This window comes from Peromyscus leucopus, chromosome 1, assembly GCF_004664715.2.
Source record: "Peromyscus leucopus breed LL Stock chromosome 1, UCI_PerLeu_2.1, whole genome shotgun sequence".
NCBI lineage: Eukaryota > Metazoa > Chordata > Mammalia > Rodentia > Cricetidae > Peromyscus > Peromyscus leucopus.
Genome location: NC_051063.1, coordinates 64,315,089 through 64,424,303, shown reverse-complemented (window position 1 = coordinate 64,424,303; position 109,215 = coordinate 64,315,089). Strand labels below are relative to the sequence as shown.

The 109,215-nt window shown below is 47.9% G+C and overlaps 7 protein-coding genes across 12 annotated transcripts; 3 read left to right on the top strand and 4 right to left on the bottom strand.

Moving 5' to 3' along the window:
* Positions 1-13,912: 13,912 nt before the first annotated feature.
* Caly (calcyon neuron specific vesicular protein) lies at positions 13,913-28,305 on the bottom strand. Of its 3 annotated transcripts, XM_028869637.2 has the most exons (6): positions 28,100-28,305; positions 19,195-19,345; positions 17,735-17,845; positions 16,349-16,462; positions 14,346-14,730; positions 13,913-14,065 (listed from the first exon to the last, which is right to left on the bottom strand). In XM_028869637.2, exons 2-5 carry the CDS (start codon positions 19,318-19,320, stop codon positions 14,392-14,394), a joined length of 690 nt encoding a protein of 229 aa, XP_028725470.1. In that variant the 5' UTR covers positions 19,321-19,345; positions 28,100-28,305; the 3' UTR covers positions 13,913-14,065; positions 14,346-14,391. The 3 variants fall into 3 exon arrangements, with proteins under 3 accessions (XP_028725470.1, XP_028725454.1, XP_028725479.1); XM_028869621.2 differs by having other exon boundaries at positions 13,913-14,730; XM_028869646.2 differs by lacking the exon at positions 28,100-28,305 and adding an exon at positions 27,738-28,049 and having other exon boundaries at positions 13,913-14,730.
* Positions 28,306-42,927: 14,622 nt separating this feature from the next.
* Positions 42,928-47,270, top strand: Prap1 (proline rich acidic protein 1). The gene is made up of 5 exons (XM_037209432.1): positions 42,928-43,133; positions 45,023-45,089; positions 46,200-46,252; positions 46,743-46,849; positions 46,957-47,270. Exons 1-5 carry the CDS (start codon positions 42,937-42,939, stop codon positions 47,172-47,174), a joined length of 642 nt encoding a protein of 213 aa, XP_037065327.1. The 5' UTR covers positions 42,928-42,936; the 3' UTR covers positions 47,175-47,270.
* Positions 47,271-48,142: 872 nt separating this feature from the next.
* On the bottom strand, positions 48,143-53,133 carry Fuom (fucose mutarotase). Of its 3 annotated transcripts, none has more exons than XM_037209436.1 (6): positions 52,194-52,750; positions 51,553-51,621; positions 51,317-51,387; positions 51,073-51,171; positions 50,387-50,460; positions 48,143-48,493 (listed from the first exon to the last, which is right to left on the bottom strand). In XM_037209436.1, the coding sequence occupies exons 1-6, from the start codon at positions 52,276-52,278 to the stop codon at positions 48,472-48,474; spliced, it is 420 nt and encodes a 139-aa protein (XP_037065331.1). In that variant the 5' UTR covers positions 52,279-52,750; the 3' UTR covers positions 48,143-48,471. The 3 variants fall into 3 exon arrangements, with proteins under 3 accessions (XP_037065331.1, XP_028725498.1, XP_028725488.1); XM_028869665.2 differs by lacking the exon at positions 48,143-48,493 and adding an exon at positions 49,877-50,094 and having other exon boundaries at positions 52,194-53,133; XM_028869655.2 differs by lacking the exon at positions 48,143-48,493 and adding an exon at positions 49,877-50,197 and having other exon boundaries at positions 52,194-52,334.
* Positions 53,134-55,388: 2,255 nt separating this feature from the next.
* Echs1 (enoyl-CoA hydratase, short chain 1) lies at positions 55,389-65,365 on the bottom strand. Its single transcript, XM_028869691.2, has 8 exons — positions 65,238-65,365; positions 62,854-63,051; positions 62,312-62,439; positions 61,553-61,652; positions 60,559-60,663; positions 59,855-59,974; positions 57,310-57,377; positions 55,389-55,914 (listed from the first exon to the last, which is right to left on the bottom strand). Exons 1-8 carry the CDS (start codon positions 65,323-65,325, stop codon positions 55,849-55,851), a joined length of 873 nt encoding a protein of 290 aa, XP_028725524.1. The 5' UTR covers positions 65,326-65,365; the 3' UTR covers positions 55,389-55,848.
* A 7,157-nt stretch (positions 65,366-72,522) lies between these two features.
* Paox (polyamine oxidase) lies at positions 72,523-81,799 on the top strand. Of its 2 annotated transcripts, none has more exons than XM_028869671.2 (7): positions 72,523-72,977; positions 73,375-73,861; positions 74,552-74,751; positions 75,971-76,223; positions 78,406-78,518; positions 78,927-79,084; positions 80,264-81,799. In XM_028869671.2, exons 1-7 carry the CDS (start codon positions 72,773-72,775, stop codon positions 80,405-80,407), a joined length of 1,560 nt encoding a protein of 519 aa, XP_028725504.1. In that variant the 5' UTR covers positions 72,523-72,772; the 3' UTR covers positions 80,408-81,799. The 2 variants fall into 2 exon arrangements, with proteins under 2 accessions (XP_028725504.1, XP_028725510.1); XM_028869677.2 differs by having other exon boundaries at positions 72,540-72,929; positions 80,264-81,798.
* Positions 81,800-83,206: 1,407 nt separating this feature from the next.
* Positions 83,207-98,954, top strand: Mtg1 (mitochondrial ribosome associated GTPase 1). Its single transcript, XM_028869704.2, has 11 exons — positions 83,207-83,425; positions 83,984-84,048; positions 85,930-86,034; positions 89,466-89,546; positions 90,094-90,150; positions 90,410-90,500; positions 91,924-91,985; positions 92,405-92,501; positions 92,869-92,950; positions 98,046-98,158; positions 98,501-98,954. Exons 1-11 carry the CDS (start codon positions 83,317-83,319, stop codon positions 98,617-98,619), a joined length of 981 nt encoding a protein of 326 aa, XP_028725537.1. The 5' UTR covers positions 83,207-83,316; the 3' UTR covers positions 98,620-98,954.
* Positions 98,955-99,256: 302 nt separating this feature from the next.
* Positions 99,257-103,523, bottom strand: Sprn (shadow of prion protein). Its single transcript, XM_028869717.2, has 2 exons — positions 102,909-103,523; positions 99,257-101,989 (listed from the first exon to the last, which is right to left on the bottom strand). The coding sequence occupies exon 2, from the start codon at positions 101,972-101,974 to the stop codon at positions 101,531-101,533; it is 444 nt and encodes a 147-aa protein (XP_028725550.1). The 5' UTR covers positions 101,975-101,989; positions 102,909-103,523; the 3' UTR covers positions 99,257-101,530.
* Between the last annotated feature and the right edge of the window lie 5,692 nt (positions 103,524-109,215).

Below are 109,215 nucleotides of genomic sequence, written 5' to 3'. Positions count from 1 at the left end.
ACTAAGTTACTCGGTGGTGGTAATGGGGATGGACAGTGCTTGTCCCTCCCTCCTACAGGCAGCTCCACCAGCCAGTACGCCCTAAGATCCTGGCTCCACTTCCAGCCGCGCAGAGAGTCCCTGTGGCCACTGCACCCTGCCATCTCTTGGCATCTGCAACCGAGTTTTTGTCCCGAGGTGCTGACGGCCGCGCCCCCAGCGGCGGCCAGATGTTGTGAGCGTCCGGCCCCTTTAATCACTGCCCGGCGGCTGCAGGCTCATTGTTCCGGGTCCAGTAGGATTCTCCCAGGCGGCCCCGCCGCGCAGGGCAGTGTTCAAAGGGCCTGGATAAACAGGCGGTACACTGCACGGACAAAGCACGGCAGTCTCTGGCGGGGTGGGACCCGAGGAATCCGAGCCGCCGGCCGCCAGGCTCTTTGTGCGCCGCTTAATGAGCTGGAAAATACAATTGGCTTCCCCGGCTGTGAAAATCGTTTAAAGGACCGCGGCGTCACTTGGCTGCTGGGAGACCCCGGAATTGATCTCTTTTGTCCCCAGGGCCCCAGCATATCCTTGCAGGGATGGCGACCAGGCTTTGCCTCTAGCAGAAAGACCCCAAGCGGACTCTTAAGTGGGAGGGGACCCAGGATTCCAAGCTTAAAACTCAAATCAGACCGCAGCCCAGTTCTCCCGCCTGCCCCATTCGGTGCTGGCCTTAATTTAGCTCCTGGGTGTGGATATCCAGAGGTGGCGTCTGCTTGTTCAGCCCTGCCCAAAGGCCCCAGAAGACACTGGCCATCCTAACTCTACTTGGACAAAAACGACAAGCCCCCGACATCTCTCAGACCCGAAAACAGGTGGTTTTGCCTTGCTGCACGAGTTTCTGAACCACAGCCAGATTAGAGGATCCAGTAGGTTACCAGATTGCTGAGTTAGAAAGTAAAGTGTCCAACATTTTTGTGTCCATTTTTCTCATTTTTCAGACTGACTCACTGGGCTGTATATACTAATAAAGAGGTCATAGCAGTCAGCCCCAAGCCCCAAACAGTCATGGAGGAAGTGAACAGAGGGCAATCTGCTTCTTCCCCCTCTCACCTCCAGCCCCTGTCCATCAACCCCATTGCTGCCCAGGTCTGAAGATTGGTGACCTGTGCTCAGCAGCTCTTGGGAGCTTTGGTGGTGGTGGTGGGGAGCTACCAAAAGAGTGGGAGATCTTCGTGTAGAACAGGGTGTCTGGCTGTTCTCTCCTAGGACCTGGAGTTGAGAGCTAAAACATTAGAATTTCATTCCCGGAGTTTCCTAAAGCCCAGGGGGACTGGAATCAGTAAATGAAGGGGCCTGCAAACCCAGAGAAAGGCCTCAGGACTGAAATGCTGAGTGGTACTGGCCTCAGGAAAACTGGACTAAGGGTGGTGCATGTGCCAAGCCTCTCCTCTGGTCCCTGTTGGTGGATCCCTTGGGTCCCACACACTCCCTCAGGATCAGAGTACAGCCTCTTCAAGGGTATTTAAGGGTGGGAAGAAAAGGACATCAGCCAAGTACAGGGGCATTCCTCCTAGCTGGGTTCGCACACTGGCACACTGGTGCTTCAGACCCCTGGTTTAAATAAACAACAACCTTCACTCTGGGCATTTTCATTCCCTGCAGAGTGGACTGTTTCCTTCTCCATCCAGAGGAAAGAGCACTTTCTTCCCTAATCAGTAGCCTCAAGTGAATATTATATGCTAAGAAGTCAGGGCTGTATGGGAGCTCTGAACAGAGTGGGTTGTCCACCTAAGTTTAGGCCTTGGGCAAGATTGGCAGGAAAGAAGCCCTCTCCTTCAGGGGAGGTTGCAGGTTCAATCCAGCCCGTGTTTGTAACTAGAGCTGGAAGAAGTGTCTGTGTATGCTCCCACTGCCACCCTGGGCCTCTCTGTGTCCCAAGCCCTGCACTGGCTTGGTCACAAGGCAAACCCCAGGCCCAGCACCAGCTAGGTCCAGTCCAAATGTCAGTTGTATCAGGATTTAAGGAGTGGAGTGAGCATGATGGGTGTTACATAGTCTCACCCTGTGAAGGTACTGGGCTGTGGAATGGAGGGGAGCACATCTTGGTTTGTTTGGTTGCTGTTTGAGACAGTCTCATATAGCCTATGCTGGCCTTGACCTTGAGGCTATCCTCCTGCCTCAAACTAAGTGCTAGCTTTTCAGGTGTGCACTATCATGCTTAGCTGTGGAATGCACTTTACAAGTAGAAAGCATACAAAGAAGGCTGAATGTGATCCTTGCCAATGATCCCAGCACTCAGGAGGATTGCAAGTTGTAGGCTAACCTGAGACACAAAGCGAGACCCTATGTGGAAAGGGATAAAGAAAAAATACAATCAGTTGGGTCTGATGTGACCATTAAGGACCTGCCCACCTCTCCCTTCCTTGGACCTGGACAAGGAGTTAAGGTGTGCAGAAAAGCCAGGGCCACTGGGTTACAAACAGTCGCCTTAGCCTTCTTCCTACACTCCAGAACTCAGCAGTCTGGGTCAGCCAATGCAGAGAGGACTCAACCCACTGGGAACTTGTAATCCGGCTTAATCCTGTCAGCAGCCCAGCCTCATCCCTGCAGGCACTGGGAGGCCACACACAGTGGATTTAGCTGTTCAGAATCTGACTTTTGATCCCTGCAGACACTAGACCCCATGGGATCTGGGGCTCCAGCACACAGGTTTGATGCACAGTATGCCTGCTGACAGGCAAATGGCCAGCCTTGCCTACTTCACCTGGAGTAGGATTGAATGCAAAAGGCAGCACTAGCTTGGCCGAGGCTGAGCCCAAATCACAAGGCAGAGCCTCTCTAGTTATCTTTAGTTGAGCAGTCAGCATCAACAGGATGATCAAATTGAACACAAGTCTTGTATTGAAAACAAGGACATCACTAGGCATAGTGACATACTTTTAATCCTAGCATTTGGGAGGCAGAGGCAGGCAGATCTTCGAATTCCAAGATGGTCTGGTCTACAGGGTGAGTTCTAAGACAGCCAGGGCTACACAGAGAAACACTGTCTTGAAAAACCAAACCAGACCAAACAAACAAGAAAGAAAGAAAGAAAGAAAGAAAGAAAGAAAGAAAGAAAGAAAGAAAGAAAGAAAAAGAAAGCAAGGATATGATGGTCTCTAGGGCCTGAACTTCTAGGAATGGTCAAGTTGGAATTATTCAGATAAGAGCTGAATGAAAGGCAGGTACCTTGCCTGTACCACGCTGGCCAGCCCATGAAGCCAGACCAAAGAGAAAGGTGATTGTGTGGCCAAGTGAGGCTCATCTGCTCTCTACAGAGGCCTCGGGGCAAGTTCCTTGACTTCAAGGACAGCAGAAAGTGAGGAAGAAACAGCAGAGTGGGAGACCTCCCTTAAAAACTGTTTGGCAAAGATAGCAAATAAAACCCGGCAAGAGGTGTGATGTGGTCAAGGATTACCTGAAGAGGAGAGATTCCTGCAGGCTTACATGCTACGATGCCTAGGGATAGATGAGGCCAGTGAGTGGGAGCAATGGACAAGAATGGAAGCAGGAGCCTTTCCTGGGTGGAAACAAAGTTTTGCTTTGTCCTGAAGGAGACAGTAGTGGCATGAAACTTTGGATGGCCATGGCAGATACCTATTGGAGTTGGGCTATAGCAGCTATATGGCCCCCGGAACGGCCCAAAAGACTAACCCAAATCTTGACAGCCGAAAACATTGGTCCTTCAGATCTTGCCAGCTTGGAGGATCCGACCCAGGGCTGCTGGGCAAGATGGATCTGGCTCAGGTTCTTCCTGGCTTTCCTACCAGGGTGTGGAGGCCCAGGGTGAAGGGAAGGGAGTGCCTAGGATACAGGATGCCTGCAGTAGAGCCCCGCGGGCTCGCAATTGCCAGGCTCTCGCGCCGGGGCTTTTGTCATGCACATGAGGGCGCAGCGGCTGAGAAAGGGTCCCCTTCACTGCTGAGACACACCAAGGGCACTTTTCTTCCCTAGTCTGAGGCTTGGCACATGCCTGCTGCTTCCAAGTGGCCTCTCATTCAAAGGGCCCGGCCCCCATTCTTTGTCCCCCTAGGTGCCCGGCCCGCGGCCCCTGGCAGCTGCTGCGCGTTCAGAGGCTCTATAGAGCCGGCTCTGCAGGTGAGCTGCCGGTCAAAGGAGCTTTCAGGCGTCACCAGGGAGCGGACTTCGAGCGTGTCGCCACTCGCAGCGCGGGCACAATGGCAGCTCCACTCAATGGCCACCGCCCCGCCCCTCACGCGCGTGCTGAAGGGCCGAGCCACAGATCGGGAGGAACGCGCCAGCGGGACGGGTCTCCAGCCTCTCCTACTTATTCCCTCCACCCCCTTCTCCCTCCCCCCTGCCCCCTTACCCCTTCATTTCCCTTGATGGCCTCCCATTCATCCTTCCTCCTCCGCCTCTTCTCTTTTCTCCCTCCCTCCTCTACCCCCTAATTGCCCCTTGGAGGCGGCACCCTCTGCGCCCCGCCCCGCCCCGCCCCGCCCTGCTTAGGGAGGCAGTTGTTTCACCTGCTTTTTGCCCAATCCTTTCGACTTGGTTGAGTTCAGCTCAGTTAGTAGCTATGCTGGATGAGACAGACGGCTGGAGGTGGGGGGCTCAAAGTTAGGGAAAGACCCCCTGCACAATCTCCTCTAGCCCAGGAGTGACCCCAGAATATGCTGACCTCGTCTTTTGACGGTCTTTAGAATGTAAAGTTTGTTGGACTAATGAGAAGATCAAGACAATTGGGAGCTGTGCTGGGAACCTTAGGGGTGGGAGCCCAGAGGTCCTGTCCTAAGAGTGGAGGTGGTGGCTCAGGAAGGAGCCCTTGGGGTCAGGGCCTCTTCCCCAGCTGATCCTCTTTTATCATCTGCTCCACTGGAGTGCCTCTCAAGGGGGCAGAAATGAATGTATGTACCCTACATGCCAGGAAGTCCCTGGAACAGAGTGTGGAACAGAGGGTGGCAGGTAGACAGGGTGCGGCAAAAGTTTATCAAAGTTGCTGTGGACAGTGCAGGCTCCGTGCGTGTTAGCCTGGGATCCCTGCTCCCTGGCCCGACTTCTCGGAAAAAGATGGGCAGAGATTGCCAGAAAGGTACAACACTAATCACTACTAGTGTTCAGATGCCAATGTACCTGGGGCTGGGCAGGAACTAGGCAGGCATGGGATGTCTGTCCTGTGTATATGACTCACCAAGGACGGAGCCTCCTTAGGAAGGTGCATTGCGGTTTGCAGAACTCTTGAGACCTGCCACCGCCATACAGTTTGCAAGCAATATAAGTCTCTGTGTTTACTTGGTTGGGTCTGAGCGGCTGTGGGACTGGCGGTAGACAGAGATTTGTCCTGACTGTGGGCAAGGCAGGAAAATTCAAGCTACACCCACTGTGCCTGTTCTAGCTTCATCTCGCAAGGTTGGCATTAACCTGCCACCTTGAGCCCTGCCCTTGCTCCTCCTCACCTGGGCAGCCAGCTTAGGTAGGCATCCTGGGGCTCCTGGCCCTAGTAATAGGTGATTAAGTACTTTTTCAGCCCTAGGCTGATCTCCACCCACAGTGCTCAGGCTGTCCGAACAGGGCTTCTTGAGCTAGTATAGAGAGAGCCCTGCTAGTCCAAGAGCCGTGGGGAAGCCGATGACCAGTGTCTTCATGAGCTACTTCAGAAAAGAAAAGCTTAGAAAGTACAACCTCAGGCCGGGCGGTGGTGGCACACGCCTTTAATCCCAGCACTCGGGAGGCAGAGCCAGGTGGATCTCTGTGAGTTCGAGGCCTCAAGTGAGTTCCAGGAAAGGCGCAAAGCTATGCAGAGAAACCCTGTCTTGAAAAACCAAAAAAAAAAAAAAAACCAAAAAAAAAAAAAATTCTTAAAAAAAAAAGAAAGAAAGTACAACCTCTGTATGCCCCAATTTTTTTTTAACAGAAGGCTCCCAAAGATGCCTTATGGCAGTGGAGTAGGCCCTGCTCACCTAGAAAGCCACAGGGCCAGCTGCAGGGTATCAGAGGAAGATACAAGCACGGTAAGTTAAGGTCTTTGGTCTGGGAGGCAGGACAGGGAAGCCAGGGTCTATGGGGCATGCTTCCTCAGGTTGGTACCAAGCTGGAAATGGGGATAGAAATTAGGGAAGCTGGCAGTTTTGAGTGAAGTCCTACTTGCCCCTGGGAGGGTTGCTGTGCCCAGGGTTCTCTTCATCTAGGAACTCATAACCACGGGTGCTTCTTTGAGAAGGCTTTCTCTCAGGAAACAAGAAACAGACTGAAGGCCGTTCCCACAGACACACGGGCAGACAGGTTAACTCTGCCCATGTTAATGAGGGCATGGAAAGTCTTGTTCATGAGTTACAGCAGTGTGGACCCCAAGTGGACCTGTCAGTTCACCAGAGCTGGGTGCTGACCAAGGGGACTGAGATTGGCTTTGTGAGTGGGACTTTCTCCTTCAGTAGTGTCCTGACATCCTAATCTCAGCAGCTCCTCAGAGTCTGACAGGACAGGAAGTCACCACTCTCTTGTCCAGTTAATGCCCGGAAAGTCCCCTGCACATTAGCACCTGAGGGTGGCCCACCTTGCTTTCTGGCAAGATAGTACATGTCTTCAGCAGCCCAAATACACCTGTGCCTCTGATCTTTGTTGACAGGGACATCTGGCCCTGTGGAGGGTGGCATATATAGCACCCTGGATATCTAGGCTTCTGGGAAGATATGTTAGTACCCCAGTGTTCAGAAGTACCATATACTCTGAGTGAGTCCCTGCCTCCAATCTTGGGCATTTGCTTATTGTTTCTCTTCACTGTGCCTTTCCTTAGTTGGGGAGCTTTGGCGACACCCAGCTTGGCAGATCTCTGCAGTTGCTGCCAATATGTTTCTCTGCCCCTTGCAATGGTCTTGAGAAGTGACGCCCCCCCCCCCTGCCATGCTGGCTCTGAAGGTTTCCTAGGAAGAAAATGCAGAAGCTGGTCCTCTAAATCCGTGTTCCTGTCACGAGATGACTCCTGGACTCTGCCATAGGCTCTCTAGCCTTGTGCATTTTGAGAGTCTACACATTGAGAGAGTCTGCATAGAGCTGGCCACAGCCACCCATTCTTTGAAGAAATGAGGGGGTTTGGAGGAAGCCTGAGTTTGTTCTCAGCTGAGTACTCCCACTGGGTCAGGCAGGTTAGACTTCCTCACACAGAAGCAAACCTGTGTTCTTTCCAACATCATCATTCACTGCTCATGATCCCTCCTCATTTCTCAGCTCTCATAATCCTGCAATTGAGACCTCTGTTGAATAGCATCGTCACCTCCTGGAGCCTGGCTGCAGTGCCACCTCCTGGAGATGGATAGAATTGCACTTCCTCAGTGGGCTGCATCTGCCAGTGCTGTCTGTGGGATGTGCCTGAACACTCCTGTTTTGTTTTGCCTCTCTCTCTCTCTCTCTCTCTCTCTCTCTCTCTCTCTCTCTCTCTCTCTCTCTCTCTCTCTCTCTCTCTCTCTGTGTGTGTGTGTGTGTGTGTGTGTGTGTGTGTGTGTGTGTGTGTATGTCTGTGTGTCTGTGTCTGTGTGTGTGTGATTTGTGTGTGTGCTTATAATTGAACCTGGAGCCTCATATAAAAGAGTACTCTACCACTAAGCTACACCCCCAGCTTGAATTATGTCTTTTGAGGGTGCAGACAGCATAGTATCCATCTGTCCCAGCTAAACTTAATTTGCTGGTCTCTGCAGGGGAGGTGTGGGACAAGATGAAGAAGGATGAGGGTTGAGTACTCCTCCAGATCCTGCTGGCGTCATTAGAGATGCACTTGACTCCGCTCCCTAACACCTACCAAGTCAGGATTTTTTGTTAACTTATTTATTTTGTGTGTATGGATGTTTCGTCTGCATCTATGATTGATACCCACAAAGGCCAGATGAGGGCATGAGATCCTCTGGGACTGGAGGCACAGATGGTTGTGAACTGCCATTTGGGTGCTGGGAATTGAACTCTGATCCTCTGGAAGAGCAGCAGCCAGAGCTCTTAACCACTGGACTATCTCTTCAACACCTTCAGAGAAGGGACTTTGATGTCAGTGGTAACTTGGAGGCCTCTTCTCTGGGTAAGCATTTTACATATCTTCAAGAACAGTTAGCCAGACTGTGGTGGCACACGCCTTTAATCTCAGCACTTGGGAGGTAGAGGCAGGCAGATCTCTGTGAGTTCGAGGCCAGCCTGGTTGACAAAGTGAGTTCCAGGAAAGGCACAAAGCTACACAGAGAAACCCTGTCTCGAAAAACAAAAAAATAAAACAAAAATCAAAAACAAACAAATAAACAACAACAACAAAAAGAACAGTTGAAGGGTGATTTCCAAAGAGAAGCAAAGGCTGTTGCTTTGGTGGCACTGGGCATGGAACCCAGAGCCTGGTGCATTCTAGGCAAGCCCTCTACCACTGGGCTGGACCCTAGCCCAAAAGATCAGCCAAATTTGAAGTACAACACTGGACTGATATTCTCGGCACACATCAGGCTGCAGTGAAACGTTGTGATCCTGCTGGGAGCTGGTAAAGAGACTCAATGTCATCAGCATGCTGGGGCTAAGACTTACACAGTGAGGTTCTCCATTAAGAGGACAGCATCAGACAAGGGTGTGAGGAGCAGAAGGAGAGGGGAGACTTTGTGTTAGGCAACAGCTGTGGCCTGGCATGTTCTTGTGAGTAAGCAGAGCTACTGTAACTTAAGGACTGAGGCTGACTGGGATCAGCATGGCCAGGAGCTGATGATGGACGTGGATGCCCCCATAGGCCAAGTTGAGCTTTTCCAGGGACTCTAGTCTCTGGACTCTGAGATGTCCAAAGCAAGTCCTCCATCCAAATACCCAGGTAGAGGAACCTCCAAGAAGGTATGAGGTGTCTTCCAACCTCACAGACTCCATTGGGCTCTACTTGGTCCTCAGGCCTGCCTCCCCAGCAGCCAGAGCTTGTGGAAAGGACCTCAGATACCAACACATACTTGAGTGTTGAGTGTTGGCCCCTCCACAGAGCTGGCCTTCCATCTACACCAGGGCCAGACCCAGGGACCGCAGAACAGGTACCCAGGACACCGAGGGGTAGATCTCACACTGTGTGGGCCACAGTTCCACTCCAGAGAACAGGTAGGCCAGAGTACAGGAGTTCCGTGGCCTTCTGGAAACTCTGATTCCGAGGCTCAGCACCAGGGGGTGCGGGGCCTGAAGGAAAAGGTTTGGCTGCCTCTGTGCTGCATACACAAGCACAGGCATCCTCTCACATATGTACACACCTAGGGAGGTGCATACCTGCATGCACATACATCATCTATGTACACATACACAAGCATGCCCACACATGCCTCTGCAACTCCTCTGGGTAGTCAGGGGCTACAATGACATTCCTGTCCCTGCAGCCAAAGGCTCGTAGCCAGGAGACAGGGCAGATAGACAAAAAGGACACAACAAAAGTCTGTCACTTCAAAGGGCCAAGATTTTTAGAGTCATGGAATAACACACTTGTATACACAATCAAGGAGAATCATGTAAAATGAGCCATTTTACGCTGCCATTGATCTTTCACATGGGCTGTGAGAAGCTCCAGGAGGCACTGCCTCTTTCTGTTGGTGACAAGGACAGCAATGTGCCCTGTCTCCGTAGCCTGGAGCCCTGCCTGGCTCTTCCTCTACTCCAAATATCACCTTCTCCCAGGGCTGTGGTCTGCAGGTCTCCATCTCCAGGACCTTGGATTCAGGGATCCACTGTACAGCCCTGAGCTACCCCCATGTGATTCTGGGTGCACCATACCTGGAGAGTGTGGGAAGGATGGCGAGGAAGGGATATGGGTTTCTCAGACCCACCCCTCCCCTAGGAGCCTCATCACACCAAGTCTCTGTAAAGTATCTCTTGCTGCTGGGCCTGTGGACTCTGGAGTGCTGGGACAGACGAACTTGCCAGGCTGCTAGCCACCAGGTTCTCCTGTGTGGTCAAGGCCGGCTAACCAGTCATGGTATACCACTCCACTGTTGTAAGGTGAGTGCCAAGGCTTCCACAGTGACTCCCCCACTTGTCCAGTGGGTTTTTCATGAGACAAAGAGGAAGGTACTCTAGGCTGAGGTTACTGTATCGTGACGACATTCTCACTATTAGACTACAGGCCTGATTCTGGTAGAGTGATTTGAACCCAATATACAGGATCCTGATTGGATGTCCCAGCACTCTTCAGCCATAGGACCTCCAAGTTCTGTCTATCTGGCTGGGACTTGCTCAGTCTCTGTGATTAACTGAGTCTTACCATGGATGGGAAGGACAGGCCAGGGCCTTCCTAGACACTCTTCCCTGAGGCCAGCGGGGCACCATCCTAAACTTGTCCAGGCAATGGTTCTAAGTTGCAGTCTACTGGTGGGGCCCTTCACTGGTCAGAAAGACCTTTGGAACTCTGTAAGGAACACTCTACAGCCTTAGAAGGGTTGCAGACTGTTCCATCCTCTACTCCATCAGGTGACAGGGGCTGCAAAGTATGTACCCTTGGTGGCAGAGCCCAAGTGACATCAAGGGCTCAACAGAACTGTTCTGTGGCAAATGACTCACTACTCACAAGAAGGTCCCAGGACTGGTGCCTGCTGCCACAGCTACCAGCTTACAAAGAAATGGGTTCTCTAGGTCAGGCCCTGAGGGACTAATACGGCTCCTCTATATAGCACAGCTGGCCAAGTCTTCCCTGTCTATCTCATCCCTAACTGATGCCAAGTAGTGAGATGCACATTGCTGACTTAGGAGATCCTCCTGGGTCTAGCCTTATGGTTCTGTGGCATGTTTTGAGTAAAGCCCAGACTATGGCGTCAGATCAGCTCTCACCATTCAGGAAGCCCCTTCTATATCCCCAGGACAGCTGCCACTTTCTGCTCCTCTCCAAAGGTTCCTTATCTCACAGGTGAACATGGACTCATGGAGACCGGAGGAGAGAGGGGCAGGGCATTGGATCACCGAATTCCTGGGAGAAAAGTATGTCCCAGCTTTAGCTTTAAAAAAAAAAAGTACTTGTTTATGTGTATAGATGTTCTGCCTATATGTAGGTCTCTGCATGATGTATGTGCCTGGTGCCTGTGGAGGCCAGAAGAAGGCATCAGATCCCTTGGGACTGGAGTTACAGATGGTTGTGAGACATGTGTGGGTGCTAGGAATTGAACCTGGATCCTATAGAAGAACAGCCAATGCTCTTAACTGTTAAGCCATCTTTCCAGCCCACGGCTTTAGCTTTTGATGTCTCCATGAAGCCAAGCACCATGAGATCATAGGAGTAGTTACAGGGTGGGGGCTATTCTAGGATCACAAGTGTTGGGAGCTCAAAGGTCCTTATGCACACAAATCACCAGGGAAACCAGGAATGTTAAGTATGCAGGATTGTCTTTTCAATGGAAAATATGTAAAACCTCTTCTTTCATCCAGAAAGCTTGGAACTGGAAGTGGTTAATAGCCTGATGATCTTCAATATCGTTGGGCTAGGCCATATCAATCTTCTACAACCAGGACCAGAGGTGGCTAGTAATCTAAATGACCATTATATTACCTGTACAGCCATAGGTTCCCCAAGCTCCCACAACCAGGACCTGAGATACCTAATAGTCTAAATGAGCTTTACATTATCTGTATAGCCAGAGGCTCTCCCAAGCTCCCACAATCAGGACCAGAGGTGGCTAATAGCCTAAATGTCCTCTTTGCTACCTGTATGACTGAAACCAGGACAGATCCTTCCTTAGGTCCTTAAGCTAGCACAGGTAGCCTGTCTCTAGAACCCATCTTCTTGGAAGAAATGACATGTACCCTGAGTTGAGTTTTGATGTAATTATGCTTCCTTGTACACTAGGGATTGTATTGTATTCCCCAAAAGTATGCTGTGTTTAAATTTGTCGGCAATAAACTGCCTGGCATCAGACTCCCTGAGGTTTGATCCAGGTTGATGAAGTCAATTTCAACCAAGTTTTCATTCTCACCTCTTTGAGGATCCCTGCTGGCCTTGACACCTGTAGGGACCCCCCTCACACAAGGGATCCCATCCAAGTGCCACAGGCAGTTGAAAGTCCACAGTGTAGTTGCTAAAATCAATGAGGCCTTGTGTTGTGACCTAGGAGGGTCACCCCTGGGTCACATTCCCCCTAAAACATCCCATCTGGAGGAAGCTGCCATGCTTCCACTATAATATGGCGCCCAAAGTGTGAGACTACGCGGTTTACAGGTGCTACAGCTGTGTGAAACTCTGAGTTGTGTGTGGCTAGAGGCAAGTGTGGGGTCCCGAGCCTGACTCTCATGAAGGGGTGGCCAGCTCCAGGGGCTTCTTGCAGGCTGATGTTCCACCTGCCCTGGCCATTTTGTTTACCTAGGTAGGGTCTGTGCCCAGGCTGAGCATGAGGGCCTGAACTGTTTGCTGGGAGAAGCATGAGAAGCTTTTAAATGAACATAGCTTCTTAACTTGCTTTGACCAAAATAACTTTAAATTTTGTCTCATAAGCTTTTCCTTTAAATTCTTTGTTCTGGAATTAAGGATAATAGGAACTGTTTTTTCCTCGATGGTGAAGAGAGTTACAAATATGGGAAAGGAGTCTGGAATAACTGAGAGGTTCTGCATTGAATTGGAGGTGTCACTATGAATCCATGAAGATCTGGGGGGAAGCTTTTTTTGTGTGTGCATGTGTTTGTGTGTATAGCCCAGAGGTAGAAGTTGAGTATCTTTCTACATACATACATGCATACATATAATTAATTTTCAAGATAAGCACTCACTGAACAGGGAGCTCATCAATTTGGCTAGACTGGCTAGCCAGCAAGCTCCAGGGATCCTCTTGTCTCTGTCTCAAACACTGCTGAGCCCATTTTTTTTTTTTTTCAGGATTAGGGATCAAAGTTAGGATCTCATGTTTGTGTGACAGTCATTTTAATGAACTGAGCTGTTTGCCCAGGCCCCATGGAGATTTTTACGTGTGCGTGTGCAAGGAGACACAGGGTGTGTGTTTCTCCACTGAGCCCCTGGAAGCAACAGACCCAGTGCCAAGATCTGCCACCATCCAGATCTTTGAGAACCCCCAATGTCGCGGATGTAGCTCCAGCTCTTATCTAAGTCTTTGGGTTCCACTCTGGAGTAGAGGGTCTCCTCCATAATCTCTGGCCCTCATGTGGGGTCATACCACTCCAGGCTAATAACCCTTTATGCTTCATGCAGATAGCACTGGACCTTCTGCTAAGAGAGCTTCTCTGGCCCCTGAGCAACCCAAGCTCTGTTGCGACCCTCATCTCCCCAGTGACACCCTCTCCCCCGCCCCCCGTTTGAGCTCACCCCTCATTGGGTGAGGTGTCAAAGACCAAGACAGAAGTGATTAGAAAATATGTGCCAGAGCAAGTGACAGAGTCAGAGTCATGCAGAATCAAGGGCTAGTTGTGGGAGGGAGAGAAAGGGACAAGGGACCCAGGACAGCTCCCCTGGGACCTTGAGACAATCCACCACCTCCTGTCTAGCTCCTAAATGGAAATGACAATGCTAGGGGAGGGATCGGGGAGCCCTCCAACTCCCAGGAGGCCAATCGCACAGTCCCCGCGAGGTCTCACCCCCAGCTCAGGTCAGTATTCATTCCCTTCTTAAGGCATTCCTGCTGTGGGAGACTTATCTAGGGGAAGAACTCATTGTGAGTGGGTCTAAAACCCAGGAGACCCTCCCAGAGGAGGACAATCCTGTTTCATGGAGAGGATCCAGAACCAGACCCAGCACCAGGTAGATGATAATAGGTAGGTGCAGCAGAAGGTAGGTAGATCTTCGGGCAGTCAGGGGCCACCCTAATTCCCCTGAGTGGCTTATTCTGTTGTGACCAGTGCCCTTAGGCCAGGTTGGAGTTGGGGAAGGGCAAGGCCTAGTCTTCTTCCTCAGAAGCAGGCACCCTCAGGTGTCCTCCTAGGTTTGAGGACTCATGAAAATGCTCACACAAGCTGCAACCAAAAGAGAAACCAAGACTCAGGTGGATGTGAATCTTTACTTACAGAAAAGCAACAGAGCCAGAGGCCCACCAGGGACAGGGGCTTCAGCGGGGTGCTGTGGGGCAGGAGGACAATCACTGGGGGGAGAAGCATCAGGAGGTGCACAGGTCAAATAGCTTTGTGGGGGACGCTGTGAAGACAGAAGGGTCAGAGTGAAAGGGACAGAGGACTGGTGTGCTGGACAGCAAAGCAAGCCCTGTGCACAGACCTGGAGGTAGCCTCGAGAGAGGATGCACATCTGGGTAGGTGTCTGGGCCTGGTAGGAAGTGAGGGATAGAGGGAAATGGGGGGGGGGAGGCGGAGAAGGGCAGGGAAGGGCGGGAGAGATGGGTAGGGTAGGGCAGGGTAGGACAGAGCAAGCCTGTGACCCTGCGAGCTAGCCAGCCCCTGTTTAGAAGGGACACACTTACCCCAGTCACCGGCGGAGGGGGAGGGGACAGGGGAACGGGACGACGGTCACTGAGGGGCCTGGGACGGCATGCCCTCTGTCTTGGGTGGGTCTCCTTCCTCTCTCATGGCCGAAGGCTTCCCTGATGGGTCTATGCCGGATGGCTCTGTGCCCGCTGCCGCTGCTGCTGCTGCAGTGGACACAACCACGGCCGCAGGGGTGGGGCCCTTATGCTCTTCCTTGGAGGCCCGGTAGCTGTTCCCCCAGATGGCGGGCATCTCGGTGACATGCTTGCGGTTCACAGGGTAGGCCCCGAGGGCTGCCAGGATGTTGCGGTGGCGATCTTGGTTATCGGTGTCCATCTCCGTGTAGTACATCTCCAGGGTCAGCGGGGTGCAGATCTTGTGCTGTAGCGGAGGCATGTTTCGGACCGGCAGGGGGATGGGGAATCATAGTGAAAGAAGAGGAGGAGGAAGGGTCCTAATTAAAAACCCACAAAGGCGGCTTTGGCTTCGGGTCAGAGGGTCAGAGGGTCAGAGCCTGAGGCTCCTTGGACAAGGGGGTGGTGTGGTGTGGGGCCTCCACTGGCCAGGAGTCTTTTAGAACTATGCTGTGTGGGAAAGGTGGATAGCAGACTGGTGTGGGGAACCATGCTTGTAATCCCGGCACTGGGAAGGTTGAGGCAGGAGGATTGATGTGAGCTGGAGGCTGGTATGGGCTACATAGTGAATTCCAGAACAGCCAAAGCTAAAAATGTCTCCCCTCCCCGAACAAAACAAAACAAAACAAAAAAACCAACCAAACAACAACAACAACAACAAAAACGGCAGTGGGACTTCAGTGCCTCTGTGAACTCCATCCCAGAGACCAGAGGATAAAGGGGGAAAAAAGAGGAGACATTATTTCTAAAATATGAAGCACTTTAAAAAAATATTGGAATTTATAACTGTCATTTAATAGAGTTGAGATTTTTAAAGTAGAAGGAAATATTTACTAAGTATGCAGAAAGCACTGACGTCCATAATACGTTTAAAAGTCTCTCACATGGGCCAGTGGTGGTAATACATGCTTTAATCCCTCGGGAGGCAAAGACACTATCTCTGTGAGTTCCAGGCCAGCCAGGGCTTCACAGTAAGACTCTATTTCAGGACAATAGTCAAGGAAACAAACCTCTTAAAGTCTAAGGAAAAAACAACAGGGCTCGGTAAAGAAACCTTCTAAAGCCGGTGGTGGCGCACACCTTTAATCCCAGGACTCGGGAGGCAGAGGCAGGTGGATCTCTGTGAGTTCAAGGCCAGCCTGGTCTATAAAGTGATGTTCCAGGAAAGGCGCAAAACTACACAGAGAAACCCTGTCTCAAAAAAAAAAAAAAAAAAAAAAGAAAGAAAGAAAGAGAGAAAGAAAAGAAAAGAAAGGAAGGAAGGAAGAAGAGAAACCCGCTAAGTGCAGGTAGGCCTCCTGCAGTTCTGCCGGCACCTCCTACTTCACTTTAGATGGAAACAAAAATAACAAACAAATAAACAAAAACCCCTCCTCTCTGTTTTCAAATTTTATTTTGTGTGTCTGTCACTGTGCTTGAGTTGGCTGGAGGAGGTCTCCTTGAGACAGGGTCTCTCACAGAACCCGGAGCAAGTCTTAACAACTATCTTGCTCTGTCACCTCACAGTGCTGGGGTTACAGGCAGTCTCATCTGGCCTTTTACTTGGGTTCTGGGGATTTGAATCCAGGTCCTCATGCTTCTACAGCCTGTGCTTTTCCCTAGGAGCCATTTCTGTGGCCCTAAAGCCACCTTTTTCTAGGAAATATTCAAAAGATGGGATCTTGGTATGTTCTGGGAAGTAAGGGGGTCAATCACACAGGGACAGTCTTGTCATGTAGAAGGAAACCCAGGGGTGTGAGATGGGAAGCATCCTCCCTTGATGCTGCCACAGAAAGCCCTCCACATTTTGGCATTGACTAGAGACCATAGGAGGACCATGGTGGTCTCTACTGTCCCTGCCCTGGTCTTTGGTCCCTGAGGCTTACCCGAAGCAGGAAGCCATCTGGGCAGGAGAACTGGTCATACCAAATGGCCTTGTACATGATCAGCACACAGCCCATGAGTGCCATGGCAAAGGCAATCATCCTTGCAGTGGGTACCTGGCAGAGAGAAAGAAGCGGAATTTAGTGCAGGTGAGCTACAGCGGGGCCAGCCTCCCTGAGGGAATGGCCCCTAAGAACTGAGGCTGGGCACAATGCCACTGCCCCTACATCTTGTCTCGTTCCTTGAGGTCAGCTCCAGGACCCAAGGTCCAGGAACTATTCTTTGTAGGCCCAGCTTTGCTGGGATTATGGAAACATCCATGATCAGTTAAGTTGCACGCAGCCAATTGACCCAGAAGGTGCTATTAGGAACTGGTTTGCACTGCCCATGTGGCCTGCAGAAGTTGGTTGTTGTGTGATATTTTGTTTGTGTTCTGACAAATAAAGCTTGCCTGGAGATCAGAGGGCGGAGCTAGACACTAGTTAACCATAGAGGCCCAGCAGTGGTGGCACACACCTTGAATCCCAGCACTTGGAAGGAGGAAGCAGGAAGATCAGGAGTTTAAGGCCACCCTGGGCTATACAAGACTGATCCAGTCTAAAAGAGAAACAGAGCCCAGAGGTGGTGGCACACACCTTTAATCCCAGCACTAGGGAGTGGAGAAAGCAATATAAGGTGGGTGGAGACAGGATCTCGAATTCAAAGAGGTAAGAAGTTTCTAGTGGCTGCTGCTCATTTCTCTGATCTTTCAGCTTTCATCCTCGATATCTGACTCTGGGTTTTTAATTATGAAGACTAATTAGGATCACACTTCAGTTAGTGGTCATCACGGCAGGAGTATTGGGAGAGAAAGCATTGTGTGTGTGTGTGTGTGTGTGTGTGTGTGTGTAACATCTAGTGAGGCAGGTGCATTAGTACCACCCTGGGTGAATCCAAAGAGCGGCACCTTTAATGGTCACTTCCATTGAAGAAACTACGGGAAAGGGCAGGTGTTGCTTCTGAAAATGGAAAAGCATTAGAAATAGTCGGCTAAAAGTGATTATTAAAACCATTACTGTTGTGGTTAAAAGAAGACAAAGAAGAGACATTTGCTAGATAAAAGGTAAAGCTCATATCAGTTTCACAGAAAGCCTGCAAGGAGGTTGGGATGGATTGGGAAACAGGTACTTCCCATGGGAAGTGTCTTCCAGGAGCTCAGGCTGCTCAGAATAAGGCTGGGAGGATTGACAGCTAGGTGCCAGCCATCACTAGAGGTGACATCTGGGTAGGATTGATCCCACTTGTCCTTAGAAGATCCAAGTGGGACCCAACCAGGCAAGCAAGACCTGAATTGCTCATCTAGCCTCTCCCCTGCTCTAACTTCCCACAGTGAGGGGTAATATACTTACTCTGCGTCCTTCCTCTGTTTGACAGGCCAGCCTTTGACCCTCCAAATCTGCAAACTTCTTTGGCTGGTCTGAGGAGGTAAGCTGATAGTCTGTCTGTGTTTTGATGACCACCTAAAGGAAGAGAGGGTGTGGCATTGCTGGACAGCTGGCAGGGACCCAGGAAAGCCCTGAACTGAGGGATTGGGGAGCTGGGGTGGTGATGCCGACCATCTGTCTCTACTGTTTGGTGGCCAACAGAGCTGTAATATCTCAAAACTGAAGCCAAAGGAAGGTGGACATGGAGAGTCTGATGGGGACCACAGCTGTTCAAGGTCTCGCCAGGCCATGAATGGAGTTCCTCACTCTACGGGTGCCTTCCATTTAGGGTGCTGGCTCTCCTACATGAACTTCCCTCTCTGCAGCTCCACAGTCTGGCTCCTCTCTTTCAGGAGGTCTGATCTGACTTCTCTGACAGCTTCCAGAGTCTTGTGCCTCCAGCTACATGGGGCTCAGGCATGGGCAGTTCTAAGCTGTCTGTATTCTTGAGGGCAAAGGATAGATCTGCCCTCAGCATTCATTGTTACAGTAAATGCAACTGAAGCCCACCCAGATCATTGGAGAGCTACCCTGGGCTCCTGAAGGGTCAGGCTAGGCCAGCCTGTGCTATTTTTTCTTCTCACTGACTTCTGCTGAAGGTCACCTATCCCTGCTCAGTCACCTGCCTAAGAAGCCCTATTTTGTGCCCTAACCTAGAGCCCTGCCCAGAAAAGAAAGAAAGGTGTCCTAGTTTGGGTTACTATTGCTGTGATGAAACACCATGACCAAAAACAAGAAGGGGAAGAAAGAGTTTATGTGGCTTATACTTCCACATCATTGTCTATCATTGAAGGAAGTCAGGACAGGAACTCAAACGGCTGGAATCCGGAGGCAGGAGCTGATACAGAAGCCATGGAGGAGAACTGCTTCCTGGCTTGTTCCCCATGGCTTGCTCCTCATACTTTCTTACAGGACCCAGGACTGCCAGCCCAGGGATGGTACCACCCACAATGAGCTTAGCCTGCCCTATCAGTCATTAAGAAAATGCTCTGTAAGCTTGCCTACCATCGGATCTTATGAAGCCATTTTCTCAGTGGAGGTTTTCTCTTCTCAGATGACTATAACTGGTATCAAGTTGACATCAAACTAGCCCACACGAGTGGTAACTGCAACTTGCTGGTCCCTGTTAGATTACATCACAGTCTGAGTGCTTAAATTCTGAGGAATCCAGTGGTTAGTTTACCCTGTTTCAGATGAGGTAGGAGCTCTGGATATGAGAGAGCTAACCACGAGGTCACACTTGTCAGTGGTTAGTTTGGATTTTTGTTCAGCTTGGCCTATCCTCAGGGCACTTTGGAGGAGGCAACATCTACATAAAGCTTACCCACACATCTTTGTCCCTAGGCAAGCTGAGAAAGCCTCCCACACTGTCTCAGCGTACTCACCTGGTCAGAGAATGATGGCTGGAGCTGGCTGACATCCAGGGGACTGATAAGAGGGACACTGTCCATGGCAGACCCTCCTGTCTCCTTGCCTGAATTCCCAGAGAAGCTGAAGCCCAGCTTCACCATGGTGGATGGTGGTCCTTGTCCCAGCCTAGAAACAGAGTTAGACTCTTACAAGTCATCCTATGGACAGCCACATAGCTAGATCTGGAGTAAGGACCCAGAATGGTCCCAACACTCTGCATACAAAATCCAGGGATTTGCTGCAGGGGGACCAACTCAAGGGTTCACATCCCTTCCTGACCTCCCAGCAGTGCAGAATGGTGCCTCTGGCCAGAGAATATCTCAAAATAGAACTGAGGCATCGTCCTCCAGCCAGCCTACTCTGGTGTGTGCTTTAAGGACACATATTCCACTGGGAGGAAAAGATTCAGGGAGCAGTTGGGAGAGCTGGACTGCCAGACTAAGCAGGAGGCCCAGATTAATGTGAATTTGTTAACTGTTGATATTTTAAAACAGAACAAAACACAACAAAGAACATCTATCCCATGCAATATGGGATATGTCCATATTAATTCCCATTGTTTATCTATGTGAAATTCAAAGGAAGGTATCAAAAGTATTCAGTCTGGTGGTGCAGGAAGACCAGGCCTTTGGAGAGCTGAGCTTGCATCCTGCCAGTCAGGTAGTGATTGCAGTCTGGAGGAGGGTGCAGGTCCCACTGACTCCGGGTAAGTACAGAATGAACTTGTTCAAGGCTGGAGAGATGGCTCAGCAGTTAAGAGTGCTTGCTGCTCTTGCAGAGGACCTAGGCTGGGTTTCCAGCATCCATACAAAATGCCTTCACGGCTGAGGGTGGTGGCGCACGCCTTTAATCCCAGCACTCGGGGGCAGAGCCAGGCAGATCTCTGTGAGTTCGAGGTCAGCCTGGTCTACAGAGCGAGATCCAGGACAGGCACCAAAACTACACAGAGAAACCCTGTCTTGAAAAACAAAACAAAATAAAACAAAAATGCCTTCACAACTTCCTGTAACTCTGGTTCCAGGGGATCTGCTGCTCTCTTCTGGCCTCCACATGTTTCTGAATGCATGTGGTATACATACACACAGACATATAAATGTAAACATAATAAATAAATTTTTTTTGTTTTGTTTTGGTTTGGTTTTTTTTCAAGACAGGGTTTCCCTGTGTAGTTTTAGTGCCTGTCCTAGATCTCGCTCTGTAGACCAGGCTGGTCTCGAACTCACAGAGATCCACCTGGCTCTGCCTCCTGAGTGCTGGGATTACCACTGCCCGGCAAATAAATATTTTTAAAAAGGGAGTGTACACTCTGATCTTGTGACTGCTCTCTGTGGGGAAAGGATCTCTAAGCTGACAGATGGAAAAGGAAACATACCATTATTAAAACCCTCTCGGAACTGTGTGTAGCGGTGCTTGCTTTTATTCCTGGCTCTTGGGAGGCAGAGGAAGGTAGATCTCTGAGTTCAAAGCCAGCCTGCTCTATATAGCAAGTTCCAGGCCACCTAGTGATGCACAGTGAGATCCTGTCTCAAAAAATAAAATAAGATACTACAAAACAAAACAACTTCCCATCTCACGTAGAACTCCAATCTTAGACAAAGTCATGCCAAGGTAACCATTTTTAAAAGGAAATGCTGCTAATGTGTTACAAAATTTCCAGAGAAAGAACAAAGGAGCCCTCATCAGCTCCTGAGGTCACCCCTCTTGCCCCTTCACAGCTTTCAAGCACATTGGGAGGAAGGAACTCACAGGTCAGCCCCACCCACAAACGGCAGAGACTTTAAGTTAAACCTAAGCAAGCTGAGTTCAGCAAAATATAAAAAGATCAAAAAACGTTGTGTGTAAGAACCAGGGAGGCTATATAGCAGGGGGGACCCTAGGATGACTGTGGCTTATAATAAGTTTTGGTTTTACTCAATCACTCATTTCACAATGAAACATTTCACAATTAGGATAAGAATTTATAATGTATCAAGCTGATAATAGAAAAATAAATTAAAAAAGTGAAAAACAAAACAAAAAGTTGTGTGTATTCTGGTGTGAAATTTTGAAGGCAATTCCACGGGGCTGGGGGATGGCTCAGTTGGTAAAGTACTCGCTATGCAAGCTCAAGGACCTGGTTCAGCTCCCCAGCACCACAGAGAAGCTGGGCCGGTGGCTAGCATCTGTAACCACAGGGCTGGGAGGAAATGGGCAGAGACATGTGGATTTGGTGGCTCAACAGCCAGCTTGCCAGCAGAGCTGAAACGGAGAGCTTGACGTTCAGTGAGAGACTCTGTCTCAAAAAATAAGGTGGAGAGTCATAGAGGAAAACACCCAAAGTGACCTACGTACACACAGGTGAGTGTCCTTGAATGCATAGGCACACATCACACACACACACACACACACACACACACACACACACACACACACACACTGGAACTGGAGAGATGGTTCAGTAGTAAAGAGCACTTGTTGCTCTTGCACACGACCTAGGTTCAGTTCCCAGCACCAACATGGTGGCTCAAAATGGTTTATAAAACCAGTTCTGGAGATCTGACACCCTCTTCTGACCTCTACAGGCACCAGACACAGAAGTGGTGCACATACATACATGTAGGCAAAACGTTTACTCTGACAAACAAAATAAAATAAATCTAAATTAAACAAAATAAGAAGGGATTGGAGAAATGGCTTAGCAGTTGAAAGCACTGGCTGTTTTTACAGAGGCCCTGGGTTCAGTTCCCAGCACCCACATCGTGACTCACAACCGTCCATAATTCCAGTCTGAGAGGATCTGATGCCCTCTTCTGACCTCCACAAGCATGAGACACACACATGGTACTCAGATATACATTCATGTAAAATACCTATATAAATAAAAGAAAAGATTTTAAAAATAAGAAAAGCTAGCTGGTTGTGGTGGCATATGCCTTTAATTCTAGCACCTAGGAGGCAGAGTTCCAGGACAGCCAGGTCTACAAAGAGAAATCATATTTCAAAAAACAAAACAAAAACCCAAACCCAACCCAACCAACCAAACAAACAAACAGAAAACAACAAAGCCCCCAAAAACCAACCCCCCCAAACCCCAAATAAATAAGTAAATATAAAAAATAAAGTCAGACAGTGGTGGTGCATGCCTTTAATTCCAGCATTTGGGAGGCAGAGGCTGGAAGATCTCTGTGAATTTGAGGCCAGTCTGGTCTACAGAGTGAGTTCCAGGACAGTCAAGGCTACACAAAGAAACCCTGTCTTGATATTCCCCAATCCTCCCCTCCCCTAGGAAAAAAAAAAAGAAAGAAAAAAAGAAGAAGAAAAGCTATCTCTACATTAACAGCCTAAAGGAGATAATCATCTGGGTGGTTTTATCGGGAGTCAAAAAAGATATTTGGTAAAACTTGAAGTTCATTCACAAATTAAAAAATTTGTTTTGCACACTGAGGGCAGAGGGAGAAGAAATGTTCTTAAACCCCATGAAGGTTACACACACACACACACACACACACACACACACACACACACACACACCAGATTAATGAACATAAGTTTTATTTTTTTTTTTAATTTTGTCTTTTGAAAACAGAGTCTCATATAGTCCAGGCTGACTCTGAATTTCTGATCCTCCTTCCTCAGATTCCGGAGTCCTGGATTACAGGTGTGCATCATCACATATGGCTTGAATTTGGGCCTTCTGTTTTGGAGACCATGGAGATGTAGATGACCTTGGCTGTTGTGGTGATTTGCATAAGAATGGCCTGCACAGACTCAGATTGGTTAATTCTTAGTCACTAGGGAGTGTCACTATTTAAAAGGATTAAAAGGATTAGGAGCTGTGGCCTTGTTGGAGAAAGTAGTGAGTTTTGAGGTTTCAAAAGCCCAAGCCAGACCCTCTCTCTCTCTCTCTGCCTGTGAATCAGGATGTAGCTCTCAGCTACTTCTCCAATACCATGCCTGCCATTCCTGCTGCCATGCTCCTCTTCGTGATGATAATAGACTAAACCTCCAAAACTGTAAGCAAGCCTTCAATTGAATGCTTTTTTTTTCATAAGAGTTGCCTTGGTCATGGTGTCTCTTCACAGCAATAGAACAGTGACTAAGACAGCTGATGAAGTCCCAGAAACTGTGGTCCTGCGTGCTCAGCCAGCACAGTTTCACCAGGCAAAGGAACCAGGCCAGAGGTTCAGAGAGTAGTGCAGATTATTCATGGATGAAATAGCTTCTGTGTTTAAATGCAAAGACAAATCCTCCACATATAAAGTACACAAAATGAAAGAGTCCAGGGTCAGTGAGATGGCTGAGTGGGTAAGAGCACTTGCTGCCAAGTCTGAAAACCTGAGTTCAATCCCCAGGACTCACCTGGTAGAAGGAGAAAACTGCCTCATGCAGTTGTGCTCTGACTTCCACATGCGTGCCATGACATAAGGGTGCTCACTCACACACAATAAATAAATGCAATAAAAAATTTGAAGGGCTCAGTGGTTAAGAGTACTGGCTATTCTTCCAGAGGACCTCTGTTCAGTTCCTAGCACCCACAAAGCAGCTCACAGCTATCTGTAACTCCAGTTCTAAGGTATCCAATGGCCTCTTCTGAACTCCAAGGGTACCAGAAATACATGTGGTGCACACACAAACATATATGTAAAACATTCATACACACAAAAAATTTAAAATGACAAAGTCCAGTTATATCTTAGAAAGCAGATATATTTCTATGTCAGTGGCAAAAATATTTTTGAGAAAAAGGTGTGTTAAAATTTTTTATTATTTTTAATTATATGTGTCTATGTGCAATTTTATTTTATTATGTTTTACCTGAGTGTGTGTCTGTGTCCACTTGCAGAGGTCAGAAGAAGGCAACACATTCCCCTGGAACTAAAGTTTGTGTGTATCTGTTCATGCAGTTGTCCTCAGAAGCTAAAGGTATCAGATCCTCTGGAACTGAAGTTACAGGAAGCTGGGAGTTGCCTGGTGTGGGTGCTTGGAATGCAACTTAGGTCCTCTCTGCTCTCAACCACTGAACCATCTCACCAGATGCAGTTTGTTTGTTTTTTTTTTAAATGAAGTTGGGTCTCACTATATAGTCCTCTATAGTTCAAGGCTGGCCTTGAACTCAAGAGTGTCTTGCCTCAACCTCCCCGTGGTAAGCCAGCTAAGATTCTATTTAAATACTTTCAAAGCCCAGGACAGAGATTATGGGCAAGTGCTCCACAGGGAAAGCCATGAAATATTGACTGGAGGGAGGGCCAAGGAACATTGGAATCCTCCATCAGATAGGGAAGGCTCTCTAGGGCAGATTTTTGGAGGTCTTTATGCTTCAACATCTCTGACTGTATTTGTAGAATCAACAACTCCCAATCAAAATTCCAACCAATTTGTTTACGAATTGCTAATAATAAAGCCGATTGGCCAAGAGCAGGGCAGAAAGAGATTGGGCAAGGCAGCCTGACACAGGGAGAATGCTGGGAGAGAAAGGCTGAGTCAGGGCAGTCGAGAGAGATGCAAGCCAGCGCCCAGAAAGCAAGATATGCTAGAGGACAGGTAAAACCACAAGCCACGTGGCAATACATAGATTAATAGAAATGGGTTAATTTAAATGTAAGAGTTAGCTAGTAACAAGCCTGATCTATCAGCTGAGCATTTATAATTCATATTCAGTCTTTGTGTTGGTTATTTGGGATAGGGCATTCAGGACAGGAAATTCCAATTACAATGAACTTGAAACATGAAAAATTTTATATACAAGGTAGAAAGACAGGAACACACAGATGTGTTGACAAAAGAAATGTATCTGCTGGGTACCTGCCTTGAACACAGCAGTGTAAGCAAGTGCTGCTGATGCCTTGTGGAAACACATTTGACACATTCTACACATTCCGACCTCAGTTAATAGCAGAGAGGCTGCTTGTGTCTTAAAGTCCACTTGGAGTAAAGCAGATCTCATCACTACATACATATTTAAACACACATAATGAGCACACATGTGTGTACATACAATGCACACATGAACACAAGAATTTGTTCTGGGTGCGCGAATATGGAAAACTGAGACAACAAAGCACTTCCGAGACAATGCAGGACAATGTTTCCAATCTCAGGAAGAGAGCGATTTCACCAGCGACATTCAGATTTCACCAGATTTCCTTTCATAGGTGGAAATCTCAATAAAATTACCTTCCATGTTGAAATTAAAAACCCCTGCCTATCAAGACAAGACCTTCAAAGAGGTGAAACAAAAACCTTTACAATGCACAAGTGACAACAGGATGTTGTGGGTTAACAGATGTCCCCACAAAGAGGACACCAAGTTTTAACTCTTAGTATCTGTGAAAGAGACTTTATTTGAAACAGTCCTTACAGTTGTAATGGAGTTAAGATGAAGTCCTATTGGAACATGTAGGGGCGGATTATTCCACTGTGGGCATCCTTACAAGAGGATTTGGACCTAAAGGGAATGCCTTCTGCAGATGGAGGCAGGCTGCAGTGACGCAGCTGCTATCCAAAGACTGCTCAGGACAGCAGAGACTGGAAGGAGCAAAGGAAGACCCTCTGGAAGCTTCAGCAGAAGCACGGCTCTGCTGAAATCTGCTTTTGGATTTCTTGCCTCCGCTGAAATCTGCTTTTGGATTTCTTGCCTCCAGGATGGTAAAAGTTGTGGTTATTTTGGACAGCCACCCTCGGAAGGCCAGCTTCCCTCCAGACCTGCAGATACCCACTGCTTCTCCCTCTCTACTGGTGGGGCCGCACAGATGTGAGAGCCCCGAGGAACACAGAGGAGCTGGTGTTTCAAAGCTGTTCAGTGTTAGGGACAACTGGGTGCAGAACTTCCCAGGGCAAGAAAGTAGAGAAGGAAGGCTGGTTAGGGGATGAGGGAGGTATGGCTACGAGGAGGAGGGGGAAAAACAGCATCTACACTCTCTCCCCCATCTCAGGCGGGCCCTCGAAGACACTGGTCCCTTTGATGTGTGTTATACCTGTGACCTTCCGCCTGGCCCAGCCTTTACGGAGATCAGGCAGTTGTCAACAAGAACCTCTTTAAGAGGTGGATCCGGTCCTAAGGAGGAAGCTGGCTCTATCTACGTTGACCCTGGGTACGTAGGAAATCGGATGGCTTGGGGGCAACCCGATGAGCATTGTGATAGAGATGGACCGGAAATTATTATAAAAGAATATAAACGGCTGGCCAGGTGATACGCGGAGGCAAAAGAGCCAGGAAAATGGAAACCGACAGAAGATGGCGTCCTCCCCACGCATCCCAGTCTCTACTACCATCAGCAAGAGACCCCTCCCTCCCTTCCTTCGAAATCCGCCTTTGGTTGCCACGGTGACGCAGCCGAGGGCTATTTTACGTCACCGCGGGTTCCCATGGCAACGGAGGCAAGTCCCCCTCCCCAGCACCATGTCAAATTTCTAGTCCTCCATAGCTAGGCAGAACAACGCAAACCAAGGGCTCTGTGTGGAAAACTCCCCTCCTCTCAGCACACCAAAAGGGTTCATTCTGGATCTTGGGGGACCCCGCTGGGAGATGGCAGGGGTCATAAAGCTTTAGAATTAGGAAGGCGTCCCAACACCACCCACGGGTCCTTCCTCCATCCTACTCTGTCATTTTGTCTCCTAAGGATTTGCTGCTCATTCGCAGTGCTCTCCGGGGGGCGGGGCGGGGCATCTCTGGTCATGATCTAGGGGTTGCGCACAGACAGGATGTTGACGGACAAACGATGGGGGATGCGAACTCTTATTTGAAAGCCCATAAAAGCTGGGCTAGAGGTCACAGACTCGCTTTCACACGCACTCTTTCATGCTGCGTCACACACAAGTGCATGTTGGTGCGGACTCCTGCCCTCGTCCTGCTCCCCAACCAAGCCCACACCACAGCCCTGCTGCAGGGCCCACCCTGGTCTGCTTGCATCCCAGCCCTGTAGGTCCTAGTGGTTTGCTTCTGGTTTTAAGGGCTGTTGTTCTGCGGGGGCCCAAGCAAAGGGGGACAGAGAGGAGGTACACGGTTACTCGCAGTTCCCCACACTCACCAGCCACCTGTGGCCCAGCATCGGAGCCAGCAGAGCCGCGGCAGGTGGTTTGAGACAAGTGGCTGCCCTACCTCCCACCCTCCTCGAACCTTCACGCAGCGACCCCCATCATGCCCTCCCATGCGCAGACAGGAGACAGACTCAATGCTCTCTGGTCAACACCCCTTCTGCTGACCTCTTTCTCCCCATCTGGCTGTTTCCCCTTTTCTTCACCCCACCCCCACAGCAGACAGAACCGAACAGGAGCTGAGATTCGTGCCCCTGGGCCACCTTGGGGATGTACAGCTCCCACTGGCTCTCCCGGACCTGCAGAGGTGGAGCCAGCCCACAGGGAGGGGGCTGCAGTCACCATGGACTGGGTGGGCTGAGGTCCAGCTGTCCCACTGCCTCTGCTACCCTACTATGCCCAGGATGGGGAATTCCAGCCTCCTATGAGATTTGTGCAGTCTGAGCAGCCATAATTCTTTATAATGTCCAGGCTGCCATTGACCTGTAGGGGTTTCTCGACATACCTCGAGGTCTAGGGACCACTCCACCTCAAGTCAGCAGAGCTTCCCCCAGCTGTCCCGAGAGGTCTAATGATCATCCTCCACCCAAGCCAGCAGGGCCAGCCCGATTTCTAGTGGAGACCACGGGGAGGAGATGGCTGTGCTCCATCGCTGGCAGCCATCAGGTTAGCCAAATTACTCCCACATAGACTCTCAACCCCTACACCCATATCCTTGCACATACATCCCACACACGCACACTCGCACACTCTTGCACCCGCTCCCCCATCTTCGCACCTCTCACATCCCTGCACCCTTGCACACCCACGCACACATTCTGGCCCCCTCGTCCCCATTCCAAAAGGAGAAACGTGGAAATGGCTCACAGGCAGCTCACAGGCAGTTGCTGCAGGACGCAGTCGCGGGAGGACGGGGATGCAGTGTGGATGCGGAGGATGCAGTTCCAGACGCTTCGCCACCAGGCGGGGCGGGCAAGGGGCTGGAGCCTGAGAACGAGGCTGTGGTTGCCATGGAGATGCAGGCTGGAGGAGGGACCACTGTGGCTCAGGTGGCCTCACACCCCCCTCCCACAGCAGGCCTCTGCACCGTCTCTAATCACAATCACACAGCTGACACACACACTTCACACACCTCTGACACGCATCTCACATATCTGATACACACTTCACCCCTCCCCATCTCACATACCGCTAAGACACACCTCACACACACTTTGCACCCCTGACACACAGCATGCGGAGTCACACACCGCACCAGCTCTCACACTTCATCACTTTGCTGCAGAGTGCAGACACCAAACCAGAGGAGCCCTGGCTGCTCCTCCAGCTGGGATTCCTGGGTTTAAGAAGGATCCAGAACCTTCCCCTGACCATCTCACAGTAGAACCTGGGGTCAGGACAGCTGAGGTTGGCCTCTTGCCCAGAGGGTACTCCTCTAGGTGTCAGTGTCTGAACTCCTGGGCTGGAAGCTTTCCTAGGACTGGCCTTGTCTATTTTGGTCACTGTTGTCTGTGTAATGCCAGTGTGCAGAAGGCACTGGACAGATGTTTGGTTGAGTGTATGCCATGTGTCACACAGGACATCTCTGGTGGACATGCTTCTCCATGAATGGTGGTGAACAGTGACCGCACTCTGTATCCAGAGCTCAGTCTTGCTGTTGACTGGAATCTTCATGCAGTCATGCATCATGATTTGTTCATGGACAGATGTCTGTTGTTCTCCTTTGTGTCTGTTGCTTGAAATGTAACAACATCCCTGACCAAGTCTTTGTTAGTTATTGCTCTTGGGTAGATGTTGGGAACTGTTGTGAGCTGCCAGTGTGGGTGCTGGGAACTGAACTCTGGCTCTCTCCGAGAGTGTCAAGTGCCATCTCTCCAGGCCCAGCACTATTTTACACTCTTGTCAGCTGTGTAGAGGAGCCCTATTTATCCATCGACACCATTTATTATTGTCTTATAATAGACATTGACACCAGCCTGCCAGCTGGCCAGAACAAACCTCCGCAGATGGTTAGTCTTATTATTCTGGAGGCCAAAGCTCTGAGATCAAGGTGCTGGTGCGGATCCTGCTGACACCCTGTTCCTTGACTTGTGTAGACAGTGTCTGTCATTGTCCCAATTTCTTCTAAGTAGGACACCTACCATACTGGATTAGGGCCTACCCCAATTACCCCATTTTAAATTAACTACTACCCACTTCCTCCTTCTCCTCCTCTTCTTCATTTTCTGTTCTCTTCCCCTTCTCCTCATCCTTCTTCTTGAGACAGCATCTCATGTAGCCTTGCTGGCCTTGACTTCTCTGTGTATCCTAGAATAATGATGAATTCCTGGTCTTCTTGACTCCACTTCTTGAGTGCTGGGATTACAGCTATGCACCATCATACCCATTTATGTGGTCCTCAAGATTGGGACTCAGGTCTCTGTGCATGTTTGGCAAGCATTCTACCAACTGAGCTACATCCTTGCACTAGTCAGCGTTCTCTAAAGGAACAGAGCTGATAGAAGGAATATATACGTATATATGAGATTTATTAGATTGGCTGGGAGTATGTGATCCTGGTAGTCCAACAATGGTTGTCTCACATCGGAGACTGAGAATCCAGTGATTTTTCAACCCATGAGGCTGGATGTCTTAGCAGTCCCAAGTTGGTTCTGGAATCCTGGAGGACTCCTGAAGAGCTGTTGATATTCAGTCTGTATTGGAATCCAGAAGTTGCTTCTGATGCCAAAGCAACAGGATAGATGAACTTGCCAGTGAGTTAGGGCAAACAAGAAAAAAAGGTGAAGTTTCTTTCTTCCATGTCCTTTTATTTGGACTGCTACCAAGATTTAGGGCTTTTCTCCTTGTACTCAGCCGCTTGGGTTTTAATTGATCCCAGATGCGGTCAAATTGATGACCAAGATTATTCATCAAAATCCTCATCTCTTCTGCTGGCTAAATTTATATCAACTTGACACAAACTATAGTCATCTGAGAGGAGGAAAACTTAAGAAAATGCTTCCACAAGATCGGGCTGTGGCCAGCCTGTAGAGCATTTTCTTAATTAGTGATTGATGGGGGAGGGCCCAGCTCATTGTGGGTGGGGTCACCCTTGAGCTGGTGGTCCTGGGTTCTATAAGAAAATGGACTGATAATGCCATGTGGAGCAAGCCAGTAAGCAGCACCCCTCCATGGCCTCTGCCTCAGCTCTGGTCTTCAGGTTCCTGCCCTGTTTGAGTTTCTGTCCAGGCTTCCTTCAATGATGAAGTACAATGTGGAAGCATAAGCCCATTAAACCCTTTCCTCTCCATCTTGTTTTTTGGTCATGGTGTTTCATCACAGCGGAAGAAACCCTAACTTAAAATAGCCCTTAACAGCCTTTTTAAAAAGATCCTGTCTACAAATACAGTCACATTCTAAATGTTTAGAACTTCATTGTAGGACTTTAGGGGAGACACAATCCAGGCAGGGACAATATCCCCCAGGCATGCGTGGTGCACTTTGCTGTTTCCATCCATATAACTCTAACCACCGAAGCTCAGCACCTTCTCATGGGGCCGTTAGTCATCTGCATGTCTTGTTTAGTGAGAGATCAACTGAGATGTTCTAAATATTTTTCAGTGGGGCTGTTTGTCTTCTTGTTATTGAGTTTTTAAAAGGTATTTTATTTTTTTTTTTTGAAATAAAACAGTTTTATTGGCCATTGTCAGGCTATGCAAAAATCTAGAAATAATAAATTTTGTACAAAAATCCTCCAAATAAATAGTAAGCAGGAATGTAACAGCAATATGTAAATTTGTTGCTTTTTCCACGATATGAGGTTAGTAACATTTCTAAGGGCCTATCTGGTGTGAGGGTAGGTTTGGCTCACTGGCAAAAATTTTCTGAACCTTCAGCATGCCTGGGAGCTCTATAGACTCTGGCCAAATCCTTTGAGATTGCCAAGGAAGGTGTCCTTATGGCACTTGGCTGTGCTGAGCCCCATCCACTCAGCTGTGAAAGCATTGTCCAGGTCCTAGTCCGAAAGGAAGTCTGTTAAGTGATCATAGGAGGTCCAGTCCAGAGGATCCCTGTTGAGTGGGTAGCTTATTATCCTTCCACTCAGAGTCACCAGTGGCCTAAAAACCAACTTCTCTCATAGAGAGAAAATATCACAGTTTTTGTCCAACCTTGTCTTCTCAAAAAAAAAAAAAAAAAAAAAAAGAGTTAAACAGAGAGAGGCCATACTTCGCTTCTTCTTCCCTCTTCTGACCTGACACAAAAACCTTCCAGTTTAAAACTTGTAGGCTTTTCCCCCCTTCAGCAGGCCCTGCCAAAGGTCTGGTTCAACAAGTTCAAGGCCCCAGGACATGTTTACATAACAGTTACAGACTGATCAACCACCCTATCTTTCTTCAAACTTAGGGGAGGAAGACTCTCCAGAGACTTTAAAAATCCCAGCTCTAGAGAAGAGACTGCATTTTTGGCTTCCCAAGTCCCGCCTCTGCTTTGCTAAGGGTCTTATTTTCTGTGTGTTTGCTGTATATGTGTGTGTCTCCTCACACCCAATAACCATCTTTCTACAGCTGATGATTCTGTCTGCTGCCGCCGTGATGTTTGAGTTTCTCAGCTGCTACCTGCTACCTACTGTGCTCAAGATTTTTTCTTGCCTCTCATTTCTTTTTGGGGGGTGGGAAGTTCACAACAGGGTTTTTCTTTGTGTAGCCCTGGCTGTCTTGGACCTCACTCTGTAGACCAGGCTGGCCTCCAACTCACATAGATCCCCCTGCTTCTGTCTCCCGAGTGCTGAAATTAAAGGCGTGCACCACCACACCCAGCTGCCTTTCAATTCTTTAGCTGGCAGAGAAGACCCCTAGACCTCTCAACAGTGACAGTTCAGTACAAAGGTCTTCCTGCTCATTCTTTCCTGCTACAGCCATGAAATGAGGAGTCGGCCTTTGACCAGACTCGTGTGCTTCAACCTCTGTCCTGGTCATCGGATGTTGATGGAATATTAATGTTGTTAGTTATTAATTATTAGAAGTAGCTATTAATGTTGAAAGCAAAGGTGACTCTCTCCCCAAGCAACCGCACTAATTTGTTTTCTGTCTTGTTCATTTCCAGCTCTCTGCTTCTGGCATCTTGGCAGGGAACTCAAGCTTCTGGATTTTCTTTTCTTCATTTCAGGAGTCAGGAGTTTATCAAAAGCCTTGTCTCTCTCTTCCATTTTTGGATAGATATGCTTTGCTTGCACGACAATTTTCACCCCTCCCAAAGTTACGTTATTAAGAGATTAAGGATAAAGATACCTTGAGGTATAATCTTATCTATGTAGACCAGGCTAGCCTTGAACTTGTTATTCTCTTGGCCTCACCTCCTGAGTGTTGAGATTACCAGTATTCTCCACAATGCCCAGTTCTTTCCTTTCTTTTTCTATCTATCTATCTATCTATCTATCTATCTATCTATCTATCTATCTATCTTTATGTAGCTGGAATTTTCTTTGGACTGCCAACCAGCACCCAGATAAAGACATGGAGACGTATTACTAATTTTGAATGCCTGGCCTTAGCCTAGGCTTGTCTCAGTGGTTCTTTTAACTTAATTTAGCTTGCTTTTATTCATCTATATTTTGCCTCAGAGCATTTTTCTTATTATTCCTAGCCACTTCTGGAGTCACATGACTGAATGTGATGTCACCAGTCAGGCAAAATGCTTAGTTACTCCAGGGCCTTATGTTTTCCATAATCCATGTGCAGTGTGGTCATGTAATCTGCACACAGAGTGATCACATAATCTATGTGCATGTGTGGTTTAGCTATGTAAGCCCATATATACATGTGCCAGGTGACCTATAAAAGCCGGCTCTACCCGCTCCCTGCTCTCTCTCCTTGCTAGAAGTAGTGTACCCACCTGCGCCTTTCTTTTCTGTAGGCCTATCCACCTCCATCTTTCCCTTTCTTAATAAAAACTCTTATAGTGGGTTCTGTTATACCTTGTGTTTTCTCATGCCTGGTAAATAATGTTACCAAATAAATAACAATTTTACTTTCCTTTCAGTCTGTATGTCCCACTTTCCTGCTTCCTTCATGTCTGTCTGTCTGGCCCCTGGCATCTCCTTTTCTCTCTTCTTTTTCAAGCCCAAATTCCTCCTCCTACTTACTTTCCCTGCTTGGAAGTTCTACCTATACCTCCTCTCTCACTATTGGTCATTCAGGTTTTTATTAGGCCAATCAGGTGCCTTAGACAGGCAAGGCAAAAACAGCAACACACCAGGCGGTGGTGGCACACGCCTTTAATCCCAGTACTCAGGAGGCAGAGCCAGGTGGATCTCTGTGAGACTGAGGCCAGCCTGGTCTACAAAGCGAGTTCCAGGAAAGGCACAAAAGTTACACAGAGAAACCCTGTCTCGAAAAAAAAAACAAAAAAACAAAACAAAAACAAACAACAACAACAACAAAAACCAGGAACACATCTTTACATAATTAAACAAGTATTCCGAAACATATTTATTTATTTATTTATTTATTTATTTATTTATTTATTTATTTATTTATTTATTTATTTCTATGTAGCTCCAGCTGTCCTGGAACTTGCTATGTGGTGTTAATCCCATCGATCAAGAATAAGACCACTGCCACAGTTAGAGCCAAATTTGAAACAAGTTTTAATTTAATTAATTACTAGCCAGGTGAATGGGCTCTGGCCAGTCCATACTCAGGTTTCTGGGAAAGGGCTCCAAATCAAGTTTTGCAGCAGCTTAAGTATTTCCCATCAGGTCCAATCAAGGGCAAGCATACTTCCTGATGTACCTCAAGCCTACATCCAATCAGGGTTAAGAGTACATCCTGACCTATTTCCTGCTTGTGAACCTTCCACCCACATGTTATCAAGCACATCCAATGCAGATGGGTCAAACAAACTTGTTTAGGGAAGTGAAAACACGTGACTTGTTATCTCCCATAAACAACAGCTTCCAGCTCTTCAGGAACTATCTGTCCTTGGGCAAGGGGCTTGCAGATCAGCAGCATTTTTGTTTCACGGATCTCTAAGGTATAGCAATTAAAACTTAAAAATATAACTTTGGCTCCTACAGTAGACCAGGCTGACTTCAAACTCAGATCCACCTGCCTCTTCCTCCCCAGTGCTGGGATTAAAGGCAAGTACCACTACGCCTGACCACTTATTTTAAAATAACTGGTTGAAAGAGGTGAAAATGTAGCTCAGTGGTAGAAAGCTTCCCTAGAAAGTCTCTAATACTATAATAAACAGCTAGTTGATGAAGACTGTATACATTCAAGAAACAAGCACTACATTTCATATATGCATGCATTGTGTAATGATCTCCATAGTCCTACAAACTAATGCATACATCACTACTCACACTGTTCATTGACTTCCCCCATCATAAATTGTTCGTCTTTCCACTTGCAGTTAGTGCCCTGTGACAACATCTTCCTACTCCATAGCCCTGGCAAGCACCCTTCACCTTTCTTCCTGATTTCAACATTCTCCATTCCAGATTAAATTGGGTTTATCTGGTATGTGTCTTCCTGAGTCTGTGTTATTTGATTTGGCCTAATGTTCTTTCATCGCTGAAGCTCCTGCACATACAGAGTGGAGGGAAAGCAGTGTTCTCGTCCTGCTCACAGTCTAAGGATCTGTCGGTCTTTCACCACTAAATTTGATGCTTTCAGCACATGAATGTACACACCTGTAATCCCAGTGCTCAGGAGGTTAATCAAGGAAGATCATGAGTTTAAGAACAGTCTGGGTTACATAGCAAGACACACTGTTCTAATTAAAAAAAAAAAAGCAAGCACAAATAGTAAGAAAGATGCTTGCTGTATGTTTCTTGGGGGAAAGTTTTTTTTTTTTATTTCATTAGGTTTAGAAAGCTCTCTTCTTAGTCTCCTCACTTTCGTGCTAAGAATTAAAAATATAGCCTAGCCCTAGTTAAATGTCTTTTCTTTAAAAAAATTTACTTTTAAATTTATGCATGTATATATATGTGTGTGCACATATGCATTTACCTGTGTAGGGAGCCATGGAGGCCAAAAGTGTATTAGATCCCCTAAAGATGGAGTTACCAGAAGTTACAGGTGAGTGTTACCTGCCCAGGGTGGATGCCCAGAGCTGAATTGTGGTCCTCTGCAAGAGCTGTACACCCTCTTAACTGCCGAGTCACATAGCCACCCTGTAGGCAGAAGTTTCTGTCCTGTCAGCAACTCCCAAATACCCGGTGGCCACTTCCTGAATAATTGACTCAGAGGCTTAATATTAAGTATAAATGCTTGTCCGGTTGCTCAGGCTCATTACTAACTAGCTCTTACACTTAAATTAATCCATTATTCTTATCTATGTTTATCCACGTGGTTTGGTACTTTTTCTCAGTATAACATTCTCATCTTGCTTCCTATGCATGTGGCTGGTGACTCATGACTCTGCCCTTCCTCTTAGTTTGGTTGCCCTGCCTCTACTTCCTGCCTGGCTACTGGTCAATTAGCAACCACTTTGTCAAACCGATTAGAGTGACAAATCTTTACAGTGTACAAGAGGATTATTCCACAGCGCCACCCCACCCCCATTTCAAGCATAAGTGGATACTGGATTTTGTCAAATGCTTTTTTCCCCCATTAAAATAAGCACATGCTCTTTATTCTTCATCTATAGTGTAGAACATTAATTTTAATTTTTAAATACTAGACCAACTTTCCATTCTTGGGATCAATTTATGTGTACTTTACTTGCTAATATTTTACTTGCAGAAGATTATTGGTCTGTAGTTTTCATTTTCATAAACTCTTTGACTTCAGTGTCGAAGTGTTCTCATTACTTTTCTAATGCTATGACAAAACACCATGACCAAAGCAACTTATAGAAGGAGATGTCTAATTTGGAGCTTATGGTTTTAGAGAGTCAGAGTCAGTGACCATCATGGTGGGACGCATGAGAGCAGGCAGAGTACTGGAGCAGTTGCTGAGAGCTTATATCTTGATCCATGAACAAGCATCACACACACACACACACACACACAGACACACACACACACAGGGGGGGGGGAGGTTAAGTGTTCTGTGTTGTATGGGTCGGTCGAAGAAAGAGGTCACTCCAAGATGAATTCTTCAGGCAGCAGGGAGGGAGAGCCTCTGATGGACTGAACCTCAAGCAGCCATTCAAAGGCATATTTATGGATTGTCACACAAAGTTGCTTTTTGGGTAAACAAGTTCTTCATACAAAAGCCCCTGATCTGATCTATCCAGTTTTTTCTGAAGGAAAACATCACATCCCTGACACTCCAGTCCTTCCTGCATACCATTTGCAGTACCCAATAATCCAAGAGCTTCAGGTGTGCCAGAAGTGCCTTATGGCCATTGCCATGCAAAGACTGTAAAGCTCGCTCAGAAAAATAATTCTGTTGCAAAGACTGTAAAGCTCGCTCAGAAAAATAATTCTGTAAATCATGGAAAACAATCACTGTTTTGTTATTGTTGTTGTTGTTGTTTTTTCAAGACAAGGTTTCTCTGTGTAGTTTGGTACCTGTCCTGGATCTCGATCTGTAGACCAGCCTGGCCTCTAACTCACAGAGATCCACCTGCCTCTGCCTCCACCTTAAATTAGGGTGTGTGCCACCACCGCATGGCTAACCATCACTGTTTTACACAATGATTTCTTCAAAGTACTTTTAGAAAACAACTACTCATTCCAATGTTTACCCTAGATACATGACTCTGCTAGACTTCTACAACATTTCCCCCTTTGGTTTAAGCCATATTAATTACATTGAAGATTACACCACCACACAGTGAAGACAGCCTTTTCTCTTTTGTGGTCTCATGGTCTTACATAAATAAGCCAGAGAACATTTTAAAGCCAGTAAAGTTATCACAGCAAAAACAACTAAAACAATCGCTAGGATAAGAAATCTATTTAAATGATTTATAGGATTAAATGAAGCTATGGTATCTGTAAGGCTTTCCATAACATTTATCCCAGATACATCAGGCAACTTATTTGAAAAAGTTCCCTTAATTCCTTGTTGTAAATCATAAATCATTTGAGAAGAATTAGGGTGACTCAACAAATACATTTTAATATTTTCCCAATTGTATTTGCTCTCATTAAACTTTAAAGGCGTAATATAATAAGATATAATATTCCAATCACATTTTAGTTTAATTTGTTCTTTCAAAGTCACTAACTGATCCCCCAAAAGTAACACAGCTTGTTTCAAGTCTATCTATTTTATTCTGTTGAGCCCAAAGTTCTGCAGAATGCTGATGCCAGTCTCTAACAAAATCAGCAGTTTGAATTTCCTTATGAAGGGCCAATCCAGCTGTTGCAGCAGTAGCAGTCAATGCAATAATTCCCATAACTACAGCAATAACCAGTCCAGTCATCCAATGTGTCCTTCCTAATATTCTTTCAGAAAGTTTCTGGATTAGAATCAGCACAGGTGAATATTGCCATGGCCTCAACAGCTTCACTGGCATCCAGATTGCTGGCCTTGGCTCTAAGAATATATAAACTTTCAGAAGTGACATCTAATAACAGACTAGCATTAATACATGTATGAGGAGTACAGCACTCACAAGTGATACTATAGTTATTAGGGTGCCATTGTAGGCCCTTTCAATAATATATAAGGTAATGGCACACATGCTACAAAGGTGGGACTTTGATTTAATCTAAAGGACAAAGTGTAATTAGCATCATTAACCTTTAACTTCCCTTTCTATGCATTAAGTGAGCATAAGGCAGTTGCTAATTTCCAATTAGTCTGAACTGAATTGCCAAATTGCAACATAGGACCTGACATTTCAACTCTATGCAGTTGGATAGGTTCATCAACAGTAGAGCTAATTTTTTCTAGTTCCATTCAAACTATACCATTACCATTTCAATTTTGAGTGAGAACGTTTTTCTCCAGGGAAGCCATAAGAACTTCGACCAATGACTTCCCCTTAGGAGATATTAACAAGCTCCTGAGGGTTCTCACTTTTAATTGTTGCTAATGTATCTAGTCAGATTCCTTGTTGATAACCCACATCTTCCAAAACATCAGATTTATGGAACTAGTAGCATTAATCTACAGTCCTCTAAAACCAAATGCATGAAGCATATAAAATTTATTATGAGAATCCTTGGTAGTATAAACTATAAATAACCAAATTTGAAAAGTTATATTTAGACAGTGAGTTCCATTACCAATACAAATAGGAATTCCTTGCACTTCCACAGCATAATTTATAATTTCCTTACCCTCTTCTTCAGGCTTAGCAGGTCCTCTGTGGTCATGAAGACCAGGTAGTTGCCAGTGGTCATGTCAAAAGAGCAGCAGGTGGCAATTGAAGTTTGAGATGTCAGCCCACCAGGAGGAAAATCCTTGATGGATGAATCTTAGATAGGCAAGGCCCCGAGACCACAGACTCTAGACTGTCTTTTGCTTTTGCTGTGTCTTTACATGTTTGCTGCTTCCATCTTTCTCTGGTATCTGGCATGTTGTGAATGGGTGTGGGGAGTTCCCTCTGCCTATAATGTAGTGTGTTTATCTCATGGAAACATCCCATTCTACTGGGCATGTTTACCTGTGGATTATTATGAAGATGATTTCTTCTTAAGCTGTACTGTCTAATCGATAAAAATAATGTTAGTTTAAATAGAGTTTTGATCATTAAAAATATAAACAAGGAAGTGTCACACAGCTCGAACACATGAGTTTCTATTGAGGAGCTGTATAGACTGTGGCTTAGGTTAATGATTAAGAAAAATGATTGATTCCCAGTAGCCCAGGTAGTTTAAATTCTTTTAATCTTAAAGTTGGGAGATGTGTTCACTGGTTTCATAGTGCATCATAACTGAAACAAATCTTTGAAAGTAACTTAAAGTAAGACTAAGATGTTTCTGTCAAATAGCTTTGAGGTGAAAAACCCAAGAAGACGATCTAAAGTTTTAGAAAGGCACATAGTTGAGTGAAGAACTCTTTAAGATCAGGGAACAAGAACAAAGCAGCCCAATTATCATTAACAGACGTGCCTTTCTTGCTAAGATTGGTTGATGACCAAAGGTGATGATTAATTCCTTGTATTCATTTCTGCCCTCAGTCCCCTGATATAAAAATCTATTGATGAATGGGTGTGCACCCTAAAGATTTAAAGTAGAGCTGACTGATTGTTTTTCTTGTATAAAAGTTTAGGTTTGTGATTCCTTTAAAATTCCTTGTAAGATTACCTTTCAAGATAAGTAGTAAAGTGATTTGGTCCTTTCTTTTTAACTGCAAAATGTAGCCTGCCAGTAAAAAAATACCTTGCTTGCTCACACTCTGTTAATCTATAACAAGTTGCTTGGGTATGAATGTATGTGGGTTCTTGGGATAATTTGTTTTTCACCTATAATACATAAAATGTTTAATCATATTAAGGGATATGGAAAACATGCTGTTTTTTACTTGTGTTCATTGTAATCATTCACTTGAAAAATAGACTGTAACCACATTGTAATTTTTATATTTCCTGAAAGATTTTGCTGGGGTATATAAGCTGGAAGGGAAAGAATAAAGATAGAATTAGAAGGACTTAGAAGGAAAACATCAAGAATAAGAAATAAAAGCTGACCAGCCTTTAATCCCAGCACTCAGGAGGCAGATGCAGGCGGATCTCTGTGAGTTCGAGGCCAGCCTGGTCTGCAGAGTGAGTTCCAGGACAGCCAGGACTGTTTTACGGAGAAACCCTGTCTCAAAAAACAAAACAAAACAAAAATGACAAACAAGGAAGAATAAAGATAAAGTTAGAAGGAAAACATCAAGAATGAGAAAATTAGGGGGAGAACATCAAGAGAGTTAGAAGGAATACAGCAAGAGAGACAGAGGGACATTTCTGGATAGAGATAAGAGAAAGGAGAATACAGAATAAAGGAAACCATCAAGAGAGCATGTGTGTCTTTCCCCTAACCTCCTCAGATAAAAAAGTCACAGTAGGCCAACTATGGATTTCCCTTCAAGTCCTGCACTGCTAGAGGCTGACCCCAGGCAACAAAAGGTAGCTGAGAGGATTCATTGACCACAACAGGAATATCTCTATCTCCCCAACTTACCCCTTGTTAATTGGTGGATTATGAATGTAAGCCCAGTAAGTATGATTCGTCCCTGTTACCTGTACAGCTACCACAGACAACAGAGCAAGGCACAAAGTTGTAGCACTCAAAGGTTTCCTAGCCAGCTAAACTATTGCTTCTCCTTGTTCAGTCAATTTCTTAAGCTGTCCCAGGTAGGAGGACCAGATGTCTGCCTTAAGGGCTTCCTGTATCTCTTTCTTCCACAACTTTTTGTCTCTACAGAAACATAAGCATAACCTCAGCTCCATCATAACACCTTCCCTGGTTTCCATTCTGATGTGAAAACATCCATGTAGTACACAGGCTGACTCAGTCCAGCAGATTTTTATGATTCAATGCCTTTCAGCAGCTGTTGTCTCTGCTTCATTAGTATTTAAAAAATTTAAAGTTAGTAAAGCATTATGTAATCCATAATTACATAATGGGAACCTGGGAACCCTCGCATCCCCCTTCTGCTTACAAAGCATCTCTTTTAAAGTGTGAGTGATTAGCTACTTTAACAATTGTTTGTCCTGTAGGATTATACGCTATTCCTGTAATGTGTTTTATGTTACAACGTGTAAAAAATTGTTTTTTACTGGATGATAAGCAGGAGCATTATAAGTTTTAATTTTTATCAGTGTGTCCATTATAGTCATTGTCTTTAATAGATGTGTAATTATACAATCAGCCTTTTCAGAACCTAAGGCAGATGTCCATTGAAATCCAGAGTGTGTATCAATAGTATGATGAATATATTTTAATTAAAAAAATTTGTTAAGTGAAATACATCCATTTGTCAAACTTTATTTTTTTAGTGTCCTTAGGATTACTTCCTACAGGTAAAGGAATTTGATTATGTAAAGAACAAGTAGGACAGTTTTTTTTATATTTTTTTTAGTTTATCATCAGGTTATGAAATAATTTTCAAGCCTTTACTATTAACATGATGTTTTAATGAAATTTTGAAGCCTTTAATACATTTTTATTAATAGTTGATCAACCTTTTTATTTCCTTTTGTTAATACAGTATGAGATGAATGAGTAATATAAATTGGGTAATGTCTTTCTGAGATTGCCTGTTGCAGTTGTATAAATAATAAAGTTAATTCCGAATTATCAGGAATAAGTTCATCCATTTCTATATGTAACACAACTCCTTCTGCATGTTGAAAATCAGTAATTATATTAAGATATTCATTTGGGTGCCAAATATTGGGCGTTCTGTGTTGTGTGTGTGTTGGCAGAAGGAGATCACTCCCAGATGGATTCTTTAGGCCTGTGTGGCAGCAGGGAGGAACAGCCTCAAACAGTGACGCAAAGGCATATTTATGGATTGTCACACAAAGTTGCTTTTTGGGTAAACAAGTTTTTCATACCAAAGTTCCTGATCTAATCTATCCGTTCAAGTTCTTCATGCCAAAGTCCCTGATCTGATCTTTCCATTTTTCTGAAGGAAAACATCACATCCCTGACACTCCAGTCCTTCCTGCGTACCATTTGCAGTACCCAATAATCCAAGAGCTTCAGGTGTGCCAGAAGTGCCTTATGGCCATTGTCACGCAAAGCTCGTTCAGAAAAAATAATTCTATAAACCATGGGAAACAATCACTGTTTTCCACAATGATTTCTTGAAGGTCAAAATACTTCTAGAAACAAGTATTCATTCTAATGTTTACCCTAGATACAGTGACTTCGTTAGATTCCTACAACAGAGAGAAAGAGTCGGGGGGGGGGGAGGAAAAGGAGAAGGAGAGAGAGACAACTGGGAATGGCATGGGCATTATAAACCTCAAAGCCCACCCTCAGTGACACAGCTCCCCCAACAAGGCCACACCTCTTAATCCTTCTGAAACAGTTCCACCAACTGGGGCCAAGGTATTAAAATATACAAGCCAATGCAGGGGGCATTCTCACTGAAATCACCACACAAGGTAACGTTGGAGTCACAGAGGGAGCGTTGGACTAGGGTGGAATGGCATGTGCCTTCTTCTAGTACTGCTGTCTGTCCCCATCACTCTGAGGAAGATTGTTATAAACGTATCTCTGGTACTGTGAATTCAAGTGGTTTCTCAATATTGTCTCTTTGAATTTCAATAGTCTGGGGCATACCCAGGCCAGATGGCTTCCTTATTTTTGGGTCTCCCTGAAGCTAGATTTGCAGTGACTGCCTATCACCACCAGGGGACACCAGTTCCCTGAGTCTTTCTGAAGGTGATGTGCCCACTTATCCATGGTTTGGTGGGAGCGTCCCAAGGGGCAGCTCTTTCTTGGAGTGACAACTGCTTTATCCTGAAGTCCCGAAAGAAAGGGGTGGGGCCAAGAAGCCTTGCAGAGCCTGGCGTTTTTATGATCTTGACTCTATCCTGTAGAATCCCCACCCTGAGCCAGCCCTGGGGACACCCAGCTACAGTGGTATTGTGGCTGTCAGTCTGAAGCTTAACCCCATAGGGGGCTGAGGGGTAACATTTGCAGGCACAGAGCCAAGTGTCTACCTATGCAGAAGACTTCAGCTACGGTGGCCAGAGGGAACAGGAGCCAGTGGTGCTGTGGTGGGAGATCTGGTGCTAAAGTGGGCAGGTCATGGTAGAACTGACAGGTAAGAGCTCAAAAGTCTCCCGGTGGCTCAGTCTGTGCTCACTGCTCAAGTTATATGGTGGGGCAGGGCAGCCTTCGGCTAAGTGATCGCTGGCCCCTGACCTCTGGTCAGACACACCCACGTAGGGGCAATAAAATCCTAAGCAGCCAGGGTTGGGAGGAAGAGGACCAGGCACCTGGACACTGGAATCTGCAGCTTCTCTACTTGCCTAGAGCTCCTCAGCACCGAGAGGGAGCCCCAGTCATGAAGAGGTGATGCCATGGCCCCTGGGTCCTAACTTTCCTACCCATAAAAGTTGGCAGCTGGGCACTGGCCAGGGTGGGCCTGGCTGTGTGGTTAGGGTCGCACTGGGTCTGAATCCAGGAGCTCTGGCTTAGAGATAGGCCCTGGGTGTTAGTCCATCCCCATCTGAAGCCTGATTCCAGGAGAGTATCTTAGGGGAAGAAAGGAAGGAAGGATGAAAGGATGAAGGAAGGGAGGGAGGGAGGGAGGGAGGGAGGGAGGGAAATACCTTCTCTTTTCTGTAAAACACTCACCCTCAGGCCTGTAATCCAGGATTTACCTATAAGAGCAGCCCCAGTGGCCTCCAGATATGCATGGGGTTGAGTTGTCCCATGGGGTCCCTAGGCCAGTAGGACATTAGATCCTAAAGGCCCCCTGGGAAGAGGCAACAATTCGAGGCTGTGATGGCCCAAAAGAAAGGGGACAGTGGCAGGGGAGGGGAGGCAGGGGAATATGTAGCAGGCCTTTGAGGGCTAGCGGGAGTATAGGCAGGGCAGGAATCAGGCAACCTGAGAGTTGGTCACCCAGAAGCTAGGGCTTAATTTTCAGGGAGACCTTGGGCCCCTGTAGGACCTGAATTATCATGGAGGTAGAGGAGAGAGAGGACAAAAGGCTAGCATGAGGTTCTCCATGTTCATCTCTCTGCCCAGCGTACAAATAGGCCTCTGTCTAGTGGCTCTAAGGTAAGACAGGGCTACTCAACCCTATCTGGCCAGATCCCCACCTGCTGTCTTTTGACCCCTAATGTAGTAGGAAGTTTTCTCAGGTCCTGCCCGGCCCTGCGGTCCTGCAGCCACTTAGAAAATAATCATTCAGAGGCTGAATATTAACCACCAATTGTATGGCCTATGGCAGGCCTCTTGCTAGTTAGCTCTTATATCTTAAATTAATCCATTTCTGTTAATCTATGTTTTGCCATGTGTTCTGTGGCTTTACCAGTGTGCTGGCATCATGCTGCTCCTTTGGCTGGGGCTGGCGTCTCTCCTCCTGCCTGTCTCTTTCCTGTATCTTTGCTTGGATTTCCCTCCTGCCTCTAAGCTGCCTTGCCATAAGCCAATGCAACTTTATTTATCAACCAATCAGAGCAACACATATTCACAGCATACAGAAAGACATCCCCCAGCACCTATCACAAAGTGCTGAATCACAGAAGGTTTCTTTGAGGCTTTAGTACACACACACACACACACACACACACACACACACACACACACACACACGCATGCACCCCATGCACATGCATGCATACACATGCATATCATATAACATAAACACATGCATGCTTCACACACATGAATACCTTTCTACAATCACATGTTCAGAAATGCCTGCCATTCCTTCTGTCTCCATGATGTCCTTCTGTCTGCATGATGGGGCTGGGGCTACTGGCCACCTGAGAGCCTACTAGAGGTTACCCTACCCCTAATACCATGGGTTGTGGCCTCAGGGGTGTTGTGGCATGGCATTGCTAGGGCCTCCATCCATCCTGTCGATGTTGTCATGCACAGGTGTGTGCAGGCCCACATGTGTGTCCTTGTATGGCCTCTGGAATCCTCAGCACTGACTGCCAGTGTCCTGTCACAGTAGGATCTGCCTAGGCATGGGGTATCTTGGCCACAGGTAGAGAACTTGGCCTCAAGACATGGAGCAGGAGTGTGCCCTGAGCATCTTGCTTGAATATACTGCCTGCAGGTCCTTTCCTGTGAGATCAAAGTCAAGATCTACCATTGGATCGGCAGGGACCTACCCTTGGTCTCTCTGTCCAAGACACATGCCACCAGCCCCAGTAGGTCTTGACTGGAGCATCAGGAGTTGAGGTGACCCCTCATCACCTCACATTCCTTCTCTGGTCCCTCAGGTTTCTCCTGGCCACCTGTCTGGTGGCTGTGCTGCTGCAGGAGGCAGGGGCAATTCCAGCACTCCAGGTATGCAGGGGCCCCTCTACCTCGCCCCATCTCTGGCTGCCAACCTCTGCCCCAGTTAGCATGGAGTATTGGAAAGGGCCTCTTTTTCTCCACCCCAAGCTGGGCAAGGAAAGAGGAGGCAGGGCAGAGGCCATGTGGTGAATGTGGTAGCTGCACCATGTGAGCATTGAGGAGGGGCCTCAGGAAGAGAAGGGCATGGACCCTTCTGGGGTCTAGTGGACCAATTTCCATGACACTCAGGTTACTAGGTGAGGATACGGGCTTCCATAACATCCAAGTGACCCAAAGGATATGGGTCTCCATCACACCCATGTAACCACATGGGGACGTGAATCTCCATGACACCCAGGTGATCCCAGGATGAGGGAACATGGTCCTGCATGGCACCCATGTTACCAGGTAGGGACATGGGTCTCTATGACACTCAGATGACCCCAGGATGGAAGGATATGGGTTTCATGACACAGATTAGAGGTGGGGACATGGACGTTGAAAACACCTCGGAAGACCCTGTGTGAGGTGAGTCTTCTCCATACTTAGCCTGGCATACTCACTGAGGGTGTGGTCTAGACTGCTAACAGAGGGCACAGTATGAAATGAACTGAGCTTGCTCTGGGCCAAGTCCACTCAGTCTGCACACGTGGCTGTGAAAGAGGGTGAGGAAGGCCCACCCTTCTCAGCCATCCACAGCTTCTTAGAGCTGGTCACTTCCTCAGGGTCGTCCTTTGCGTCACTTCCCCTGGTACTTCGTCTCAAAGGTGTTAAATTCAGAGGAGCTGACTACCGTCTGGGCCACTAGCTAGGATTTGGGAGGGGCAAGCACAGCTTTAACTGATGCAAAAATCCAGAGTGTAGTGAGAGTGCAGAGTCCAAGGTGAGCCCCAGGCACCTGCTAAAGAACTCTACTTTCTCCTAAGCTGGCCAGGTTTTCAGGTAGGCTGGCCATTCGGGGACAGGCTGGGGTCCTAAATTCCCTACCTGTAATCCTGATAGCCACAGTGACCTTTATTGCCCTGCCTGTATGTGGGTCTGAGAGTGGCCTCTCCCTGGGTGTCTTCCAACCTTGGGCTACTAACTGGCAAAATCTCCACCTGTGACTTACTCTCCTAGGTCCCTGTCAAGACCAAAGGCAAACATGTGATCCTTGAGCAGGAAACAGAGAAGTAAGTGCCCCAGAAGGCAAGTGTGGCCTGGTGCAGTGGGGGATGGAGAACATGGCTGTTCAGAAGCTTTTAGGAGGTGATACTCAAATCCTACAGATGCCTCCTTGGGAGTTCCCTCCCGGGAGCCCCAGGCCATCTCCCAAGGACCCCTGGCCATCTCCCAGACTCAGTTCTCCCTGCAGCCTCCAATGAACTAAGTTTTAGAACAGCATACTATATTACCTCCCTCGCCCTTGAGGACCCTGGCCAGGGAAGGCTCTGACCTTCTCAGACCCCACCCCTGCACCCAGCGCTTTAGAGATGCTAGGGGCACAATGCCATGTACTCGTCCCGGGTCTTACAGGGCAGTTGATAAAGTGGGTGGGTATGGAGTAGCTTCCCAGGTCCATCAGCTGCCAGGGGGTGGGGGGGAAGGCAGAGAATGTCTTCTGAAGTGGGGCTGGCCATGTCTACCACCTGTGTGTGAACCTTACCCTACTCATGCCGGCAGGGTCCTGGGTGCCAAAGCTGTGGAGCCCCTGGAGAAGGACCTCCAGCTTGGGGCACTGCTGCCTGTGCCCAAGCAGAAGCTTGCAGCTGCTGAGGAAAAGCGTTCAGGTCAGAGTGGGACCAAGGCCACATCATGGGGGCCATTTGGACAGAAGGCCAGCGAGGAGGAACTTGTGAGGGAGACTGAGGCCACATCTATTTCTGTCTCTCCCCAGATGCCAGGAGCTGGGTGGAGACTGAAGACATCCTGAGCCGTTTTCGGAACCCTCATTACGGTCCGGAACTAGATCTTGACAGCATCCACCATCCGATGTATGAGGAGGTCCAAGATGAGGAAGTACCCCAGCCATGGCCCCTGATGTATCGTCAGGTGCTCCAGGGGCCAGAGGAGGACCTTGACCACATCTTCCACTCTCTGGAGGACTCCGAATAACCCTAACCACTCTCCCACTCCTGTTCTGAGGCCCAGACTGTTGTGACCACTGACTCTCCCCAGCTAGCAAAAATAAACACCTGCCAACAGGTAGAAGCCCTGAGTATCTTTAAGGTCAGCAGTCCCGGGGCACAGCAGCTGTGTTAGGAGGAAGAAGTATCACTGCCCTACTTATGGCTCACTAAAAGCTTTCTATGGAGCACAGGGTCTAGCTGACATTCAGCTCATGAACAGTTCTCCTCCTTGGGCCCATCTCTCTGCATGTGGGGATGAAGTGATATTATGTCAGCAGTCAAGTGTGGGAACCAGTTAGCAGCAGCAGTCTCAGCAGGGAAGTGAAACCTATCCTGGAATTCACACAGAAGAGGCTGAGAAAGGAATGTTTGATGAAGGGGCATGAGGTTAGGTGGGACTCAGGTTGATGAGTGTATAGGTACACAGGCACACGGTATCACATGTGTATAGGTACACACATGCACAAATGCACAGCTAAATGTTCAGACACATAGGTACAGGCATGAACAGGTACATGGTTACAAAAATGTATATAGGTGATGCATATGTGTAGTTACACAGAGTATGTAGGTAGTTATATAAGCACATAGGTATGGGGTGGCAGGTACATGGCTACATGTGTGCACAGGTCTAGGGGTATGTGGCTGTGCATATGCATGGGTACACATGCAGACAGGTATGTAGGTAAACAGGTACACACTCAAAGAGTGAGTCAGGACACATACTTTCTGTCCTAGTTTTCTGGGCAGCACTTGGATCTTTCTGGGGTGCCTGTCCACATGGCCTCACTCAGGCCTAAGCACCTAAGATGAATTACCTCACACATGGCATATAGATACCAGGGTGACTACCAATCCCACTCTTGCAGTGGGAGGGAAGCACTAGGGGCCACAGAGCCACACATTTTTCAGCTTAAGAGAGGCCATCAGCTTTCCATCCCAATGCATCCAAACCCCAAGCAGCCACGTAGGTTATTTATTGATCTCACGCGCCCTAGAACTCCATGTGTGTCTCATGTCCCCACTCCTCCAAGGACATGAGTGGGAGGCATGACGGCTCACGTGCACCCCGGCCTCTAAGCCCCACGAAGCAGGAGCCAATGCTCCATCTCATAGATGAATCAGGGGTCTTCATATTACTTGAGTCCACTGCCCCCACACTACAGATGAGTCCACGTTATAGATAAATCTAGCGTCTCCACATTACAGTCCAGAGTTCCAAGTCCAGGGTCCTGAAGATAAATAGCAAGGCTCTGACAGTGACCTCAGGCACAGCTCTCATCTCAGGGTATTCCGCCTGCCATCCTGGTAAGAATCCGAATCTAAATGAATCTATTCACGGTCCCTTCTCAGCAAAGCAGAGGTGCCAAAATCCTACCCAGGTCCCAGGTAGCACCAAATCCCACATAAGGACACCACAGGTGCTCTCCTTTCCCACTTTATCACTTCTGGCCCTAGCCTAGTCCTGGAAACATGCAGGTCTTCCCATGCATGGCAAATCCTCTCTGGAGACACTCTAGACTGACCCTGGGGTGCTTTATTAATTTTCCAGGCACTTCTCAATCCAGTAGTGTTGACAATAGAGATTATTACCAAACCTTTCATTCCTCCATCAAGTTAGAGATTCAGGTGCAGGTGGTCAGGAAGCAGTGCCCAGTGAGCACTCTGTCCAGTGCCAGGGAGGTCAGATCCACAGTTAAAATTTGAGCTGTCCCACCTCCATATTCCCTGGATCTAAGCAGAGGACCTGCAGATGCTGGGGTTCCAAGGGCCCGGTGTCTTATTAGGACCCAAAGCATCTACCTGCCCAGGATATTATCGTGGCCAAGTTTCTTTCCAGCTTTGCCTGAGCCAGAAAGCTCTGTGGGCATTTCCTCCTAAAGGAGAACTGGGGCTGAAGAGATAGCTCAACCTTTTAGAGCGCTTGCTACATCATAGGGCCTGTCTACTCACCTGCTCGACTCTTGGTTGTCTGCGGCGTTTGGCTAGTACAGACAAAGCTGCTATGAACATTCACCAAGAGTCTGCAGACCCGTGGTGCAGACACATCCAAGCACTCAGTAGGGAAACTGTTTCAGGCCCTCCTAAGTTCCTCCCCTCCAATCTTGCTACTTCCTTCTGCAATTCTGAGCCCCAATTGATCCTTTACCGCCTGGGACAACTGAGGATTCAAAGCTGGGAGCAGCGAGGTTGCATCTGAGTTCCTGGGCTTAACAGCTGCTCATGCATAGGTAGTGGTGCTCAGCCTGCCAACATAGGCATGGTGGGATCCAGACCTCTCTGACCTTGAACCAGGGAGGTCAGCATCACTCTCTCTAGCAGCTGAGCAGTCATCTCTGAGTGTTAGCATCCTCCCATCTAAAGTGTCCAGCCCAGCTCTGCCCTCTGGCCTAGAACTCAGACTGGCCCTCCCTACTCAAGAATCACTGTGTGTTGCAACCCAAGTGGGCAATGCAGAAATTCTCAACCCCCACAAGCATCCAGTGCAACCACATCCAGCTCCCTGCTGTGCACCTTACCCAACATCAATGACCAGCCTAGCCCTTTGCCGAGGCCCAGGCCACAGCCACAGACCCAATCCAGCTCTCAGGTTCCTACCCAGGCCTAGCTCCTGCCCAGCTCCCAACCCTCAAAACCAGCCCCATGCTTTATTCCCCATGTGGATTCTCCACCTGAGGATTCAGCAAGGATGGGGAGGAGGTGTTTATTTGGAAGCTAACGGCCTCCCAGAAACTCATCACAAGACAGGTTTCCGAGTACAAAACCTTTAAAGATTGACAGTGACTGCTCTCCTCTCCCCTCTCAATTTCACAAATCAGGGAAGAAGGAAATCTCTGTCAGGGTCAGCAGAGTCTCTCAAGATCTGCCAACCTCTTGACCCCCAGGCTGGGGTCCAGGTCTGGGTGCTGTCAAGGGGTGGCTTGCTGATTGGGTTCAGGTGGTCTTTATCAGGGTCCGAGGTCAAGAGTCCCCTTCTTGAGGATGATGTTTCCATAGAGTGCCGTCTCCCTGCGGGAGGGTCAGGGTGCTGATATTCTAACTTTGCCCTTTTCTGCTTCTGTCCCTCCTGCTCAACAATGTCCAGGAGCTCTGCTACCCAAATCCCTCCTGTCTTTCTGGGCAAAGCAGAAGTGGAGGCAGTTCCCAGGGACCTGGCTAAGGACTTGCCCAAGTCACCTGGATGCAGCAGAAACTCACCCAGTTGCAACAACAGCAAATGCCTTTTTTGCACGTTCATAAAATTCAAATCTCTCTATCTTCATCAGAGCTTTCTGGAAGACAAAATGGCATGGTTGGAGGGACATTGCCTAAAAGTCCTCCAGGTGGACTCCTGAGCTGAGTACCCTATCAGGAAATAGTTAGGAGGTAGCAGCAATGGAACCCTTTGGTCCTCTAAGCTCCATTCCTCTGGTTCTCCTGATCCTCCTGGGGTCTCAGGGAACCAGGGACGAGGGGACATCTTTCATATCTCTGTCTGAGTCTGTGATGGACAAGGTACCTGCCAGATGTGGACTCAGCTCAGCCAGCTTCTAGAGCAGTGGTTCTCAACCTTCCTAATGCTGCCACCCTTTAATACCGTTCCTCTTGTTGAAGTGACTCCCAACCATAAAATTATTTTCGTTGCTACTTCTTACTACTGTTATGAATCCTAATGTAAATATCTCTGTTTCCTGATGACCCACATGTTGAGAACTGCTGTCTAGACCCTCTAAACTACCCTGGAAGTCCCCTGTCCAGGACAGGAATCCTCAAGTTGGTCCTGCTCAGGCCTGCCAATGGCTCCTTAGGGAGAATGGGTGTGTCTTCTGCCATCTCCATGCCCATGGTTCCTTCTTCCTGAGCCCCCAGGAGACAGAGGGTCCCATGACTGGGGCTGCGCTCACCTTGCAGTCAGCTTTGAGCAGCAGGGATTCATAACGTTTCCATATTGGGGTCTGCAGGCCCCTCTCCTTGTCACTGGGCACTAGTTCCATGACAGCAGCCTGGGGAGAGAGGGATCAGCTCTGTGGCCCTAGGCACCTCCGGGGCTCCTCTGAGGGAGGGTGCCCTTAGGGGACACGTGGTCATATGAAGTCTGGCAGAGAGGAAAGTGAGGCCCAGATCAGCAGCATAGCCTTTGCTCCTCACCGGGCTTTCCACATAGGTGTCCAGGGGCAGCAGCTGCAGCACAGCCTCCAGGAGCTGTGGGATGTCCAGACCTAGGAGGGCAGAGCTGGGGTCAGGCTTCTGCTCTCACCCTGACCTGTAACCCCACCTGTCTGAAATCGTCATTTGTGGGCCACCGTCAGCAACCAGTCCACAGGAAGGAGGGGCCAGGACAGACAGGTCACAGAACCAGGACAGTGTCCGCCTATGGTGCTCACCATCTGCTCGGATCTCTACAGGCCCGCACTGGCAGATGGAGGAAGTAGGGAAGTTCGCATCTGCAAGAACTGAAGGGAGAGAAGGGGAAAACGGTTTCTAGTCAGTGCGGTTCTCCCTCCCAGATGGTCAGCTCACATGTCACAAAGCCACAAACCCTTGTACATTATCAGCACAGTCCACCATGTGGGATGTCCACATGCCCGGCCAGTATATCCCTTCCACTCCAGTTAGTGGGGACAGGTCATGGGTCACCCTATTATCCCAGTAGAAAAGAAAAATGAGGCAATGAAACCAGTGTCTGGAAGGAGGAACCAATAGTTTCACCCCAGCTTCTGGCTGTCCTGCCTTGCCCTAGGGCACCAGGCCAGGGACAGAGAACCCAGCAGACCTCAGGGCAGTCTGGGAACTACCCTGCTGCTGAACTTGGAACCTGATTTGCCCTTTTCAGAGTTCTGTGGCCTGGGCCAATGGTAGGCCTCAGCTCGGCTCTTTCCTGAAGCAGCTGGATGACTTCCTGTTCCCAAGGGCAAGGTGACTATGGCAGTGTCCCCAGCCTTTCCTGGACCCTGCCGGTCAAGCGCTCCCGGTGCGGATCGCTAAGTGCTAAGAAGTCCACACTGCCGGCTCTCTACAAGCTCACCAATCTCGTCTCCATGCCCCATCCGCGCAAGCGCAAATAGCAGCTCCGGGGACAGCACTTTCGGGATGCCCTTGAGCGCAACCATAGCTGCCGAACTGGTGGTGGGCGGGAGTTGTGGGCAGGGCGGTGTCACGTGGATTGGGGCGGGGCCAGACGAGAGGTGGCTCCAACATCTGGAGAGCCGCAGTTAGGACCTTGGTTCTGGGGTGACGTGCAAATCTCTGAGGACTGGCAGATTGTGGGAAAGTTCAGGAAGTAAGTCCGTGTGGGAAGGACAAAAATGCCAGAGAAGCACCTTCGAAAACAGGTCAGGCACAGCCTTGGCCCTAGGATCTCTGGTGCCCCAGCCCAGATGGCCCTGGTATGGCCACTGCTGCCCAATTTGGTAGCAGTGATGGGTGAAGGGTGAGAAGTAAGCTTTCTGCTTCAGTTTGTGAGTGGCTTCATGGGATTAGGGCCTGTGCAGGAGGCGAGCCCGTATAGAGGCAAAACCAAACCAGAACCCCTAAATGGTACTGGAGCCAGAGACCAAACAGTTTAAAATAGCCGAGAGCTTCACTGGGGCTTGGAGGAGCTCCTTTTGGGAGGCAGTCTGCATGCGTCCCATTGTCTTGAACTCTCTGGAGTCAAGGGCCAGCTTGAGGCTGGTGGCTGTGGGTGGGTTCCTGTCCTGCCGTGATGGAACCAATGAGAACCTAGCACACACAGGTCTGGGTGTGCTACGCTAGGCCCAGGGCTGACACAGATCTCCCACGGAGCATCTTAAACCCTGTTCCAGCTTTCAGAACAAATGGCTGCAGTATGTGCTCGGTGCACCCACAAAAATGAAACCAACAAGAGGTTGGGGAGACGACTCCTGGGGTAAGAGCACAGGTTGCTCTTCCACAGGGCTGGGGTTTGGTGGCTCGCAACCACCTGTAACTCCAGTTCCAAGGGACCCATTGCCCCCTTCTGGCCTCTGAGTCACCAGGCACATGCTTGGTACACAGACATAAATGCAGAGAAAACACTCATACTTTTTTTTTTTTTTTTTTTGGTTTTTTAAGACAGGGTTTTTCTGTGTAGCTTTGGAGCCTGTCCTGGAACTCACTCTGTAGCCCAGGCTGGCCTCAAACTCACAGAGATTCTCCTGCCTCTGCCTCCCGAGTGCTGGGATTAAAGGCGTGTGCCACCACCGCCCAGCCATTCATACATTTTTAAAAAGTTAAAAACAAATGACCAATGAATGTATCAATTGCCTCAGTTTCAAGATTTCCCCTATTGAGAGGTCACCTCCTCTTTTTGTTCCTTCTAGAATGTGGGTCAAGCAATGGCTAACACACACTTTCCTGTGTGCCCACGTTTAATAAGTGAACATTGGGACTGGAGAGATGTTTCAATGGCTAAGAGTACCAGAGGACCCAGGTTTGATCCCCAGCACATGGTGGCTCACAACTCTCTGTAACTCTAGTCTCAGGGAGTCCAGTGCCCTCTTCTTGGGGGAGAGTGGGCTTCATCAGGAGAAAGGCCCTGAGACTTTGCTTCCACAATAGGGAGCTTTGGTTGAGCCGTGGGTAGTGACCATGCCAGTTACCATGGTCTAGGCTGTGTGTTAACATCATAAAACAAACTTTGAATACTTGGATATGATGTATGTGTTCATCTGGAGTTTAGACAGGTCTCAACGGTCACCTCTCAAGCCCTCCAACCCCTTGTTAGCTTGAGTCGGGATCTCACGATGTAGCCCCACCTGGCCTGAAACTTGCTCTGTAGACCAGACTGGCCTTGAACTCAGAGATCTGCTGGCCTCTGCCTTCTGAGTCCTGGGATTAAAGACTTTCCCCACTAGGTGCATTTTACCCAAATGCCCTGAGGTTCAGATGGAAACTGCTTCCCTATAGATCTCCATTCTCACACTGACAGGTGCTGAGGGTGCTGCGGAACAGCCCTGACGTCATACTGCCACAGCAAATAGGCAGTCATTTCCCCACACCGAAGCTCTGACAGAGCAGATCTTGGCACGTCCCACTGAAATGCTAGGGCTAGTGTGGATGGTCAGCTGTCCTACTCTCAGTCCATGGTAGCCCAGACAATGCAAACCTGGGCATGGTCGTATGTATTACCTGGCTGGGGGGGGGGTATACAACCCTAGTCAGTTATCTGGAAGGCTGAAGCAGGACTGTCTGCACCCAGGAGCTCAAGACAAATATATATATTGAGCAATATATTGAGATGGCTTCCAAAAGAGAGATCTATCACATTACTGTGAGAATGGCATGTCCTCATCTCAGCATAAAGCATCAGGCTTTTTCTGGTTTGGTTTGGTTTTGTTTTCAAGACAGAATTCCTCTGCGTAGCCCCAGCTGTCCTGGAACACAGTCTGTAGACCAGGCTGGCCTTGTAACTCAGAGATAAGTTTGCCTGTGCCTCCCGCATTGGGATTAAAGGTGTGAGCCACCACTGCCCAGCAAACATCAGGCTTTAAACAAACGTACTATAGCATGAACAAACTCAGAGAGTATTTGTCTTAGTTTAGGCTTCAACACACTACAACCTAACGGCTTGCTGCTCGCATTTCTAGAGGCTAGAAGGTGAAGCAAGGCAGATTTGCTGTCTGGTGAAGGGAGACTTCCTGGCTCATCCTCATGCCTTCTCATTTCATCCTCACAGGGAAGGGCTTGCAAGCGCTCCCTTGGGGTCTGACAGACCCACTTTATGACCCCACTCACCTTCTGACCACCACTTTTAGGATGTCAACATAGGAACTTGGTGGGGGATGTTGTTCATTTCCTTGTTCTGGTGAAATAACAAACACACAAAAGAACAAATACTCTAATTCCACTCCTGAGGAGCCTGGAGTCATCACCTTGTCATAGAAAGTAAAAATGCAGGTGCCAGGGGCTGGGGAGTGGGGGAGGGAGTCCGTGTCTAGTGGAGAAGTTTTAGCTTGGGCAGATGAAGTCCTGGAGACTGATGGTGGGGATGGCTGCACTCTGATGCGAAAGTGCTTGATGGTGTACTCAGATGTGGTTGAGATGGTAAAGTTAAAAACACACAAACAGCCAGGCCGTGGTGGGCCACACCTTTAATCCCAGCACCAGGAAGCAGAGGCAGGTGGATCTCTGAGAGTTCGAGGCCAGCCTGGTCTATATAGTAAGTTCCAGGCAGCCAGAGTTACACAGTGAGACCCTATCTATAAGAAAATAACAGCAATAATAATTAGAAAACACATTCATTCTTTAGAGACTACTACAGGTGAGTTGAGGCTAAACTGAAGCAGTCACTTTGAATTGAATTATTCTGCACTTGGAATCAGCAGACAGGGCCGCTTCCCACTTGAAGCCACATCCTGAGCTGTGCACTGTGGACACTGTGGACAGTGGACAGGGGACGGGTGGTCCAAGCACGCACCTGTCCCTGAAGTGAAGTAAAAAAAATAAAAAATAAAGACACCTTGAAAGCTTCCCAGATTTCTGATTTAGAAGACTGTGAAAGACTGACTTCCAACACTGGTGAAGGTTGCAGGCCACACCACGAGTACCTGAGCTGTGGCCACAGCCCCAAAGCCTGCGGTCGGAACTGTGGCTTACGCTACCCTTCAGGAGAATTAATTTGCCTCTCAACTGACAGGCTGAGCGTTCTTCTCCAGGGCCGCACAAGGCTCAGCTGCCAGCTCTCAGTGGTCTTTGAAGTTGGCCTTCCTCTTCTCCACAAATGCAGCCATTCCTTCTCTCCGGTCATTCTGGCAGGAAAAGGAAGAAGGGAGGTGAAGTTTGCGTCTTCCTGGTGAGCCCCTCGGCTGACAGCCTGCATCTCGAGGTGGTCTTCCGTCCTCCTCCTTGCCTGCTTTCCAAGCTCATCGATAGGACGGTGATTTTCCATTGTGCCCACCAGCTGCCCATGAAAGATGGGATTCCCCACAAACAGTGCTATGCTTGGGGACGGGGGAATGTATACTACCCAGGACATAGTCCATCGGGGGCCATGACACGAGCACCATTAACTCGTGCTCACAGCACCTCTGGATCTGGCAGGGTCTGAGCTGGGAAACTGTCAGAGCTGTGGGGCAGCAACAGAACTCTGCTTTACACCTGCCTCTTCCCTAGCCTGTGGACATACTATGTGCACACACCTTCAATTCTTCCCTAGGGGCCCAAACCATTTAAAAGCTTTTTTAAAATTTTAAGTGTGTGTGTGTGTGTGTGTGTGATGAGTGTGTGCAGATAAGTGCAGGTGCAGCACAGAGAGCAAAGGTGTGATATCATTCTGGAGCTGGAGCTGCAGGTGACTGTGAGTCATCTGATGTGGGTGCTGGCAAGTGAACTCAGGTCCTCTGGAAGAGTAGTACATGCTCTTAAATGCTGAGCCAATTCTCCAGCTCCTTAACTTTTTTTTTTTTTTTTTAAATAAAACACTTAGCACTGGACCAGTGGTACAATGGATAATGCATCTGATGATCAGAAGACTCTTTAAAACACCTAGATATGAGCTCTTGATAAGAGGTGAAACATGGTGGCATACTCCTTTAATCTCAGCATTCAGGAGGCTGGGACAGGTAGAGTTCTATGTGTTCAAGGCCAGTATGGTTTACATAATGAGTTCCAGGCTAGCCAGGGCTACATAATGAGACCCCGTCTCAAAAACAAACAAACAAATAAAATAAAATAAATAGGGGTGGAGGGGTGGTGGTTAGAGATGGCCCAGCAGTTCAAAGCACTTGTTACTCTTGAATAGGATCTGGGTTTGGTTCCCAACACTTCTACGGTGGCTCACCACAGTCTGTAACTTCAGTTCCAAGGTATCCAGTGCCCTTTTCTGGTCTCCGCAGGCACCAGACATGCATGTAATATATTTACATACATGCAGGCAAAACAGGTATACATGCAGGATAAATAATATTTGGAGATGGTTTCTCTGTGTGTTCACGGGCTGGTCTCAAACTCCTGGTCTCAAGCAATTCTCCTTGTCCCCTGGCTCCTAAGTTTTGGGATTACTGTGCCCAGCTACAAATTCCACTTTAAATACAGAAGCTGCTGTTTAGCGGTGTAATTCACAGGGCCCTTTTGCAGTAAGAAATTCTCTACAGCTTCTGCAACAGAAAGGAACTCAAATCCTAAGCAGGATACTTGTTACTCACAGTGGCAAAGGTAGAATAGAAGAGCTTCTTCTCCAGCTTATTTCCTTCTGTTAAGGTCATTTCAAAGGCTGAAAAAGAAGCCCCGGAGTTACAAACTGAAGTGCTGAATGTGGGGGCACCCATGTCGGGCTGACTGTGATCCACAGAGAGGGCTACAGGCTGTGTGGCCCCCATGCTGATTCAGCTCTCCCCACTTCTCACATGCACGGCCCATGCTGAGGTAGCCATGGAAACAAACTGCTCTCTTGGGCCTCCCAAACACCTTGGTGGTAGTCCAGGGCCCTCAGAAGGGAAAAAGCACCAGAAATGGACAAAGGACAAATAGCAGAACCTGTCCAGCCATGAGGACCTGAGGTAGCTGATAAAACAGAACACAGAAGCCCAGTAAAGCATGAAGAACGGAGGAGAACAGTTAGGCGGCAGGGACAGCATCTGCTCTGGGCCTTCTTTTCCAGTGCAGAACTCTGTTCAGTGGAACACTGATGTGGAAGACCGAGCTGTGACTGCCGCTGCGATCTTCCTAGAAGCCTCAGGTGCTCCCTATGTGCTCCACACACAGCTGGCTCTTTAAACACCAGCACATCTGGTCATGGCCAGCAGCAACCCCGAAGGGCTGGTGGCCCCTCTGGAGGTAGCAGCAACCTTTCTAGGTCACATCTTTTGCCCCTAAGCTGGCTCTACATGTGATACTGAGCAGAAACACAGTGCCATTCCAAATGCTGAGATAAACTATGACATTAAGACTCCATTCCTGGGGCTGGAGAGATGATTCAGTGGCTAAGAGCACTTGCCCTCTTGCAGAGAACCCAGGTTGCCTTCCTAGAACCCACAGGGAAGTGCACAGCTGTCTGTAGCTCCAGTTCCAAGGGGTCCCATGTCCTCCGCTGCACCATGCACATGTGTGATATACACACATATATGCAGCCGAACACTCATTCACATAAAATAAAAATAAGTAAAATCTTTGAAACAACCACAAAAACTCCATTCAGGTCTTTGTACCTATTTAACAAGCTGGGTATCCCACAAATCCTTTTAACTCCTGCTCTGTTATTACCTTGTAGGTCTTATACCTATTGGTCACAAGATTAAACAGGCTAACTACTAATTTCTGCTTTTATATGAAACGCCTGCTTGGACAGCTGAGGCACCTGCTGGATATCTGTTACAAAATCAGGTCTTACCTAGAGAATTCTCTCAGGTTTGGTCCTGGCCAGTCTCTTTTTAATAAAAAACCTCTAATTTACTAAAACCAAAACTTGAGTCAGACTGGTGACTCTCTGAACAACCCCAAGGCCTCCAAAGGCTCTCTAGTGAAAGGCACACACACCCACATACATACACACATGTATATAAATTCACACACATGTTAATAAATAACTAAATGTATTTTTTTAAAAAAGACTGCTGTGGGATGGTCTGTATGTCAAATTGCTCTGATTGGTCAGTAAATAAAACACTGATTGGCCAGTGGCTAGACAGGAAGTATAGGCAGGACTAACAGAGAGGAGAAAAGAAAGAACAGGAAGGCGGAAGGAGTCACTGCCAGCCGCCGCCGCCATCACAAGCAGCATGTGTAAGCCACGAGCCACATGGCAAGGTATAGATTTATGGAAATGGATTAATTTAAGCTATAGGAACAGTTAGCAAGAAGCCTGCCACGGCCATACAGTTTGTATGCAATATAAGTCTCTGTGTTTACTTGGTTGGGTCTGAGTGGCTGTGGGACTGGCGGGTGACAAAGATTTGTGCTGACTGTGGGCAAGGCAGGAAAACTCTAGCTACAAGACTCCAAGCTTGGTGTGGTGATACATGCGTCCAATCCTAGCAACTGAGGGAGGTGGATCCAGAGTTTGAGGACAGCTTCAGTGATAGAGTAAGACCTTGCCTCACAATCCAAGCAAAGGGCTCAGCCAGATGGCTCAGTGGATAAAGGCCCTCATTGCCAAGCCTAAAAACAACTGGAATTCAATCTCTGGAACCCATATGGTGAAGGAGACAACTGACTCCTCAAATTATTCCCTGACCTCCACATGTGCACCATGGGATAACCCCTCAATAAATTAAAATGTGAAATGAAGAAATAAATGAGTATGTTTAAAGAGAAGAAGGAGGAAAAGGATGAGGCAGCTCTGAGGAATGAGCTGAGAGCTGACGAAGATGCTTCTCACGAGCTGTGCCACTGCAGACACCAGGCTACGGCCCATTTGCATAACCAGAGCATGGGCTCCAGGTCCTCGGAGACACTTTCCCTTGAACCACAGACCAGTGACTTCAGGGGCTGTGGCTCCATTCTTGGTCTTGCCTGACACTGCATCACCATTATGTCCTAGGCCTGGCCCAGTCTTGGGTCTTGGTATAAAGAGATACTCAGAGTATCTTGACAGACATTTGAGTGACCAAAACCTGGAACACTATGGCAAACTACAATTCCGAGAACTTTCCCATTGCTGCCTGGGACAAGGTGGGGTAATCTGGAACCTCACAACTTCATCTATGCAGTCCTGTGGACTCTTCCCATTTTCTTTTCCCAGCAGACCCCTACCTGCATTCACAGATTCTTTCGCCATGGCTACTATAATTTTGGAATTGCTGGCAATTTTTTCTGCACATTGGATGGCCTCTTCAACCAGTGTTTCAACAGGAAAAATCTTGCTTACAAGACCTAAAATAAGAAAAGTATGAATAGCATGCAGGAATAGCATCGTCCACTTCCTCTAGAACCCAATGACACCAAAAGGCAAGTCCTCTGGGGCTCTATCCCCAATAGTGGGTGACTCTGTGCTCTCCACTGCTAGGTTGCAGTCCCTAAACTCTAAGTTACATAGGCCATGCTCTCTACAGGATCAAATGGCACAGAGAACCTGAGGTTTATGGTCACTGCCAAGGCAGGGAAAGGGCTGGCCTTTAAGGGCCTTCAAAGGGCAGTGGGAAGAGATGTTTTGTTTTGTTTTCTTTTTGGTTTTTTTAAGACAGGGTTTCTCTTTAGCTTTAGAGCCTGTCCTGGAACTCACAGAGATTCACCAGCCTTTGCCTCCCAAGTGCTGGGATTAAAGGCATGTGCCACCATCGCCCATCAGGAAGTGATGTTATTATTTCTAACTTAAACATATGTTGCCACTCTCTTGTGCATAATATATTTCAAGATATAAAACCCAATGCCAGAACCTTAGGGCTCTAAGGCCAGTTACCCATGGGGACACCAAATACAGTCCAAGTCTCCCCCCAGCTCACAACATGAGACACCACCTGCTTGCTTGGCATCCTGGGCTGAAATGCGGTCACCAGTGAGGACCATCTCCATTGCTAGTGACTTGCCAACCGCACGAGTAAGTCTCTGAGTGCCCCCTGCACCTACAGGGAGAGATTTGTGGTCTTAGTGGCTCTTTGTCAAGTGACATTGAGAAGAAACTCAGGTCTGGGATGCAGCCCAGTGACAGGTTTAGCATGCACAAGGCCCTGGGTTCCTTCTCAGCATTAAAAAGGAAGACATAAAAATTAGATTGGCTCTTTCCCCACCATCCTAGAAGGTCTAGGTCTCCCTGAAAGCATATGCTGGACCAAATCCCAGCATCAGTCATCTTCTCTACAGACCTGAATAATGATATTGAACCCACTGTCCAGGATCTCAGAACAAGCCTGGTTAAACCCAGAGAGCAGTGGAGGCCTCCTCTCTGAGTGCAGTCTCTTTCCTGAGGGCTCAAGTCTTTTCTCTTTGAGTGTTCACCTTCTCCTGCCAGGTCTAGCAGGTGGCCCTCTCTGCCCCCCCACCCCCAGCAATGGGATTGCTTTCTCAACATCTCAGAGCTTTCCCAGGCAGTGGGGAGTGAGAATTCCACAGTCTGATGTGCTGAACTCAGGAAGGCCACGACATAGGAGTGTACAGAGCCAGAGTCATATGGGACAGAGTTTTTGGTGCAAGCCCATGGCTACTCATCTTTCTCCCAAGCTTTGGGTGTACAAAACTCTTAAGGGTATATGAATCATGAGCAGGAGAGAACCGCTGTGGCTAAAAGCCAGTGCCCACTACGTGTGGCATTGTCAGATTCAGGATCTGTATATTCATAAGAGCTGGACATGGCCTGAAGCTCACAGACTGTGCTGAGCTTCATCTGTTCTTTCAGGTTCTAGTTGGCAGAGAGAAAACCGAACAGTCAAGAGCTGTCCATCTGGGGCCTGTGTTTGGATGCAAGCCATGGTGCTGAGACTCAGGCTTGCTTTGTTACAGCTGACACAGTCTCACCTGGGATGGTCCCCAGCAGGATTTCTGGCTGTCCAAACTGGGCTTTCTCACCAGCATAGATGATATCACACATCATGGCAAGTTCACAGCCCCCACCAAGCTGAAAAAAAAAATGTTCATAAGCCGGTGGATTTTACCAGAGGATCCCAGGCAGAAAAATCACTCTATTTGCTTAAGGAACTTTTCTAAAACCATGAAACAGAGTCAGATAACAGCGAATGTTAACCTAGCAGGACAAAACTAGATTAAAGTGGTAGAATAAATATAAGAGAGATGTTGCTTACCAGGGGCTTGTAGACTTTTATGCAAAGGGCTAGGCAGTAAAGACTTTTGGCTTTGTGGTGAATAACAAAGCCTAACACAGTGACTCAAAATCAGCTAGACAGGACAAGGGCATGAATGTGGGTAGCTGACCACCCCAGGGGCGGGTTTCAATAAATAATTAGCATGTGTAATAATCACGGGTTTTTTTCCACTAGCCCTGCATTTCTCAATGGCCTAGAGAAGCAGGAACCCTTAGTGTGCACACAGACAAAGTACTCACAGCCTTCACACGTGTAGTATAGCCACTGTAGCAATTGAACAGAACCAGAAAAGCTCATTAACACACCTGGGAATTAGTCAATGAGCCTCCTTCAAACAAAGCAATTACCAAAAGACACCATGGGCCTTTTAAAGACCCAGATCTTTGCTATACTTTATTTACACAAGCATAGTTCCTTCCACCTTGCACAGGAGACCTCTGTGGCTGATACTTACAGCATAACCATTGACAGCTGCAATGACTGGCTTCTTGACCCGGGTGATCTGGTCCCAGTGGCTCAGGAACTTGCTGCTGTAACAGTCCTGGAATGTCTGATTCTGCATTTCCTTGATGTCCGCTCCAGCTTGAGGCAGACAGAAGTAAGGATCCAATGACCAGACATCAGAGAACTTCTCAGTCCTGTACCTCCATGCACAGGGCCTGGGGGCACTTCCCACAATAGTGGGAACAGCTGATACATGGACCAACAACTCACCAAGCTGTCTGTTATAGGAAGGTAATGTTGGGGATTGTAGCAGGCAGTAGATGCCAGGTACACTCAGAGGAGACTGGGCTTATGCTGGTTATTTCACCTGACCAGTGAGGACCTGAACATCCCTGAATGTTCAACACACAGAACTGCTCTTCTACACAGCTTACTTTACATGTTAGTATATCCTAAGCCACCCCTCCCATCACAGAGAAACTGGTCCATTTTGCTGCTTCCCACAGGCCACAGCATCCCCCTACCCTCTACCACCATGGCTGCCCAGCACACCTGCAAATGCCTTCTCCCCACCAGTGAGCACAATGGCCCCCACAGCAGGATCTTTCTCAAAGGTCTCCAGTGCTTGGTTGAGCTCTTCGATCAGGCCATTGCAAAGTGCGTTGAGTGCTTTGGGGCGGTTTAACTGAATCAGCCCCACGCTGCTATTCTTTCCTTTCTTTTCTGTGATGATGTACTGAAAGTTAGCACCTGGGGTGAGAGGACGAAAGTGGATTGTCATCATAAAGATATTAAAGGCACTGTGGTGGCCAATCGTGGCTGTCAACTTGACCACATCTGGAATCAACTAAAACCCAAGCAGCTCAAGCTACCTGTGGAGGATTTCCTTAGCTGGATCATTTGAGATAAGAAGACTGGACCCTAAATCTGGGCCACACCTCTGGTGGCAGCCTACATAAAAGTACATGGAAGGAAGCTTTTACTTTTTGCCCTCATTCTCAATGGCAAGCTCATCTAATCTATTCATTTCCCCCCCAAAGATGTATTATTTACTTATTATGTATACAGTGTTCTGCCTGCATGTGTGCCTTTATGTTAGAAGAGGGCACGAGATCTCATTACAGGTGGTTGTGAGCCACCATGTGGGTGCTGGGAATTGAACCCAGGTCCTCTGGAAGAGCCCTCAGTGCTCTTAACCACTGAGCCATCTCTCCAGCCCCAATCTAATCTATTCTTAGGCATTCCTTCTCTGGTGTTTGAGCCTATTTCTTTGGGATTCCAATGTACACTGAAGACTCTCAGCTCTCTAGGACTTCTCTGGGCTCCAAAACCAGATTGAGACTGCTGAAATATCCAGTCTCTTGGACTGAACACCTACTGAATCCTTGATCTTTTCGTCAGAGGACAGCCATTGCTGGACTACTCAGACTGAAGCCTGTAAGCCACTCTAATAATCCCCATTAATATATATGTATATTATACATTAGCAAATATAATATATATTCAGTTGATCAGTTCTGCTCTGTTACAGAACCCTGACTGATACAGGTACAGACAGGGGACTCTGCACCATCCTTACCATGCCAGCCTGGAGCTCTGGCTATGATCTACCTAGGCATGATGGCAATGACACACGCCTTTAATCCTAGCACTCAGGAGGCAGATGCAGGTGTATCTTTGTGAGTTCCAGGCTAGCCTGGTCTAGTTCCAGGCCAGCCGGAGAGCTACATAGTAAGATCCTGTCTCAAAAAAACAAACAAAAATAACAAAAAAAAAAAAAAAAGAAAACCCTAGCACAGTCACACACCCCCCACACACACTCATCCACACCCCATATGCCAGCACTTTCCAGACCATGACACCAGGTGAAAGCAGGACAGAGCCTAGGGCTTGCTAGAGCAGTAAGTCTGGTGGGACAGAGGCTCATGTGAAGCACCATTAGGTGACCTGGAGGAGCAGCCAATTCAGACTTGGGGGGTGCAGGCCACGGATTTAGGAGGAGGAAGATAGGCCTGAAAGTGAGGGTCTGTATTCTGGGTATTTTGTTCCTTAACACAGTGCTGTGTGAAGTAACTTAAGTGTAAGGTGCACTGTTGAACAGTAGGATGCCTGCCATTCAGTGGAGCCAGGACTGGACAGCCAATCCAGGTTGAGGTTCAGAAGCCCTAGCTAGCCTCAGGGCATGGCCAAGAATCCCTGGTAACACTGGAACACCAGATGGCTGCAGGAGAGTCCTGGCCAAGGAGAGAGAAGGCAGGGACTATCAGGCTGGCTGGGAAGGAAAGTGGGTGTGTCAGTATGGTCGTCGTTGATTGGACGGTGTGAAGGACAGGCTCAGGCGAGGGCAGTGGACCAAGAGGGACTGGACAGGAGGCACTGTAGACAAACCTTCCCCAATACTCAGCCTGCCTTGCTTAACCTACCTTCATAGTCTCTTAAAGCTACCTAAATGCACATGGAGTTCCCAGTTGGCTAGAGGTCCTGGCACTTACTGAAGTTCTAGGGTTGAGAAGCTGCCATTACAGCCAGGGCCCTCCCAACAGACAGGGCTTCTAGGTGCTAACCTCGGGTTGGACTTGTTAGGTGAGAGACTAAGATCAGATTAAGGGGGTCAAGAATAGAGTGGGGTATGGAATTGGGTAAGGGGTCAGGCGAGCAGTGGAGGTGGGGGCTCCGAAGGAGGAGCAAGGGTGGGAGGAATCTGGGTTTAGTTGTGGGGATAAGTACTGGAATCCAGGGTCTAGGTACTTCAGAGTCAAGCGTTGGGAGTGCATGCTTGTGGAAGTGGAGGTCAGACAAATGATCTGGAGTCAGGAGAGACGGTCCAGGATCAAGCGAGGGTGCGTGGAGGCTGGGGTTTAAGAAACCAGCCGGAGGCTCCGAGGAGAGAGTCCACCCAAAGTGAGGTGACGGACCCCGCCTGTGTGCGCACTCACCCGAGGCGAAGCGCCGAAGTTCTGGGTAGCGGACCGAGGACAACAGCGAGCTGCAAGCTCGGGGCAGCAGAGCACGCAGGGCCGCCATGGCGTAGAGACACTAGTCCCGCCTGCAGACTCGCCCCGCCTGCAGAATCGCTCCGCCCCAGATCCCCGGCTAGCCGGAGACGGAAGCCGAAGGGGACAGACGGATGACCCGGGCCGGGTGATGCTGTAGGCAGGGTGGGCGGGGTGGGGAGGATGGTCGCCAATGCAGGGCTGCAGTTCTTTGAGAAGGCTGCTAATTGCTCCGCGTTGGTGTTGTGCCCATGGCTGGTGCACAGTACCAAGGGACAGGCTGGAAGAGGCAGCTGAGTCTTTCCCCTGCGCTTGCCGTGTGCTGTTGGTCTTGACCGCTGGAAGGCGTGATTGTAGATGTAGCCGTAGAGCGTAAAGCGGTAAAGTCAGAGGCGGTTTTGTTTAGTTTTGTGACAGGGTCTCACTACATAGCCCTGCTTGGCCATGTGGGCCAGGCTGTCTGCTGGTCTCACAGAGATTCGCCTGCTTCTGCCTCTCAAGTTGGGGGACTGAAGGCGTGCGCCACCATACTCTGCTCGAGAGGCATTCTTTACGTGGCAGCTAACTAGCTTCATAACACCAGGTTAGGAATAGCTGTGTTTTTTCAAGATGGGAAGACTCACATACATCTCAAAGAAAGCCGAGGTTTGGTTCACGTTAATTATCTTGAATTATAACTTTGAAATGTTTAGCAAGTATGAATTAGGTCTTTATTTGTATTCTTGCCCTGGTCCTGCAAACACTGGGATAGCATCTACAGACAAAAGCAAAATTGATAATGTAAAGAAAACAGTTCAAACCAAGAGAAAGCCAGCAAACTTTATTTCAAGACTAAGGTAGAATAGAAACAGAACAGATCACTAACAAACCTTTGCTGATGAGGGGCTTTATATAGGCATAGGCCAAGCTTCTGTGACAGTAGTTCCAAAATGAAATGGCTCAAACACAGGGGTTATCTAGCATCACAGGGCTGTTGTTGAGATCAGGGGCTACTGTTCTCTGAGTTTAGGGACAGAAAAAGAAGAGTGAGAGTATTATATTTGTCAGGGTTCTCTAGAGGAATAGAACCGATAGAAGGTATTTCCCCTATCTCCTTACATGCATGGGCATACCTGGCCTGAGAGGAGAGATGCGGTATCACATGTGAGGATCACTGGCGGGTGGGGCCTGAGATGACTTCTAGACACAGCTCGACCCCAGTACCCAGTGCTTGGCACCTGCCTATAAAACCCTTGGTGGTTCTGTGGGCTTGGAAGCCCTGATCACAAGGGGTCTGCTGCATATGACCCCAGGGTAAAGAGGCAAAATGAAACAGTCTTTCTTCAGCAGGAGGCAGGATGATCACACTGCTTCTGCCTGTTCCTGGGGGAGGTTCCCATGAGAGAAAGGGGGACAGTTTCTGGGGTACCTGCCTGGAGGAAGGGATGTCCCCATGTCTCTCAGGGGTCCCTGTGCATTCTGGAGCTTGCAGGCTGTGGTCCAGTTAGCCCAACAAAGACTGTCTCCTGATGAAAAGTTCAAGAATCCAATACGTCCATAAGGCTGGAGGGCTCAGCTGGTCAGAATAGTCAGAATCCAGAAGAAGTAGGCTCTAATAGCAGTGAGGGAATGCCTCAACAGCAGGATATGTGAACTGGCCAGTGAGAATGAGGGTGAAGAGGCCAAAAGCAAAGGCTTTTTTTCTTTTATGTCCTTTACATAGGCTGCCACGAGAAGGTGTGGCCCAGATTTTTTTTTTTTTTTTGGCCTGCGTGTATGTTTGTGTGAGGGTGTTAGATCCCCTGGAACTGGAGTCACAGACAATTGTGAGCTGCCATGTGGGTGCTGGGAATTGAACCTGGGTCCTCTGGAAGAGCAGCCAGTACTCTTAATCACTGAGCCATCTCTCCAGGCCCAGTGGCCCAGATTTAGGGTGGTCTTCCTACCTCAAATCATCCAGTCAAGGAAAACCCCTCACAGATGTGCCCTGTGATGTAGTCACACTGGCGAACAAGAAGAGCCACTCAAGGATAAACTGGATTCCACCAAAAACTTCTGTTTCAAAGGAAACCATCAAGACTGGGGACACAAGACACAAACAGGATGAGAGAAAAGTCTCTGCAAGTCTTACGTCTGGTAAAGGCCTTGTGTCTAGAATATCCAACACACTCTTATGACCCAATAGTAAGAGTCAATTGAACTGTAAAGAACAAAAGATGAACATGCATTTCTTCAATAAAGATGTAATGTCTGAGGGATATGAGAAGATACTCAACACTGTTAGTCATTAGGGAAATACAAATCAAGCCCACTTCATACCTATAAGGCTGCCCGTAATAAAAAGTTAACAGTAAGTGTGGGAGAGCATGTGGAAAAGCTGGAGCCTTCGACATTGGTGGTGTTGTGGGGGGGATCTTTCTGGAATAAGTACTCAGACAGCAATGAAAGTGGACGAGGAGATGCCGCCGCGGCCTGAAGCCAGGACGGCCCCTGAAAGGCTTACAGCCAGGGCTAGTTTGTTTTCGTTTTATACTCTAAGACCGGGGTGGGGGTGGGGTGGGGGAGCAGGCAAGCAAGTGAGGTTTTACAGAAACCTATGTGGCAGTCAGCAGGTTGTTAAGGGGGAATGACCCATTGTTTCAGCGATTTCTCTAGGTCGTTCTGCTCCAGACAGCAACTGAAGCCATGCTTGGCAAATAGGCAATACAAGCAATGCTTTACGTAAATCAATAAATAGCCACTATATCTAATAATTGCTCTTTCCTACCTATTTGACTTCAGTGGTGGGAGTACAAGTTGGTGGGGTCACTTTGCCTTTGTGAGGTGTATGTGTGTACATGTTGTTGGAGAGTGAACTCTGGCCTTGCACAACATAGCCACAACCACCAGCCCTAAGAATGGCCACTTTGGAAGCCTGCCACTGTCTCAAAAGTTAAAACAGCAAACCCACTTCTAGGTGCATACCCAAGAGACATGAAAACACAGCCTCACAGCAGCTTGTAGGTACATAAGCAGCATTAGTCACAAGGACCAAAAAGTGGAAATAGCCTAAATGCCCATCAAAGACCCTATGTTTGTATAGTGGACACCTTAGATTTTTTTTTTTTTTTTAAAGACAGGGTCTTTTATATTACCCTTGCTGGCCTGGAATCTGCCTATCTTTTGTAGGTGGATTTTTTTTCCTGTCCCTCCTGCTAGCTCCCAAATCGCCACATGGAGACTTATTATTAATCATGAGAGCTTGGCCGATAGCTTAGGCTTGTTACTAACTAGTTCTTACAACTTAAATTAACCATTTCTACCAATCTACTTTTTGTCTCGTGGCTTTATTACCTTTACTCTGTACTGCCCATGTTGCTTATTCTCTGTCTGTCTGTCTACTCCCCCTTTCCTCTTCCCAGTGTTCTCTGTGCCTGGAAATCCTAGGTACTGGATGTTCAGCTTTTTATTAAACTAGTCACAGTGACATTTCTTTACACAGTGCAAAGGAATATTTCACAACAGTCTTTGTTTCACAAATGCTGGCATTAAAGGCATGTGGTACCACACTGGGCCAATGGATGCCTTTTAATATGTTAGAATATACTGTGGGAACTGAAGGTATAGCTCAGTGGTAACATTCTTGCCTAGCGTGCCCAAAGGCTTGAATTCCACCCCAATATGATGAAAAGAAGTACTGATATACAATGTAATGTGGAAAAACCTTGAAAGCATCATGATCAGTGACAGCCATTCACAAAGGCCTCATCCTGTCTAACTAACTCTTCATATGAACCATCCAGAACAGGGTGATGGAAAACATTTTGGACTTTGTTGTGGCTGTACAACTCTGACAGTATGCTGAAAGCCACTGGCTTATACACATGATGTGGGTGAAGTACATGCAAATTCTATATTGATAAGTCTTTCTTTAAAACAAAAATGAACAAGCCTGGTTGGTTAAGTCAGTCACAAAGGAGGTATCATCTGTGGTGTCAAACATGGCATGTGACTATATCTGCCTAGTCTCCAGTGGTCTGTTTATGAGCATGTGACTACCTCAGCTGCAGGGCAGCCTTTTGATTCAGACTGTGGTGCTACATCCAGGAGACAAGAAACACTACTGTCCCTGTCCTGTACCTCTGGAGGCCCAAAGTGTTATTACCAGGCACTTCATTCAAAGTTTCTACCTTGCTGGGCAGTGGTGGTGCACGCCTTTAATCCCAGCACTTGGGAGGCAGAGCCAGGTGGATCTCTATGAGTTCAAGGTCAGCTTGGTTTACAGAGTAAGATCTAGGACAGGCACCAAAGCTACACAGAGAAACCTGTCTCGAAAAACAAAACAAAACAAGTTTCCACCTTAATTTTCTTGTATCCCAAAGAAATTAAAATAGGAATTGGAAAATGAAAATAGATGTATTTGCAGACTATGCCTTCCCTATAGCAGGGTTACAATTGTATAGGAAAGGTCAGGCATGGTGGGGTACACAACAACCCCACTAGGGAAGTTCAGGAAGGAGGGTCAGGAGTTCAAGATCAGTCATGCCTACATAGCAAGTTTGAGGCCAGCCTGGACTATATAAGCCCCCTTTAAACCCTCCCAAACAAAAAACCAATTTTATAGAAAAGATGAAAGAGAAACCAAAAATATACACACCAACTGAGACAGGTTAATCTATCCAGTCTGTGCTCGAAGGGAAGGGTACTGGGTCCCAAGCTCTTCTCTGTTAAAAGAATTTTTAAAGATCTTTTATTTATCTTTTAACAGTTTCATAGTACAAATGATGTATCTCGATGATATCAATCCCTAACTATCTTTCCCACTTCCCAAAGCACCTTCAATGCATCCCCCTTCCCCTTCAAGGCTCCTCCTCCTTTTTGCAACCCACTGTGCCCAATTAGTGCTGCCTGTTAGAATGTTGATAGATATTGGCTTGATCTTGTGTAGGTCATCATTGCCGCAGTGTGTTCATGATCACAGTGGCCCTACCATGTCCATACTTTTCATAGCATGCCTCTCCATCCTCTGGTTGTTACATTTTTTTAATTTAATTTTTTTTATTAGCTTTTAATTCATGTGTGTATGCATACCATGTATGCATGGGTGCCCACAGAGGCTCGAAGGGAGAATCAGATCCCTGAAGCTAGAGTTACAGGTACTTGGGAACCACCTGGTGTGGGTACTGGCCTGGGAACTGAACGCCAGTTCTCTGGAAGAGCAGTATGTGGTCTCTCAACCCCAGGGCTCATATGTTCTTTCCCTTCCCTCTCCTTAATGTTCCCTGAGCCTTGGGGGTGGAGGATGATACAGATGCTCTATTCAATGTTGTCACTTGGACTAGTTGTGAGTCTCTGCATTAATTGCTGCCCAAGGTTGAGAACAGCACTAACCTGTGAGTAAAAACATAAACATAAGCCAGACGGTGGTGATGCACACCTTTAATTTCAGCACTTGGGAGGCAGAGGCAGGCAGATCTCTGAGTTTGAGGCCAGCCTGGTGTACAGAGTGAGTTCCAGGACAGCTAGGGCTATACAGTGAAATCTGTCTCAAAAACAAAAACAAAACAAATAAAAAACCCAAATCAACCAACCAAACAATAGAAAAAAAAAAAAAAACCAGAAACATTTAGAAGGCAGTTTGACAACGTGAAGATTTAGCAAGATGGCAGTAGGTCCCTCCTTCCCCCTAGGGCTCAAGACCTCCTAAACTTTAGATCTGGTTTACAGTAATAAGCATGAATTCTCTCCTTTGGAGCAGGTTTTTAATCTAACCCAGTTGGTTATCTTTATAACCTTTGTGCTCCTACTGGGCCAGTGGGCACATCTTACTTGGCAGTCAGTGTTGTAGCATGTGGGAACTGACACTGATGACTTTTCTCCTATAGCGGCATGCATAGCAACTTTTGGCACTATGAAAACTAGCCAGCAGGTAGGAAGTTTTCGCATCAGTTCCAACTTGATTTTCTATGTCCATCGAAACCAAGTTGTTAACAGAAGTTTTAAGACTGGGTAGAGGAAAATGGTGGGTATTAAAGGCTGGCATTTTGAGTGAACCAGACCTGGTAGAGTTCTTTGTCTCTAGGTCCATTTCTTTGATAGATGTAGGGTGGGATGCCTTTGCTATCTTTTCTTTGGAGGTCAGCTTTAGCTCCCAACTCCCAAGAGCCTGTTAAACACACTAACTGTGCAAGTGAACAAGGGTGATGTTCTAAGAGCTGAGTGGAGAGCACATACCACCTGCTCTTTAGAATATACCTTCTCCAGAAAGGGATTCACGCATAGGATGACGATTCCCATCCCTGTCAGAGCCATCACCCCTTATCCGTAGCATACAACTGGTGAGTTTTATTTCCCTACACCACTTCTACTTGCTCTGAGTGGGCGGACTGAGTGAATGGGGCAAAGACATTTTGCCCCTCTGTTGTTTGCTTGTTTTTTACTCTTTTGGGCGGCCCACCACCCAGCTCTCAATAATAAATCACACATGGAGGCTGATGCTTAATTATAAACACTTGGCCTTAACTTGGCTTGTTTCTTGTCAGCTTTCTTTAATTTTAAATTATCCTGTCTATCTTTTGCCTCTGGGATTTTCCCGATCTCTTACTTCTGTAAATCTTACCCTGGCTTGCTGTGTAGTTGGGTGGCTGCCCCCTGATGTCCTCCTCTTTCTCTGGCTCTTTCTTCTTTCCTCCCAGATTTCTCCTTCTATTAATCCTCTCTGCCTACCAGCCCCACCCATTTCTCTCCCCTGCCTCACTATTGAGCGTTCAGTTCTTTATTAGACCATTAGGTGTTTTAGACAAAGTAACACAGCTTCACAGAGTAAACAAATGCAACATAAACAAAAGTAACACACCTTAATATTCTATAATACCCCTTAGCCTGTGAGTGCTGCTCTAGCAGAGCTTGGCCAGATCAGTGTTCTCAGCTTAAAGGATCCCTGTCTTCACGCTTTGAGTAAGCATGGGGGTCAAGGACTACACATTTCCTAAGCAGGTTCCACTGTGAGCTGATACTCCAGTAGAAAGGAGACTAGAGCTATGGTGCACTCTCTGCTTATAGGAGCCAGGAAGGATGCCTATGGAAGACCAAGTACCCTTGTAGGGATGCTGGCTCACATTGACCCATGGCAGCCACACCCACACCCCTCTTAAGGCGACTGTGGGCGGATCCAAACAGGAGGGGCGTGGCTCAGAGCACCTGGAGCTTGGGCGCATCTGGGAGCCACTAGCCTACGTGGATCACACAGTGCTGACACAGTGCAGGCCACGGGACATCCACCTCCCTCTCTTCGGGTCCAGTTCCGGATGTTCATCAAGGCTGCCGGGACCTCGCCTGCCGCCCGCCTGGTCCCTCTGGCTCCCCATAGGCCCCAGCCCTCACCCCACCCCCAGCCCCACGCACACTCTCTTGCTCCTTCCCGACATAGCTCCACCTAGTTCCCCGCCTCTGACCCCGCCCCACCCGCCTCCGCCGGGGCGGCCTAGGGCCACCGGTCGCTGGAGGACCCTGAGCAAGCTATGGCTTCCGGCGGCCCGCGGGTGCTGGTGGTGGGCGGCGGCATCGCTGGACTGGGCGCTGCGCAGAGACTCTGCAGCCATCCGGCTGCTCCACACCTGCGGGTCCTAGAGGCCACTGCTGGCGCTGGTGGCCGCATCCGCTCGGAACGCTGCTTCGGTAACCGCCCCTTGGGCCCCTTGACTGACCCCGGACCCCATCCGACTGGTACTGATCCAGGAAGCTTTTTCAGTCTCTTGGGGGTAAAGGAACACACACCCACGTTCACCGGACCCCGAAAGTGAACTGCCCAAAGCTAGGAGAGTACATACTAGGGAAGGCAACCCTGCAGTTTCCTTCCTCAGCCCTGGGGGTTCCTCTCGGTTTCTCTTTAAGTGTCCTCCGAAGCCGGTACAAGCCGACTTGCCTCTCCCCAGGATTTCCCTAAGCTTGATCTGGCCAAGCCTTGCCTTTGGGAACCACTTGACCCCGAAGGATCCTGAGGTCCTGGTATACAATGGGACCGTGGGACTCTCAAGATGTCCTCGAGAGTATGCTTGGGAAAGGGTGGGGCTGATTTTTCTGGAGAGGGAACTTACAGGTAGCGTTTCCTGTGTCCTCCTAGGTGGTGTAGTGGAGCTGGGTGCACACTGGATCCATGGGCCCTCCCAGGGCAATCCTGTCTTCCAGCTGGCTGCGAAGTTCGGGCTCCTGGGGGAGAAAGAGTTATCAGAGGAGAACCAGCTGGTGGAGACAGGAGGGCACGTGGCCCTGCCCTCTGTGAGCTATACCAGCTCTGGAACATGTGTGATCCCGGAGCTGGTGACAGAGATGGGCAATCTGTACTATGGACTAATAGACCGAACCAGAGAGTTCCTGAATGCCCCTGAGACCCCAGTGGCCAGCGTTGGAGAGTTCCTGAAGAAGGAGCTAAGTCAGCAGGTGGCTAACTGGACTGAGGATGAGGACACCAAGAAACTGAAGCTGGCTATCCTGAATGCCTTCTTCAATACAGAGTGTTGTGTGAGCGGCACCCACAGCATGGACCTGGTGGCCCTTGCACCATTCGGGGAGTATACAGTGCTGCCGGGCCTGGATTGCACCTTGGCTGGGTATGGGTCACAGCTCTGCCAGCTCTGCCCATCCTGTCTGGGCAGAGGCACTAGGCTGGAGAAAGGAGGGAAAAAGGAGAGAGAGGAGGCCCGGAGTGGGCAGGTGAGGGAACTGCCCTCCCCATTCAGAGAAATTGGTTGCTTTTTCTCTTAGTTCTGTTTGTTTAAGCAAGAATGTTTCTAGGAAATTGAGAAGGAAATATCTTGAATGCTCATTTCTTCTGATTTCCTGGGGCCTTGAATGTGCCAGGTGTTACACAAGGGGCTTCAGGTACAGAGGAGCTAGAAGGTTCCTCCCCGACGGTAGACAGGGCTGTGCCTGTTGCCAGGCACAAGATAAGCATTTGGCAGGGCTGCTCCCCACTCCCCCATCAAGCCCAAGGCTTCTGTTCCGCTGGTAGGCATTTGTGACTCAGGAAGTGCACAAATATGGGGCTGGTGTGGTAGTGGGGAGCTCTCATTCTCATGTGGCCTAGTCAGTTTTGTGACCCTCATTAGCCAGGAAGTGGATGTTAAATGATCTTGTGTTTTAAGGGATTGCCCCACCAAGGCACTCTGCCTCTGTCTCCCTTTCTGGCTCTGAGTGATGCTCCCATTGAGGCTGGTGGGTAGCACCTTGGATGGCCTATTTCTGCCATGGCTACCCTTCCAGGGCCTGGTTCGCCACATATCGACTTCTGTCTCTTCTAGTGGTTACCAAGGACTTACCAACTGCATACTGGCTTCCCTGCCCAAGGATTCGATGGTTTTTGACAAGCCGGTGAAGACCATTCACTGGAATGGGTCCTTCCAGGAAGCTGCTTTTCCAGGGGAGACCTTCCCTGTGTTGGTGGAGTGTGAAGATGGTACCCGCCTGCCTGCCCATCATGTCATCGTCACCGTGCCCTTAGGTAGAACTCACTTTTTCTGATCGAGTTTTCTGTCTCTATCCCTACCCCAGGCACCGGTGGCCCCTGGCTTTTCCTACCCTCCCCTGGCTCTGGGTATTTGCTCAGCTGTTGTCTTCATGTTTTCATCTAAGGATTTTCAGATGGATGAAAGTACTCTATCACATTTTGTAGCACTGAGTGCTGGGGTTACAGGCATGAGCTGCCATACCTGGCTAGTACTTTCTTGTGTAGAGATGTCATTATTAATAAATACTGGTGGGAGTTTAGGAGTTCTCACTTCCCTGTTTCACATGGTGTTTACATGTAAATTTCCAAGGGCTTCTGTGGCTACCTCTTCATAGATTGAGGAACAGTTTGTTCTTGAAGACCTAGATAGAATGCCTCCTCTCCCATGCCCACTGTGTATGGGGAAATTGTCCCTGTCCTGTGCCTGCTCGTGGCCTTGCTGGCTTCCTGTTCTACTGATTTCCTTCCTTCCTTTTTTAAGATTTAATTTTTATTTTGAGACAGGGTCTCACCATGTAGCCCTGGATGGCCTGGAACTCACTGTGTAAACCAGGCTGGTGTCAAAAACTCAGATCTACCTGCTCATGCCTTCCACAGGCCGGGATTAAAGGCCTTGTCCTTCCTTTCTTACTGGCTTCAAGCAAATGTTCTCTCCTCTGCTTTGACTGTTGTTTGACTGTGGGCTAATTTTTTTTTTTATTTAGACTCATCTAAGTGTGTTCAGTGACAGAGTGCTTGCATGTATGAGGCCCCGGGTTCAATTTCTAGCACAGTAAAAGGCAAAACAAGCCTTCTGGGTGAAATTTGTGTGGTGACTACTGCAGACTGACCCTGAGCAGTGTGACTGGCAGTTAGAAGTGGAAGGTCAGGAGTGAGATGTCCCCACAGAGTCTGTGACGAGGGGGTCTGTAGTACTCCTCCAGTATTTGGTAGCAGTCAACCTTGAGTCCTGATGGTCCAGCCTTTGGAATTTGTCTCCAGGGACCTGAATGAATGTATGAGATGCTTAGAAGCCCTTTGTACAATCAAGTCAGGTTCCTGTTGATGGAGATTCTAGTTAAAACGTAACTTTTTGCTGTCCTGGAACTCACTCTGTAGATCAGGGCAGCCTCTAACTCACAGAGATCCTCCTGCCTCTGCCTCCCGAGTGCTGGGATTAAAGGCATATACCACAGGACCTGTATCTTAAACCACATCCAATTCTGAATTGCAGGTTTTCTCAAAGAACATCAAGATACCTTCTTTGAGCCACCACTGCCTGCCCAAAAGGCAGAAGCCATCAAAAAATTAGGCTTTGGTACCAACAACAAAATCTTTTTGGAGTTTGAGGAGCCCTTCTGGGAGCCCGACTGCCAGTTCATCCAGGTGGTATGGGAGGACACATCACCCCTACAGGACACAGCCCTCTCACTCCAAGACACCTGGTTCAAGAAACTCATTGGCTTTGTGGTCCTGCCTCCTTTTGAGTATGTATGCATCGAGGAGCTCTAGGGAAGCTCGCACCTGCTTACTCACCTTAGCCTGTTGGAGGACCCAGCTGTGTGTGCTTCGTTACCGGTGTTTCTGAGGGTTTCACTGCAGGAGCGACATGAGCCCCCAAAGTGTTGGTTACGTACTGCAGCCTGGCTCCCTGAGAGACAAGCGGAGGCCAGGAATGTCTTCTTGGATTCCTGGAATGTCTGGTCTTAAAAAAATATATTGAAATTCTGTAGGAAGTTGTGATTTGTAGATACAAAGATATTTGCAGTATGGATCTGTCTATACCTGGAGAAGTAGTACTTAAATGGGATGGGAAGACCCTTCTACATAATGGAAGCAGAGACCCACAGTTAACCAGGCATGGTGATATACTCCTGTAATTCTTATACTAGGTAGGCTGAGGCAGGAAGAACATGAGTTTGAGGCTAGTCTGGGCCATATAGTGAAATCCTATCTACAAAAGATAGACAAGACCCACAGATGAAGGTCTCAACTTATGACTCAGCCATCCTATAAAGCAGTGTACATGGACTAGATACTAATTCAGGAAGTACCACCATGCATGGTCTCAGACGGGACTGATTCTGATAGCATCAGAACACACTGAACTAATGTCGTGTGGAGGAAGAAGTCCTAATTCCACTTAGAGACCTGGCAGGAAAGGGCCGTGTTCTTAGCCTAAAAGACTAAGTGGCAGCAGGAGCCCACAGCTGCAGAGCAGCCTTCTGCCTGGGAGGGAAGGAGGGAGAGAGGGAGCCATTTCATAGGAGTGCAACTGACTTTCAAGGAGTGTGGAAACAGGCCATGGCTGCCGTGGACTTAGACTCCGTGTCCCACTAGCATTGAAAAACAACATTTTCTGAAAAATTACATGAATATTATTCCCTTTTTCTTAAGATTGGTGTGTGTGTGTGTGTGTGTGTGTGTGTGTGTGTGTGTGTGTTTGCTCTGCATGTATGTCTGTGCACCACGTTTGTGCTGAGCTTGAGGAGGCCAACAGAGGGCAACTCCCTGGAACTGGAGTTAGAGAGGGTTGTTAGCCACAGTGTGGGAGCCAGGAATTGAACCTTGGTCCTCTGGATGAGAAGCCAGTGCTCCTTTACCGTTAAGCCTTCTCTCCCACCCCGCTGTTCCTTTTTCCTAACCCCATATCTGTCTAGATAAAGTTCAGTATAAATGAGGACGGAAGCAGCTGAGACTCCTGTGTCTTCTGTTAGGCCACGTATCAATGAGCATTGAAGACAAGCAAAACTCTGCCACCTTTTAAATTCAACTCATTTGAGAAAATATGCTCCCCCCACCATGTGTGTTTGTATATATGTGTGTATGCTTACTATGTGTGGAGGCCAGAGGTTGACTTCAGGGATCTTTTTCTGTCACTCTCTACCCAGTTTTTCAAGACAGGGTCTCTCATGGAGCCTATGGCTAATTCACTGGCCTTTACCTTGGCATAATTTGTGTCATTCAGAAAATGTTGGTTCATGCAGTAATGCCCAAAGTTAAGTTTATCAATATCACCCCTGATATCTGAAGACTGTCAGTAGCATGAAGCTGTGACACTGTTGGCAACATATACAATTTTGCTGAAATTCCAGGTTTTGCTTGAGAGCTTAGATTTCATTGTTATCAATATGTACTGTGCACTTTTTTTCCCCTGAGAAAATAAATGCTCAGTATCATGGTTGATGAGGTGTCCTTGTATATAAAGAAGAGGTGTGTGGAGGAAGTGCTAGGTCTGTTGGCCCCAGACTCACTGACGGCATTCTAAAAGTTCTTTATGCCTCTTCTTATTTCTTCACACAGATATAGGAAAGTGCAGCCAAGGGCCAAAATTTAATAAAACCAGCAGCTTTTACTATTTCATCAAGGACCTTTTCAGATGAAATCAGAATCCTTCACCCCCTCCCCCACTGTGCCTGGTGGTGAAGAACATGGAGCCTACTGGTGTGGCTCATTGAGGCTTCCATTTTTGGAGGGATGGTTTACCAGCTCTGCTCTTGCACATTGGTACAAGTGACAAAGTGGAAGCAGCACATCACATGCTGCCTTAGTGTTGTGTAAATAGCTGAGACCCTGGGAGAGCTCTAGGGGACTATTCTGGGTGGTGTTGGCCCTGGTGTAGTGTGGGTTGTGTCCAACTGATCCGTCTCTATCTTTCTGTGCATACAGGTCTTCACATGTGCTCTGTGGGTTCATTGCTGGCCTTGAGTCGGAGTTTATGGAGACTCTGTCAGATGAAGAAGTGCTTCTTTCTCTAACCGAAGTACTCCGGAGAGTGACAGGTACTCCCCAGCCACATGTTCTTATTGGCCAGTCTCTAAAGAGGAAGTAAACCCAGAACAGGGAAGGATGGATTCTGCTCTGCACATTTCCAAGAGAGCCTTCTTCCTAGGCAGTGGGCTAGTAATGGTGTGCAAACACTTGCTAGTTTTATTTTCTAAAATCTTCCACCCAAAACACATGCAATTGTCCCTAGTTAGGTGCTTTCAGGTAGGGAAACTGAGGCTCAGAAGGGCATGTCAGTTCACTTTCACAAGGCATCTCATGGTGTTGCTTATTGGCACCAGTGGTCCCTGTGTGGTGCTGGAAGAGCAGCCGAGGCAGGATGCCTTAGGAAAACACACATTGGCTTGGTTTTCTTCCAGGTTAGTAAGAGTTCTGGGTTAATGTGCCGCATCTCTGTGTTTCAGGAAACCCACAAATGCCAGCGGCCAAGAGTGTGATGAGGTCTCGTTGGCACAGTGCCCCATACACCCTAGGTTCCTACAGCTATGTGGCTGTTGGCAGTACTGGCGATGACCTAGATCTGCTGGCTCAGCCCCTCCCTGCTGATGAAACTGGTACCCAGGTATAGTGGCCTGCCTTGGTGTGAGCCACCGGGGATCCTGCTGCTAAGGCCTAAACATGATGTGCTGTGAGTGATGGGTGGGGCAGTGATCTCAAAGACTCAGAGCCATTTTCTTTTTGAAAATAGGAGTAACGTAAAGTTGAATGTGCTGGCATATACTCATAATCTCAGCACTCAGGAGGCAGAGGCAGGAGGACTGTTTTGAGTCTACAGCCAGCCTGATCTGTAGAACAAGTTTTGGACCAGCCAAGGCTAGTAAGACAGTCTCAACAAATTCAGACCCAAATGGAAAATGTGTTATTCATATCAGAATCACACATACCCATGGTTTAAGGACTTTCACAGTGCTTGCCACAGAATTAAAATGAAACAAAAGTAGCTGGTAGGAATACCATCTCCTCCCAGACTCTGCCTCCGGCTGTTTTAGTTCCTTTTCTTTGTGTTGGGGATGAAGCCCTGAGCATGCCAGGCAGGTACTCTGCCACTTACTGACACTTCCCACAGCTCTCCGTCTGATTCTAATAGTGAGAGCACATGTTCACACTGTCACTTTAAGACATTTAGCTGGGCATGGTGGCTCAGGCCTTTGTAATCCCAGCTAGAAAAGTCACTACAGGTTCTAGGCTAGCCTGGTATACAAAGTGAGAGTCAAGTCAAGCCAGCCAGAGCCACATAGTGAGACCCTGTTTTAAAACAATTTAATTATGGAAGTCATCAATTGTAGGCAGTAGGTGGGGTAGTAGGTGCTCCACCCCCGGCAGGGTCTGCCCATTGCCCCTTAACTTATTGAGTATGTCTCCATGCAGATATCCCGGTGTATCTCTAAGACAGCAACTCAGGATCACCTGGTAGTCACTGTTCAGTTTCCCAGGTGTCTGTCTCATGGTCCTTGTCAGCTTGCATTGCCATGTCACGCCACTTTTGGTTGTAGGCAGTGACTCCTCACCACTGTGTGGTGTATTCGGTTCAGCCTCACTCTCCCATGGTAGTTCAGCGACCCTTCTGATCATGGTTCAGGGCCCCACCACCTGGGCATCTCTTCGGTCTCACACCTGCCTGGCGTGGGTAATGATGTCTTCTGCACATTTGCAGATGGGTGGCCAGGGGCTCGGTTTCCTGTGTGTTTCTCCATAGCTGTCCCGCTCGCATTGCTGTTCTAATCTGGTCTGTTTTCTGCAGCTCCAGATACTCTTCGCTGGGGAAGCCACACATCGGACATTTTATTCCACCACACACGGGGCCCTCCTGTCTGGCTGGAGGGAAGCTGATCGCCTCATTGGTCTGTGGGACTCACAGGTGCAGCAGCCCTGGCCCAGGCTGTGAGTGTCTGCTGCTCTGCTCTGCTGTCATGGGGGCTGACCGAACTCCTCCATCTGTTGGGTACATGATTTTCTGTCTGGTTTGAGGTTTGGGGATCTTACTGGTAGCTTTAATGTTGGGGAAGTGGTCCCATTTCTCATATCTGTTGTTGGAGCCTGGCCCCGCTGTGTTGTTGCACACATAAAGCAGTGAATACCGCCTGTGTCTAGAGTACTTCCCATACTGCATCCACTTCTCAGCCTGTTCCCATCCAAGTCCAGGTCCCGTCTGCCCCTTCTATCACCAGTTCATGGCTTTCCCCCCTGGGTTCTTTGGGCCTTAGGTTCTGTGGTTACCCTTTGTTCTGTTTCTGAAGGTGTTTCCACTACTGTTGTCCAGTACCACAGTATGGCTAATGAACCTCCCTTTGATTGTTAATGGATCTGTGTCAGGTACCCTAGAGGGGTGTGCTGAATGAACGTGTAGAACTGAGAAGACTGGGTATGGTAGGGAAAGGCATTCTATCCTGGCCTGGCTTGGGGGTTTTTTGGAGGTGAAGAAAAAAATTGTTTATAAAGATTATTGGGGTAGCAGGTTGGCTAAGCACAGGGAGGTTATTGGGGAAACAGAATATGGAGGTGGGGTTAGGAAGGGTGCTGGGGAGCCAGGAGTGTTGGGGTAGACATGGGGAGTGTGTTAGGGAGCTAGGCAGTGTTGGGTAGGTCTCTTGGATACTTGGCAGTCTGTCTCACTGCATCCTCCCAGCAGCTTGAGGACAGGTCTCTTGCTTCCGCTTACAGAGGAGACAGAGCACTTAGACTTAGTAACTCCCCATGCTGCATCTGTCACAAGAGCTTGCACATCTCTGGATAGTAGAGCTGGAGAGGCTGGTGCAGCCACTGGGGTGGTGCTCCAGAGGGAGCTATGGGAACTGCAGAGACCCTTGTCCCACCCTTGCACAGTCCAGCTCTCTGCTTGGCTCCTTGTCCTTCAGGTCAAGGCTTGCCTTTACTCCACCTCACAAGTCTGTCAGGAAGCATGTTATATCATCAAGAACACCTCCTGCTTTATGTCACCAGACTGTCCTTCATGGGATACCATGGAAGAAAGCCAGAATCCAGTAGGTTTTTATTGTAGGCTATAGCCTGAGGACTGTGAAAGAATACAGATCCTTCAAGGGCAAAAGTCTTTGCTGTTGACATGGAGGGGGGCATTTCAGTTTTCAGAGACAGACCCAGATGACTTTGTGGGAGAAACAGGCTTGCTTGCCAAGGAGGGAACCAGGAGGATTTGAGCCGCTGGGGATGGGACTCCTCCATGGTAGAGAAGTGGCTTGACATTTCTCCTAGAGCTTTAAATTTAAAATGTGGGCACATTCCCCCCCCCCTCTTTTTCTTTTGAGACAGTATTTCACACCGTAGTCCAGGCTGGCCTTGGACTTTCTATTCTGCTTTAGTCTCACAAGTGCTGGAGTTCCTCTGTGTGTGTGTGTGTGTGTGTGTGTGTGTGTGTGTGTGTGTGTGTGTGTGTGTGTGTTACCAGGATTAAACCCAAGGCTTCCTGCATTCAAGGCAACAATTATAACATTGAGTTAAATGTCAGCCCCTTTGAGGCAGGGCTCTTTTGAGGTAGCACCCTCAATCATTAGCTGGTATCACAGGCCTGTTCTTGGAGCAGCTACACTTACATTTAGTCTTGCATCGATGAAGAACACTTCAGTTTCACTTTATTAATGGGATTATAGTCAGGACTTGGAACAGTTACAGTAAAATGTGTCACACTTGAAAAGAAAATGAAGGCATTACATATATAAAGTGAAATGCGTGAAAGTTCTAAGAAAGGCCCAAGAACTGATAGGGGACAACTAAATTTCATTACATTGATTTATATGAGGGAAAAATAGAACTTTATTTTTTTAGACAGGGTCTCATGTAGCCCAGGCTGACCTTGAACTTCTGACCTTCTGGCTTCCATCTCTCACATGCTAGGATTACTGGTGTGTCTATCATACCTGGCAGAGACTTCTAATTTAAAGTTTTCTTTTTAGTTTTTGTAGAGCAGGCTATAAAGTGAGATATGGCCTTAAAAGGAAAAAAAGAAAAAAAAATGTGCCCAGATTTTAAAGTTTAAATTCCTAGGCTGGTCAGGCCAACTTCCCAGGGGAACCTCATCCCTACTGCCAGCAGCCCAAATCCTCCTGGCTTCTCTATAAAAACCTAGAATTTGGGGCATGCTAGGCAAGCTGTCATCCTCCAACCTATATCCTCAAACCTGAAATATTTGGAATGTAGTGAAAAATCTCCAGATTGGGACTGGAGAGATGGCTTGGAGGTTAAAAAAAAATGCTTGCTGCTATTACAGAGGACTCAAGTTCGGTTCCAGCACCTAGTCAAACGACTCAAAACCACCTGCAATTCCAGGTCCCGAGGATCCACTGTCCTCTGGCCTCTAGGGGTACCTGAATACGTGTGGCATACACAGACACTTCAAATAAATATAAACAATATTAAGTCTTGTTGCTGTTGTTTTTCCGTTCTCACCATGTATCTGTGGCTGACCTGGGATCCACTATGTAGACCAGGCTGGTCTCAAACTCGGAGAGCCACTTGCCTGCCTTTGCCTCTCCCGTGCTGTAATAAAAGGTGTGTGCCACCACATCCGATGTAAAAAAACAAATATTACAAAAACGCAATAATGTCTCCTAATAAAAGAAGAAGAAAAAAAAAAAAAAAAAAAAACCCCTTCAAATTACTCAAAAGAACCTCACGTAACCTCAGGAATCCAGAGAATGGGACAGCACGGGACCGTCTCCGACTCAAGCGCATGCGTAGTCGTGCACGGAACCCTAGAGCTCCGGAACTCTGAGAGCTGATTCAGGTTTTCGCGGTGTCGGTCCGTCAGGGAGCGCTTCCGACACCAGCGCTCCCAGCACTATGAGGTTGTGGCCGCAGGCATGGGGTGCCGTCCGGACTGCCTGGCGCGAGTGTTTCCCTCTGCAAGGTCACGACGTAGCACGCTGGTTCCCCGGCCACATGGCCAAGGGTGAGGCCAGCGGGAGGCGCGGGCGGCCAGGAGGCTGGCTCTGGAGGTCTCTTTGGTCGCCTTCCTGGCCTCGGGTTGGAGAGTTGTTCTGTGCTTGATACTTTGAATCGCACTGAGTGGTCTGCGAAGGCACATGCAAGCCGTTACACCTGAGCAATGTCTGAGTTTAGAGGCCACAATCTGGCCCCAGACAGACACCTGGCATAGTGCATCCCTGGGCTGCTGGTTGCTGCGGTCTTGCTACCGCTGCCATGCGAGGTGGTAGTGTGGCAGGAAGGCGCCAGGAGTGTGACCAGGCGGGTGGCTGTTGTGGGGCAGAGCCTCTATGTTTTTTATGTGCTGAGGTCATTAAGTCAGCAAAGTATCAAGGGCCCCCAGATCAATACCCAAGACCCTTATATGTGAAGTGTTCTGCCCAGAGCTACCTAGGGCACCCCAAGGCTCAGTATGCTGCCTCCTTTAGCTCTGTGTGCCCTGATGGGCTCTCAGATGTATTTCCTTAGGAACACTTAAATCTGCCCCCTTGGGCTATTTCCTTAGTGACCTTCTACCTTCCAGGACTAAAGAAGATGCAGAGCAGTCTGAAGCTGGTGGATTGTGTTATCGAGGTTCATGATGCTCGGATATCCTTTCATGCAGCAGGAGAGCACTTCTACAAGGCTGCAGAGGCAGCAGGAAGATTTCCTGCTCTTCATCCATCTCCTTTGGGCAATCTAGTCTGTTCTGCCTCTGGTCCATTCATATGTCTACAGCTGCCAACAGCGTCTTTTCTAATTACACCTAAAGGGGTGCTTTCCGACTCTCATTACACATCAGAATTACTGGGAGGCTTTTGCATCAATCACTAGGCCCCCTTTTAAATCAGAATCCCTGGGATGGGGTCTAGGCTGTGTATTTTTGTTTTTAAGTCCCCATTTGATACATTATTTGTCTCAGTCACTGTCTGGTTTACTTTGATATTTTTAGGAATAAATTATGAAACCTGAGATTAAATGGTCCTGCCAACCCGGGCTTTTCTCCTGTCCTTAAGTGAAGAATTGGCAAATCATTATCATGTCCATTGACACTTGCTTCTTGGACCATTTTGTTGCATTTAAGCTGTGTTTAGTTTCTGTGATGCAGTCTTTGGCATGCGAGTTCTTCCTCGTCCTATTTACTCAGCCTGAGAAGAGCATGGGGATGCCAGACCAAGAGGCCCAGGCCCCTGGAACAGCTGGTGGTGGGTGTGAGGCCCTGGTGCCACTGGTGGGAGTCTATGGAAATAGTAATGGAGTATGAGGGACTATTTCAGCTTTCAGAGTTGGAACTTTAGCAATAATACATCTAGTGTATTTGTTTTAGGCTATAAATATCTACTGATTCACCTAATATCACATACTGCCAGATGTGACTATAATAATAATAATAATTATTATTATTTTGAGACAGGGTCTTGTATTATAGTCTTGACTGGCCTGGACTCACTATGTAGACCAGGATGGCCTGGAACTCACATAGAGCCGCTTGCTGGGATTAAAGGTGTGCACTTCCATTCCTAGCTATATTTGATTATTAAAAAAGTAAAACATGGTTATTTTTCAGCATAGATAATGAGAAGACTGTTCTCCTTTAGTCTCTGGAACATTCAGCTGTATCTAGGAGGTGGCAGCAGGTCTGTGCTGCACAGTGGTTTCTGTAGCATTTTAGGAGAGGAGCCTGGAGACTTGGGTTTATGAGTGGATTGGTCAGGCATGAGAGAAGGACTGTTCGGGTGGAGATAGCAGCTTACCCAGGTGCCCAAATGGGGAAGGTGGAGGCCTTGGGACTCTTGTACTAGACCCTACTGGGAGGGCTGAAGGGGCAGCCTATGTTAATGTCACATGATGTAGCCCCATATCAGCTGGGGTAGCTGAGGATAGCTGGAAGAAGTGGCATCTTCAGAAGCCAGGATGGGTGGTGTTCAAGGTAATTCAGTTAGGTCTTCACTGGAATCACATTTTCCTAAGTGTTTAGGTCATTTTATTTTAAATTTAAATTCCTTGGCCTCTAAACAGTGGCTTTTCTTTTCTTTTCCAAATTATTCATTCATTCATTCACTCATTTATTCATTCATTTATTTATTTATTTATTTATTTATTTATTTATTAATTATATACACAATGTTTTGCCTGCATGTATGCCTGCAGGCCAGAAGAGGGCACCAGATCTCATTATGGATGGTTGTGAGCCACCATGTGGTTGCTGGGAATTGAACTCAGCACCTCCGGAAGAGCAGCCTGTGCTGTTAACCACTAAGCCACTTCTCTAGCCCCCAACAGTGGCTTTTCTTAGAACTTTGCTTTTATTCTTCCCACCATCTGTTTGGGCCACAAGGGCAACATCAGGGTTGACCTCCCAAGTCTGGGGGCAGGAAGATGGGTTGTGTGGTTGTCCTTGCTCTGAGATGGGGCTTCCTCTTTGGTCTTAGCTTCTGGCTGAATCACGACTGGGAAAGCTCGGTAGGGATTTTGCCTTAACATCAGCACATCCCACTCTCAGGTCGAAACCCTCTGTTCCAAGAGCTACTTGGTCTGAAGCCTCATTTGCTTGTCCTTAACAAAATGGACTTGGCGGATCTGACAGAGCAGCAGGTGAGTGCCTTCTCCCAGATGCCAGCAGCAGTGTGACGGAGCCACCGACCCGGGAGTTCTGGTATGTCTCTGCGTAGGCTATACCTAAAACAGCTCCTGGCTTTGCAGAAGGCTTCTGGCCTGGCTTCTCAGCAACAGCTGTTTCCCTCAAACATGAACTTATGGCCCAAATGCTCAAGATGGACATACCTCCTGTGGGGAGTGGTTTGGTGTGAGTGGGAGCCCTGGTGACCACCATAGCCACTTTGCACCCTGAGTCTTTCTGGTGGATACTCTGTCTATTGTGTCCCATGTGGTAGCCTTTGGCCACATGTGACCACCAAAGCAAAAGGAATGATTACATTTATTTAGCTTTAACTATTTGGGAGATTCATAAGGCTAAGGCTTGAGCCCTGGTCATCTTTTGGGGTAGCCAAAGTTCCCTTGTGGTGGCTGCAGTGTCCCCAGCTGGCTATGTATCCAGCCTGACCCCAGGTTTTCTGCTGCTAGTTGCTTTCTGCACACCCTGTGATCCAGAAATTGGAAGGGCTAAGTGTGGGACTGGGATATGAAAAGTCCAAAGTACCTGACAGTCTCTCTAGAGCAGTGCTTCTCAACCTTCCAGATGCTGTGACCTTTTAGTACAGTTCCTCATGTTGTGGTGACCCCCAACCATGAAATTATTTTGTTGCTACTTCATAACTGTAATTTTGCTACTGTTATGAATTGTAAGTATCTGTGTTTTCCGATGGTCTTAGGTGACCCCTCTGAAAGGGTTGTTCAACCTTGGAAGGGGTTGTGACTCACAGGCTGAGAACCATTGCTCTAAAGCCAGGCAGAATTGGGTCCCAGGGCAGTGTATTTTCTGTGTGGCCTAGAAGTAGAAAGTGATGGCAGGAAATGTTATTTGAAGTCTTCTCTACTTTTATGGCTATGTTGTCAAATTCTTTGGAAAGAGGGATGTCAGGGTCTTGAATTCAAGCCAGTTTTTAAAAAGCTGTTAAGGATGCAGAAACTTTTCCTTTACTGGAGAACAACAGAACTTGCATGGAAGTCAGAAGGATAGCCAAGGTGGTGGATGTCCAGTGGCAGCACCTGCCGTGAGGCCTAGGGAACTGACCCCGAGCTCCACTTGCTGTGCAAGCTTCTGGGCTCTGCCCTGTTCGGTTGTTTATCTTCAAGAGCCTTCCCGTTTTTATTAGTTGAGATTTGATCTGTTAGAGAGTGTGTCTCCATTCAAAGGCTAGCCACAGACTGGCGGACACTGCCCTCTACTGGGCAGGCACAGGAGGTGAGAGAGAAGTGCCCAGCTTCTGAAGGACCTTGGGCTCCACCCCCATGGCCTGTACCAGAGGGACACCAGAGTGAATCTCCACGGAGACCGGAGATCAGTGTGTCTCTCTCTGTCTTGACCAGTAACTTTTCTTCCCTCAAAGATTTATTTTATGTGTATGAATGTTTTGTCTGTGTATGTGTGTGTTTGTGCAACACGTGTGTGCCTGGTGCTCACAGGGGTCAAGAGAGGGTGTTGGATCCCCTGGAATTGGAATTGAGAGTTGTGTGGGTGTTGGAAACCAAACTTGCAAGCCCCCAAGGCAAGTGTCTTAATGATATCATATTAATGACATGTAGTATAGTAACAAATAACTGAAAGTAAGAAAAACTGACTGCACCAGTGAATTACTGTTTTTTTATTTAAGCATTGACTACATTTTGTGGCCAATAATGACCAAACACAATATTGATTTTCAGCATGTATTGATAGATAGGAATATAAATAAAATATGTATACTGATTATACTGAATGTTAAGTATAATGACTTTATGTCAACTTTAGTTTATTTTGGGTTTATGGTACTACTTATTCTCTGTAATCAGACTGGGTTCAATACCATTTCAGTTTAAAATGAAGTCTCATGCTTGGTGTGGTGGTACACACCTTTTATCCCCAAATGTGGGAGGCAGAGGCAGGCAGATCTCTATGAGTTCCAGGACAGCTTGGTCTACCTGGTGAATTCCAGGCTAGCCAAGGATACATAGTGAAAGCCTGTCTCAGCTTTCCCCAAAGGGAGTCTCAAGTGACAGAGCACATGAAAGTGATAGCTCAGTGCCGGGGCTTCAGAGTGACTTGGGTCAGTCCCATTTCATTTCCAGAAGCTTTGAAGTCCCCGTGAGCAGGCTGCGTCTCCTCATCTTCACTCTGGCAGAGCTTGAGGTACACAACAGCACAGCTGTGTCTGCCCTAGGGCTCTTCCCTCTTGCCCTCCAAGGGGCTCTTTAGACCCCTTGTCCTCAGAGGCTCTTCATTGTGTTTGCATCCACTCTTAAACTCTAGAGTTTAAGTTGACTCTGAGCAGACGAGTCCACCTGTAGTGTCCTTTCAAGCTTCGATTCTTACTTAATTTTTTATTTATTTTTGAGACAGGCTCTCTCTCACTGTAGTCCTTGCTGGTCTGGAACTTGCTGTGTTGAGCTAATGGTGGCCTCAGACTCACAGAGATCCACCCCTGTCAGCCTTCTGAGTGCTGAGAGTAAAGGAAGGTAACATCAGGGTCAACCATATTCCTTTTGTAAAAACATGTTTTTTACGTTCATTACTTATTTACTCTGTGTGTGGGTGGGTGGATGTGTTCCATGGCATACGTTTGGAGGTCAGAGGACAACTTGGGGGTGTCGGCCCTTTCCTTCTGTTGTATAGGTCTGAACTCAGATTGTTAGGCTTGGCATCCAGTACCTTACCAGCTGAGCTGTATCACTTAGATACAGTTCAGATTCTTGAGTTTCAGTATCACACTGTGTGTGTGTGTGTGTGTGTGTGTGTGTGTGTGTGTGTGTGTGTGTGAGAGAGAGAGAGAGAGAGAGAGAGAGAGAGAGAGAGAGAGACCATTTTTTTGTTGTTTGCTTGTTAACCTTTTTTTTAAAAATTTCATGTATATGGGTGTTTTGCCTGCATGTATGTCTGTACACCACACTTATGCAGTGCCTATGGAAGCCAGAAGGTGGCATTGAGTCCCCCGGGACTGGAGTTATAGGCTATTGTCAGTTTCAGTTGCCATGTGGGTGCTAAGAATCAAACTCTGGAAGAGTAGCCAGTGCTCTTTTTTTTTTTTTGGTTTTTCGAGACAGGGTTTCTCTGTGTAGCTTTGCGCCTTTCCTGGAACTCACAAAGATCCGCCTGCCTCTGCCTCCCAAGTGCTGGGTAGCCAGTGCTCTTAACCATCTCTCTGGCACTGATATATACACACAAACATACACACATACCTACATACCTGCCTGTACACACACACACACACACACACACACACACACACACACACACACTTAAAAATTTTTATTTTATTTTAGACAGGGTCTTTGTGTAGTATTGAGTTTAAAGGCATGTACTACCATGCCTAGCATACCATTCATATTTTAATTTAGTGTTTAAAATAGAAACCAAAATTCTCTTTCAGAAAATTGTCCATCACTTTGAAGGAAAAGGCCTGAAAAATGTCATTTTTACAAACTGTGTAAAGGATGAAAACATCAAGCAGGTGAGCCTCTCTACAATGTTGGTTGATAAATAGTTGGGATAAAATCCTGGAATTGTCTTTAGCTGCCCAGGGGTGCAGAATCTCCTGGGCCACCTGTCTGCTGTGTGGATGCTCACAGCCTGAGTCAGTTTTGAGGGAGTATTCTGGGATTCTAAATAATAAGAGCCTCTTGCAGAACCCAGTAACTTATTTTCCCAGTTGTTTTGATAGAACTCCATGAGTTGATATGTACTGTCTAGTAGGTGGTTCCAGTTGCTGTAGAAGCCCTCCTGAGGTAGCCACCCTACTGTTCCATGGTGTGTGTGATCAGTTGGGTTGGGTTGAGTTGGGAGTATGTGGTGAATCCAGTTAGCTGTGGCTCAGGTGGACAGTTGGATACCTGTGATCTGGATGTCCAAGCTTTTATTTCGGCTCCCTAGTGAGGTATGTATGAGATCTTTGCCCTCCTAATCAAGGGCTAAGTATAAAGACAGAGTCCCTGATCCTGTTGTTTGGAAGTGGGCCAGTGAGGGGTGTGCGACCAGAAGATGTGGCTTGTTCGTTGCAGATCGTCCCGAAAGTCACGGAACTGATCAGCTCCAGCTACCGCTACCATCGAGCAGAGGTTGGTTGGATGCAGAGCTGGGGGTGGATGTGTGGAGTTACCCAGTCCCTTCCTGCCTGTCCATTCCAAGCCTTCTTCAATACAGAGGACTGGGCTGTGTCCCGGCCAGGAGCCAGGCTTTGTTCTTGCTTTCCTTTAATGGGAATAGCTGGGCCAACCCTGTTGGTCAGCACAGGGCCTCTGTGCTGGTGTCCCCTTCCCCTGGGCTGTGGGTTCACAGCCTGGGTGGGATGATGCTGAAGCTCTTCTACCTCCACAGAATCTGGAGTACTGCATCATGGTGGTTGGTGTCCCCAACGTAGGCAAATCCTCCCTCATCAACTCCCTGAGACGGCAGCACCTCAGGACAGGTAGGCAGTCACGGTGTACTGACTTCCACTCCTAAAAGGCAGTGTAGGAGAGTGTGGCCAGCCGTATGTTGCTTTGAGGCATTCCTTCCATAGCTCATGTCCTGTTCTGTTTGCTAAAAGGACAGTTAATGGTCTGAAGGAGGTCTATGTGGTGAATAGCCATTGATTACCCGGTGTATATTTACTACCCTCACGTGCTCTTGGCTTTTATGCATTTTAGACTTTGGGATAAATTTATATTGGCTTCATTTTTCACACCAACAGTACAGTGCTTGTTTAAAAAAATTTACAAGTCCAGATGTGTTGGTACATGCTTTTAATCCAAGCACTTGAGAAGCAAAGGCAGAGGCAGGTGGATCTGAGTTTGAGGTCAACCTGATCTACAGAGAGAGTTCCAGGACAGCCCGGATTACAATAAAAACCATTTATAGCTGGGTGTGGTGGTGCACGCCTTTAATCCTAGCACTTGGGAGACAGAGGCGGAGTGTCTCTGTAAATTCAAGGCCAGCCTGGTCTACATAGCAAGTTCTAAGCTAACCAAAACTACATAGTGAGATTCTGTCTCCAAAAGACAAAACAAAACTACAAAACAACAGCACCACCCATTTGTACTGTAAAGGCTGAGAGTTTGCAATCATGTTGTACCTTTATTTTAGAAAGGGGGTATTTGGGGCATTAATTGGAGAACTGTCAAAATCATCTAATTTTTAAAGTTTATTTTCCTTTAAAGTGTGTATCTTCTTGTTTAGGGGTAGTAGTTGTTTCTAGGGTTGTGCAGGCATCCCCACTATCCAAACTTAAATTACCTGAGGACTGAAGCTTTAAACATACCCTCTTGTTCTGTGCCCCAGTGCCTGTCAGCCCTGTCCTGTTTCTGTCCTCCTGTGTCAGCAAAGCATGCTGGGACTGGCTTGTCCCACTTAACATAATGTTTCAGGTTTGTCCATGTTGGAACAGTTCCCTCCTCCGTAGGTCCAAGTTGTTCCACTGTCTATTCCTCTGGTCATCTTTGATGGACACTTTGACTCCTGTGGCGTTTAGCAGTGAATAGGTAGCCTCTCTGGAGTCCCCTGGGCTGGGACCCATACCAGGCAGCCACAGTGCCGGGATCAAGGGTGCTGCTGGCCTGCCTGCTGTGGAGTAGGTGAGTCTAGGAGAGACTCTGAGGTGGAGCAGCAGGTATGGTGTGACCTTTGCAGCAGGGGGCGTCTTTCTGCACTGGGAAGTGAGCTCTGGGCATTTGTTAGCCCTTGGCCACTGTGCCTATCCTTTGAAAACCCTTGCCATGTGTTCTTTGGGACTCAGTAAGGAATGGATTATAATTTGACGGCTTATTGACCTCTGGTTTCCGTTCTGCTTGCTGTGTAATTGACTTGTTCTGTTGCTGTGTAAATATTGGATGGCCTCTCTCTTGTCTTTTCAGGAAAAGCTGCCAGAGTGGGCGGTGAGCCAGGGATCACCAGAGCTGTGACATCCAGAATCCAGGTAAGATCCTTGGTTGCTGAGCCCAGCGCTTTGCTGGCTGTACTGAGCCTGGCACCTCCGAATACAGCACTGGCTCCGCCCCTCCGAATACAGCACTGGCTCCGCCCCTGCCCTTCCTGCTTTCCCTCCTCTACTGTTCCTGCCAGGGCTGCTGTGTTCTTATGGAAATGTCAGGAAGGTAGCCTTCTTACCTCACTTACAGCCTTCTTGCCACACTCACGTGCGCCCTGTGATTTTTCATGGACCCTGGACTTTTATATGTCCTTCAAATTAGGCAGAAATTATACCCAATGGGAACTCTAAACCTCAGTGCAAAAGAAAACTTACGTGGGTTTATCCGAGGCTTGCCTCAGAGTCTCTGGCGGCACCTTGGCTGTTGGGCAGAGGCTGCTTCCCTTGATCCACCTTCTGCTACACAGGTATGTGAGCGACCACTGATATTCTTGCTGGATACTCCTGGGGTGCTGGCTCCTCGGATTGGAAGTGTGGAGACAGGCCTGAAGCTGGCCCTGTGTGGTAAGCCCCGGCGAGGGATCGGTGTCCCTCTGCCTCACTGCTGACTTGGACTGTCCCCCAGGCAGGTGGAATTGTTACTTTGTCCACCTTTCCTGCTGCCAGATGCTTTTCACAGTTTTGAGAGGAAGGCTAGCTCACAGCATGCATGTGCTGGCTACCATTCTGCTCTGTAATGGGGATGGACGGAGAGGTCATGCTTGGCAACCAAGTCGAATACCATATAGGAAGAAGGCCACAATTGTGAGCCATCCTGCGGGACGTTCCTTAGTCGCTTGAGGTCTTCTGCCTTCAACTGGGAGGCATTTGGGCTTGGTGGGGCACAGATGCCCACTGTTCCATGGGCTTGCCTTAGCCGCTTGTCTTTCAGGAACTGTGTTGGACCACCTCGTTGGAGAAGAGACCATGGCTGATTACCTCCTTTACACCCTCAACAGGCATGGGCTATTTGGGTGAGTAGCGGTGGGTGTGGGGGTTGCAGCCCCCTGCTTGCTTATCCAATCTAGGATTTAGAAATAAGTCATTAAAGTGTTATATAATCTTACATAATTACAAGTGTGTGATTTGGTAAGTTTTGACATATGACCATGTCATAGTGTCAAACAAGATAGTGGACATTCTGCTGTCCCAAATCCCAGTACTTATGAGGCTGAGATAGGATCATACGTTTGAGACCAGTCTGGGCCACATAGTAAGAGCCTGGTTCACTTTGTCTCTTCCTTAATTTCTTGTGGGTGGGGAGAAATAGATGAGCATTCTGTCGATGAAGTTGTATAGGATACATCCTCTCTCTCCCGACTTCCTCTACTGAGCATGATTGTTCTGAGTTATCCATGCTCTCCATTCCTTTTGGTGGCTGAGCTCCTTGTATATCACCCAGACATCTTGCACTTGGTTTACCTGTTCACTCTGGTGGACATGGAGTGTGTGCCGTTCTTGGCTGTCACAGTCAAAGCTTCTGGAAACATTCATGTACAGTCTTTATGTGAGGTGAGTATCTACTTCTCCTGGGTAGAATGCTGGAGAATGGCTTGGCCACTTTGTAGAGGTGAGCTTTGGCTTCCTGCAGAACTGCGGCACTGGTTTCCAGAGCAGCTGCACTGTATCGGACTTCACCTAGCAGGGAATGGGGGCCCAGGCTTTTCTGAATCCTTTTTACACTTGTGGCTAGCCTTTTATTCTATTATTTTAAAGATTTCATTATTTTATTTAATGTTTATGGATTTTGGCTGCATGCATGTCTGTGTACCACATGCATGTCTGTGCACCGCATGCATGCAGTCCCTGTGGAGGAAGGCATCAGGTTTCCTAGAACTGGCATTATAGATAGTTGTGAGCAGTCATGTGGGTGCTGGGAAGCTAACCCAGGTCCTCTGCAAGAACAGTAAGTGCTCCTTAGCCACTGAGCCATCTCTCAGCACTGGCCGGTTTTAATTTTAGTCTCACAGGTGGCAGTGTTTGCTGTGCCTTCCTACTAGGTGATGCTTAACACCTTTTTCTGTGTTCGTTGGCCATTGATGTGTCTTCTCTGGGAAAATTTCTGTTCAAATCTTTTTCTCATTTAAAAATTTTATATTTTATTTTAGGTGTATGGGTGTTTTGCCTGCATACACACACACACACACACACACACACACACACACACACACACACACACAAACATATATATCTGTGCACCATTGCATGACTGGTGCCCATGGAAGCCAGAAAAAGATGTCCACTCCCCTGGTATTACTGATGGTTGGGAACCGTCATGTGGACACTAGGAATTGAACACAGGTCCTCTGGAAGAGCAATAAGTGCTCATAACCACTCAGCCATTGCTCCAGACCTCCCCTCCCTTTTTGTTTTTGTTTTTTGAAACAGGGTCTCTCTACAGAGCCCTGGCTGCCCTAGAACTGACTACATGTACCAGGTTGCCCTGAAACACACAAAGATCTGTTTGCCTTTGCCTGCTGCATGCTGAGATCAAAGGCATGAAGCACCATGTTCATCCTCTTTTTTCTTTTTTTCTTTTTATGCTGGGGATTGAACCTGGGTTTGAATACAATGGGCACATGCTCTGCTGCTGAGCTACCTCCAAGTCCATTCTTATTTTTAAGTTGCACTTCTTTTTTTTTTTTTGGTTTTTCAAGGCAGGGTTTCTCTGTTTCTCTTTGCGCCTTTCCTGGATCTCAAACTCACAAAGATCCGCCTGCCTCTGCCTCCCAAGTGCTGGGATTAAAGGCATACGCCACCACTGCCCGGCAAGTTGAACTTCTTTACCTATTCTGAGGGGTAAGTCTAGGCCTTGTCTTTTCTTGTTATCACCGTGTTTTAGGGAGTAATTTTGGAAGTCTGATTTAGTAACTAGATGCTTTATAATGGTGGTGCTTCATATCTAGAAATATGCCTAGCCTGAAGTCATAGAAGTTTGTTTTCTTCTTGAAGAGCAACAGCTTGGTTACACTGAGGTATATGACGCTCTTCTGATATGTATTAATATGTGCTTTGTGTGTAGCACAACTGTGACATTCTTATTTTGCACATGGATGACCGGTTGTCCAGAAACATGTGTTGAAGACTTTTTCCCACTAACTGTCCTTCTGCCTTTGCTGGGAATCCATGTTGTCTGTCTGTCCGTCTGTGGACTCTTCTGTCCTGTTCTGTCTTGGTGATGGTACCTTTGATGTTCCTCTGCCTCGCTCTTCTTTGAAGTGGTTTTGTCTGTTTTATTTCCTCCATGTTTACATATGAACTTTACAAATTTATCAGCTTCTACAAAGACCTATTTTTAGAGGTGAAGTGCTTATAGGTTAAAAACAAAAACAAAAACAAAAAAAAAAAAAAAAAAGAAAAGAAAAAAAACTTGCCTGGCATTTACAAGGACATAGGTTCAATCCTTAACACTACCAAAAAAAAAAAAAAACCCAAACCAAACCAAAACTCAACACTGCTTTCCTTGGGAAGGCTAATTCCATTAAATTTATAGGTCAGTTTGGAGAAAACTTGACAATATCATAACACTATTGAGTGCTGCATCTCATGAAGACAGTGTCTCCCGCCATCTATTTAGTTCATTTTTAGTTTTCAGTAAACAGATCGTTTACATCTTTCATACGTTTAATGCTTTCATGCTATCATATATAGCATTGTTATTAATTTTAATATTGTAATTGATATTGATAGTTTATGAAAATTGTTGAATTTTGAATATTGCTGTTGAATCCTAGAATTCATTTGATTCTTTTTTTTTTTACCTAGATAATCATGTTATTTACAAATAGGATTTTTTTATATTTTTCTTTGAAGGTTCGGGTGCCTTTGCTTTCTTTTTCTTGCCTTATTTATTGCTGTGGCAGAATCTCCAGCTTGGTGTGAGTGGAGTGATGAAGACATGGGCTTTGTCTTGTCTCCGTATCAGGCAGAAGAGACTCGTACTCTTGGGTAGGATGTTAGCTGGGGTGTTTCAAAGATGTCTGCCCAGGGTGAGGAGGTCAGTCTGGCTGGAAGCATATTGCTTTTATTTCCTGAAAGGATCAGCTTAGTTTGGTGTTCTCTATTTTCTTTATTTTGAACTTTCATTTTGCCAAGACCTGCTCCCTTGCCTCTGCTGCCTTAGTGCCGGGGTCACAGCAGGCCTCACCACACCCGGCTTGATTACCTTCCCCTCCCCTCCCTGGCATCTTTCACATGTGGAACAAGTACCCATTTCTTGAACTGTGCTCCCAGACTTTAGTTCCCTTGAGACCATGTAACCCAGGCTGTTCTCAAACTCATGCTCCTCCTGCCTCAGCCTTCCGAGTCCTAGAAATGACTACCCGTGTTCCCCAGCTACAACTTCACAATTTCTGTTTGGTCTTTATGGTCTTTTACTCTTTTCTGTGTTGCTGGTGATCTGCCCATCTGTGCTGTGAATCATGAAGAAGAACATTTAAACTTTCAGCCATTACTGGATCTGCCGACCTCCTGCTGACGTTTGCACCTCCGGTTTTCTAGACTTTGAGGACATTGTTAGGACACTACCACTGTGGAGTCCTTTTTGGACTGTCACCTGTGACATGTTGTGAACAGGGTTCCCAGAGCATCTCAGTTATCATCCTGCAAGAGCCAGGTCCCATTTCCCTCACCCTACCCTGTGCACCACCATCATCATATGCTGCCTTGGCATGTCCTATGAACCCCAGAGACACTGCTGTTATCTCCTGCTATGTGGACAGTTATCACTGTAAGAAGAGAGAGCCTTCCATACTGTGCTAGCATGTTACATACATGGTGTTGGCTGTCTCTGTGGAGACCCAATGAAATTTCTGCTTGTGTTTCCTGAACATGAGATTTTCCTTAATATTTACTGTGGTGCAGGTCAGCACCGAATTTCCAAATGACCTTCCAAATGACCGAATTTCACCTGTGCCATAGTGCACAGAAGTCAACTGTGACCTCTCACCTCTGTGGTGGTGGGTGGCTGTGACCTCTCACCTCTGTAGTGATGTGGGTGGCTATGACCTCTCACCTCTGTAGTGATGTGGGTGGCTATGACCTCTCACCTCTGTGATGGTGTGGGTGGCTATGACCTCTCACCTCTGTGGTGGTGTGGGTGGCTATGACCTCTCACCTCTGTGATGGTGTGGGTGGCTGTGACCTCTTACCTCTGTAGTGGTGTGGGTGGCTATGACCTCTCACCTCTGTGATGGTGTGGGTGGCTGTGACCTCTCACCTCTGTGATGGTGTGGGTGGCTATGACCTCTCACCTCTGTGATGGTGTGGGTGGCTGTGACCTCTCACCTCTGTAGTGTTGTGGGTGGCTATGACCTCTCACCTCTGTGGTGGTGTGGGTAGCTATGACCTACCTCTCACCTCTGTGGTGGTGTGAGTTGTCTGTGACCTTTCACCTCTGTGGTGGTGTGGGTTGTCTGTGACCTCTCACCTCTGTGGTAGTGTGGGTGGCTGTGACCTCTCACCTCTGTGATGGTGTGGGTGGCTGTGGCCTCTCACCTCTGTCCCATGCAGGTAGGTGCCTGATTCACTAGTGGCCAGGCCCCTATGCACTGCTCAAGATACTTTATTTCTGCTCTGCATTCGGCATTCGTAGTGTCCAGTCAACCATCTTCTCTGGCTTGGTGTCTGTCTGTCTCTCTATTCCATTGTTCTTCGGCGATTTCCCCTGAGAAGTTCACTTCGGACCCTTTTCACACGGGCTCTGCCCCAGCTTTGTGACTGTTCAGTGTGCAGTTATGACACCTGACTTGCTATTGCACTCAGCATTGAACATCGGGTCACTGACGGGTTGGCTGAAGCTGACCGACTGTTCTTTTCAGTTTTGGTCTGTTCTACTTCAAAGGCCTGGTCACTTTTGACTGGGTGCCAGACATTTGAATTTTACCTTGTTGGGTGATAAGTCTTTACTTTGTAAGAATTTCTGAGCCTTGTTCTGGAGCCCTAAGTTTCCTGGAAGCAGTCTGGTCCTCGCAGGAGCCCAGGAGCTGCCTCCTCTGAGGTGTGGGTGAATGAGGATCTTCCTCAGGCTTGGCGCCTCACAGAAGTCTGACCTGAGCTGTGGGCTTGCAGGTATGTGCAGCACTATGGCCTGGCCAGTGCCAGTGACCACATAGAGTGGGTGCTGAAGAATGTGGCTGTGAAGCTGAGGAAGACTCGGAAAGTGAAGATACTCACAGGCACAGGTGAGTGAGGCTGCACCAGATGGCATGGGGCCCTTACTCCGTCCTCTGCTGGGACTCTCGGCCCTCTCTGGAGGACAGGAGGGAGACACAGAAGGGAACCCGTGGGCAGCTGTCCTGGCATTAGAGCATGGGAATGGGAACTATGGAAATTTTAGGAGGAAGGACTTTGTAGTACAGGCTTCAGAGGATGGTCCTAGCTCTGGACAGTGCTGGGTGGACATGCTGCCTGTGTTCTTTCTGAACATGCCCTGTCCCTCAGGTTTCACTGATGGTGCCCCTAGTGGTCTCTTAGAGCTGGGCTATTTTTTGAGGTCCCTTTCTTATCAGACCCTTTGTCCTCAGGTGATGTCAATGTTATCCAGCCTGATTACGCCATGGCAGCCCGGGACTTCCTCCGGACCTTCCGCAGTGGGCTGCTGGGCCAAGTGATGCTGGACCGTGATCTTTTGCCTGCTTGCTGATGATGCTGACCCCTGAACTGGCTAGCAGTATAGTCTCCTGGATACTCCATGGAACTGTAGCTGGAGTGTTTAATGCTCGGAACTGTTCCTCTATTCAGACCTCTGTGTGTGTTGGTACCCGAGACTCAGCTCCAGCTCCAAAGGGCACTTTGTTCTCTTAGCCACTAGAGCTGGATCAGTCCTGGTTACCGCCATGGGCTCCCAGGAGTCCTGCATAGGTGGGTTGGTCAGGAGGTTTTCTCTCAGTCTCAAGGAAAGGTTAATGCTATCTTAGAGGAGTCAAAGCTATAATCTGTAATTTAAGGAAATTGGGTTAAAAATTTTAAAGAAAATCTCTCTCTGGCTGTCTCTCATTTTATTTATTTATTTTTATTTTGAGACAAGGTTTCATTCTGTGGCTTGGGCTGGTCTCAAACACAGATTCCTCATGTCCCAGCCTCTAAAGTGCTGGGATTATACACATGGGTGCCATCACACCAGGTTAAAGACCCATTTTCTGATGGCTTTTCATTGTGCACTTAGTACTTGGAGCCCGTAAATTAAATCCCCTCCCACCAGTGGATGCTGGGGATTGGTAGATGAGGGACTGGGGTTCCTAATTCACATTCTCAAGACCTGCAATGAGGAAGAAGTTTGCTACCAGCAGAGGGCTTTATTTCACAACGAACTCGTCACTGACACATGTGCGCACAGACATCAACAGGAGGTTTGGAATAGAAAAGCCCAGGAGTGTCCTCTCCCCTTGAACTTCAGAGCCTGTACCTCGGGAGGTCATCTGCTGTAGGCTTGACTTTGCACAGGCCAGAGGATCACTGGAAGGGGGTTACCATCTAGCCATTGGACCCATGCGGTGCAGGATGTGGTGCAGAGGGTGTCCCAGCATGGTTGACCTCCACATACCTGTAGGCATCTAAAGGATGTTGTTGCCAGCCTCTTGCTGTCTAGAAAGAAAAAGCGAAGGGGCGGGTTGATAGAGACAGGAGGTGCTGCTGGGCCATCTGGGCTCTGCTTGCTCAGTGGTTCTAGTGTCTTCTGTCCGGTATTGATCTAGCCTTCCCATAGTTGCCTGAACTAGTTAGTGCTTGCGTGCTCAGCAGGCTCTTGGCTGCTTCTGGACGGCTGGTAACGGGCTAGCCTTCCACTGTTGCCTCTTGTGGCTGTAGTAAGAAAAGCTTCCTCTGAGATCCTCCCTTAGCATCTTATGGCTCCTGCTGGTGGAGAAAGTATTCAAAGACGTGTAGCTGTGCCAAGTGCTAAACACTCTGGAGAAGTCAGATTGGTGTGTGAAATAATAACTAAAAGGCAGTGTTTCCATTATGTCCAGAACTAACACATGGTGCTCTGGTACGTGAAGGTCTGGTCCACATGGCGCATCCCCATAGGTGTTTGACCAGCTGAAGGGGCCCTAGTGGGTCTTCCTGTACCAGACTTGATGGTACTTGCCTCTGAGGCCCTGAGTGGGCTTGGCCCTTAGCTTGCTGGTCTTGGTATTGAGCTTGGTCTGTAAGGGACAGAGAAGCATCTGGGTTGGCTGTGCCTAAGAGCACCGGCAGTGTGGAGAGAGGATGCAGGGAGCTGCACCCTGCACCTTGTTGGTCAAGAAATTGCTTGGCTAGGGTCCTGCCAATAGCCTTGAAACCTGTATACTAGCCAGAGGTTTGCCAGGCTAGCATTGTGTATACTGACTGAGCCCAGAGACCCATCACTCCATGGGGCAAGGATGTGCTGGTGGGCCCTGGAGCAGCAAGGAGCAAGTCTGCCCCAATGTAGATCCATGTGAGGACTGTAGTGCATCTCTTTGTTCTCAGGATGGATATAGATGGTCAGAAAACTTTTAGTAGTGTTAGACCACACTCACCCACAACCTGCTGAGGCTGGCTTTGCTGTGTCTGTTAGCTTTCCTCTGACGTCAGTGGGCCTGAAGAATTGTTGCGTTCTCCAAAGTGCAGGCTGCCAGCTGCCAATTGTGTCATTTTCTCTTACCTCCCCGGTCCATCTATTTCCAAGGGAGAGGGTCTCCCAACACAAGATGCTGCTATCCACTGGCATTGTGGGAATCTTGCAGTTTGGGTCATGTACAAAGAAGGTTCCAGCAGGATTGGTATTGTATCCAAGTGACCCTCACTCGTGAACCTAAAGTCAAAGGAAATGGAATGTTTCTGAATGTGGAGCCCTGACTCTCAGTGGATCTTGGGAACAGTTAAGTGGTCCTTATGGCCAAGTGGCTCCAAGTGGGGACGCTTTTGACAGAAGGTGTCTCAGGCAGTCTGTGAAGAAGAAACATGCTATCTTGGCCTTGGTAGCATGTTCAAGGAGGACCATAGTGGGTGTCCTGGGATGGGTGTTTCCTGCTCTGGATGTTCCTGAGCGATGACATCATTAGGACCTGCTCTGGGCAGGTGGTTAGCACCTGACATTTCTCACACTGCAGTCCAAGTGCATGTTCTCTTCACCAAATTGTGAAGTCCAGAGGGAAGTGGTTCGTTCCTTCTGCTTCCATGGAAGGCGCGAGTCTTTTGGGCTTTAGTGGCAGAATCAGGCAGGCCCACCTGAAAATGGCCTCTTCCTGGTGGTCAGCATTAATTCATGTTCGTGTGTCCAGGGCAAGCACACAGGCATGGCCCGACACTTCCTCTTGGGCAGCTCTGGAGAGTGGAGGGCGGTAGCCTGCCTCTCTGGCAGTGGAGCTCTTCCTGCCAGGGTGGAAGATTGGGAGACTGGGATGGGCAAGAGAGTAGACAGTGTCCACAAATTGCAAGAGAGCTTGTGGGCTCAGGATGCCCATATTGTCATCTGGGCTGGGGAACCATAGTCAGCAAAAGGAGCTAGAGGCCACTGGGATGGTCCCTATGGCCCCGATGACTCGATGACTCGGGCTAGGAGCCAGATCTGGGGCGGAGCTCAGCTTGATCTAGGGCCAAAGCAGTTCTAATGCACCAAGGGTGCCGCCCAGAAGCAGGCAAACACGTGGGCTGGGAATGGACCCGGAGCCCGAAGTCCAGGCCCAGTAGCTGTAGACTCCTCGGTCAGTTCCGTTGCCTCCAGTTGCCCCGTTCTCATCATCCTCCAGGCCTAGCTCGCCAGGCCCCGAGGTCCTCCTCCAGCCAGAGCCGGTGGCAAGGCCTGCAGCCACGCCTGCGGCAGCACCTGCAGCTGCCCCTGCAGCGGCCACACGCACAGAGGAGCCGTAGCGGGGTGCCGGCCTCACGCGCACTCTCGATGCCCCGCGCGCGCCTCCGCGTCCCCCGCGGGCGCTGCCCCGAGCACCTCCCCGGCCGCCCTTGGCCGAACAGCTGTCACAGAGGAAGGCGGCGGCCAGCAGCAGAGCCCAGCACGTGGCAGCAGTCCAGTTCATCCTACTGGGCAGAATCTGTGAGAAGAGGGTGGAAGGGGCTTCAGCTTCTGCGAAGGGGGTGGAGCTAGGTTTAGGGCCTGGGCAAGGGGTTCTCAGGGCCTGGGAATAGGCTCATCCGGTCCTGGGAACACCGACATCAGCCTGAAGGCAGAACGAGCCTCTGATTTTGTGGTAATCTGACAGAGGGCTCCCAGCATTTTGGAGGACTGTGGGCTCAGGGCTGGGAAAGGGGCTCCTTTAATCTCCAGCACCAGGACTTTGGTTTGGGGTTCCTGCTATGTAACGGGGTGGAGGTGGGGTGAGAGGGCTCAACAACAGGGCTGCCGTTTTACTGTTGTGGTAGGGTGGAGATGGGGTTCGCTGAGCTTCCTCAGTGGGGTTCAGGCCTGGGGTGGGGGTTGGAAGGCACAAATCCCTCACTCTGCACACGGATCTCTGGAATGGCTGGAGATGGATTAGTGATGGAGAACGCTAGTTAGGAATCGAGAACCCTCAATACACCCAGATTAGGGTTTGAATGGGCAGCCTTGTGACTTGCTCTGCTATCCTAGATCTCCTGATGCCTCCCTCGCTTGAGCCTTTCAGCCAGAGGCTGCGGCTGCACGCACTGGTGATGGTGGTGGTGGTGGTGGTGGTGGTGGGGAGGGGGAGCAGAATCTAGATCAGCGATCCTTGCAGCACAAACAACCAGCGCTGGGTGAAACACTAGGCAGGCCGGGACCCTAAGTACGTCTTTCTCCTCCCCGCCCCAGCTCCACCCTTCCTGGGTTTGCTCCGGCTGTCAGTCTCTGCAGGTCACTGATCAGGATGGGTTCCGGCTGGCTGTGGACCAGCAGTCTGGGTGGCGACTCCATCCTCCTCAGATCCTCTCTCCCCGCCCCCTCCCCTTTCCTCCCTCCCAGCCTCACTGGGTTCATCCATTTCCCCGACTTACTGGTCACAGGTCTAGGTCGGAACAGCGGTGCAGCGCATAGCGCATAGGGGCGGTGGCCAGCCGAGCGGAAAGGTGCGGCGGCGAGGACCCTCTTCCTGAGGCAGAGCTCACGACTGGATTTTGCTGAAGCCTCCGCCTGAAGATTAGGGGCGGGCTGCCGCGGAGGCTCAGCCCCGGGAGACGCGAAGGGAGGAGGTACTGCAAGCTCAGAAAGGCACAGCCCCAGTCCTTCTGTTGCCCGGCCCCCATGCTAGCTCTGCTGCATACTGCTTCCTCCCACCCCATCTTCCCCCAACCCTCCAGCCCTGCCCGATCTTTCCTTTCCCTATGTCCACTAGCCCCACCACCCAGGACATCCAGTGCGTTCTTGTCTCTGTCGGTCCAGCATCTTTGTTCATGGCCTCTCCCTTTTCGGTTCTCCCTACCTGGCCATCTCATGAATTTCCTACCTCCTTTCCCATTACGTTGATGTAACCCCAGCTTCACCGACTCCTCTTCTCCAGCCAAAAGGACCACTGCACTGCCTTTCTAGGTATGTAGGGCTCTCATTAAATTGGGGTGTGCCCAACACCCTGCCATATGGCCCTGCGGGCAGTTTGATCCACAGCCATGAGCGTCCGTCCCAACAGCACTCAAGTCCCTGCTGATCTGAACTTTTCCTGAACCTTCTGGAAACAGGCCCCTGGAGAACCATCCCTCCTTTATTTTCAAGCTGACTGACCTGCCTTTGTAGGGTTAGGGTAACTTCAGCTCCAGACAGCCATGAGGGTTTTCATCTGCACTGGACTTGCTTTCCAAGGCCCAAGATTACAGACTGAGCTGCCAGGGGCAGCCCTGTCCTGGCCCAAGCTTAGTTGAGAGCATTCTGGGCATCTGAGATGCATCTAGTGGGTAGGGGCGGGATCTGGAGAGGAAGGGAGGTGGTCCTGGTAATCTGGGCTCAGCAATCCCTGGTTAGTGTATGGAGCTCCTCTCATTAAGCTACTGTGGTTTTGAGCTTTCTTTCACGTGTAGTTGAAAGGCCTTTGCCCAAAGGCTGGCTGATGACCCCTTTTAGTTCAGGCAGGGAGAGCTCCCAGGGGTTCCTTCCCTCCCCTACTTCATGTTAAATGTGAAGGACAGACACAGTTTGTTAGACAGTCAAGGCCACTGCAACACACAAGAACAAGGCCAAGTATAAAACAGCACAAAAGGTTTGAGGACCCAGAGGAAATCTTAAAATTCTCTCTCTCTCTCTCTCTCTCTCTCTCTCTCTCTCTCTCTCTCTCTCTCTCTCAAACACACACACACACACACACACACACACACACACACACACACACACTCATAACGACCAGAGCAGACACGGTGTTGATAACTAAGAAGAGGATGATGTAAAACAGGAATAAAAGCAACTAAAAAGGAATTTTCAGATCAAAACATTTTGTTCCCCTCAAAAGAAGAAAGGGGTTGAGTTTACAAAGCTAAGGCCATATCCCATAAAAGATGAAGACTGTGAGAAAAAAGGTCCTCAACCCAGGGGTCCAGTTTTGGGTTCTGACACTTGACAGTTATTCCAAAGATGAGAGTGGAGAAGAAATAGGATCAGAGACACAGTAGGAAACACTGGACTAGGTTACAAGATGTGCATGGAGGCAAGAATAGCATTTAGGACGTGATATTTGAATAGACATGGAAGCTCTTAAAATATTAGCAAAAAATCCTACTGGGCATTAGAAAGTATTATCACAGAGTCAAAAAACTGCCAATACACGCTCCTGCTTGTGGACTAAGGAAGAAAAATGACCTTAATGGTTTCAGAAGAGGAAGGCAAAGCTTTTGATTTTAGACAACACCCCTCTGTGGGGGTGGGGGAGCCAAGAAAACTAGTCATGGAAGTGAATGATTTACTTGAGAAAGGCTGTCTTAAACCCTGCGGCAAATATGCATCATACAGAGCCATCAGTCATGGACCACCAAGTTTGGTTATGCGGTCCTGGGGGTAGAATCCAGAGCTTTGTGCATGTGAAGCAAGCACTTTACAAACAGAGCTGCATCCCTAGCCCTAAGTGATTGTGCTGCTCGAAAAAGTATAGAAAAGCTAAAAAAGAAAAAAGAAGAAGCAAACAGTACATCAGGAGCTAGAGAGATGGCTTGGTGGTTAAGAGTGTTTTATTACTCTCAAAGACAGCCAGGACTGGTTTCCAGCACCCTCCTTACGGCTCAGAACCATCTGTAGATCTAGTTCCAGGGTAACAGTTGCAAATAAACTTACACAGGCAGACACATATAAAAAGAAATCTTACGCCGGGCGTGGTGGCGCACGCCTTTAATTCCAGCACTTGGGAGGCAGAGCCAGGCGGATCTCTGTGAGTTCAAGGCCAGCCTGGGCTACCAAGTGAGCTCCAGGAAAGGCACAAAGCTACACAGAGAAACCCTGTCTCGAAAAAACAAAAAACAAAAAACAAAAAAAAAAAAAAAAGAAATCTTAAAAAAATACATTATAGGAACTGGAGAGATTGCTCAGTGGTTAGGAACACTCGCTGCTCAATCACGAGGACCAGAGTTTAGACATCAACACCCACATCGGGCTCACAATTTCCTGTAACTCTAGTTCTGAGAGATCTGACACTCTTTTCTGGCCTCCTTGAGCTTGTGTACACATATGTGCACATGAGCACACGCATGCATGCATATACCACAAATGAATCATCATAAGGAAAGTGGGGAAATGTACTGATTTTTAAAAAGGGGATAGGATTCTAGTCCTTGCAGGGGTCGGTGATATGGAGAGCAGTGAAAGAGGTTGACCTATGCTGACCTGCTCTTCTGTGGCCATTTGGACTCATATCACCTGGCGAGAATGGAGGCTGTGTCCTGTATGTCTTCATTTTATTATCTTGGTGGTGTTTGCTCAGTAACTAGAGCCTTTCTCAGCTACCCTGCATCCCAAGATAGGGCAGACTGCAGACCGCCAGCTGGTCCTAGTGTTTTGCATCTTCAAATGCCTGGTTGTGGGATGGGGAAATCTTATGGGGATGCAGCCTTTTGAACAAGTCCCACTCTCCAAGACCTATGATTTCCCACAACTCAGCTCCCTATATAACGATATGCAGTGCTCCTCCCTCCTCTGGGAGCTCTCGCAGCAGCTCCCCTGATGGAAAGCTTCAACCCATAAATAAGTAACTGCCACTTCTCCCTTTAACCTAAAGCAACTCCCTACCGTGTTTGTAATTCAGTCTTTCCTCTGTAGCTAGACCAGCTCTCCAGGTTGGTATTCTATGGCCCAGAGCAACCGTTCTTGAAGTTCTTGGAGATGGGATAATGCCAAGAACCTTTGACTCCTAAGGTGGCAGCCTCAGCCCCACCCCAGATGGTTTCTCACACTGCATCATGTTGTATGTGCTGCTTAGAGTCTCTAGTCTCTGATCTGAGTTAGACCGCAGTTCTGCTTAGCACTGACAGTGTTAATTGTTTTTGGACTTTATGTCTCCATTCTCCTACTTCTGCTTCTGGGAGTGTTCCCAGTGTGGAGATGGTCTTTCTCCATGCTTTGGTGCTTAAATTATTGTTCTTAGACAACTCTATATTGAAACTCCAGTGCCTGCCTATTAGCCTCTGCCAAGGGTGGCTGTTTTTCAGCTGTCCTGTCCTATTCCTAGAGGTGCCAGTTATGGGAGTGCTGCTAGTCCATCTTCTCTGGACATTGCGAAGAACATCATTCATTTTTGACTCACATGTTTCTGGAAGATTCCATTTCTTGCCTGGAACTCACTATTTAGACAAGACTAATAGAGATCCACTTGCTTCTGCCTCCCAAGTTCTGGGATTAAAGGTGTGTACCACCACATCCAGTTTGGCCTATGAATTTTAATGCTGCCTCAAGAATTAGATCTGTTCAGAACTTATCAACCCTTCCCAGAATGTCTTTAAGAGGCACTTGTTAGAAGCTGAGTTGTCCCATATGTATGTTGGATCCTAATCCCAAGCACCTCAGAATGTGGCTGTATTTCATAATAGGATCTTTAAGGAAGTAACAGGGTCACAATTCAAGGATATTAGGTCACAGATTGCATAAAGACAAAGGGACCACTATGCATGGCATCCTTAAGGGAAGAAAAAGGGTCATCGGAAGACCCCAGTTATTAAGTTAAAATGAAAATTAATTTCTGTTGTTTAAACCACCTTGTTTATGGCATTTTAAAATTGTACAAGCAAGCTAATAAAGAATCCAAGAGATTCCGAAGGTGACAAGGATAGACTTGGAATACTCAAGATAACTTCTAGAAGACCAAGGAAGAGGGGCTTATGCAAGATACTAAAGCTTTGGCTGGAGACATGGCTCAGCAGTTAGGAGCATTTTCTGCTTTTGCAGAGGACCATGCTTCAGTTCCCAGCACCCATGTGGCAGCTCACAAACATCTATAACTCCAGTTCCAAGGGATCTATTGCCCTCTCCTGGCCTTTGTGGGCACCAGACACTTATATGGTATGTATACATTGCAGGTAAAACACTCATACACACAAAATAAAAGTAAATAGATCTTAAAGATATTAGGCATCTGCATATGGTTCTAGAAAGAACTCAGTCCAGTCTGGGTAAGGGACAGATAGTCAGTTCAGGAGACCCAGGGTACCATTCACAGACTCCTTGCCCACTGTGTCTCTTCATCTGTATCCCTTGTGATTCTTCTTCTATGCTGTCTGTGTGCGTGTGTTCACAAGTATGCAGGCACACATGCAAGTGCATGTGTGTATGTGGGTGCATGTGGAGGCCAGACAAAAAACCTCAGGTGATGTTTTTCCAGGAGTAATCATTTTGTGTTTTTGAGACAGAGTCTCTCCCTGTCCTGGAGCTTGCCAAATAGGCGGAGCTGGCTGACTAGTGAGCTCCAGGCACATGCCTATCTCTACTTCTCCAGCCCTAAGACTGCAAGCATGTAGTACCATGCTTGGCCTTTTCTTTTATATGTAGGTTTTGGGGACTAAAAGTATGTGTTTATGTGTGCAAGGCAAGAGCCTCACCAGCAGCCTTATCAGTCCTGGTGTGGTTCTTTTAACAAGCTGGCACATGTAAGCAAATGCTCCCCAGAGTTTAGTGAGCTCTCTAGCAAATTAGAAGATCCCACGGAAGGGATTATGCAAAGCCCCATTTACAGCTGTTTTATGAGAAATATAGGTAAACTCCCTGGGCTTGAAGCTGGATTCTGAATTGGGCAAGACCGTCTGAGCATTCAGCTAAGACCTGTGGGAACTGAGCTACATCCAAGCAGTCAGTGTCAGAGTCGAACTGAATTAGAAGACCCTACCTTGTATTAGCTGCAGAATTGCTTGACTGGTAAATGAGGACACTACCCTACACATTTGGTATAGGTATGTTCTGTGATGATTGATGATTGTGAAAAAAATGAGGGTTTTTCTTCACCTAGAAAAAGAACAAAATGAGAATTCTAGAATGAACAAAATAAAGCCAAATATTCGGAATATTAGACATAGTTGGAGAGAGACTTGGGAACCTGGAAGATTGGAAGAAAGTGTCTAGAAAAGGGAGTATATAGCTCAGAATATGAGGAGACAGAGGGACTGTAGGAAGATTTGACACACATGTAGTTTTGGAGCAGACAAAGGGGAGGACTAGGCAGATGCCGTATTTAAGAAAGTTATGTATGCCTGATGTGTTTCAAAAACCGATGACAATGCAAGCCATGAGTTCTGGAAGCATTACACACACCAAAGGCAGCCAATACAAAAGGAAATACACACTCAAGACAGTTACAAACCAAACAAAGCTCAGAGATTATCTACAAAGCAGAGTTCCCAACAGAGAGCAGTTGGTGTGGCAGAAGCATGGTCTGTGCAGTCCCTGCCTGGGTCACAGAGCCAGCTGCAGATGGTGGTCAGGAGTAGAGAGAGTAGATTCAAAGCCAGCACAGAAAGTATGTATCACACAGTTACTGAAAGGAAGGTGATGCAGCTGTATTAAATCATAGCAGAGTTCAAGCCTTAGGTGTCGAGGCAGACAGATGTGCCAGAGACAGAGGGGTGCTTCCTCATCGTGAAGGGCTACATTATGAACAAAACAATCCTAAATATGGGTGTATCTTGATGTAACTTCAGAAGTACAAGGTAAAACATTGAGACACAGGCCACAAATGAAACACAAAACATTTACACAGACTTGAAGTGTCTGTTAAATTCTTCCAAAGACACACGTGAAGCTCACCATTCTAGGTGGCTGTCACGAAGGAAAAGGGCAACCACAAAACCAAGAAAGAATGTGGCCAGGCTAACAGTGATAACTGCTGGGAAGGGAAATGCTTGCATTACT

Coding starts and splice junctions, on each gene's coding strand:
- Paox (XM_028869671.2), top strand. CDS start 72,773: ATGGCTTCCGGCGGCCCGCGGGTGCTGGTGGTGGGCGGCGGCATCGCT. Junction 74,752..75,970: donor CATCGTCACCGTGCCCTTAG/GTAGAACTCACT, acceptor TCTGAATTGCAG/GTTTTCTCAAAGAACATCAA. Junction 78,519..78,926: donor AGTACTCCGGAGAGTGACAG/GTACTCCCCAGC, acceptor TCTGTGTTTCAG/GAAACCCACAAATGCCAGCG.
- Prap1 (XM_037209432.1), top strand. CDS start 42,937: ATGGTGGGGCAGGGCAGCCTTCGGCTAAGTGATCGCTGGCCCCTGACC. Junction 43,134..45,022: donor GGAGCCCCAGTCATGAAGAG/GTGATGCCATGG, acceptor CTGGTCCCTCAG/GTTTCTCCTGGCCACCTGTC. Junction 45,090..46,199: donor GGGCAATTCCAGCACTCCAG/GTATGCAGGGGC, acceptor TTACTCTCCTAG/GTCCCTGTCAAGACCAAAGG.
- Sprn (XM_028869717.2), bottom strand. CDS start 101,974: ATGAACTGGACTGCTGCCACGTGCTGGGCTCTGCTGCTGGCCGCCGCC.
- Echs1 (XM_028869691.2), bottom strand. CDS start 65,325: ATGGCGGCCCTGCGTGCTCTGCTGCCCCGAGCTTGCAGCTCGCTGTTG. Junction 62,440..62,853: donor TGGGGAGAAGGCATTTGCAG/GTGTGCTGGGCA, acceptor GTCTGCCTCAAG/CTGGAGCGGACATCAAGGAA. Junction 59,975..60,558: donor CCAGGATGCCAAGCAAGCAG/GTGGTGTCTCAT, acceptor TTCTTATTTTAG/GTCTTGTAAGCAAGATTTTT.
- Mtg1 (XM_028869704.2), top strand. CDS start 83,317: ATGAGGTTGTGGCCGCAGGCATGGGGTGCCGTCCGGACTGCCTGGCGC. Junction 86,035..89,465: donor CGGATCTGACAGAGCAGCAG/GTGAGTGCCTTC, acceptor ATTCTCTTTCAG/AAAATTGTCCATCACTTTGA. Junction 89,547..90,093: donor AGGATGAAAACATCAAGCAG/GTGAGCCTCTCT, acceptor TGTTCGTTGCAG/ATCGTCCCGAAAGTCACGGA.
- Fuom (XM_028869665.2), bottom strand. CDS start 52,278: ATGGTTGCGCTCAAGGGCATCCCGAAAGTGCTGTCCCCGGAGCTGCTA. Junction 51,388..51,552: donor TGTAGAGATCCGAGCAGATG/GTGAGCACCATA, acceptor CTGCCCTCCTAG/GTCTGGACATCCCACAGCTC. Junction 50,461..51,072: donor TGCTCAAAGCTGACTGCAAG/GTGAGCGCAGCC, acceptor TTTGTCTTCCAG/AAAGCTCTGATGAAGATAGA.
- Caly (XM_028869621.2), bottom strand. CDS start 19,320: ATGGTGAAGCTGGGCTTCAGCTTCTCTGGGAATTCAGGCAAGGAGACA. Junction 16,463..17,734: donor AAACAGAGGAAGGACGCAGA/GTAAGTATATTA, acceptor TCTCTCTGCCAG/GTACCCACTGCAAGGATGAT. Junction 14,731..16,348: donor CAGATGGCTTCCTGCTTCGG/GTAAGCCTCAGG, acceptor CCTCCGCTACAG/CACAAGATCTGCACCCCGCT.